This window comes from Fundulus heteroclitus, chromosome 21, assembly GCF_011125445.2.
Source record: "Fundulus heteroclitus isolate FHET01 chromosome 21, MU-UCD_Fhet_4.1, whole genome shotgun sequence".
NCBI lineage: Eukaryota > Metazoa > Chordata > Actinopteri > Cyprinodontiformes > Fundulidae > Fundulus > Fundulus heteroclitus.
Window position 1 is genome coordinate 25,128,638 of NC_046381.1, and position 121,896 is coordinate 25,250,533.

Consider the following 121,896-nt stretch of genomic DNA (forward strand, 5'->3'; position numbering starts at 1 on the left):
GAAATCAGCAAACAGCTCCTTAATTTTCAAGGAAAACTTGTAAGGAAAACACGGGTTGCCTACAGTAAAATGTGTCTTTTTTTATTATTATTATTTAACCCCATCCAATGATAGCCCTGCAGTAACTTTGAACGCCAACCCGTGTTGCTAATTTGGTTAGTTTTCTACTGTAGAGCTGCCTCCATCATAGATTGCACCCACCCCCAACATGGACTATTCACACGTACCTTCTGGCCTGACAGTACAGAAGTGTGGAAATTTTGTGAGTTCGGCTCTCCTCCCCCCCTGCTGATTCCTCAGGCAATGGCCCTATTTACAATTGAACAAGGGATGCTAATTTGAGCCACCAGAGTCGTCAGTTTGGACTCAGGGTCTTTTGACCCTCTTTTGGGACTTCAGGGGAGAGGTCGAAAACCCTGGTAATGCTAGTGTTAAAGACAATACAGAAGACTAAAGACAGGGGAGGATTAGATCTGCCTTCCATAACTTCCATAACTATTACTTAGCAAATAGGCTACAATACATCTCTAAATGGATAAAAAATAGTCTTTTAGATGAGCCTTGGTTAGATATAGAACAGGAAATGTGCAATAATATCATGATTTCAGATCTGCCGTTTATAAGCTCAAATATAAAACGGCATACATGCTTCAAATATATCAACATTAGTTCTACTCTGACAGCATGGTGGGAGTTCCTCAAAATGGCAAAGTCATCCCTTATCCCATGCAGTCGTACACCTATCTGGAATAACCCTGATATCCTACAAAATAATAAAATGATAAACTTTACATACTGGAAGAATAAAGGTATTAAATATCTGGAACATCTACTTGACGGAACCGAGTTCATCAATTTTGCTAAACTAAATATGCAATATGGCATTAGTAAAAATAAATTCTTGGAATATGAACAACTTAAATCTATAATTAAAAATAAATATAAGCATATTAATGGTGGTTTACAAGTCCCAACTAATATAATAGAGTTCTTAGATTTAACCCCCCCCAAACTACTGTCTAAATCATACAGGACACTGACTAAAATAGATGATTCGATATCTCTTCCTATAATGAAGTGGGAAAAAGATTTATCAGGCACCTTTGAACAAAATTTCTGGGCTCAGACATGTCTAAGAACTTTCAAATTGACTAGAAACACCAACTTACAACTAATACAATACAAAATCCTTCACAGAGTACATTACACAGGACAAAGATTATTCAAGATGGGTCTGGCACAATCTAATATCTGCCCACACTGCATAGGCAATCATCCTGATAATTGTTTTCATGCGTTATGGTTATGCACACCAGTCCAGAGGTTCTGGACACAGATATGTAAGGACTTATCAAGGTGCTTGAGCTGTAAGATTACACCATCCCCATCAGTTTGCCTGCTGGGTAATTTTGAGGAAAGTCCTCTGAAAAAAGAAATAGTTTACATGGTTTTTACTGCTTTATGCATCGCAAAGAAAACTATCCTCATGAATTGGAAAAGTAAACAAAATCTCAGTATTAATCAGTATAGAGATCTTTTGTTGGATCATATTAATCTAGAGACAGCATCTGCTTCCACATCTGATTGGTCTTTTTGGGCTCCTCTGATCAACACCATCACTTAGTGGACTAGGGGGCGGTGGGTTGCTTCCTGCAGGGCGCAGTGGCTGGATGGAGGGGTTCCTGGGGCCCTGGGGGCACTTGGAGTAGGGCGCCTGGTGGATCCGGCTCCGGGGTCTGTTGCCCCCATCTGGGAGGAGTTTGGGAGGCCTACGGGTGGCCTACAGCAGCCGCTTGCGGCGCTCTTTGGGAGCTGCGTGTTGACGGACGTGGGTTACTGACCTGGTAGCTGTGCTGCCGCTGGGTGGGGCCGGGGTGGGTCTGGGGGTCTGGGGTCCCTGGGGCGCGCCGCCCTCGGGCGCGGGCCCCGGCGGGGCCTCGGGGGTTCCGGTTCCGGGGGGTGTGCCGCTTTTGGTGTGGGCCGGCGCGCGCCCGGGTGTCCGCCCCTGCACGGGGCCTCTGGTGCGCTGGGGGGCCTCGGGGCCTGTTGAGCTGGTAGGGGGGCATGGTCATTAACACCTCTGGGCAGATGCTCTTCTCCTTTATTGGAAAGGCACTCTGCCAGTGGGGGGAGGGGGAAAGGAGGGGGAGTAGGGATCTACCCAGCCTGGATGTCTACTGTCGAATGTATGGTGAGTTGTTTGAACGTTAGTGTTGGGGAGGGATTAAATCCACGGGTGGGGGGGGGGGGGGGGGTTGGGGGGGGTTGACGTTCTGGTGGGCTTGTGTCCGGCCCCCTGTCCCGGTCCTGGTCCGTGTCGTCTTCCGGTGTGGGTTTCACCTGGGGGGTGGGGTTGGGGTGGCTCGTGCGGGCCGGCTGGCCAGGGTCCCCCCCTCTTATTATTATTATTATTATTATTATTATTATTATTATTATTGTTATTATTATTTATTTATTTATTTATTAATTTATTTATTTAGTTTAAGTAGGCTTGGTGGGTGGGCTGGGGGGGGCTTAGGTGTTGGTCCTGGTGGGTGGTTGGCTAGCGGGCCCTGCGGCCTCTCCCTGGCCCCCGGGCTACGGTGGTGCCGCTGGCGAGGCCCCCTTCTCTAGGTGGGGCTTTCGGGGAGCGGGGGTGCCTATTGGAGTCAGTAGGGGAGCTGGCTCCCTGGGTTGGCTTCCCAGTCATTTGCTCCCCATCCTCGGACTCCTGCCTCTGCCTGCTCCATCACGCCGCCACACATGCAGGTCATGAGGGAGGGGGCGTTACTGGAGGTTGCCACTTTCTGGTGACGCCCCTCTCCCCAATTTTATTTTGCATCTTAGACACTTTCACTTCAAACATTTTTCACATCACACACTCATGTAGGCCATGGTAGGGGGGAGTGGGGGGAAGACGTCTGGGAGGGGGCTTATGTTGTGTGGGCCTCACCTCGGACGGCTCCCTTCACCTCCTCTCCCACTTAGACATTGAGGGTTCTGGGCAGTCACACGGAAGGGGTGCGCTGGCAACAGCTACCTTCCGAAAGGGGGGTGGGCTGTGCCGTGCATCCCCTTCGGCGCTCCCAGTTTTTAAACGCACTTGAGAACAACATGCAACAACACAACATTTGAGCAGGCGTAGGGAGGGTCGGGGTCTTCTGCACACCCCCGTTCTCCGGTGGAGGCAAGGAGTCTGGGGCCTGGAGGAGGTGCGGGCCACTGTGTCCGGGGTCTTGGCGGGGGGCTGCGGTGTGCAGTCAGCGGCCTACCAGGTCTGGGGCCGATGCCTCCGCTCCCCCCAGGGGGCGGGGGGCAGGGATGGCAAGGGTAAGGTGGGGGGAGGGAGTGGGTTTATTAGGTATTTAGGGGGAGGGGGGGCTCTGGCCGGGTGGCTCGTGCGGGTCGTGTTGGCCCGCCCTCTTGGGGGGGCCCGGTCCGGGGGGCGTCTGGTCGGGGGCCGGGGCCGGGGGTCGGGCACAAGCAGTCGTATAGTCGATTTGGGGTGACCCCCCCCCTTTGGTCAGTGTTGGATGTGAGTGTTATGTGGGAATGTGTGTACAGCGTCTTTTTTTTCTTTTTTTTTTTCTGTGTGTGGCGAGTGGGGCACAAGGGAGGGATGGGGTGAATGAGTTTTTTTTTTTTCAGGTATGGGTGTGGTCCGCTCCCTCTCCCAAGAACATCTCAAGTCTCCGATAGGTGCGGAGCCCATCCCCCCACATCCTGCCCTCCTCCACTTCGTTGGCGGGCGCCTTGGCCCCCTGGCGCATTAGTTGGCTTCGGGTTTGGGGCGGGTTCCCGGGCGTGCGCCGGCCCACTCCTGGCGGCCTCTTCGCGGGGCCTGGCCCCCCGGGAGGCGGCCGGGGCCCTCGTCGCGGGGGCGGGGCGCCCCTGGGGCCTCTGGCCCTCAGGGCCCATGGCCGGGACCACTTCAGCGGGGCTGGCTGCCGGCGGAGCCCACGGGCTCGTCTCCGCGGCTCTTGAGGGCGTCGGCATTGCGGTGGCTGGGGGATTTCCTCGGGGTCGTCTCTGCTCCTTCCTTGGGGGGGGGGGTTGCAGATATCCTGTGTCGGCCCCTCCTGGGCGACCTGCTTTAGGGACCCCTTCGGGAGTCCGGGGCTACGGGTCCCCTGACGCCTGCCTCTGTGCTCGGGGAAGGTGGGTCTTTGGTTCTCCACAATCACTATCAAGCTATTTCTGGATAATCTTCACCTAAACTGGTGCACTTTCACATCTCCCACTGGTGCTGGGTCCCAGGTATTAAGTGTTCACTTATATACAGTAATCTTATAATTTATTTATTTATTTATTTATGTTGTGTCACTTTCTTTTTTCAAATATCACATTACACATGTCAGCTTACATAATAATATATATGATTTAGCAATGGCATCTAGGTGTTATTCGAGTGTATCTGTTGCTTTATGTCTGTTGGTTGTGCTGTTCTTTTTGTGTCTCTTTCCAGGTGATGGAGCAGACAGAGGACGTTTTATCATTCTCTTCCTTTTATCTCCTCTTTCTTTCACCTCTACTTTTTTTTTCTTTTCTTTCACTTTTTGTTCTTCCTTTACTCTCCCATTGTCATGTCCATATAATTTGAAATTCTCCTTGCAGGAATCATAATAAAGCTATTTACAAGCATAAATCAAGTGGAGCACTATGGCGAAAGCTGTTTGCTCCACTTGTAAAAGCAAAATCTGTCGAGCTCCATCTGGCATTGAGATATCAATTCCTATTGCCATAGTGCTAGACAGGACACTGGGAAAAAAAAAAAAAAAAAAAAAAAAAAAAAAATTATATATATAAATAAAATTAAATTATTCAAAAGCTATTTTTTCAAATGCACAATAGTCTATGGCAGCAGCATCATTCTCCAATGAGAAAGCGATAAATCATCCCATCTAAAAATGTATAGGGAAGTTCACTGCTATTGTTTTCATCCGGGTTTTTCGCGCATGCGCAACTGGTAGGCAAAAGGCGAACACAATGGCGGACGCAAACAGAGAGGCCCGTGTAGCGATCGCCACCTCCCCTCCGCCGCTATTTAAGTAGAACAATGACTAGAGCAGAATTAAAGGTATACTATGCAACCGGGGTTGATTTTCCAGCGAGGCTCCCCCCAGAGGGCGAAAGTAAAAGTGCACTGTCGTAAAGATGCTCAGCTGTTCTGGTTTCCCCGTCAACCCAGGCGCGGTTGTTTTGAGCTTAGCAGACAGGCGAACGCAACGAAAAGTGGAAAAAACGGCAGTACAAACAATGACTAACACAGTGAAGGTATGAACATCAAGCTTCCCGCAGCGCTATCTTGGCGAGGCGGCCGCCGCCGCCTCGCCAGTTTTATTATTATAATATTATTATTAGTATTATTATCATTTTTTTCTTTTTTTTATGTTGGCGAGACGATACCGCCACCGCCTCGCCTCGCCGCGGCCGCCGCCCCCTCGCCGCGGCCGCCGCGGTGGCGTCTCGCCAACATAAAAAAAAAAAATGATAATAATAATAATAATAATAATAACACTCGATATGCTTGCATGTTTATTTGACGTTAACACGCGGTTCTTTGTTGTTGCTTTCGCGCGTGCATATAGTGAATGGCAGGGCAAAAACACATGGAGTTCTCGCCGTAAAGCAAGACTTCTGTAACCTGACAACAGCCAGATGCATGTATCGCTCCGCCTAGCTCCACTCACATACATCTGGGACATCGCTCATTGAAAGTGATTTCCCCAACCAAATTTATGGTCTGGCCAATCAGGACGCAGGGCGGGTGTTTCCTGGATGTGATGTAGCGGAGAAGTGACCGTGAGATTCCAACAACAATGGCGGCTCGCATCGAGGAAGCAAGCGTTAGCATTGATGCTGCTATTTCTTCTGTGTTGTCCAATCTACCTAATATTGTTTCATTAAAAGAACATCAGAGAACGGCTCTGAAGGCTTTTGTTGGTGGAAACCATGTTTTCGCCCTTCTCCCGACCGGATTTGGCAAGCGGTTAGCGGCTAACGAGCGGTTAGCCGCTAACCGTTAGCGATTAGCGCGAACCGTTAGCGGTTAGCGCGAACCATATTAGTCCTCAACGCGGTCCGCCCGGGATCGACTCCGACCCGCGGCGCTTTGCCCCCCCTCTTCCTGTCAGCTCACTGTCAATAAAACATTTTTTTTCCTGCGTCTCTCTCCCAGCATCACGGGTTAGCTTCGGTGTGAGTGGTTGAAATAGCACGTCGATAAAGATGACAGACAAGTGGCTTATCCAATCATATGCAAGAATTTTTGATAAGCCCCAGCCTTCAATAAAGGCAATTCCTATGGCGATGTCCCAGATGTATGTGAGTGGAGCTAGGCGGAGCGAGACATGCATCTGGCTGTTGTCAGGTTAAGACTTCTGTGGATGCGACCCGTAAGCTCTTGCAATTGCAAGTGCGGTATTTCCCCCACAGACCCCCAGTGCGGCCGAGAAAACCTTTGTTCGACCTGAAATGACTCATATAATCATCCAAAACGGTATGGAACACATTAATTAACTGAAAAATGTTGCATAGTATGCCTTTAAGTTGTATTTACCGATGAAGTGAAGTGTAGTATGATGGCTCCCCCAGTCCATTGGGAGTGTCTGCCTGCGCTCTTTTCATTGAAAATATCCATTTCTTTCTTCGTCCTTCCTCCTTCGGTAAACGACAGAAACGTACATCCAACGATTTGGAATGCCTCTCTGTGCAACCGGGAGCACAACAAGTCGTAGACATTGCTTAGATTCCAAAAATAAACTAACTAAAATTACGCTCTAAATCACCCGTTTTGTCATGTAGTAGACGAGAACAGTACTGTTTGTGTCTACACGCCGGACCTGGGGTCCGTTCTTCGTACGTTGCTTAAAACATCCAAGATCAAATGACACATCCAAGATGATTTCATCCGGCTAATCCTGATCCAGCTAATTGGGTTCTTCAAACACACCTGTTGTTTACGATTAGTATCACTGGATTGAGTTATCTGAGACAACTGCGCGTTCATGCGTTTGTTTAAAAGGGGAAATGTATCGATAGTAGAAACATTGATCGGCAACGCTGCTATTGGCTATTCAGCATGAACAAAGAACGCCCACAGTTTTTCTCCCAGCAGAAAAGCTTTTAATGGAAGGTTAGGCCGAATTTGAGTCATTAATTAAAACACCTAAAAATCTGTTAAAGCCAGGAGAGAGGGCTGGCAAAAAGCAGCCCTTATCCTGACAAATTAATGTGTAAATACTGTCCATGGTAGATGTTTCTATCACTTTCTACAGTATTAATTTTTGCATTTTAATAATTTCATATTTACTTTGTTCTTTTATGTCAGAGCCTCCATGGGACCCACTAGAACATGGGGACAAGTAAAAGTGAAATACAAGAATATTCTACAAAATGGTAGCCTTTAATTATTATACTGTATTTTAAAAAGGCACTTGTTATGTCAAGAGATCCAAATTTCAGTGTCATTCCTTAGATACGGGAAGTAAAGGACACGTGCAAACTGGGAATTTTAACAACAACAAAAAAAAACAATCTTTATCCATAAAAAATGAAAATCTTCCTTTTCCAAGTCATCCACAGTTTACACGGTAAAACTGTATTGCTACGTGTCTAGATAATCCAACCATAGTTTTTTCTAATACAATATACGGCTCGACAGGAAGCAAGCCTTTCAAAGTAAACTAAACTTCACAATAAAATGGCCCGAACAAATCTTCTTACTGAATAGGATAAAACTAAAAAGCAAACCACCATACAAATAACTTAAAATTTTAGATTTATGGCTCCAACACCACTTTTTCCTCTTTAAAAGCCACTGTTAAATGATGTGTTTGTCTGTTTATAACAGCCACCAAGAAAAATCTCTACACTGTCGCGCTGCTCTAAAGGATCCTGTCTATTGCGCAATACGCGATTAATTCGAAAAACTCTGCAAATTGTTCTTGCACCTTCCGCAACAGGTTGCAGTCGTAAAAATGGACATAGCTACGGCAGACTTCCCATCTCCTCCGCTTATACAGCCGTGATCTAATCTTGTTTACATGAAATAAGCCTGCTCTGGAGCAGGTTTAAGCTGGCGCACTTGTTGCTATGACAACAAGTGCAGGAAGTCTTTCGAAGAACCAAACGATCCAAGATCATGCCAAATCGTCAACAATGAAATCCTGCTGAGTTAGCGACGTACGAAGAACGGACCCCTGGACGTAGCGCTGACGTCACGCGTGAACTACCCTATTGGCTGATGGTGTCATGTGATGTAAACAAAATGACCGCTACTTCGTTTGCTTCGTTAGCTTAGCTAGCTTTAAGGCTGTGTACACTGCAAGTGCTGAGAGGTGTTTCTCGTCCCTCCGTCGTATCAAGACCTATCTGAGATCAACAATGACCCAGAAAAGACTAAAAAGCTTGATGTGCGCCCACACACACAGGGATCTTTTGACCATAGTGGATGCTTTGAGGATAGGACTTCATCCAGCATAATGGCAGACAGAGACACCTTTTCGGGAATATTTAGAGCAGGGGTGAGTTTGACTTTTCTTTTTAAAGTATTTTTATTCTGTAAATATTGTGTTAGCTGTAATATAATGATTGTAAGTGGAAATAAATACGGGGCGAGTGTGCTGGAACGTCAGAAAAAAAAGTTAAATAAATGGGTAGTTCACTTTGATCCGGGTTTTTCGCGCATGCGCGCCGGACTAATGGGCCCGACCAATTTGAAATGCGTTCCGCGGTCCATGCCCCTGGTTGTGTATAGACACAACCGTAGGGTGCCATCCTTCTTCCTGACGCACACAACAGGGGAAGAATACGAAGAATTTGACTTTCTGATCCAGCCCTGTGCTATTAAATCATGGAGGTAGCCCTTCATCTCCTGGTACAGAGGTCTAGGCACTGCTGAGTAGGTGCGTTTGACTGGTTCAGTGTCTTTGAGAGATATAGACATTTGTAATCTTTCAATACAGCCAATATCATTGTCTGATCTGGAGAAGGAATAGCACTCTTCTCTAAGCATTTGTTTAACTACTTGCCTCTGATTCTCAGTTAAGTGACTAACATCAACAGGTGGGTCCCACTGCTCAATAGGGTCACATGGGGTTTGGATGCTGGTGTGGTTTACTGAGGCTGGTGTCGCAGTCTTTCCAAAAATCTGGGCAGGCAATACAGTGGTTACGCTTTGTATTGTGCCAATTTCTGTGCGCCCTGGCAAAACAATGTCATGATCTGTTGGGTTAGAAACATCAATGATGATGATTGGGAAAACCCCTTTCTTCACTTGAACTAATGTATCGTAAAACTCCAGATCATCTGGCCATCTGGGGTTTACGTCTGGCTGGAATAACATAGTCATGTCCTCTTTAAAAGGCAGGGCAGCTACACGGCACTCAACCTGCATGCTGCAGTGTTTTGTGACTGTAACCCTCTCTTTCTTAGTTTTCACTGCATACTCGCCAATATGCTCTGCACAACCTGCCTGTATAAAAGCTTTTACCTTGTTTCTTTTGAGACTGGGGAAAGTTTTTCTCACTGCACTATACCTTTTGGTCTTCTCTGTTTTTGCAAGGATGTGTTCAATAACATTAAAACCTATGATGGGATGAGACAAACGACAGCCTTTCATTACCAGCACTGGAATGATCAGTTCCTTTGTTTTGTCAATTTCAGAGGCAAGTCGGAAAGTTATTTCAATCCATCCGAGGTAAGGCATTTCAGTTCCATTTGCTGCAGTCAATGTTAGATCATTTGGTGAGTCCAGAATTTCTGAAACATTTCTCAGTCTTTCATTTGGTAAGTGCTGGTCCTTCCATCTTTCATCAATTATTGACACCTGAGAGCCTGTGTCCCATAAAGCTTGGAGTTGATGACCATTCAGATAGCTTTCGACCAGACACTGCCTGCCAACTAGCGATGTGACTTTGTGAGGGTGGACAACTTGAACTGGGGGGGGGGGCAAATATTGGATGTCTTTCTCCCTGTAGTCCTGTTGTTCACCTTCACTGTTATTCGTCATGCGAGTGCATTTTCTCTTATGTTCCCTCCAATGTTGTTTTTGGCATGATCTGGAACAATACAGTGCCTTTTTGCAGGATGAGCATTGTTTTAGTATCTCTAGTGAACCTCCATTGCCACAATTTTGACATTTCTGGGACCTTTCACCGGCTATGGTTAACACTCGTCCCGCAGGGGTAACCACTTCCCGTTTAAAGGGGCCTCTCTTGATGGTCTCATTGGTCTGGTTTTGCACCCTGCCTGGAAATGTTCTCCACTCCCACATCGGTAGCAATGCATGCAACGTTCATCTGCGCCAGTCTGTTGGCAACTAAAACACTTCCTTGGAGTGTACGCAGGGCGGTTAGAGCGCAGGTGAGGTGTATACTGTGGCTGCATTGGTACAGGTGCTTGGGGCTGGCTGTAGTTGTGATAATACAGCTGTTGTGGTGGCACAGGTGGCTGTGGCTGAAACATAGGCTGCTGTAATGTCTCCTTAATCTTAGCTATCTCTGCACTAAGGCCTTTTAGGGACGCAACACCTGTTTTAAGTTCTGCTAATTCTGTCAACAGTTCGGGGGGTACCTTCACTTTGGCTTCCTGCACATGGCTCTTGGCAGGGGGCTTTTCCTCTGACTGTACAACACTTGCACTTGTAACTTGGTGTGGGGCACTAAACCTCTTTTTGTTCCTTCTTTCTGTCTCATTAGCACAGGCAATGTTTAACTTCTCAAGCAGAAGCTCATCTGAAGTCTCAGAGTCTACCAAGAGGGGCTGAATATCTATCCTAATACTGTCATTCTGGAGACCAGTGAGTATGGTATGTAAACACATACGCTGGACTAGAGCTGGATCATACTTAAGCCCCGATTCTGACTCTTGGGATGCAAACAGTACTTTTTGCCTTAGATCCAAAACTCTCATAAAAAAGCTTTGAGGGGTTTCTTTGCTATTCTGTGCTTATAAAGCTCTGTAGCACTCTTCTCTTGGAAGTGGGACCGCAAAATGAGTGTGGGAAGTGTTAGGTGAAGTTTTCCCTCTAGGTAGCTGTGCAACTGTGAACCGGGGGAGATAGCCCTAATTACTGCATCTGTGATTTCAATCTCAGGATAACCCCTGCTTAGTCCATTCCCTATCTGATGAGCAAGACTAGAAAATGTTAGTTTATCTCTCTGGCCTGGTTCGCCAATTTGACCAGAAATCTTAAAGTCTTTGCGCCAGTATGAGCTTGCATGCGGCTGAGCACTGGGTGGGAGGAGCTGGCTTGCTTGCTGACTGACAGTGCTGTGGGGCTGGTGCACATCATAATCGACAGTGGCATTTACTGAAGTAATCTGCTCCATTCCTAATTCATGCCTTTTATTTGTTCCTCCTTGTTCCTTTGTGTCTCTACCTGGTTCTGTTTGTTGTGTCCCGTTTTCCATTCCACTGATCACACATACAAGTTTGTCTTTCAGTAGCAGCCACTCTGACATTCCCTCGTCTTCAAGAGATGCTACTTCCTCTCCCTCAAGATGCTTCAAAATATGAGTTACCAGTGATATGCGGGATTTTCCTTTAACATCTTCCCTTTGACTGCCTGAGATGTTGAGAAAATCACAAACTTCCAGTAAATTGTCTTTAGTCAGGGTGTGCAACTCTCCTACTACCTCCTCTTGTAGCTCTTCCAGTGGTGTCATGTTGACTTTGAAGCAGATGATCTTGTGTGTACCTGATGATATCTTTCTGGGTTTAGTGTGGGGATTTTGCTAGTGATGTTACGTTATGTGCCGAGGCTTCGAGGCGTGTGTCGAGTAATGGAGGGGGCGTTTCTGTGAAGCGCGTATCGAGGCTTGCTTCATTTAGGGGAGGAGCCGAAAACGATGACGTCCGAAGCCTCGCTGGCCGGCTGTACCACGTGACTGCTTCGGGAAGTGGTTCAGATGTTGGCGCGGCTTCCACAGCTTTTAGAAACCCCACAGGCTCCATTCAAAATGTGGGTTGTTGTAGGCGAGTTGCGGTCAGTTGAGAGAGTGGATAGAGTTTCGATAGTTTGGATAGCAGAGTTTGGATAGTGGTTATTTAGTTTGAGACAGTTAGTTTGGTGTTTGGAGAGTTTAGGAGAGAGATAGATAGATAGGAGATCAGTGCTCTCAACTATCACGCATTGACCGTCACTGACTTCACACGGTCACACGCAAACATGGCATTTTTAACGCATAAAAATCCCAACGCCCATCTGGGCAGCGGACGATAAAAACTCCGCCTTCTGCTGAGATGTTTCAGCTTCTTTCACAGCTTGTGGCCATCAGTAATTCCTGCTGCAGTTCATGTTAACAGAGCAGCAGGAAGAGCGATAAGAGTTATGAATAATTTTAGTCTTAACCAGCGGTTGAAAGTGTGCCGGTAAGGTCCTGTACTACGTACGCAGGAGGGGAGGGGGCAGGGGAAGAGAGCTGCTGCCAGATATTGCCTTCATTCAGAACCAGTGATGGCTGCACTCTGGATCATAAAACAGTTCTGCTCACCAGATGCAGTTTAAAACGCTACGTCTGGTTATAAGTTGTTTTTATTAATTCTGCATTTTTTAACTACATGCACCGTATTTCTGTGCCTCAGCGCTTCGATGCGCTTCTGCCGTGCGCTTTTTCAGGTGCGCAAAATTACGTTACTTGTAATTTGGGTGCACGCTTTCATTTCAAAGAACTTGTAACATCAGGAGGCTGATCTCAGACCGGTCAGCTCCTATGATCACTGTATAGGAGCCCTTTACAGTTTTTATTTATGCATTTCCACCCTGTTTATTCCTCGCACGCAGCGCACCATCGGGTAAAATCCTCCCACCTCACCGCCCAGAGCGCACTGAGGAGAGCAATAGAGATTTGTCTGGTCGACTGAGATGAGAAACCTGTTGCTGTGAAAGGTGATATAGGTTATAAACTGTTACTGTCTAGAATTGCATTGAGCTGAAAAGAGAGGAGACATCAGCAGCTGGATCGTGCGTAAAGACGCAGCGGGAACCTCTGTGTGCTTCAGTGTTGCTGCTGAGGGGAAACTGTGGGACCGTATAGTACTGGGCTAATCATTGGTCACAGTACCCCAATCTGTACATACTTGCACTTATTTATTTATGCACCCCGGCATCATCTGTGCCATGTGAGCGTGTCTTTTCAAAGGTTGGAGAAGTAGTATCAAAAAAGAGAAATCATTTGAAACCAAAAACTGTGGAGAAATTGTTGTTTCTTAATAAAAATGCATGAAATCATCCAAGTTACACAAGCATTAGCCTATTCACTACCCCCTGCCTAGTTCCACAAGCACTTTCATTGTCCTCTGCCTGATTAAGCCCATGCCATTTTTCTAGAGTCACAGAAAAACATTATTACACAACATGCCATATCATGTCACTACTATTTTGGGAATAATTACACACAGAGAATACATTCAAACAATATTTTATTGTACACATGTGTTTACAAAATTTATGTAGACAAATGATTTCGTCCTACACCTTCTGTGAAGTCATTCCCAAGAGCCATAATAGACAAAAATGATATGCATCACACGTGTTAAGATACAGCTGGCTGTGATTATACAACTTGCCAGTAGGTGGTGCTGTGTGCACATGAACCGTCAAGAAATGAACCTTTTCTCGAACCAGTTGGCTGAGTGGTTCAATGCCTCATGAGGCTTCATCTCGCCATCACTAGATTTTGCCGATTCAGAATTCAGTAACCAGGCCGTGGCAACTGGACATCTGGACAGCAATTCCAGCGGTGCCTCCAAATGTTACGCCCCTGAAAATGGGGAGGAATAATAACAATGAAAAGAGATGTTTCCTCAGCGGGAACTTTTACTCGAAACAATATTGTTTTTACAACAATAAACAGTTTATACAATCTTACAGCAAAAATGCCTGGTTATAGAGAGTGCACACATTCAAATAATATGGCATTTACCTGAGGTATAATCCCTACAACAAGCAACAGGTCCTCTAAGATCAACATTGTAACAAAACAATGTGTTAATTTTAATAAAAGAAATGAAGCACATCATATTATCCATTAAACAGCAAGTGAATAGCTTTTGTGCATAAACAGGTAACTGTTGTCTCACACATTACAAAAACGACTTTATACTTTAACACAAAATAGTAATGAAATAAAACTCTTACAAAAATCAAAGTGCATGAAACCTCTGAAATGAGTGCAAAATATACCACCACGTGCGTTCATGTATGTTTACAACTGACCCAAAATGGCTACGCACGCTACAACTACGTGATGGTCGCTGCATTTTAGCAGAGAGCTAGCTAACGCGCACACACTCACACACTTTACTATACTCTGTAACGCATTGTTCTGAACTACTTAAAATATAACACAAACACATTTAACATTGCTTCAACATGTTAGTTGATTACTCCAATCATGCTAACTATGTGTAACAGCAACAACATACCTGAAAATGGGGAGGAATAATAACAATGAAAAGGAATGTTTCCTCAGCGGGAACTTTTACTCGAATGAGGAAAAGACCGCGGCATCTCCTGGCATGTGGGCGGAGACAGACGGTGTCCATGTCTAGTTCAAGATCACCTCGTAAATTATACCACAAATTACACAAATAGGAAGAAAATACAACATGTAAGGCAACCCACCTTTTAGCATTTAACCCTTTTTAAATCAGATGCTTTTCCAGATTACTCGGTTTTATGAATTTCTCCATTTAATGTGTTACCGTTTTTTTATTACTATAAATTTACCATCATCAATTCTCTTATGGTCGAATTATTAATATCTACTATTTTAACTTATCACAGCTGCAGTTTATTTGTTTTATTTTTTATGTAGTTTCCTTAATAATCTGTATGCATCAAAATCCTTGTCATTTTATTTAACGAAAAAAGTTAAATAGCCCCTGGTTCAGCTGCTCATGAGGTGGAGCTGCTGCATATTGACTGACAGTCGCTCTGACTGCAGCTCTGCCTTCTTTGTTACAGAAAAGCGCAGGTGGAATAATATTTATGATTTATTTTTTTTTACTTTTTCCGAATCAGGCCCAGTCAAACCGGGATATCGTTTCACATTCCGTCCCTTCTTCAAAAAAAAAAAAGCTTGTCATGCTGTTGTGGTGTTGCTCTAATAGTGTAAAATAAGCAGTCTCAAACGCAGTTCAGCTTCAGTCCTCTCTCTTTACTTTTTCGTCACTCCTTCCTCTTCTTACACATACAGCATAGCTTTCTCACATACATATACAGAGCTCCCCCTACTGTCCTTTTTGTGCAATAACAGAACATAACATTTTCCATTTTCCTGAAGCAATTACTTACATGTAACATTTGTACTGCATAACGCAATGCAGAAAACTAGGTTTGTAACATCACCAGTTTCAATGTTAACCATAAGGTTGTAGTATGAACATTTACCTCCTTATTTCTTTTTTGTATTTTACTTTAGTAGAACAGTAGTATATCTTTTTGTCTTACAGAACACTAATACCAGTCTGAACAGTAATGATTTACATAAATGTTCACATTATCTTACAAAACCTGTCAACCAGCTTGGATCTCTGACTTCTTCTCGGTACAGCAGCAAATTCATTTATATTTCCTGGCAGTGCAAAGGTATTGAATAAAGTGTCACTATTTTGTTCTGAACCAGCCACGGTTTGTTTTGGGAAGTGTGCAAATTTTGAAGCATTCCACTTGCGTCCGTCACTTAGTAAGAAAGTATTTTGTCCAACTTTCTTCATGACAGTCCGTGGTTCAGTAAATCTTGAAGATCCTTTGGAAACGTGCTCAGGTCTGCGAATACGAACTGTTTCACCCACTTTGACTGTGGGTACTTTAGCTCTCGTTTTCTTGTCTGTGTATTCCTTCATTTTATTTTGCTTTTGTTTCACCCTCTTTTGTATTTGGGCATGTGTTTTGATTTCCAAGTCTACTGGGAGTATGTTTAACTTGGTGCGCATCTTTCTGTTTCTCAGTAGCTCAAATGGTGTTACTCCGGTGGTTGCGTGAGGAGTAGCTCGGTAGTTGTGCAGGAATGCTGTTACAGTTTCTTTCCATGTACTGTGACTTCTTTCAGATGTCTGTATGTAGTCCGTAAGTACTCTGTTGAACCTTTCCACAGCACCATTTGCTTTAGGGTAGTATACACTGGACCTTAAGTGCGGTATCTCTTTCTCCTTCAGAAAATCACTAAATGCATGGGATGTAAACTGACAACCATTATCTGAGACAAGGTACATCGGATTACCTTCTCTACTGAACACAGTGGCTAAAAAGCGAATAACAACATCTATCGTAACAGTAGAAGCGAATGCAACCTCAGGCCATTTGCTGTAGTAGTCTGAAAGTACAATAGCATAACGGCAGTCCCATGTAGCATTTTCAAATGGACCTGTAATATCTATTGAAACTTTTCCCATGGTTTACTAGGGAATTCAACTGGAGTAAGTGGAGCAGGAGCAGTTATGGCTACCCCATCACTGTACTGGCAGTTAACACAGGAAGTAATAACAGAATGTACAAATTTGTCCAGTCGTGGCCCCCAGAAAAGTTCACGCAGTCTCTGCTTAGTACGGACAATGCCTTGATGTCCTTCATGTGCTAAATCAACAACTCTGGCACGCAGTGAAGCAGGAACAACTAGTCGGTCTGTCAATCTCAATATCAGTGAACCATGAACTGACAACTCATGTCGTACCTGAAAATATGGAGCAAGAGTCTCTGGAAGACCTTTGTTGCATTTGGGCCAACCTTTTTCAATCTGGTTGCGCAGCAAGGACAGTTCTGGGCAGGTTTCAATGACGGAAGTGAACTCTGAAAGAGAAATGGCATACAGTGACTCTTTAAAAACAGCTGCAATCATGTCCGGTTCCTCTGTTGCCTCATTCTCAACAGTTAGTGGTAGTCTGGACAGGCAGTCAGCAGTGACGTTTTGGTGTCCTGGGCGGTAAGTGACGTCATACGTGAAGCAGAGCAGTCGAGCGGACCATCTGGCGATCCTTAGTCCAGCTTCTCCTTGGGAGAAACCCAAGGAGAAGCATCAATACGTTCAATGATGCCCTTATCCTGAAGATCTTTGAGCTCCTCTGAGACAGCTTGTCTTACTGAAAATGGAAGTCTCCTGAGTTTTTGATGCACTGGAACAGCATTTGGCTGTATATGTACTTTGTGTATGAAGTTTTTAGCATAGCCAACTTCCTGAACTGACACTTCTGGGACATGTTCTGATACAGTCTCTGATACAGCAGTTTGAACTGCAGGGGCAGGAGGAGTACTAGTAGTAACCACTTTCCGTCCTTCAAGTTTCATTTGTAATGCCTGAAACAAATCCAAGCCAAGAAGAGCAGCGCCTGACTCAACAACAACAAGAGTGCCCTTAGTAGAATGACTATCATGAGAAATGGTAGCTTTTAAGCAACCTTTTACAGAAATTTTCTTTTGCATAAGTAACAAGAGCAAATGTAGGTTCCGTTAACACACATTCTGAAAAGCAGGTGCGGTAAATGTCCTCCGGGATAATAGACACCGATGAGCCTGTATTCACAATCAGCTCAACATCTTTGCATCGGCCATTAACAGGGACTTGAACTGTGCTGAGGATCTTGTCTTGTACTGCATTGTTCATGTAAAGAACTGTGGGCTCATTAATGACGACTTCACGTACCTCCTTTTGATTCGAACGGCACACTCGTGAAAAATGTCCCACTTTCCCACACTTGTTACATGTCATGTTAGCAGCAGGACATGAAGGTTTGTCAGCAAGGTGATTGAAAGATCCACAGCGGAAGCAGGAACGGTTACCAGCAGCTTTAGCCATAGCAGGAGCAGGATCTGGTGGCTTCTTCTTCGTGTCCCAGCGGCGGCTTGGCTTTGGTTGCCTTTGTACGGCCCTCACTGGAGCAGAAGCGGCAGCAGCAGTAGCATCAGAAAGGACGTTAGCATCTCTCAATCCACTTTCAAATGAGAACCAAATGTTCTGTGTAGACTTTTTATTCAAGATTTTAAACAGAAGCTGCACTCAACCAATTAAATCTGGCACAGCCAGGACATTAGCCAATCAGTAGGAGAGTAGGGCGGGTCTTTGCAAAGCGGAGATCTGCCACTCTGAGGTTTATCGGTGTTTAATCATTTTAACTTTTGAAAGAACATCTCAAACTGACCACAGATGCTATGAATGAAAGTAGCGATGGTCAAAGATTTTCTTTGGATTTATGTGAACCAGCAGGTGAGAAAGTTCAGCGGATAGAACAGCTGACAACAACTTCCCACGTTAAGTATGTCTGTTGCTGCTCCTGCAGCTAATTATTGAATTATTTCCACCTGTGGCCATGTCGCCTGTCAGCGTTTATTCCCTTGCTTCCAGTAATTTAGCTGATAAACGCAGCGACTAACCAGGGATCTCCTCATGATTCACTGTTATGTTTTATTTAAAACTGAAAGAGTAACGCTCTAGCTCGGCTAATTTAGCATGACGCGCTTCTCTGTAACAAAGAAGGCAGAGCTGCAGTCAGAGCGGCTGTCAGTCAATAAGCAGCAGCCTCCACCTCATGAGGAGCTGAACCAGGACACTCGTTAAATAAAATGACAAGGATTTTGATGCATACAGATTATTAAGGAAACTACATCAAAAATAAACAAATAAACTGCAGCTACAACATGGACTGGAGAACGGGTTCTAACTGTGTGAGACCAGAGAAAGGCGATTCTCAGAGTTTTTGTAGTTATTTGTTATTTTTACACGGAGTGGAGCGTGATGTGAAGCGAGTCGCACCAGAAACATGTTAAATAGACTCCTGTGAATCTATGGACTCATTTTACTCCACACCAAAACACATGCCAGACAGACAAGCTAAACAAGCCAAGATTATCTTAAACAATATTTAACTTAGCAAAAGTTTGATAACATTTTTTTAATGTTCTTTGAAAGCAAGTTATGTTTTTTTTCTTATAAACTTTAAGCAATTATATTAAACTTTTTAAAAATGGAACCTCCTATCCATTGGTTTTCTATACCTGCTTTTCCGTACAGATGTTACGTCATGCCGGCTTGACGTAACACAGGGTCGTGGAGGAGCTGGTGACCATCTCCAGCAGTCAATGAGCGACAGGTGGGGACACAGAGTCCATCCTGGACATGTCACTGGGCTAAAATATAACCGTTTTTATAAACTTCAAAAAAAAGTTAATGCCCTTTTATAAACTCATGAGTTGTGATAATTAATCGGTGAGCAATAACGGGCAAAGCAGAGACTGATTATTGTAATGTGCGACCTGTGTCGTGTTGGTTTTGTGTCCCTCTTTGTCCATGGCTGCTGTTGGCCTTGTATGATCGTAGGATTGATTTATTTGAATGTGACAGTGGAGTTAATGTACAGGTGTGAAGTGTCATGGTTTAGTTTTGATTCGGCTTTGGTTTACTATTATTCTCAGTTTTTCCACCTTGTTTGTGTTTTAGTTTGTTAAATTTTAGTTTCCTCCTTCCCTTCCACTCAGCCTTCACTCCACTCTCCTTGCAGTCAGTCACACCTGTTAGTAATTATTCAGTCAGATGCATTTCACCTGTTAGTCTTTCTATTTAAACCTCCCTCTGCCTCACTTTAGTGCTGGTCCATCATCGTTCTTCACCCTCTCCATGCCAGTCCTCGGTTTTTTGCCTTGGAAGATTTCATTGCCTTCTCATTTAAGGTCAGTCCTGCCAGTCACTCTGAAAGACTTTATATTATGCTCCTAGTTCCTGGAGAAGCTCTGCCTTAGTCCTGGTGTTTCCTGAGTACTGCTAACCTAACTAGCCACTCTGAGAAGACTCTGTTCAGTGCCAAGCCTTCCAGCTTCGTTGGACTCTCTCTCCAGGCTGTCAGCTCCTGCCTTCACCTGCACCCCTGAGCCTCTGTAGTTCAGCATCTCTGGTTTCACCTCTCATCAATCATCTACTCTTCAATAAACCTCTCAAACTTTTGTCCTGTGTGTGTGTTCTGAGTTCATCGTTAAACCAATCCTGACATGAAGAAGATGATGTAATGATGCAAGCTGCTGTCTTTTGAATTAACCGCAGTTTATGGAGGGTTTTCCGGGGGACAAGGAGGGAAGGGTTTTGAAATTGTAAAGTGGAAAGGTGAGTGGACAGTGGACCAGTTTGGCAAAAGTGTGAAGGAAGAACTTGCTTGATGCTGTAAATATGAAAGTTAACCAGGTGATGTTATGGATGTGGAAAGTGAAGAAGATTATGGAGAGGGCTGTCCAGGATGGCGCCAAGGCTCTGAAGCTGAAAGGTGGGAGAGATACAGGAATTGTCAATGGAACTACCAGATTTGGTTAAAGAGGACTTTGCACAATAAGCAAATGAGGTTACTAAGGTCGTATGACGTCCACGGCCCAAGAATATATGGGCTGACTAGAAAAATGTTCAGTCAAATTGATTATTTTTGCTTTAACCCCTTAATATTATGGATTTATATTAATACATGTCTTGTGTCCTTCACATTTGTAAATAAATTTTTTTGTTTGTTTTTAAAGAGTATTATTACATTTTCTGCTCAAAGCGGTTAAAGTAAACTAATACCCACTCCCGAGTCCCGAAAGTAGATGGCGGAAGTTTTAAAACAATAGTCTAACCTACTGGACCTAGCTAGCTACCTGAAAGAGCACCTGCTAGCTAACTTTTGAAATGATCCCCCCCTCTGTTTTTTTTTTGCAAATCGCACACTGTATACATATGGAGGACCAATCCTGCCATAATTAAAAATACACACAGAAATAAATGAAGGACTTAAAATATAAAATAAAATATATTTTTGATGAATAATTGATGAATTGTTGAAGAAATATCTTATTTTTATTATTTTGTCACATTAAATGGCACACAAATTAATATTATTAGCCACTTTTCTTAAGCCATTTTATATTATTAAGTCCTTCATTTATTTCTGTGTATTTTTAATTATGGCAGGATTGGTCCTCCATATATATATATATATATATATATATATATATATATATATATATATATATATATATATATATATCCTCATAAAATCTCACTTATGGAATGTGATTCCCCGGGATGTGGTTCATAGTGTCCTTTTATTTGCGCACCCATAAGCGGAGTAAAAGTTGGGCATCCTAGGAAGTAGCTCTGGAAGTTGCTGTCAATACAAAATCAAAATGATGTATTACGTTAGAGTATCAATCATTTAATTCAATCAATTGGTCCCATGTAGCCCCTAAAAGGATGACGTTTTCAGTCAGCTAATTTATCTGGAAATCGGTTGAGAATTCACCGGATTCAGAGTATCTGAAACCATAATGTACCACTTTTCTGAATTGACGTGTATTCTCTCGGACTCCAGCTTGGTCTGACCTAAGATGGCCACTTAGTCGGCACGCCTCTCACCCGACGACGGGGCGTCTACGTATATAATGTCTATGCACGTATCGCTTTGAGAAAGTCACGTGACCGATACATGAAATGTTTCGAACTGATTGACGCGCCAAACTGTGTTTTTAAGAAAGGGTATCTGTCAACAGGATGCATCTGCCAAAATAATCTTGGATCTTTCGTGGTTCAACAAATTCATCAACAATTATGGAGCTTCCTCAAGCAAAAAGAAAGGTTTCCGTTGTGTGGGACCATTTTGATGTCATATCGGAAAATAAGGTATTTGTTTTAATTTCCTTGTTTCATCCTGTTCCTCTCAGAGTTTCCACTTGATTTTCTGAATAGAAATTAATTTCAAAGTTACTCTTAATTTACTGTTCGTATTATTTTCTGCAGGTTAAATGACGCATGTGCACAACAGAGCTTTTATATTTGAATAAAAGCACCTCCTCAATGCTGAGGCATTATAGGACCAAGCATGAAAACGAAGTCCCAGATACACCCATGATAAACTCGGGTATACAGCTATTTTACAACTTGCTCACTGTTGTTTTATTGATAATTCCTATTAATTTATTCTTTATCTCATTTTTAACCATCAAGCTTCCAGGAAGCAGATGCTGGATGAGGCTGTGCTTAATTTCATCGTGAAAGACTGCCAGCCCCTCGCTAGTGTGGAGAATGAAGGGTTCAGGGAACTGGTTCAGGTCCTTCAGCCCCCATATGTTTTGCCAATCAGAAACGTTTGTGTGGAAATTATCTAAAGTGGTAGTTTATTTATCCAATTTATTTTATCTTTAATATAAATATATTGATTTGCTTTTGGTTTGACTTGGTGTGGTTTTCAGACCATCAAACAAATGTTGGGCAAAAAGTACAAGGAGGAACGGGAACGAGTGAAAATGGAAGTACAGCAAGCGGCAGTGAGTATAACCACTGACATGTGGACTTCTGTGAACACGGAGGCTTACTTGGCTCTTACCTGTCACTACATTAATGAAAATCTGCAGCTGTGCACATCGGTGTTGGGTGTGCAATACTTTCCACAAAGTCACACTGCTGACAATTTGGCCCAAGTAAAAAGGGCCATGATGGAGGACTGGGCCATAATAAATAAGTGTCCTGCGACCGATGCAGCACCAAACATGATTGCATGCGCTAGAGAACTCCAAATTCGGCAATCAATTTGCATTGCACATAGTCTCAATTTATTAGTTAGAAAATCATGTGATCAGATCTCCACCATTACATCCATCAGACATAGAGCCAGGCACATTGTCACATACTTTAGATCAAGCACTACAGCCAAGGAGAAACTTGTTCAAGTGCAGCAACAGATGGGACGATCAACCCTGAAACTTATCAATGAGGTGCCAACACGCTGGAACAGCACATATGAAATGCTGTCAAGGCTACATGATGAGAAGGAAGCAGTGTGGGTATCTCTGGCCTCTCTCAAAACAGATTTGACTCCACTTACAGCTGATGAGTTTACCATCATAGGAGAAACACTTCTTGTGCTTGCTCCTTTCCATCAAGCTACATTGGAGTTGTCTGCAGAGAGGCGAGTGTCAGGATAAAAGGTCATCCCAGTGATGAAAATGCTCTATATGGCACTAGAGCGTAATGCTTCAACCTTGCACACTGACACAGCACGACACCTACATGAACACCTGAAGCGTCGAGTCACAGACACTGCTTCAAACCTGGAGTCATTAAGTGTGTTGACCCTGGCGACACTTCTAGACCCCAGATTTAAATCACTTGGGTTCCACATTGCACATAGTGTAATGGGTAGCAGTAGAGGGCGGGGACCTTGGCGTTCCGATCCTCGGCTGCAGAAGCTGGCTCTTGGGACGTGGAATGTCACCTCTCTGGTGGGGAAGGAGCCTGAGCTTGTGCGCGAGGTTGAGAGGTTCCGACTAGAGATAGTCGGACTCACCTCGACGCACCGCTCTGGCTCCGGAACCAGTCTCCTTGAGAGGGGCTGGACATTCTTCTACTCTGGAGTTGCCCATGGGGAGAGGCGCCGAGCTGGGGTTGGCATACTGGTTGCCCCCCATCTCGGTGCCTGCACGTTGGGGTTTTCCCCGGTGAACGAGAGGGTGGCCTCCCTCCGCATTCGTGTGGGGGGACGGGTTCTGACTGTTGTTTGCGCTTATGCGCCAAACAGCAGTTCAGATTACCCACCCTTTTTGGAGTCCTTGGAAGGGGTACTGGAGAGTGCCCCTCCTGGGGACTCCCTCGTTTTGCTGGGGGACTTCAACGCTCACGTGGGCAATGACAGTGGGACCTGGAGGGGCGTGGTTGGGAGGAATGGCCCACCTGATCTGAACTCGAGTGGTGTTTTGTTGTTGGACTTCTGTGCTCGTCATGGATTGTCCATCACAAACACCATGTTCAAGCATAAGGGTGTCCATATGTGCTCTTGGCACCAGGACACCCTAGGTCGCAGTTCAATGATCGACTTGGTTGTCGTTTCATCTGATCTGCGTCCGTATGTCTTGGACACTCGGGTGAAGAGAGGGGCGGAGCTCTCCACCGACCACTACTTGGTGGTGAGTTGTCTCCGATGGCGGGGGAGGAAGCCGGTCCGACCGGGCAGGCCCAAACGTACTGTGAGGGTTTGCTGGGAACGTCTGGCGGAGTTCCCTGTGAGGCGGAGCTTTAACTCCCACCTCCGGGAGAACTTTAAACACGTCCCGAGGGAGGCGGGGGACATTGAGTCTGAATGGACCATGTTCCGCGCCTCTATTGTTGAGGCGGCTAGTCGGAGCTGTGGCCGCAAGGTTGTCGGTGCATGTCGTGGCGGCAACCCTCGAACCCGCTGGTGGACACCAGTGGTGAGGGAAGCCGTCAAGCTGAAGAAGGAGTCCTATCGGGCTTTTTTGGCCTGTGGGACTCCGGAAGCAGCTGATGTGTACCGGCAGTCGAAGCGGCAGGCGGCTCGGCTGGTCGCCGAGGCAAAAACTCGGGCGTGGGAAGAGTTCGGAGAGGCCATGGAGAAAGACTTCCGTACGGCTTCGAAGTGATTCTGGTCCACTATCCGGCGTCTCAGGAGGGGGAAGCAGTGCAGTACCAACACTGTTTACAGTGGGGGTGGTGTGCTGCTGACCTTGACTCGGGACGTTGTGTTTCGGTGAGCGGAATACTTCGAAGACCTCCTTAATCCCACCAACACGTCTTTCATTGAGGAAGCAGAGCCTGAGGACTCTGGGTCAGGTTCTCCCATCTCTGGTGCTGAGGTTGCCGAGGTTGTTAAAAAGCTCCTCGGTGGCAAGGCCCCGGGGGTGGATGAGATTCGCCCGGAGTACCTTAAGGCTCTGGATGTTGTGGGGCTGTGTTGGTTAACGCGGCTCTGCAACATTGCGTGGACATCGGGGGCAGTTCCCCTGGATTGGCAGACTGGGGTGGTGGTCCCCCTATTTAAAAAGGGGGACCGGATTGTGTGTTCCAACTACAGGGGAATCACACTCTTAAGCCTCCCTGGTAAGGTCTATTCAGGGGTTCTGGAAAGGAGGGTCCGTCGGATAGTCGAATCTCGGATTCAGGAAGAGCAGTGTGGTTTTCGTCCTGGCCGTGGAACACTGGACCAGCTCTATACCCTCAGCAGGATTCTGGAGGGGGCATGGGAGTTTGCCCAACCAGTCTACATGTGCTTTGTGGATCTGGAGAAGGCATTCGACCGTGTCCCCCGAGGGATCCTGTGGGGGGTACTCCGGGAGTATGGAGTACCGGGCCCTTTAATAAGGGCTGTCAGATCTCTGTATGACCGGTGTCAGAGTCTGGTTCGCATTGCCGGCAGTAAGTCGGACTCGTTTCCGGTGAGAGTTGGACTCCGCCAAGGCTGCCCTTTGTCACCGATTCTGTTCATAACTTTTATGGACAGAATTTCTAGGCGCAGCCAAGGTGTTGAGGGGATCCGTTTTGGTGGCCTTAGGATTGCGTCTCTGCTATTCGCGGATGACGTGGTCCTATTGGCTTCATCAGGGCGTGATCTACAGCTCTCACTGGAGTGGTTCGCAGCCGAGTGCGAAGCGGCCGGGATGAAAATCAGTGCCTCCAAATCCGAGACCATGGTCTTGAACCGGAAAAGGGTAGAGAGCCTTCTCCTGGTTGGGGAGGATGTGCTGCCCCTAGTGGAGGAGTTCAAGTATCTTGGGGTCTTGTTCACGAATGAGGGGAGAATGGAGCGGGAGATCGACAGGCGGATTGGTGCAGCGTCTGCTGTGAAGTGGGCGCTGTACCGATCCGTTGTGGTGAAGAGAGAGCTGAGCCAAAAGGCGAAGCTCTCGATTTACCGGTCGATCTACGTTCCTACCCTCATCTATGGTCACGAGCTTTGGGTCGTGACCGAAAGAACGAGATCCCGGATACAAGCGGCTGAAATGAGTTTTCTCCATAGTGTGTCTGGGCTCTCCCCTAGAGATAGGGTGAGGAGCTCAGTCATCCGGGGAGGACTCAGAGTAGAGCCGCTGCTCCTCCACATCGAGAGGAGCCAGTTGAGGTGGCTCGGGCATCTGGTCAGGATGCCTCCTGGACGCCTCCCTGGTGAGGTGTTCCGGGCACGTCCCACCGGGAGGAGGCCCAGGGGAAGACCCAGGACACGCTGGAGGGACTATGTCTCCCGGCTGGCCTGGGAACGCCTTGGGGTTCCTCCTGAGGAGCTGGCCCAAGTGGCCGGGGAGAGGGACGTCTGGGCCTCCCTACTAAAGCTGCTGCCCCCGCGACCCGACCCCGGATAAGCGGAAGAAGACGGACGGACGGACGGACGGACGGACGGACGGGGTTCCACAGTTCCTCTAAGTGCAATGAGGCCATCAACAGACTGCGGACAGAATGTGCATCAATGATTGAAAGCACAAATGAGCCCCAGTCAGGAACATATTCACAACAGCTGTCTGCCCCCACTTCAGGCATGTTATTGAGCATTATTTGTTTGTTGTTTGTAATTCATATACTAAAATGCATTTTTTTTCTGTTTTTTAGATAACCTTTGGGAACATCTTGATATCGAAGTGGGCAGGCAGACCAAAAGTGCCACAGCTGATGCCCTCCAGGAGGTGCAGAGATACTTGGCAGAGGGCAATTTGCTAGGTCCCAAGATCCTTTAATATACTGGCAAAACCAAAAGGCAATATATTCAAACCTATTCCGCCTGTCCTTACAATTTCTTTGCATTCCAGCATCATCTGTGCCGTGTGAGCGGGTGTTTTCCACAGCTGGAGAAGTGATCCCAAAAAAGCGTAATAGACAGAGTTTCAAAACTTTGGCACAACTTATTTTTTTTTTTATAAAAATATGTAAGAAAAAATGCCAGTCCACAAGCATCCTCATTCACAACATGTTTACTTAGAGGTTATTACCTTATGATACAGGTTCACATAATTTATTGACTGCATATAAAATATCAAAGATGTTTTAAATTGAAATGAAAATATGAAATAATACAATGCACCATACCATGACTTAAATTGTATTATTGTGTATAATAGGTAATCAAATCAGTGTCAGTTAACTATGTCAACTAGGTTGCCTGTAGGGATTTTTAAGGTCCAGCATGGGTAGATATCCAGTGACACAGTATCGACACAGTAGTTTGGTAACGTGTCGAAATGCTTCATGACGCCTCATCAACCCATCACTACAAGCGAGGAAAGGAGGTGAGGGAGGAGTGCAGTCAGAGGAAGTCTGCTTAGAGAGCAGGAAGTCAAAAAGGTCTTTCATCAGAGGATGGCGAGAGTCCTTCTGGCGAGGGAGGATGAGAGACAAACCGGCGGGGAAGAGGAGACTGAGGTGAGCTTTTATAGTAAGGCTTGCAGGTGGATTGGGTCCGAGATGATTAGAGCTTGACAGGTATAAGTGATTAGTGGTGGAAGGAGATGGAGCTGTAAGGGAGGAGGAAGGTGCTGGAAAATGCTCAGCGTGCACCAGGTAAAAACTGCACCCTGATACTAAGACTACATTTTATGCATGCATTTCACATCAATACAATTTGATTAAGGTTCATGTACAGCATCACAATCTCACTCAGTGAGTGAAGACCAGCAGCATCTCATCCCCAACATGTCATAGATATGTCTTGCAGAAATGGTAAAATATTACACTGTCAAAAGTGTACTCTCTTCTGCACACTAAAAAATTATGCACCACTGAGGTCGATTGCAAATTCCCATGTGGTGTAGAATGTCCAATCACTGGCTGTTTCTTCCATAGTCTCCCATATTTGCAATGTGGACATTTCTGTATAATAGTACTGTCATGATTTAGGTTTTTTGTTTGCTTTGTTCTAGACTAAATAGTTGCCACTCCCCTCAGCCAACAGTCATCTGTCACCACCCAGTCAGCTCTGTCCACACCTCAGTCTCCAGTCAGTCCAGATCAGCTCCACCTGCTGCCAGTGATTACTGGTCACCTGTTCACATGCCTACATATACCGGACTCAGTCATCCACTCACTGCCAGAATGTCTATTCTTATCTTGTCTTTTGTAATGTGTCCTTCCTCTAACAGTTCCTGTGTGCTTAGCCAGCTGGACTTTTCAGACAAAGTTGCCTGTGTCTGCGTGCTGCAGTTCTGCCTGTTTCCCCATGAGTTCCAGCCACTCACTCTGTCCATTCTGGTGGTTCCCCGGTCCACATAGCCTGATCTAGTCTGTCACTACCTGCATCCTCTGGTCCCCTGGTGGTTCCCCGGTCCACATAGCCTGATCTAGTCTGTCACTACCTGCATCCTCTGGTCCCCTGTTCATTCCTTCCTGCCTGCACCTTCAGCCATTACTCATCCTCTTCAATAAACCTTTTAAATTATAACTGTGTTTGGTTAAATATCAGCGTCAGCCATTACAAGTACAGAATGTTCCCCTGATGCTCTTTTGGATTTCTCAAACTTGACTGCAGATAGGGCACTTCTCAAATAGCTTTATGAGGCATCACTCAAAGACAACCAGTTTCTGGATTTTAACGCTTACAGGCTCCCCATGAGTGAGGCTGAGCTCCTTCCTATAATGAGAAAAACAATAAAATAAAGGCAGATTTGTTGAATACACAAGACTATAGGGACTTTTGAAAAGCCCAGACCTCTGCCATGGCTGAAGTCAACATTAATTTATGTTCAGATTAATGTTGTAAACCTAATGTTATCTTTGGGGACTCTCCAACTATCAAAGACTTCAGGAAAAAGATACTGTTAATTTAGTTGTACTGGCCTAATCCTGCTTCACTCTGAAGGCCCATTTTTACTCTGGTTTAAGATTTGACAGTAAATGAGAAAAAACATTGATCAGAGGTAAACATTGTAATATGCACATTTGATTCATTGGAATTCCAAGGAGACAGAATTTACATTACCATTTGTTGCAATCAGTACAAGCTGACATCCTGTCTCATGGCGATGCAAAGATTGTCTGAATTTTCACAAATTTCAACACATCTTTAAAAGAGTGTCTCCCCTCCCATCTCTTCAGGAGGAGAGGTGATCTGTTCGAACAAAGGGACTCTTCTTCCCTGCAAAAGGGTCAAGCCAACTGACCTACCCCCTGCCATAAAACTCATGTAATGTTTACCTTACCCTGCAGCAGGGAGAGACAGTCAACACCCCTGCATTCCTCAGCACTCCCATACAGCTAAGATATTTTCCTCAACAATTCCCTCTGTTTTGATCCTACCGAGCAAATCAATAACTGAGATAGTACTAATTTAATGTCTTGGAACCCTCAAACAAAACGTAAATGATGAGATGGAAATTCCTAAACCACTTTCCCTCTGTAGGCGACTTGTGAAACCACAACCTAAATTAAATACTATACCTATTTTGAAACCAAATGAAGTTTAAATGTTTCCCTTTAAAAGTAAGATAACCCAATTTATAAAATGATAAGCTACTGAACCTATCTAAACCCTAAAACAAGCTAGAACCTATAAAAGTAAGCACCTTTATCCGTTAGGTGTTTGTCCCATGATATATTTGCGACAACCAAGAAACTGTTAATCTTATAACTGAGGAGGAGGTCTTATATCTCACACTGAAAGATTTCCTATTAAATGTATGCTCTACTGTTATATTAACTAAATATAACTCTAGGAGTCTTAGACTAGATCAACAAAGATGTCTTTTAGAAATTAATATAACCTGTGAAAGTACCACAATCCGATCAAACCACAGAAGAAACACCAAATTATAATGCAATGCATAACCAAGATCCTAACAGTACTAGTATTTAACATCTTAGGAATATAGAACTTATAAGACGAATGCAGTGATTACAAAATTCTCTTTTTTTCACACAATGTATTCAATTGTTGTCATGATGTTGTCTTGTGTCTCAGAGATGTCTTCTTCTTGCCTTTAAAAATAATGGGTTATAGAGTTATTTGTCCCACCGCGATCTCCACACAGCTGTATGTTAATCATTTTATTAAAAATAAAAAACGAAAACAAAATAAAAATCCTGCTGCCTCTCCAGAGTGGCTATCGGCACTTCAAGCTGCTCCCTGATGTGTCCGTGAACCCTCTGTGGCTGGCACGCATGGCTCCACAGTCTGATGGGCCTCCTGATCCTTGGCCCCCACATCTGTCTTTCGATGACCTTAGCGCGCACTTAGTCGATGTCTGGGGGTTGATACACCCTCCTTCGCATTCCTGGAATCTTGTGGTTAATTTCTCCAATACAATCTGAAATTACACGACAATCTTTATATGTCAAATTTTTGTGTGCTACCTGTAAACCCAGAGATTGACCTCGCACCCCGAAGAACTCCTTTCAGTCATATGAGAATGAATTCTGTAATGAAATTAACTGAACACTCCAATTTGACATCCCAACAAGAAACAAACATCAAAACTTTACCTCATGTTAATTGTCTGTGCACAGATTTTATTTTAGCCAATTGTTTTTCAGATCCCCATTAATCCTTACAATCTTTCATTGTCCATCTTCATCCTGTCAGGAAACCTATGCTAGAAATGTAATATTTAATGAGACATTTTATCACAGTTTCTCTGTCCTCTGTTGTTGCGGGCCTCTGGTCATCCTGTAAAAGAATCCACGCACACACAAATATTTTAAACCTCTGATGGGGACCCCCGTGTCTGTGGAATCAAAAATTTGTTAATTCAGTTTTGAAATCAAAGTACATTTTGTCAGGGTTCTCTGTGTTGCCTTGCTCTAACACTGTTCCTCAGGTGGTTCTAGTTGGCTCAGGGGGCGTGGCCCACACCTGCAGCTCGTTGAAGGCGGCTTCCTCTGGCTTCTTAAGCAGAGCTCGGACAGATGGAAGACGCCAGAACCTTAAACCAGTCGTGGTACGACGTGGCCTCTGACCAAGTTCTCGGAAACCTGCTTGTAAGCCTTTTTCTGTTTGACCTTGGACTAATTCTGGCTCTCCTGTTTTTGTCACAGTTTGGTGCTGTAGCACTTACCTGCCTTGACGCTCCGTCCGAAGAATTCACCTCCAGAATCACAAGGCTTAGATTTTGCTCTGGCGCTCCCCCTCTTGCTTCCTGGAAGTTACCCAGTCAGGCTCGAGGTTCCCCTCCCGGATTCTGATGGTTCTCGCTTCTCTCTGGTCAGTCCATCTGTCACTCGCCTCCGCAGAGGTCTGCTCCGGATCCATCGCCAGTAAACATCTGCCGCCCTCCAGCCACTAGCCACCAACTAGAGTAGGCTCACAGAGTTACCTTGGCACACCCCTTCCCCGGTTAGGTCTGTCCAGCTAAAGGTAAGCGGCGCACGTTCTGGCTATTTCCTGGTTCTTGCCCTCGAGTAACATTCTTCCCTCTCTCTGCAGTCTCCCCGCTTCGACGTTCAGGCCTCGTCTGGTTACTCGTATCATTGACCTTGCTGTTTGCACACCCTAAATAAACATCTTAAACTGACTGTCGTGTCCCGTTCGTATCTGTATGTGGGCAAAACACCTTAAAACCATGACACATTTTTCCTGTAAGAATGTCAGCATCTTCTTTGGATTCAAAAATCACCATACATCACACCACTTCACACAAAACCTTTCAGCACGCTGGATCTAACTGTATGTCACCACTCTATTAAATTCTGTAACCTCTACTCAAACTCAGATGTCCTTCCCCGTGTACTGCGAAAAAAGTCCCTGTTTTAATCCTAGAGGAAACGCAAACCTCCATCCGGTCATTACACAGCACCTTTAGTCCACCTGCATTGAATTCCTGAGGACCAGGAAGGGTCAGGAAACACAGCAACAGTTGATGTACAGTTGGCAACATCTTTGGTTGTCTTCACCTCTGTTGTCTGGGTACTTTTATGCACAAATGGACAAAAACAAAACAAACATCAAAACAAACATTAAACAGTTGAGCTATTTCTTATAGGAATATCTTTTTAATTGGCTTAATTAAAATTTTACTTTATGTAAACAATTTTTATGACCACATATTGTACCTATACTTCGGAAGCGAGGTCGCAAAGTTCTGTATGAAAGCTGTGTGCCTATTGATGCCTGCATTCGGGGTTTTGTCTGGTAGCCTACATCTACCCTTTGAGGCATTAGCATGCTACCAGGCACTGCTAGAGATGTGCTAGCCTAATAGAAGGAATTAGAGATTTTTTCAAGTTAAAACATTAAATGACTCAATGGAAGTAATAGGACATAGAACAAATCACATTTGGAAAAGCTGTGTTTCATGAGGAGCTAAATATAAAACATTAACATATGAAGTAGAGTATTGTTAACAGAGTAATCAAAGAAAAACTTTGAAGAAACATCATTCCCTCCAGAATTCCCAGTCCCCTGCTGTCAGCCTCTTCCAGAGACTCATTTCTGCCCTGTTCCTGTAGGATCTAACCGCTGAGCAGCAAACAGACTGGATGACTCGTGTTTTCAATGCAGCACTCCGGTTGTTATGCTGATCGTCATGACATTTGACACAAGTCAGAGAAATTATGTTTGTATCCTCGTATTCGTACATTACAAAAACTAAAAGTCAAAACACACATTATAATAAAATAATTCATTTTATTTCAGGATGCCTTTCAAGGAACACAAGGTCAATGTACAAAGAGAGAAATAAAACACAATTAATTAAGACAGAAAAAAAACAAGCAATATCAAAACAAGCTATAAAAGTAGACAGTGGAATAAAAATTGTAAAGAACAAAAAATTTATGTTTTGTTGGATAGGCAATTCGCTTGAGGTGCCTCTTACGTCTAACTTTAAAAAGAGAAAGTGATTGAGAGTTGCAAAGATCAGGAGGAAGTGAGTTCCAGAGCGGCTGAAGGCCCCATAGCACTGAGACGGGCAGGAGGGACAGTAAGATGGATAGCAGAGGACCTGAGGGAATGCGAGTATGTAGTGACATTAAGGAGTTCAGAAAGATAAGGGGGAGCGTTTGAAAGCAAAAAGCAGAATTTTGAAGTGAGTGCGATAGTGGACAGCAAGCCAGTGAAGCTGCTGCAGGGTCGGGGTGATATGAGAAAAGGAGGGGGCTGTGGTGATAATCTGAGCTGCTGCATTTTGACGGAGTTGTAGTGTATGGATAGTTTTATGGGAGAGACCATACAGGAAGGAATTACAGTAATCAAGACGTGAAGTAACTAGACTACTGACAAGAATGGCGGCTGTGTGGGAGTGAGGAAAGGACGAAACAGGGTGAAATTTGTCACGGTGAGGCAGTGAAAGTGACTACCCTTCAGAAAAGCCTTCTGGTTAACGTTATGCTAGGATCAGAATGTCTGTCACAACACTGCTCTGATTCCGGTGCTTTGGTTATAATTCAGGTTGTGTTCTCATGGAGATCTTACTGGTTAGCAGTGTGGTATTAGCACTTTATGTGATAGCGGTCCTTATCTCAGGCCCACACAAATAGTCCGTGGGCCAGAATCTGTAGGACGCTTCCTTAAGAAGTTTCGTATGAACTGTCAGGGGGCAACTTTCTTCCACCGGGAAAAGTTGCTACACATAGCAGTGATCTCAAAACACCAATGTTCCCACGTTTTCACCTGCACATTAATAAGTTATAGCCGATAAAAAATCTAAACTGTGGCGCTCCGGTCCAAGAGGTCACGTGATTCGATTTTTGCTGCTCAGCCAATCAGATCGCTGTATTGTCAGCTGTGCGCGTTCACCAGTTCATCATGGCTGCGCTCGTAAGATGTTTGTATGCATTTGTTTCCAGACGAAGAAAGCCCAATAATAGCATTTTGTGGCGCCAGCTGGCAGAGATCTTGATAGCAAGAAAAAAGAAATAGCCCAGAACATCCATCCATCCATTTTCTAACACGCTTATCCCCGTTGGGTTCGCGAGGTGCCGGTGTCTATCTCCAGCTGTCAATGGGCCCCTTCGGAATTCGTAGAATTTTCTATTTTTGAAATCAATAAAAGTTTTAACCTCCAGCTTTGTGAAGTCTAAATATTTTAAACATCACATTCTAATAAAATTAAATAGATTTTTTTAAAACTCCTAATACATTGTTCTATTTTTAAAAGCGACATATCTCCTTTTCTTAATATGGTTAATATCTCTATATGTTCTTGGTTGAATTAAAATCTTATTAAATCTGATAATTTTGGCTGTACCTTTATTCAGTGTTCATTTGATCACACGTGAAATCCGTTCTATATATGATCTATTCATGCGGGTCAAAAAGAAAAGAAAAAGAAAAAAGACAAACCAGTAAACAGCTGTGATGGACTCAGGAAGGTGGATTTTTGGTTTAAGCAGGCAGACATGCGACAATCTAATAACATAAAGCTAATATTTTCATGACACATGTGAAAATGACCACAGAGCCGTTTACTTTCTCATAACGTGTTATATTGAGTGATCAATCGAGTTTTAACCGACATAGCAATCCTTTAATGATATCATAGCACTAACAAGTGTTACATTTTCAGTTTTTTCACACTAACTGAACGATAATGTAACGACACCATTGCTAAATTTCGTTAAGAAAAGTAAAACATCTTAATTTCCACGCCTAATAGGTTGGAAATGAGGCGGAGTTGACTGGATTCATTCTTCCAGTTGAATGCGCTCTCGGCGCAGGGAATACAAATTCTGGCGGGGATAAGTCGTTTAGCACGACAACACCTGTGCTATTCTGGCGCAGCAGGTCTTGGTGATATCACAGTAAATTGGGCAAAAGTCTGGACTATTTCTGCCCTGCGATGGACTGCTGACCTGTCCAGTTTATACAACGCCTCTCGCCCATTGACAGCTGGAGATAGACACCGGCACCTCGCGAACCCAGCGGGGATAGGCATGTTAGAAAACGAATGATGGATGTTCTGGGCTATTTCTTTTTTCTTGCCATCAAGATCTCTGCCAGCTGGCGCCAGAAAATGATATTATTGGGCTTTCTTCGTCTGGAAACAGATGCATACAAACATCTTACGAGCGCAGCCATGATGACGTGGTAAACTCGCTCAGCTGACAATACAGCGATCTGATTGGCTGAGCAGCAAAAATCGAATCACGTGACCTCTGTCCCCACGTGACCGGAGTGCCACAGTTTCGATTTTTTATCGGCTATAACTTTTTAATGTGCAAGTGAAAACGTGGGAACATTGGTGTTTTGAGATCACTGCTATGTGTAGCAACTTATCCCGGTGGAAGAAAGTTGCCCCCTGACAGTTCATACGAAAAGTCACCATACAGATTCTGGCCCACAGCCTAAAACACGTGGAGCAGTTTACAAACATCCACATAGCAAAGCGATAAAATGAGGAGATTTTAAACCACAAACACTACAAATGTGTATCTTACATGGGGATGTCGCATTAGCAACATTAGCAGTTTGCTACGGTTTGTGTACTATTGTTTCCCAGTCTCTTACACAATAGATAAAAAGTTACACAAGGAACAACACTTACCGACTGCACTGCAGATGAGTCCCTGATTGTTGGAATCACCTCTTTCTTCAAAAGCAGGCTTTGTGCCATCTTCGCCTGATATTGTCCCAAGTTAACGAAACACTCGGGTCCAAAATGTGAAGCGCATACATAAAGAGTTGGAGGGAGAGTCACCGTAACATCATTATCAAAGATGAACTTAATCCACTTTTCCCTGGTAGTTTGGCCCACAGATGCAGGCAAACTGACATTTGCATGTTTATTTTGGCAACCAACAATGGAGCGGTTGACATGAGCGTGACGTTTGGGCATCTTTACTTTTAACACAAGTCGTTAGTGGCAGTGACGCTGTCAGATAACTGGTTTTGCAACATCTGTAATTCGGGGGGTTGATGGCAGATGGAAACACAGAATGGTGATGTGTGCCAGCAAGCAGTCGAATGTACATGTCCTGCGGCACAAACGTGCATTAAAATGTTTGATGTTCTACCAAGAAGTCTTCTCATGATAAACAGACATGTTTATTACATGGTGTCAGAGGGTAGCTACGCTTCAACTGCCAGAGAGTTTTCAGTTTGAGAAGCTGGCGGAGTGGCCCGAGTGGAAGAAGCTCTTCATTTATTCAATAGACTTCAGTCACAGTTACAACAAAGCAAACAACTCAAACTGGAGGGTAAACTCAGGGGGTGCCGGACAGGATTGGTACTAAGCTGGACAAGGAGGATGGCCCGGTTCAGGTCAGCACGCTGGTTTATGCTCTGGGAAGGGAAGCAGAAAACAGAGAGCTCTTTTACCTTTGAAGAGGGAGAGAGTGAAGAGGATTATGATGTTGTTATGGCAAAGTTTGATGCCTATTTTGTCCAGAGGAAGAATGTTATCCATGATTCAACCATGTTTCAACCAGAGAGCACATCAGGCGGGAGAACGGGCAGAGATGTTCATTTGCGCTCTGTATCAACTGTCAGAACACGGTAACTTCAGCAGAAACTGGGAAGAGAACATTAGAGACAGGACTGTAGTCAGCATTTTGGACAAGGACCTCTCCCAGAAGCTGCAACTTATCTCACACCTGACTTTAGAGATGACAAAAGAGAAGTCAGAAGAAGTTAAAGCGCAGGTAAACCAACAAGGAGAAGAGTTCAGTGCAATTCAGCAAGGCTAGCGCAAGATGGCAACGGCCACACAGAGAAGTACAAAGACCCAAAAACGGCAATAAAAGATGTGGATGATGCAGGAAAACAACGCACAACCAGCAGGATAAGTGCCCGGCCACCAATTCCATCTGTAACAGGTGTGGGGAAAATGGACATTGGCAAAGGATGTACAAAAGCAAGCTGGTGAGTGAAAAACAAAACAAACATTATTACCTGGGCTCAGTTAATAGCGAATTACAATGATGAACAGACAGGGTTTGTAAACGTAGGCAGGAAGCCTGTAAAGTTCAAAATAGACTCCAGAGCTGATTGCAGTGTAATGAGTGAAGCTGTGTATAAATCACTAGAGCTAAAAATACCTCTGCAGAAGGCAAAGAAGGTATTGAGTGGCCATGGGGGGTGATTTAAACTGTTTGGATAAGCTCGTAACTCAAATGAGCTACAAAGACAAACATATTCACTCGGAATTTATGTCATCAGAGGCGATAAAGTAAACAACCTGCTGAGTAGACCAGCATCATTAGCTATGGGGCTAATTAAGAGAGTAAATTAAATTAACAGTGGTGAACTTGAGTTTAGTCTTCTGAAATTACAGCCTGTAAAGATACCATTACAGCAAGATGCCCAGCCTTATGCTGTACATACAGCTAGAAGAGTTCCCATTCTGCTCCTAAAGGCATTTAAAGAAGAGCTGGGCCGGATGGTGGCCAATGACACTGAGGAGGCAGTAACAGAACTAACTGAGTGTTGTACCCCTATGGTTCCCGTACCTAAAAAGAACAGAAAAGCCCTCATCTGCATAGACTTAAAAACACTGAATAAAGCAGTTAAAAGGGAGCGATTCATCCTACCAACAGCAGAGGAGATGATGGCGAAGCTGACTGGTTCCAGTTTTCTCATCATTGGATGGAACTTCAGGGTTCTGGCAGATCCCTCTGGATAAGGAGAGCCAGAGGTTAACTACCTTCATAAACCCCTGTGGAAGATATTGTTTCAAGCATCTTCCCTTTGAGATCACCAGTGCCCCAGAAATTCAGAAGTACCGTATTTTTGGACCATAAGGCGCACCAGATTATAAGGGGCACTGTGAATTAAGGTGTTTGTGTGTCTACCAGTAGACCAGCAGTCTGAGAGCGAAGTGCTCTGTTAGGAACATACGGGGTAATCAGAGTTCTGATATATGATGGATCTTGATTATTAAGGGCTTTATACGTCAGAAGAAGAATTTTAAATTCTATTCTTGATTTAACAGGAAACCAATGAAGGGAAGCTAGAATTGGAGAAATATGATCCCTCTTGTTGATTTTCATCAGAACTCTTGCTGCAGCATTTTGGATCAGCTGAAGACTTTGAACTGCATTTTGTGGACTTCCTGATAGTAAAGAATTACAATAGTTCAGCCTTGAAGTAACAAATGCATGGACTAGTTTTTCAGCGTCACCCCTGGACAGAATGTTTCTCCCAACAAACATCCGTCTCTGTTGGGAGGACAGAGTAGTTGCATTACACTGCCCTCTTTCTAACAAAAGGCCAAAATAAACGTTACTTTTACATTGAATTAACTCACTAGGTTTGGTATTGCTTGCGCGTACTCCGCACAAAATAACCCCCCCCCCCCGACACACACACACACACACACACAAAAAACCGAGTCAGTTTCACATTTGTGATTTTCTGGAAGGTTTTAACTGAGGCCCAACATCAACACACAAGTTTTAACATGAAAAAGTCTAATTTCCTGGTGATGAGCCCTTTAAGATTTTGAGCCCTTCACTTTATCAAGTCCTGAGGACCCCAAAGCACTTTACGCAGCTTTCAGTCATTAACACATTCACATGTTGACAGCCAGAGCTGCCCTGACCAGACAGACAGAGGTGAGGCTGCCATACATTGGTGCCACCCCAGTGCCTTGCCCGAGGACACAGTGACTGAGAGGGTCAGAGATGGGGCTTGAACCAGCAACCTGTCAGTTACAGGATGAACTGAGCTCGTTGCAACACTCAGGCACTGCCCACGGTTATAAAACTGTGCACATGATTTCCCTTTTTAGGTCACAGCTGCACCTAAACATCTGCTTACCAGGTTCCTCCTCAGCTTCCATCATTTATGTGCCCAGACCATAACAGTCAATGCAACACACCTCCCGAATATTAATGTGCAAATAAATGAGCCAGCTGACCGTTGTTATTTCAGTGTTAACAATGACAACCACAGAGAAAAAGCAAGAAACTGAAGAAATTTCACAAAAGGCCTTTATTAAAGTTGTAAAGCAGAGGTAAAAGCATACATGGTGTCAACATTAAAAGAACTAGATAAAAACGTGAACTTGATTGCAGTTTTAAAGATTGGATGACATCCTCACAGAGCCATGGTCCTTGTTGAAATTTCTCATCTTAGAGGAGACTGCATTCTGGCCAATGATGATGACTGGCTAATATGCTGCTGCTTTAGACTCCCTAGAACAGTGGTTCTCCCCCCCCCCCCCCACCACCACCCTTCAAATCCTGCAGGTCCCTTACCGTTCCACATCAAATAAGATGTAGGCTACTTGCACTGAACATTATTATAACATTTTTGCTCCATGATTATTGTTGTTTTTATATTCGTCATGCACTGATGTGCTTTGTTAAAAAAAAGATTTTGGTGATATACAGATTTATTAGTTTCCCAGGGAACATCTTTTGTGTTCCATGTTTTGTGCTTTGACATCGTCTTTTATTCATAGACATATTAAATATGATGACTGATAAGTTCACCACAAACCAATTTATAAAGCTGCAGAGAGAATTGCAGCAATGTCAGCTGATATCTAGCCACTGGCTGATGGTGTTGCTGTGATCAGAGGCCCTGGGGTTGAAATACAGCCCTGCTAACACCAGCAGGAACAATGTCAAACATTCTACAATTAACAGGATCAGAACACATACAATATAAAAATCAACACAAGGGAAGCACCACACACCCAGTAAGTAAATTATTCAACTTGTTGTTTTTTTCTTACAATACAAGAAAAAGTGTAAATTAATGCAAATCTTATCTTTTTAACTTTCAACACAGACTCTTCTGGAATATTTTAATTTGCAGCAACAAAATGCATGCCTTTTCCTGGTCAGCCAATATGGATTGACTTTAATGCTTTGTGTGTCCTAAACACAGCCAAAAGACAAATATAACATATGTCAACTGTGAGATGGGATAATAGGGCCATGCAGGGAGGACTTTTTAACCTGCTGCAGCCATGCTGCTCAGTCTGGTGTCATCGCTGGCCTGGCTGACTCTAACCTTGGCCTCTCAAAAAGGCTCGGTTAATTTTGTGCACTGGCTGCATCTTGCACACTTCCTCCAGCCACCATCTTTATCCTTTCTTTGTAGCATCTTTGTTAATTTAACCCACGCTTGTTAATTATTTTTTCCCAAGTTGGTATGTACTATTTATATTTCACCTAAATATGAAAATATCAGATTGACCCAGTGTGATGTATTTTGCCAGATGTGGCACAGAGGGCTTACCTGACTCCGCCAGATAGATTTGCTTCGCATATCCATCTGGAAACCTTCCGTTGAAGTAATTTTGGGAAGGGGCGAAAATACTGGTTAGCTGATTGGCCTATGTTGGTGATAGACGGGTCAAATAAACCAATCAGATCAACGAAGCATATGACGTACTCGTCAACCTGTTTCGTCGTCACTAAGTTACGAGCAACGACGAAAACACAACCACAAGCCAAGTTACTCTTGCTGCTGCAGGTAAAGGCTCGTTAGCTCAGCAAAGAAATACTCTGTAATTCCGATAAAACTTGCTCGATAGCCACGCTAACGCTAGTTTCATTGGCTGAAGCCGCCATGTTCTTTAGACTGAACTGTCGCCCTTCTCGTTGCGTCACACCTCAACCCGCCTCAAAGCCAACGCTGATTGGACGTTCGTTTGGTGAACGGCTCCAAATTTTCTTTAACGGAAAGTAGCCAGACTGATCTGCGAGTGAAACCTTGAAAGCTCGCGAGATCAGGATGGTCTCACGAGGCTAACAGAGGGCGACTGTGACTGAGTTTTATGGGTTAGAAAACAAAAGAAAATAGACAGACTACCAGCTGGTTTGGCATGAAAGAAAAAAATTGATCTTTTACATTTTGTACTGTGCACAAGACTACCTATGCCATAATCTTTCAGATGACCTTTCTGAATTTGACAAAATCAATTGAACCCCCGGGTTACACAAAACAATATCCTTTTTAGTAGTCCTGTTTAGAATTGGCAGATGTGCATGACAGACCATCGCCAAACGCAATGTTCTCCCCATGAAACCGTCTGTTTCACGCAAGTTTTAAGGGGAGAAAAAAAGTTAAGGAGTCACTCCTTTGCTGTAAACTAGGGTATACAAGTATTTTGGTGTTAATATAGTTTGTCTCCAAGAACTAAACCACCAAGAAAGAAAATGAGAGACAAACAGGCTGGGCGCTCTGCCATGACGCTCTCTTTTGTGGGTGCGTGCCTGAGCCACTCGGTCGCTGGCAGTGATCCATTGGTCAGGCCATAAGTGTCTGGTATTAGAATATTTTATGTTTTTTTTGTAGGTTTGTGTTCATATACTTTGGAAACACTGTATTGCAGTCATGTCAACAAAGCAACTGGCACTGAAAAATGTAGTAATGTGCATCTGGACGAACACTTTCACAAGTCAATGGAATATCCTTCCTGTAAATTTTTAATGTTGCAGACCACAGTTTTTGGGCATCTTTGGAGTAAACTTTTAATAAGCCATAATTTGCAAAAGAACATGCTGAAATGATCATTGGTTAAAGTAGACCAGAGTAGACCAGAGTGGTTTCCTGTGTTAACCTCTTCTGCCCTCTAGTGGTAACTTGAGGGGATTGTAAATAGAAACACCAGACCAGGAATCAATCAGTAACTGTCAGAAACTCTTTGCCTAGCAGCGAACCAGGTCACATGGATCTGTAATTAGGCGCCCGCCAGAGCATTTGCAAAGCAAATGCATGGCGGAGCCTTCTACTATGCGCCCAACAAGGGGTTTCTATATTATTATTATTCCATTTTAATCTTCCGTCACCGTTAATACAGCCCGAACCGTAGGGTCTGGAGTGGTCCCGGCCATGGGCCCTGAGGGCCAGAGGCCCCAGGGGCCCCGCCCCCACAATTCAACTATAGGACTGCCTGTGCCCGACCCCGCCCCCGGACCAGACGCCTCCTGGACCAGCCCCCCCCCTCTCTGGGGGGCCAACAAGACCCATACGGGCCACCCAACCAGAACCCCCCTCACCCCCTAACTACCTAATAAACCCCATCCCTCCCTCCCCCACCTTACCCTAGCCACCTCTGCCCCCCACCCTTTCTGGGGAGAGCAGAGGCGTCAGCCACAGACCTGACAAACCGCTGGCTACCCACAGCAGCCCCCCGCCAAGACCCTGGACCCAGTGGCCCGCTCCTCCTCCAGGCCCCTGACTCTGTGCCGCGATCGGAGATCAGGGGTGTGCAAAAGACCCCGATTCTCCCTACGCTCGCTCAGATGTTGTGTTCTCAAAAGTGTGTTTAAAACTGGGAGCGCTGAAGAGGGTGCACGGCACAGCCCACCCCCCTCCGGAAGGAAGCTGGTGCCAGCACCCCCCCTCCAAGCAACTACCCAAAACCCTCAATGTTTAAATGCGAGAGGGGGTGAAGGGAGCCGTCCGAGGTGAGGCTCACACAACATAAGCGCCCCCCCCCCCATACCATGGCCTACATGAATGTGCGTTGTGAAAATGTTTGGAGTGAAAGTGTCTAAAATGCATGATAAAATTGGGGAGAGGGACGTCATCAGAAAGTGGCAACCTCCAGTAACTCCCCCCTCCCCAAGGACCTACATGTGTGGCGGCGTGATGGAGCAGGCAGAGGGAGGAGTCCAGGGATGGGGAGCAAAGGACTGGGGAGCCATCCCAGGGAGCCAGCTTCCCTACTGACTCCAATAGGCACCCCCGCTCCCCGAAATCCCCACCCGGAGAAGGGGGCCCCGCCAGCGGCACCACCATAGCCCGGGGGCCAGGGAGAGGCCGCAGGGCCCGCCAGCCAACCACCACCAGGACCAACACCTCCACCCCCTCTCCCCCCAGCCCACCCACCAAGCCTACTGGCATTACCCCCCCCCAAAAAATAAATTAATTAATTAATTAAACAAAATAAAAATAAATAAATAAATAAGAGGGGGGACCCTGGCCAGCCAGCCTGCACGAGCCATCCGAAACCCCACCTCCCAGGCGAAACCTGCACCGGGAGGCTACACGGACCAGGACCGAGACAGGGGGCCGGACACAAGCCCACCAGAACGTCCACCCCCCCACTAGTAGATTTAATCCCTCCCCAACACTAACATTCAACTCACCATACATTCGACAGTAAACATCCAGGCTGGGTTAGTCCCTACTCCCCTTCCCTCCTCTCCCCCCACTAGCAGAGTGCCAATCCAATAAAGGGGAAGAGCATCTGCCCATAGATGTTAATGTCCATGCCCCCCTACTGGGCTCAACGGGCCCCGAGGCCCCCCAGCGCACCAGAGGCCCCGTGCAGGGGCAGACACCCGGGTGCGCGCCGGCCCAGACCCCAAGCGGCACACCCCCTGGAACCGCAACCCCCGAGGCCCCACCGGGGCCCCCGCCCGAGAGCGGCGCGCCAGGGACCCCAGACCCATCCCGGACCCACCCAGCGGCATCACAGCTACCAGGTCAGTAACCCACGTCCGTCACCACATAGCTCCCCAAGAGCGCTGCAAGCGGCTGCTGTAGGCCGGCCATAGGCCTCCCAAGCCCCTGCCAAATGGGGGCAACAGACCCTGGAATCAGACCCACCAAGCGCCCCACTCCGAGTGCCCCCAGAGCCCCAGGAAACCCTCCATCCAGCCACTGCGCCCTGCAGGAAGCAACCCACTGCCCCCATTCCACTAAGTGATGGTGCTGATCAAAGGAGCCCAAAGAGATCGATCAGATGTGGATGCAGATGCTGTCTCAAGATTAATATGATCCAACCAAAGATCTGTATACTGATTGATACTGAGATTCTCCTTACTTTTCCAATTCATGAGGACAGTTTTCTTTGCAATACATAATGCAGTGAAAACCATGTAAATTATTTTTTCCCCAGAGCGCTTTCCTCAAAATTACAGAGCAAGCTAACTGATGGGGAAGGTGACATTTTACAACTCAAGCACTTTGATAAGTCCTTACATATCTGGTGTGCATAACCATAACGCATGAATATTATTATCAGGATGATTGCCTATGCAGTGTGGACAGATATTAGATTGTGCCAAACCCATCTTGAATAATCTTTGTCCTGTGTAGTGTACTCTGTGAAGGATTTTGTATTGTATTAGTTGTAAGTTGGTGTTTCAGATCAATTTGAAAGTTCTTAGACATATCTGAGCCCAGAAGTTTTGTTCAAAGCTAACTGGTTCTATATCTATCCAGGGCTCGTCTAAAAGAATATGTTTTATCCATTTTGTAATATATTGTAGTCTATTTGACAAGTAGTAATTATGGAAGTTAGGCAGATCTAGGCTGATACGGGGTGGTTTATCTTTCTAAAGACATTTAGAGATTGAAGAGGGTAGAGATTTAAACCAGTCAGATGATGGTTTATTGGGGATCATTGAAAATAAGTAATTAATTCTAGGTAATACCATCACTTTAATTGAAGCTATCCTACCCATGAGTGAAATTGGAAGCGATTTCCATCTATCCAGGTCTTCTTCTATCTTTTTTAAAAGTGGGATGTGGTTAGATTTAACTAAATTCGCAAGTTTAGACGACACAGTAATACCCAAATATGTAATATTTCCTGATTGCAAATGTAAATCTAGGGGGTTCTGGAAAGAGCAATTAATTGGCAGTACCGTAGATTTAGACCAGTTCATAGAGTAATCTGAAACCTTTGAGAAGGATTCTAGTAATCTAATTACTTGAGAGAGGGAAGAATTTGAGTGCTGAAGATATAGTAATACATCATCAGCATAATGACTAATCTTATGCTCTATATTCATGCATTTTATACCTTTAATAACCTTTGTTTGTCTAATTGTTGCTGCTAGAGGTTCAATAAAAATGGCAAAAAGTGAGGGGAAAGCGGGCATCCTTGCCTAGTGCCCCTCTGGAGACAAAAGCTGGAAGATGTTTGATTATTTGTCCTGACACAGGCTGTAGGAGAGCTGTATAAAATTTTTAACAAATTTATAAAAAAAATTGGCAAAACCAATTTTATGTAGAGTAGCGAATAAAAAATTCCAATTTAGTCTATCAAATGCTTTTTCTGCATCTAAAGACATTATAATAGTTTTATTATTTGTACTGTAGGAATAATCTATTAAATTAAGTAATCTTACAACATTCTGTGAAACGTTGGTGCCAGAATATTCCAGAACTCCTAATAAAACTCAGTAGGGAAACCATCTGGGCCTGGAGCCTTTTTATTGGGCATGCTTGTTAAAGCTTCCTGAACTTCAATTGTTGTCAGCGGTGAGTCCATTGTCGTTCTTTGGGTATCTGATAGTTTAGGAAGTGTAATTTTATCCAGAAATTGCTTGATGTCATTGTCTGATGGATTTATCTGTGATGTGTATAAAGATTTGTAGAAATCTCGGAAGGTGTTGTTTATACATTCCGGATCATGTAATGTATTACCAGTAGAGTCTGTAACTGCAAATATAGTCATTTTCTCTTTATTTATTTTTAACTGATTAGCTAAGAAGCTTCATGACTTATTGCCACGTTCAAAATTTTCTAATCTAAGTTTTTGTATTAGAAATTTATTTTGCTTTTCAATATAATGGTTTAATTCTAGTTTTATTTTACGGATTTTACCCAACTTTCCCTCTTCCTGGGAAGTTTCTAGTAACTTAAGTTTTTCTTCTAATTCCTGAATCTTCTTGTTTTCTATCTTTTTGTGAGTTGAGAATGAAATTATTTTACCTCTCATCACTGCTTTCCCTGCTTCCCAAAGTATAGATGCTGAAGTGCCTGGCAGATCATTGTATTCTAAGTATGAAGCCCACTCTTCTTTGAAAAATTTATTAAATTCTTCATCTTTAAGCAGCGATGTATTAAATCTCCAGCTCTTGTTTTGTGGGGTTATTTTTTTTATTTGTTAGGGTTAAAATAACAGGAGCATGATCACTAATAGCAATAGGACGAGTTACAGCCTCTAAAACGTCCAACAGCAGCGAGCTGCTGAATAAGAAATAGTCCAAACGAGAATAAGAATGGTGGACATTTGAAAAAAAAGTATATTCCTTACTATTTGGATGAAGAGATCGCCTTGCATCGCAAAGACCAAAATCACTCATGTATTGTTTGACTATATTTAATTACTGCCAACTGCGCTGAGCCCCTGTTGTATTCAGCCTGTCTATTTCCTCATTTAGACCATTTGATGCCATTTCTAGTTACGGTTGGAACAAAATTCGCAAAAAGAACACCTAATAATTTGGCCCTTTTCAACGCTCTACTGTGTCGTCATGCTTTCACCTATGAACACTGTTTAACTTCCAGTTTGTAGCTATATCTTTGAACTATTCAGAAGTGAAAACGGTATGTGGATATCTTTCGTTATGTGGATAACCTGTTTCTATCGTTTTCTCATCGCGCCATTTCAAGTTACCATGGTGACAAAATTATCCAAAAAACACCGAACAACCTCAGCCTACTCGCTCAATTTTCACTCTATGTACACAAATTGTACATCAAAACGTAGGTATTTTTGTGTGGATTCAAGAAATGTAACCCTCATTGGTGTAAGACTTATAGATTTTTCGCAAATCACCTCCGACCGGCAACAACCCCAAAGTCAAAATTATCCAAAAAACACCAAACGACTTCAGCCTACTTGCTCAATTTTCCCTCTACGTACACAAATTATACATCAAAACGTAGGTCCTTTTGTCTGGATTCAGGAAATGTAACCCTCATTGGTGTAGGATTTATAGATTTTTCGCAAATCACCTCAGACCGGCAACAACCCCAAGCCCTCCCCATTCATTTCCTATGGAGAGGTTTTGAAAAATGCCGTCTGCAAATCCAAAACACACGTTTTCATAATTGTTTTTACATCCCCTTCACATTTTTCCAGCAAAAACCCATAGATTGCCTTGTTCCTCAATCCGTTACGAAATAAACGCATAAAAAATGACGTCTCTACCATTAACGGTTCCCGAAAGATCGAGCGCTGTTCGAGGCAAAGTATTCCATTCTAATCCAATTACATACACTGACTCATGGCTCTGCGTGCTGCAGACAGCCAGCCAGGGCCGGTCCCAGCCAAAAGCGAACTAAGGGGGCGCTTGGGCCCAATGCTGCAAAGAGGGGGCCCCCAAATGTTTTTTTTTTTTTACAAGTAACAATTAAATAACTTGAACAGCTGATAGAAATGAATGATGATAAAGGAATTTATTTAACATGTTTTGTGACAGTTAGTATTCAGACGTTTTAAGAAAACAAAGTATTTTATGTATTGTTTATTAATTTATTTCATATTAATACATAACCTCCTTTTCCTGTCAAATCCTGCAACAAGCATTTCGCTGGCTCTCCTTATTATTGAAAACTTTGTAATGTAGAGGTCAGGGACATCCTCCATTGGGATAGAATGGCACCTTTTGACACCCACTGCATTGGCTGTGTGCGAATTTCAGATTCCTACATTCATCAGTCACTTCCTCTTAACATTTTTAAATTTTCCAGTGATTATCAGCCATGAGTCACTTTTCTGTCCCATTTTGGATTTCACATGCTTTCCTATTGGCCCTTGGACTCCAACAGGACCTGGCAGGATGCCCAGACACGACCCCCCCGGCCAATACTGCACCACCCACCTGTGGGAAATGACGCTACACACCATTTTGGTCAAATGTTGAGTTCTGGGCCCAGATTTGGTGAGGCTTAGTTGCTAAAGGAGGCCAATCTGACCCATGGCCTTTGGTGACATTAAGTATTGGCACCCTTTTTGAGCCACTTCCCAGTACAGGATTTGGACCAAACTAACAGAGTACCATCACCCGGTCATACTGGACACAACCATGTTAGCGGTTAACGGTTAGCATGTTGCTAACAGGAAGTAGCTCTAGGAAGGTCTCACCAACTTCTGCTTCACAGAGTTTGTACTTCCTTTAGTAGTTTGTAATGCCTTTAACATTTTATTCACATATTTAAATTTTTAATGCTACAATGAAGTATTTAATCATGTTTTAATAACACCAATTTTCCATGCTGCTTCGATGCAGACCTTCTCCTGTCGGCTGGTTTTGATGAAGACAAATCTTCATCACATTTCCTGGCAAAAAAATGAACTAAAAACGACTTCTTCAATACAGTTGAGCTCTCCATGATTCAGGTTTGTACATATGGCACTGATCTCTGGTACAGTGGGTTAGGTGTTTGGCTGCCACTCAAGAGGTCATAGGATCAAAACCTGGTATGGCATTTTCAGAGTTTTACATTTTTACCCAACATTTAACTTTCCTTTGGGTTTAAATAAGTGTTTTTTAATCTAAATCAATACATTTCACCATTTTATAATGCCTTTAACATTGTTATTCACATATTTCATTTTTAACTTCAACACAATTTTGACCTCTCCATAATTCGGAGCTGTGCATGGCACTGGTCTTTGCTACAGTGGGTTAGGTGTTTGAATGCCAATCAAGAGGTTGCAGGATTGCAAACCGGTGTGGCGATTTCAGAGTATTACATTTTTATCCAACATTTAATTTTTACTTTGGGTTTGAATAAGTATTTTTGAATTTAAATCGATACAGTTCAGCTTTTATTCATGCCTTTAACATTTTTATTCACATATTTAATTTTTTCATGCTACATTGAAGTATTTTATCGTGTTTTCATAACACCAATTTTCCATGCTGCTTCGATGCCGACCTTCTCCTGTCGGCTGGTTTTGATGAAGACAAATCCTTTTCACTCAGATTTGATTTAAAAATCACAGAAGCTTTGCCTTTGACGGTTATGCGCACCACCAGGCGGGCGCCTTCTTCAATTTCATCAGAAGTTGAACGTTTCTAGTGAATACATAGAAACACTACAAACAGAACCTCGTCTGCAGTATAATATGCTCCTTACAGCTAAAATCCCACATTTGATGCTCTGCTTACCTGCTCTGATGTTCACAAATACACATAACTGTCAATAATTTGGAAATGATTTATTTACAACACAGGACATTACAGGTCCAAAGCCGTTACCATAACAACAGATCTTAGTACAGAGGAAAACAGAGACATCTCTTAGATACTCTCAACAGTACACAGGCAGAGCAGAAAAAAGAACAAAATCTAAAACCATGGCTGTTTCTGAGCATATTGGCACCAAATACAAAAATGAGCATTAACACAGGGTAGTGTCAGGGGAAAAGGCGGCTAGGTGAAGTACACAAAGCTTGGCCAAAAACCTGTGCCTTGCTGACTGTATAGAGACAGCATCTGCATGTGAAATTCATCAGCAACAGTTTCCCAACTGGCTGACAGAAAACACAGAGGTCCAGTTCAAACAGGTCAGCAGAAATCCACTTGATCTAAATTCAAGACTCTTGCCTTGTGGCTAATTCAAACCAAACATGAAACCTTGCACTAAAACAGCATGTGTCGGATTTTGCAGTTGAAAGAACAAAGAACACTTCAGACAATAGTCCGAGCTGCCTGAACTCCTGTAGAGGCCTTACGGAGAAGGCAGCTGCTAGCTCAGTTAGCTTCAGGCTAACAGCTGGGACTCACACAGCTTCATGTTAATGAAGCACAAGGACTAAGCTCAGCACAACAGCAGGACTATTTCTTGTCTAGGTAAGCTGTCTGGGAAGCACAGGCTTCTGTTTCTAGACTTCTTTCAGAGCCTGGCAGATCTAAAGTTGGTTCTGTTAAGCTTAAACTTAACATTTACAGCCAGTTTTACATCAAAAGCCACTACATAAAGCGTGAGAAAGATGTGAGGACTTGTTAATTAGGGTCAGATTGAACCCAATCCATTCCAGCGATCATCATTAGGAAACCCGCCTCATGTGGTCCATCAGACGTGGCATCAAGATGTGTGGGTCCTTCTGCCCCTTCACTGACAGTTGATGGACGCCTTCATATTAAGTTACATCCTAGGGGCCAGTTTCCTCTTCCTCAAAGTTTTCCTGTAACTACACTGTATTTAAACTAAGCAATGCCTCCAGCATGTTTCTACTTGTCCTTTACCATCGGCAGAACCTGCTGTGGGGGAAACCATGTGGAGTTGGCACTAATAACAAATCAGGATTAAAAATCAGTGAGCCCAAATACTCCAAGACTGAACTTAAATTCTTTCAGTCAATGTTCTGCTATTTCTGTTTGCATAGCACTCTTTCATCAGCTGTCACCAGATTGGACTCAGGGAGCCCATTTTACCTGAAGGGCCGTGTCCTTTCAGGACAACCCACAGAGCCTGCTGTGCTGGGGGGAAGGGTCCGGCACCAGACCCAGTGGTCTGTGTGTTTAAAAAGTGATAGCTGAGTCTTTGTTTGGTCTCTGGATCTAGGTGGAAATGCACAAACCGATGAAAATCAAGCTACTGTAGCTACCTCAGGTGTGTGGGGGTCCAGCCTTAATGCATTATGGAAAAAAAGCACAAGGAAAGGAATATACCAAAAAAAGCTTAAAATAATTAGCTTAAATAAGTGGTAACATGTTTGATTACATGTTTAAATACATATTTGTATAATAAAAAGATAGTGAGATGACATTGCGAGGGCTAACTGGGGTCAGTAGATTAACTCTCCAGGGACCTCATGCAAAGTGCTAAATGGCTCCTCAAACTTGAAGCGTTTGGAGATGGCCTTCTGCTCCGCAGCCAGCATAGCCTCCTCGGAGGTGGACAACTGGCGGCACGGACCCAGGGTGTAGGCAGCCATGACAATCAGCTCCTCTGTCACTGGCCCTTCTTCTTCCTCCTCTTCCTCGGCCATGCTTGTGCTGCCGGGAGGCGGCAGACTGCAGGAGGAACTGTTGGTGGTGCTGGATGTCTGTGGGTCCTGGACCGGGACGTTCTCCTCCTCTATCAGGAGTCCCCGGGGCCCTGCCCGCTGAAGCCAGGGGTGTCTCAGGCACTGCTCCGCTGTGGCCCGCTCTCTGCAGACAAACGCACATTAAAGCAGCTGATGGCTTACAGTGCTATGAAAGCAGAGCCCAGCAGAAGCACCTCCTCACATTAAGTCACGTTACAGCCAAAGACTACATGAGATGAATGGCTGGTTTTACCAGGTGTTACAGGTTAAAATCTCCAAAGTGAGACGTATGATTGTATTGTAAACACAGCATCCCTAGATGGTGGTGGGAATGCTTCAGCAGCACGGGGAACCTGATTAGAGCTGATGGGAAGACGTGGAGCTGAAGAAAGGCCCATCCAGGGAAAACCAGTTAGACTAACAGGGCTCACCAACCTTACTGACACTGAGAGCTACTTCACTGGTACTGTGACTTAGGAAGGGCTATTAGTACTGACCTTTGACCTAGAAGAGTCAGCGCTCATGTTAATGTTATGTAAAAATGGACATTTTCCTTGCTTTTTGATCTATAGAAATGCTAGTGTGATTGAAATAAAAAAGCAACAGGAAAAAATACTATTTTAGATGCAGCTCACTGGTGGGTGGTGTTATTTTTTAAACAGGCCCTCGGGCACGACATTGTCCTTGGGTGTGTTGTGAAAATTTTATTGATGTATGTAACTCTGATCATATCTTCTCTGGGTGCACCTGCCTAACTTTCACATGTGAAAGAAGCTCACATGCTTACACATTTACTACTGTGTTTTCCACATCCAAGGACACAGAGTGGAGTTGAGTTAGATTTACTTCTGTGTTTTCCACATTCGTTGAGTTAGATAAGATCGTACCAGTGGTTGCACTACTCTGTAATTACTCTCCATTCTTTGTTAACCCAAAATGTATAAATGTTTAGGGTGCCCTTTTCCTCTCTCTCCGTTTCCTGACTGCGTTGGGGGACAGGGACATTCAAACGCTCATGCCTTTGAATAAATAACTTAAAGACAAACAATGCATCATTTGTTTTCATCAGTGGTGTGCTCACTTAATTGATAATTATTGATATCCATTACAGGTGCTACCTGGTGCCCACGGGCACCCTGTTGGTGACCCCGAGTTAGATGCTACAAGACCGGGGCCGAGGTTCAGCTTCCAGCAGCCCAAGGCGTCCGGCCAGAGCGCCAACAGCATGGTTTAGATAAAGCATCAACATTTTAGGTGAAGGTCTAGCCCATCCAATAAATTGCACTAGACTTGTTCACAGATGCTCTCCATTCTGTCAGACTAACACCAAGACATTTTACAAAGAAACAGGCTCAACGATGTCTGGGTCCACATGTGTCGCCCCACAAGAGCTGCAGTTAGAATTCCAGGGGCGAGCTGACTCTACACATGAGAAATTACAAATGCATGCCACATTACACATTAGTATTTTCATAACAATCTGAAACCCTCTCACTTTTCTTCTGGTTCACAGTGTGGCCTTCCTTTGTGCTGGCATGTCACATTAAACCCCTAGACGTGCAGTGAAGTCTGTGGCTGTACCATGGCATCATGAATGTATTGGTAGGGGCTGCTGTATGCGAGCGTGGGGAGCGGCTCAGGACTCACTGTGGCAGCTTGCGGAGCAGCATCTGAATGAAGGATAGGGCGGCCTGGTCCAGCTGCCGCAGCTCCTCAGCACCGTAGCTCACATTCAGCTGAGAGATGTTGAGAAACGTCTCCTGCTTGTCGTCACCCAGGAACGGAGAGATTCCTGTCAGCATCACGTAGGCCAGAACGCCGATACTCCTGAGCACAGAGCAGAACCTTTGGTTTGAGCTGGGATGGTTCTACTAATCAGCCCACTTTCACATGTTGTGCAATTATACACCATTTAAAGTTATTTAATGTTTCATAATTAACTCTCTGTTAAGTATTGTCTGGTGATGATCAGCTCTTAAGCTGATATCAAGACAATGGTTGAAAGGGATGAATTCGAGCACTACCTGTCTTTTAACAGCAAAACCTGCACACACATAGAATAAAGGAGTGACAACTTCTTTTCAAGTCCAAGAATTTAATAACAGAAATAAAATGAACATCCAGAGAACATCACTATGTAATGCTGTTTATCTGAATTAACAAATCCTCTCTACTAGGCTAGTGAAACTTAACTAAACTACTAAGCAAAATGAAGATAAAAAGAAAAAGGCTAAGCTAAGGAACTATTTACATGCAAAAACAAACAAGACATAACAAAAGTGGTTGGTCATAATCAGAATAATTCGGTGAATCCTTGTTCACGGGCTGCACAGTGGCGCAGTGGGTAGTGCCTTGCAGCAAGAAGGTTCTGGGTTCAAATCCAACCCTGGGTCTTCCTGCATGGAGTTTGCATGTTCTCCCTGTGCATGCGTGGGTTCTCTCCGGGTACTCCGGCTTCCTCCCACAGTCCAAAAACATGACTGTTAGGTTAATTGGCCTCTCTAAATTGTCCTTAGGCGTGAGTGTGTGCGTGAATGGTTGTTTGTCCTGTTTGTCTCTGTGTTGCCCTGCTACAGACTGGCGACCTGTTCAGGGTGTACCCTGCCTCTCGCCCAGTGAACGCTGGAGATAGGCACCAGCACCCCCTGCGACCCCATGAGGGATTAAGCGGTTCGGAAAATGGATGGATGGAATCCTTGTTCACCGCAGATCTGATAAAAAAAAAACATGGAATGGAGTTAAAAACATTTGGCATGTGTTTCAATCAATTCACAATGCAAAGCCCAAGTTAAACAAACCATTATTTGATGAAATAATACATTGTTCAACTTAAAGAACCAAAGTTCACCTTAAAGAATGTGAATTGTGGTTAAATTAGCTTAACTAATTCAGAACAACATTTGACATGTGTTTCAACCCATTCACAATGCAAAGCACCAGTTAACCAGAACATTATTTTGAGAAAATAACATTCTGGTTACTGATTTGCCCAGTAAAATCATTTAAACCCTTTTGACAGTTTGTTAATGCGATTCTCCCTCCGAGCGTCTGGGGTCGCTGTAGCAAATCAGTGGCTAAAAGGTTACAGCATAAAGTTATCAAAATTGCCTTTACACCAACATTAATATTCAATATTAATGCAGGGATAAGGCTCATAGCACCATCGAAGGATGGCCGAGCAGAACGGTTAAGCTTTTATGCTTTAAAACACTCCTTTTGAAATGTCTGGGACCGGATGTTAGCGAGGCTAATAGCATTAAGGCTAGTGTGAGCTATCTCTTTGTTCTAAAGCACCGTGTGTCCAAACAAGTTACAAACATATCCTAATAAACCTTTTAACTGCAACCACAGCTCTTCCTGCCCAAACCTGTATTTTGCCTCGTGTGAGTTTTGTTCAGTTTGGCCATTCCAAGGAAGAAGCGTTGGAAGCAGGGAAGTCGTTGGTTTGTCTTGGCAGGCTAGCGTATAGCTCTGCAGCACCTGAGCTAACCCACAGCATGGTTGCGGTCGGATGCCTGGTCTCTGCCACGTTCTCTGACTTGGGTGCAGCCCATTTTAATAGTCTGATCGCTCAGCTTGTCTGGTGAGGGGAGGTATCCACCGTCTGGCGTCTGCTTTCCTGCAACAGCTAACAACAATGAACAAAGCCGTTTCGGTAATCTGTACTTTGCGGCTGGCTTGCGCACCAGTCAGAGTGAAACTTAGCTCTGTCCCAGTGTGTTGTTTATCCAGATTCAGTCAGGTCCTCTATTGAAGCAGGCAGATGGCTTTAGCAGACCTGGAACAAGCATGGCTGGTCCAGGCACCTTCCTTCAGCTGCTGGCTTGTGTAGCGGTCAGGGCCCATGGTCCGAAATGGTTTCCTGGTCTGCTCCAGGACAAGGTGACCTGAGCAGCTTGTCAGTCGAAAGTCTCAAGAAGTCTGGGGCTGCAGGAGAGAGAGGCTCTTTTTCTGTGGGAGGAAGGTGTTATAGCAGCAGGGGACCCCTGGTGAGAGAAGGGCGGTCCTTTCTGCCTGTGTATCCTTTGCAGCAGGATAGAATTTTTTTTGTCACCTCTTCCCTACTGTTCAGAGTCCAATCTGAAATCAAATATTCTTCATGGCGGTAATATAGCATAACACACACTTCCTGCTCCATGCTTGGCAGCTGCTCCCATGTTCTGTTCCTGGATTACTGGATCAAACACCTCCTCTGTTTTGGTGTCCAAATAGTGATGCTTCAGAGGTTCTAGCCTGCGTTCTCCCTGGAACACTTCATGTCTGCCCCTGCACACCTATGGAGTTCAAGCAGTTCTGCCTCCTGAGTGTCCACACATGCAGTCTCATGGACGTTTAGTTGTTGTTTCTAAAGCATCTTGGACGGCCAAACCTAGCCATGTTGGCAGTAGCTGCGCAGTTTTGAACGATCTCTGCTGGTATACTACTTTCCATACAGGAGAATGTGTGACTTCAGGTTCTTTTGAGACCTTTTACGGTCCCTGACCAGACTGATCAGCTAGAATCTTTTTCTGAAGGCCAGGCGGCTCTTTGGGTCATGCCATGGTTCTCCCTCTCATTTCCACTGTCAGGAGATAGAAAGCTCTACTGAATGCCGAGGTCAACTGTCCTAAGTGGGAATGAATGTGGGCATGCCCTCACCATAAATCGTTTCTTTTTTTAAATGTCACAGAAATGTGATGTAAAGTGTCATTTTCTTCAGGTTTTATTGATGATTTACATTTCTTGGATTTTTGGCCATTGTTAAAACTGATATTAAAAATCCATGTGTTAGAACTGGTTAGAAACACAGGCAGGCTTTAAAGGGTGTCCTGGGTTTTTCCCGTCTCTGTAAAATGTGAGTGACATTGTTCAGCTGTACCTTGGCTCAGCCTAATACACAGCATGCCTTTGGACTCATTCTTTGGCATCAAAGTGTTAAAGCCATTCATAGGATAAACACACGTTTACTTTCTTGTAAGGCCTGATGGAAAGCTGCTTACATGGCATTATACAGTGACATTTCCAATAGGCTGAGGTTTGACGTCTCTGGCAACACTGGCAACTTTTTGGTTCTCGATTGGTTAGATGAAGCTGATGAAAAGTCCTTCGGATCAAATCGGCTCCAACATACCCTTAAAATTACTAATTAAAATGGACTTTGTAGAATCTGGAAAACATCAGGTGAAAGGCTGGAGAGAGATCACAGCCTTGACGTTTACCTTCCCCAGACAAAGAAATCTTGTCAAAGATGAAAAATGGGCTCTTAGATCATAAAGCTCCATTTAACAGAACACAGTGTTTGTAGAAAATGTGCAGGAGTACTCCTAGCTGGATACTAAAACTTTTCCTTACCACATATCTGTCGCAGTGCTTATTGGCTCGTAGTTGAGGATCTCAGGAGCTGAAAAAGAAACCACAGGCACAGGTCTGCATCACTGAACCTGCCTAGACCATTGTTTCCAGGCAGTGCAGCTCCTGCTGAGAAGTGACTCACCAACGTACTCTGGGGTGCCCATGATCTCCCTAAGTTCATGGTGGCTGCTGACCTTCCTGGACAGCCCGAAGTCAACAATCTTAACATCACCCAGAGGAGAGCTGCTGGTCAGCAGGATGTTCTGAGGCTGTCAGGACACAGAAAACCTTACTTCCTGAACCAACTTCCCAGCAAAAATGAAAGATAACATGTGGGCAATAAAGCTAGCAGCCAAGAATGCAGTTTAATTCCACTGACTTTCAGGTCAAGGTGGACCAGGTTGTTCTGATGGATGAAGGAGACTCCCTCCAAGATCTGTCTCATGAGTCTCTTCACATCCTCTTCACTGAAGGCCTCGTCATCTCGATCAGACACGCACTGGTTGAAGATCTCTCCTCCAGCAGCACTGCAAGCAAGCACAACATGAGTTAAAAAGTTCTCCTCCTCATATGAGGTTAATAACCATAAAGCACACCCTTAAAGTTCTATGGGCTCTGCACATAAGGACAAAACAATATAGGACACTACCAAAAGGCACCTTCAGCACTACTAACTTCCAATCATGCAGAGCATGTATTCACGCTGTTACAGGACAGCGCAGAGGAATGTTGGACCACACTTAAAAGAAGTGTCCAAGTGGACATTAGTTCGCTTTGCAATTTGCCACAGGCCATGCAAGTGGCAATGTTAACTTTTGGCCTAAATGCAAAACCCGATCTGTGGCAGAAAGTAAGACTGCCCCTGAAGGTGCCACCCCCAGGATGAAACATGGAGGAGGCAGTGTCATGCCTTGGCAACGTTTGACTTTAGGAGGAAGAGGAAAGCTGGCCAGAGCTGAGGGGATGACAGATGAAATTAGATACGGGGCAATCCAAGGAGAAAACCTGTTAGAGCTTGTCCTAGCAGGACAGTATGAAACGTCCCACTGAGCAGCAGACCCAATTTCAATGTTGGAGCTGCATGCAGACCTAGTTTCGACACCAGTTGATGCTTCATCCACACACAACCATGAGCTGGGCCTTCCAGCTGTAGACCAAGCAATGCTGGATGGTCGACATGTATTCTAAGCCAGGGGTTAAACATTCCTGAGGCCCTCAAAGAAAATCTGATCCAGCAAAAAATCCAGAAAGCATAACCCCAAAATCAGGTGGCTTCATTTCATCTAGCAATAGAAAGTAAAGCTCTCTGTGTTCAGCTGTTATATTGCTGTAATGACACCAATGTAGGCAAAAAAGGTGTGTTTTTGTTTAAGGAATTAAAGGTCCAAAGTTGAAAGAATAGCAGTAAAGATGGCAACATTTTTACCCTGTACGTGTGCATGGAATCTCTTTTTAACCCTGGGGATTGTTACACCACTGTGCTGTGCAGCAGGGCAGTGCTGTGTCAACAAAATGCCTCATGGACATTACCAGAGACGAGGTGCAGTTTGTCAGTCGTTCAACATGAGCTTTGACTGCAGCAGCAGAACCTGCTTATGGGCTTCTACTCAGCTTCTACGATCTAGGGTTTCAGTAGTGCAAGCTTCTGAAAGTTCCCTCCACAATGATGCACTACTAAATGTTGATATTTCACATAAAATTCTTACAAAATATATCGAGGTGATGAACCAAAATGTGGAGAATTTGAAGAAGCGATTAATTTTCTAAGAAACAGCAGGTGCCTCTCAGGGAAACTACGATTTGAAAAATGCTGCGTTAACAAGGACTTTTTTTTTTTTTTTAACAACTCACGTGAAATGCTTTTAAAACCTGGATATTTCAGAGGGGAGTTCACTTCTTTCCACATTCACTGAGCCTTATTCGCTCAAACCTTGATGTGAACCTGCTGCAATGTCCAGCCCTGGTATCTACCTCTAATTTACCTGATTTTACATAACCGGCCCAGAACTGCTTGCTGAAGGCCTATTAAGCCCTATTGGGATTGCTTCATTAAGGACATTGCTAATCTAATGTTCTTCTTAGCACTGTTTGCTTGTATAGAGTTGGTCTGTTGAAATAATCATTCATTTATAATATCTTGATTTTAAGTTGTAACATAAAAGCGATGAATACCATTGTGAGGAAACTGTGAGGGCCCACATTCTGAACCCTGAACAGCTCTTAGGCAGGACTCTCACAGAGAGACTAACCCATCTAGCTGTAATTCAGTTTTTGTTCTGACTGAGGAAGGAAACCAAAACAGCAACAGAAAAAAAACCAAATAGCAATCTTTGTTTCCCATTTGAGACAAACATCTTCAAAATGAGCATAACACAGGTCCTACGGCCAGTTCTTGTGGCGTCTCCTGTAAGAAACCAAAACCCCTCCAGCCTCAGTAGGTGTTCTGATTTGCTTCAGGTGGCGGCAGAAATAGCAAAGTGACATCAAATATAGCAAACTAATTATGGGCTCGCCTTGAATGAGGCCATTTATACAGTTGTCAGATCACTTTCATTCTAGGTCAACTCAAATGAAAAAAATCATTGAGAATCTGAGGCTTTCAGGACTGATCAAAGACACTTGGACCACCACCCTTTTGACTCACATTCATTTCCTCTGACCTGCGATAAACTTTTTCTGGGTAACATTCAGGAAACCAGTCAAAGAGCAGGAGAAAAAGGGCATTCAGGAGCATACAAAATGCCCCCTAAGAGAGCGTATGAATTCAGCTTTATATTGGATGCAGGAGGAAGGGGAATAAGGAGGAGACAGAGGGGAGAGTTGCTGTATTTTTTGGAATTAGAAGGTGAGAAGCAAAATGCCTTTAAAACCACTGGTATGTTTAAAAAAACAACAAGACGAAAAAAAGCAGCTAGTTGGTCTGGATAAAAGGATGACATTTTTCAGGAGTCCCATTGGTCACAAGATTCCCATGAGATGGGAGTCAACTAACTAATAATCACATGATCAGGACGGTAGAGGATAAAAAAAGTTAAAGGGGGGCAAACAGGAGCAGGAACAAATCAATAGTGCAAAAAAAATAAAATAAAAAAAACATATGTCAAGTGCTGCCATTTTGTAGTTTTCTTTCAGTAAGCCTATACTGTAGCCCAACTCAGAAGAACAACATGGCCCAGAATCCAACAGTGCCTCTGGCTGCTGCTTTCCACTGAATTTCAAGGACACCGGTGGGGAGAAACTGATGCAGTAAAAATGGATTTGAAACGGGAAGTCAGACATAATGACCAGTCTATTAAACTAAATAGATTTAAACTAGAACTGGCAGGAAAGTCGCAACTATTACGAAACTTCATGCTTAATAAGAGGCGAATGTGACGGTTACACTGGTAAAGTTTATATTTAACCTCTTAGGCCCATCCATACCAGTACTAGTATGAGCAGAGCCATGGCAATTTAATCACGCTTTAAAAGTAGGTCAGAAATGGTTATGTTTTTTTCCCCCTAGATACCTCCAAGGAGGAGGCTTTGATGTTCATAAAACAAGTCCAAATTTTTTACTTTGAAAAATACTTTTAGTTTTACAGCATTTTAAACACAAATTGGCATTTAACTGTGTATCAAACATCGCTTACTCTCTCAGAAAAATGCTTTGCTGCACAGACATGCTTAACTCCACTCCAGTTTTCTCTTCATTTTATTGATTTATGCTGTACACAATAGTACATGTTGATGAAATACAGGGTAAATGTTATTACCAAACGCTTTGTTATGTGCAGAAGGAGTCTTACAATGGAAATCAGCACTTTTATATGACCGGTTACCTGCTATAAAGTAAAACAACAGCACTGCCTACTAAAATCTTTGTTAAACAAATATGCTACAGCTGATTCAGTCCAGATTTGCTTAAGTTATAGATGTGGATATGCAAAGTTTGAGGTTTCTCCTATATTTTCAGAAGGGTTGTCATGTAATTTTGCAGTATTTACTATTTAGGTGAGGCTCAGAAAACTGGACTTTTTCTTTGTTTAATCACCTATAAATCAGACGAAAAATATTGTTTGATGCCTTGGCCATCCGGTATATAATTTCAGGTAGAAATTGCTCCTAAACCCCTCTGGGCTTAAGCAATTGAAAACATTACAGTAGGGTCACTGTTTATAGCCCCACTAAGTAACATTTCACCTCAATATATCCTCTTCTAAGCCCCTGTGATGGTAATCTAAGTGTTTATGAGATGATTGAGGGGTCCGTCATCTCCCCCTAGTGTCTTTGGCCGAAAAACCACACTTGCAACTCTCTGTGCGTTGACCCAGAGGGGGTCTTGCGGTTCTGTTCTTGTTCTCACGGTAAGACGAACAGCTTTACAGTAGCCCAATGTAAGGCCATTGGCATCAATAGCAGTGTTATCAAGTAAAACAACAGTAAGCAACGTCTTGCTTGTTTTTTTCCCTAAGGCCTTTTGTAAATTTTGTGAGTTGCAGTTTGGAGTTTATTGGGCTTGTTTTTGACCATGAAGTCTGTTATTAGAGCAACAGATAAGCAATTATGAACAACGGCTATAAATAGACCCGCTCCTTCTTTGTTATAGACTGCAAGCGCTTCGACCACTATCCGTCCGCATTTCCGGGGACAGTCCCCGTGTTGTACCGTCTGTCCCCGGCTATAGCTTTTTCCAGAAATGTCCCAGATTTCAGCATTGACTGAATAAAAATGCTCCCATCCCGTACCCCTCCTAATTGTTCCAGTTCCTTGACTTCATCTTCACAATCTCAATTTTGGGAAATTTCCCCAGATTTCAATTCAGAAGTCTTAGTTTAAATGAAAAAAAAAAAAAAACTCAATAAATTAGTAAAATGCAACTGTACATGTCATGTTTAGGGTGTATTCAAAAAAGATAGACTTGGTCTTTTTTCTGTTTATTTTACTGCAACTCAGCTCCAAAACACCTAGAAACAGGGAGGGGCTTAGCAGCTGGTGCCCCATAGCAAACCTATAGCAACCACAGGCCAGGCATTATTTTGGTTTTGTGCTCTTTAGTGAAGGTATTTGGTTTAGATTAAGGAAATAAGTACCTCTCTATTACCACAGCTGAACTGTTCCTGTTGCTATCTAAAACTTCAGAACCCAAACTAATATAAGAATGGGTAAAAGATAAAATCAAATTAAATGTATTTCCTAAATGCTAAATAAAGAAAAACAAGAGCAGTTTTACACTGGTTTGGGACTGGAATGAGACAAAAATAAATGTCTGTGGGAGTGGGATGGGACAGGAAGGAAAATTCACTCCCGTAACATCCTCTTACAGGTTAGCTGTAGCCCGTGCTACATCTTGGCTCAAATATTCTATATGCAATAGTTTGGAGTAAAAGTAATAAATAGAACTTACAGTACTTTCATGTGTTACACCTGCCTGCACCCAGTTACAGAGAGAGAGGTTTTAATGTCTAAGTGAGCTGTTGTGGAATGATTGTGTTTTAAAGCACTTTAAACACATGATTGCGTTGAATGCTCAATAAAGGTCCAAGAAAAGCATTCGCACATGAGTTCTTGGAGAGGGTAAGGGCCGGATGATTAGTAGCAGAAATGGCATCCTCTGTAGACCTGTTTGCAAAATGGAATGGGTCATGTAAGGAAGGGTAGGTCATACCATAGTAGAAAGCCACTGTACTGTTGTGGAGAGACCTGCAAAAGCAGTGTGTGGCAAGGGAGAGACAGAAAACCCAACTACATCAATAACAGAAGGAGCACAATTATTAGTCACTAAATCAGGTCAACCAAAGGAATGTGAGTGTGATTGGCTGTTAATCTGTGCCAGCAACCCCCCCCCCCCCCCACACACACACACACACACACACACACACACACACACACACAAGCATGGCTGCTCCAACCACATGCAGGAAACTGTTGGAATGAACAGGATCAGATAGAAACTAAACTAATCTGACACAGAAAAACTGGAAAACTTCTGGTTGTAGATCAGGCATTAGATGTCAACATACAACATTAGGATGGAACACCTCACATCAGAAGTACTTGTGAACTCTGTTCTGTCTCTCTTCAAGGTCGGTCGTCTTTTTCAGCTCTCTCCAGAGCTCCTTATTTGCTTTGCCCTGCCCCCCTCTCCTGCTATTTGTTTCGTTTTGTGTCTTTGTGCAATTTCTTCATAGCAACCGAAAGCTCGGAAGTGAAGCTAAGGAAACTATGGATCTCGTCTGCTGGTCTCTCAACGCTATTGATCAAATTTTTGCAACTGGAAAGCAAAAGACCGGGGAGCGCCCCTGTCCCGACAGAACCTTTTTTGCAGGATACATATTGGACCCGTGGGGGAAATGGTCCACGGTGTGCCTGTCAATTCTTTCTGTTGAGGACGTCGAAGATGTCTACTTACTTATACTAAAATTTTAGCTTCATCTAAACCTTCTACCTGTATGTTAGACCCAATCCCAACCAAGTTGTTTAAGGACATATTCCCTTTGATCAGTGGCACTATTTTAGACATGATTAATCTATCCTTAGTAAATGGATATGTACCACAGGTTTTGAAAGTAGCTGTTATTAAACCTTTACTTAAGAAACCTTCTCTTGATCAAGATGAGTTAGTAAATTACAGACCTATATCTAATCTTCTTTTCTTATCTAAAATTCTTGAGAAAGTAGTTGCTAATCAACTTTGTGAACATTTACAAAGTAATGACCTACTTGAGGAGTTTCAGTCAGGCTTCAGAGCTCATCATAGCACTGAAACAGCTCTGGTGAAGGTCACTAATGATATTCTCATGGCCTCAGATAATGGACTTGTGTCTGTACTTGTCCTGTTAGATCTCAGTGCTGCATTTGATACAGTTGATCACAATATTCTCCTACAAAGACTTGAACATACTGTAGGGATTAAGGGGAAAGCATTAGGCTGGTTTAAATCTTATCTGTCGGACAGATTCCAGTTTGTTCATGTTAATAATAAATCTTCCTCAAACTCTAGGGTCACTTGTGGAGTACCACAGGGTTCAGTCCTTGGACCAATTCTCTTTACTATATATATGCTTCCGATAGGCAAAATTATCAGACAGCATGGGATTAATTTCCACTGTTATGCTGATGATACTCAGCTATATTTATCCATAAATCCTGATGAATCCAATCAATTACTTCGACTGCAGTCATGTCTTGATGACATCAAAAGCTGGATGACTTTAAATTTCCTGCATCTAAATTCTGACAAGACCGAAGTTGTAATCTTTGGGCCAGAGTCCTCAAAAAATAAACTTCTTAACCAATCACTTAATCTGGGTGGCATTAACCTGGCCTCTGGTAATAAAGTAAAAAATCTTGGTGTTATTTTTGACCAAGACATGTCATTTAAATCCCATATTAAACAGGTTTCCAGAGTTTCCTTTTTTCACCTCCGGAATATCGCCAAAATTAGAAACATTCTGTCCAGGAGTGATGCTGAAAAACTGGTCCATGCATTTGTTACTTCAAGGCTGGACTATTGTAATTCTTTACTATCAGGAAGTCCACAAAATGCAGTTCAAAGCCTTCAGCTGATCCAAAATGCTGCAGCAAGAGTTCTGATGAAAATCAACAAGAGGGATCATATTTCTCCAATTTTAGCTTCCCTTCATTGGCTTCCTGTTAAATCAAGAATATAATTTAAAATTCTTCTAACGTATAAAGCCCTTAATAATCAAACTCCATCATATATCAGAGCTCTGATTACCCCGTATGTTCCTAACAGAGCACTTCGCTCTCAGACTGCAGGTCTACTGGTGGTTCCTAGAGTCTCTAAAAGTAGAATGGGAGGCAGATCCTTTAGCTATCAGGCTCCTCTCCTGTGGAACCAACTCCCAGTTTTGGTCCGTGAGGCAGACACCCTGTCTACTTTTAAGACTAGGCTTAAAACTTTACTTTTTGACAAAAATTATAACTAGTGGCTCATGTTACTCTCAGCTACCTTTATAGTTTTACTGCTATAGGCTTAGGCTACTGGAGTATATCAGGATCTAATTTTCTCACTCTATTGAGTTCTACTGTTCTTCAATTATGCATTATGTGTTGACATTTCTGCTTTAACTTTCTGTTCTCTCTCTTTTCTCTTCATAGTAGGTACACCTGGTCTGGCGTTCTGTTAACTGTGACATCATCCAGAGAAGACGGCTCACCCGCTACTACCATCTAATGTAGAACAGATTACTAGATCAATGTGTGCTTCTGTGCTTTTTTGTTTCTCTTGTTGTGTCTCTGTTCTGTCTTCTGTAACCCCAGTCGGTCGAGGCAGATGACCGTTCATACTGAGCCCGGTTCTGCCGGAGGTTTTTCCTTCCCGCTAATGGGTGGTTTTTCTTCCCACTGTCGCTTCATGCTTGCTCAGTATGAGGGATTGCAGCAAAGCCATGTACAATGCAGATGACTCTTCCTGTGGCTCTACGCTTCCCCAGGAGTGAATGCTGCTTGTCGGGACTTTGATGCAATCAACTGGTTTCCTTATATAGGACATTTTTGACCAATCTGTATAATCTGACCCAATCTGTATAATATGATTGAACTTGACTTTGTAAAGTGCCTTGAGATGACATGTTTCATGATTTGGCGCTATATAAATAAAATTGAATTGAATTGAATTATTTGGATTTACGATACTTGGATTTCTTTTCTTTGGATTCGGGGGATTTTTATTTTATCAGCAACTACAGAGACTGCTGGCAGTGAATTCGGCCTTGAAGAGACTACCAGCGGCTTACGACGGAATCACTAAGGCGGTGAATGAACAGAACATTAAGGTAGATAAGCTGACTGCGATGGTTGGACACAGAGGTGAGATGGGATAAATCTGGAAGTGTGAATAGTGACATAGCCTCACTATTTGGAATATTTGATCCTGGAGCCAGTGATGAAAAGACTACAAAGCTGAAGGAAAAGTTGGTTCAGCTTGTTCTCAAAACAAATTGTGTATTTAAATCAGACTTCCCACTATCTAAATTCTCCCCTGCGTTGTTATGCCGATATCGCACAGACTACTCCCCCCTACTTCCTCCCTCCCCCCCGCAAGACATCCGTGGAGGGGTCAAGCTGGGCTGCAAAGTGATAAAGACTTTCCATCAAGGACACTTGCCTGCCGGCGGGACGGCGTTCATGGACATACAAAATTCCACACAACATGCACACACTACTGACTCACATTTATCTCATGAACTTACACACGACAAATCTCAAATGTTCTCCTTCTGCTATTACGTGTCTCGTTATATTTGTGCAATGAGTTTTTTGTGTACGATTTCTCATACTGTATCGTGAGAGGTTAGAGCAGACATGGGCAAACTACGTTTTAATCCGGCCCGCGGAACTTGCCCAAATTATTGAAAATTTTTATTTATTTATTTTTTTTTTACAAAAAAACTCTTATCAATGTTAAGGCTTCTGCCTCCCGTATGCGTTGTCAGCACTTGACTATCATTAAGGAGGAGCCACCCATTAAATTCTATTATTAAATTACATTTCATATTATTATCGTCTGTAAACCTCGTTCGTTTCACCATATCCCTGTTATACCGCGTTTCCCCACTACATGGCGCTCATTGACCTTTTTGGCCAGTGGGATATTACTCCCTTCTCTTTAGCTTTGTGCTGTGAGCCCCTCTGTAAAAATGAACTTATCAAAGCATAGAAAAGTGGACAGTGAGTGCCGAGTGTTTAACAACGAAATATTTTTTTACCGAAGTCCGATCAAAGGCTGTTTGTCTGATATGCCAAGAAACTGTTGCGGTTTACATAGAGTACAATATCAGCCGCCACTTTGCTACAAAGCATGCTAACTACACCAGCAAGCAGTCAACGCAGGAGCGAACAGCCACGGCCCAGAGGTTGGCGGCTAATTTACAGGCTCAGCAACATCTTTTTCACCAACAAACTGTGATTCAAGAGTCATCCACCAAAGCAAGCTTTTTGCTGTCATTCAAAGTAGCCAAAGCTAGCAAGCCTTTCTCCGAAGGTGAGTTTTTAAAAGAATGAATGGTGGAGGCGGCAGGTATTTTGTGTCCTGAGAGCCAAGGCAAGTTTGAAAAGATCGGTTTATCATGCAGGACTGTGACTTGCCGTGTGGAACTGATTGAGGAAGATATAGCCAGCCAAATAAACAAAAAGGCTGAGTCCTTTAAGCTATATTCACTAGCACTGGATGAAAGCAATGATGTGAAAGACACTACTCAACTCTTAATTTTTATCCGTGGGATTAATGACAATTTTGAAATAACGGAAGAGTTTTTGGCCATGGAGTCTCTGAAGGGAACAACGCGTGGAGAGGATCTGTACAACCATGTGTCTGCTGCCATTGAAAGACGTAAACTACCTTGGAGTAAACTGGCCAATGTCACAACGGATTGATCACCAAATTTGACTGGAAGACATGTTGGGCTGCTGAAAAGAATCCAGGATAAAGTGAAAGAGGAAAACCCTGACCAGGATGTTATCTTCCTACATTGCATCATCCATCAGGAATCACTGTTTAAGTCTATATTGCAGCTTGATCACGTCATGAAACCAGTGGTAAAACTAGTCAACTTTATACGCGCAAAGGGACTTCACCATCGTCAGTTTATCGCGTTCCTGGAAGAAACTAATGCGGATCATCACGACTTGCTGTACCACTCTAGTGTCCGCTGGACACTTGGAGTGTGATTTTGCGTTTGCTGTGGACATATTTTCGTACTTGAATGAGCTGAATGTTAAACTACAGGGGAAAGATCAGTTTGTGCACGACATGTACAAACATGTACAAGCCTTCAAATCTAAGCTAACTTTGTTCTCCAGACAAGTTGCAAACAATTCTTTTGTTAATTTCTCCACACTTGCCACACAGAAAGACGCGACGCGAAACGCAAAGAAATACAGCCAATCAATTGACGACCTGCACAGAGAATTTAGCCGTCGGTTCTCTGATTTTGACAACATTGAAACGTCACTTCAGCTGGTGTCCTGTCCCCTGTCACAAGACATCGAAAAGGCACCACAAGAGGTGCAATTGGAACTGATCGATCTTCAGTCAGACTCCCTCTTAAAGGAGAAGTTCAACTCTCTAAAACTGAATGACTTTTATGCTGCACTCAACGAAGCCATGTTCCCAAACCTCCGGAAGACGGCACAGAAGATGTTAACTTTGTTTGGCTCGACCTACGTCTGTGAGCAGACATTCAGCGTCATGAACATCAACAAATCCAGTCACAGATCCAGGTTAACTGACCAGCATCTCGGAGCTATCCTAACAATTGCCACAACCAAACTCACTCCAGACTTTGATGCATTGGCCAAAAAGGGAGATCAACAACACTGTTCCCACTGAAACTGTGAGTTTCTCTGCTGTTATTCTGTGATAATCAAATGTAAATAATTCAAGTAAATCAAATGTATACTGTGAATTTCTCTACTGTGTTTATTCTTAATCAAATAAAAATTAATGCATTTGGGAAAAAAAACTGTACAATGAGCCTTGCTGCATACTCATGATATGTTACATGTTTGTAGGCCAAATCCTCTCACGTAATGGCTTTTACATGTAATTTATATTATTTCACACAAACACTCCATCTATCTGTTCCTGGTCCGCCCCCCCTGTCAAATCTTAGAACCCAGTGTGGCCCTCCTGGCAAAAAGTTTGCCCACCCCTGGGTTAGAGTATGACAAATTCTTGTCTTTTTTTCTCCCTCCACTTCCCCAACGTTTTAATCTTCCTTCAACAGATTCAAGGCCAGCGCCTTGTGGGCACCGTGTAAGACGGGGTCCAGGGCAGTTTAGAGGAATGCGCCTAACGGCTGCACGTTGCACTGAAACTGAATTTTCAACTGCGATTCAAATTGTAGTTGACAATAAAATTGATTGATTGATTGAACATCAAATATTTAACAGGGAAATGCAATACTAATTAAGGTATTCGATATGCTTTAGGTAAGATTACTACATTACAGTGCATCTAGGTAAACATTCTGTTGTGAAAGCAAAATCATACCTGAAAAATCTTCCATATTTATACTGAATTTGCAAACACAACTCAGAGTAAGGCTTTTATTAAAATGTGACCCTCAAAAATCTGTATTTAGGGCCTACTTAACCTAACCAACAACGTCATTGTCTTCCAGCCTCTCAAAAGGACCTGCAACATCACCAACCCTCAGCATGCTAAACAAAGAATTATGGGGAAAGGAGAACACCTGAAGAGGATTCTGATGAAAAGTAGACCCACAGCTAAGCTTGTATTTAGCCAATTGAAATAGGCAACTCCTTTAAAAATGGGGATGACCGATAAAAGAATTGAAAATTTTATCTCTGAATCCCCTAAAAAAAAAGAAAAAAAAAAACTTATTAAAATCAGTTCCTTATCCATCTGGTATACTCCATGTACTTGAATATGCAAGCCTTTTTTCCAGTGCCATGCTTTTGAATTGTTTTGGAGGGTGTGCTTGAAAATCTGGTGTTTCTCTAACAATAGTGTTTTTTCATCCTTTATAATGCCATTCAAAAGGAAAGATTGTAATGTATTGGGCAGAGGTGGGTAATTCAGGTTCAGAAAGTAAAAAGCCTGCACAGGGATTAGTTCCAACCGTTTGCATTTTCAGCTCCACAGCAGAGACAGGAACGATTGGTTAAACCAGTGGTCTCAAACTCCGGTCCACCAGGGCCAGTGTCCTGCAACTTTTAGAGGAGTCTCTGCTTCAACACACCTGACTCCACCATGAGCTAATTAAAAGAGCTCCGCAGAGCTCCACTGCATACTAGTGAGGTAGTTTAGCCGTTTTATTCAAGCGTGTAGGGCAGGGGACACATCTAAAAGTTGCAGGACACTGGCCCTTAACCAGGTGACCAGTGGTCTCAAGCTGAAATCCTTAAGTGAACAGGATGAAGAAAAACTAGGCAGGGATTTTACTTTCTGAAGCCAGATTTACCATCCTCTGGTATTGGGTGCAACAGTTTCTGGGGTTTGGAGTAGATTCGCTGCTCCTTTACTTTGAGAGGATTCAGCTAGTAATGTAATAATAGTAATATCATCTTTATTGTCATTGAAACATATACTACAATGAAATTTGCTTTCTGCATTTAACCCATCCCCTTGGGGAGCAGTGGGCTGCCATGTGCAGCGCCCGGGGAGCAATCTGGGGTTAAGGGTCTTGCTCAGGAACCCAGAGTGCCGGCACTGGGGATCGAACCGGGTACTTGCATCCTTCTCTGAGTGCAAGCACGCTGCTCTAACCACTCGGTCATTACCCCCCTCAGCTGAGTTGGCTTCGGCATTTCTTCCAAATGCCCCCTGGACACCTTCCATGGGAGATGTTTCAGAGATGCCCTACAGCCCAGGACGTGCGGAAAGGATTTTTTCTGGCCAGGGAACGTCTCATGCTTCCCTCATAGGAGCTGGAGGTGGTGTCTTGAGAGAGAAAAGTTTGGGCATATCTGCTGAGTCTGCTGCCCCCACAACCCAGACCAGGATAAATGGAAGACGATGAGAGGAATCTTAATTTTACCATGTTTCTACTGACAGTAACTATATTGGAATGGCCTAACTAAGGTCTGAACTTTAATCTGAGAGAAACTATGGAGGGTGCAAAAGATTAGGATGACAGGAGGATTCTGGGTGGTGACAAGGGGTGACCAATGCCTGATATCTGATTGGCTACCCTGGATCTGATAGGTTGTCTCTCTATTATATTAAGATAATAAGTACAATGTACTTATCAATAAAGAGGACAGTTCAGCTCTGGTGCAGATCTAGGATCAGATATGACATGGTATCAGTCCTAGGGATAGTGCAATAAGCTAACAGAGCTGAAGCTAACAGAACTCACAGAGATCCATTTGGTCTTTGTGGGTAGCAAAATCCAGTGCTTGAGACAGTGTTGTTAGTGTCGGGTTGATCACGTTGCACAACTACATAAAGGAAGTAGAACATGCCAGCCTCAACTTCAGTTCTGCCTGAAGTCTTCTTTCGATTTGTGAGTAGGTTTATTACATTTTCCTTGAGAATGTTTGAAAACGTTTTCCAGCCCCAGGCATTAGCATGGCAAGGTTACTCGCCGGTTGTAAACATGGTAGGATTTAGTCTTTCTGGACAACACAGGCTATCATAATCCTGCTAACACTTAAACACAATGTTGTTTGGTGTGGAATTCCTGTACAGGGGTTCTATAAAGGTGGAAGTGACATTTATTAATATAGGTGTAGGTATGTTTCCAACCATGGTGTGATGTTCCGGCTGGAGTGGGATGAGTTCGGCTGGTTACAACTTCATTCAACAAATCAAACTCCTTGTTCAAAATGTTCAGGATGGAAGAAAAGTAATATCAAGATTTCAAATGCAAAATGTTTACTTGGGTTAGGGTTGCCAAAAATATCAATATTCTGAAAAGTATGAATACTCAAATGCTGTATCCAGATACAATACTAATTTGGCATGGTACTAAATATTTTAGCATACAAGGCAAACGAAGAATGAAAACCCAAAGATTTTGACAAGCCTATGAGCAAACAGTGCTTTAAATTTGCTAACTTCTTTACTGAGAAAATCCTAAAGATTAGAGGATCAGTCTGTACATCCATATCAACTCCAGAACCAAAGCTGTATCCAACTTGAACTTGTCTTGAGAAAATGTCCTAGTTCTGCCAAATAAACTACAAAAGCTTAGAGGAAATCATTCAGCAGCTAAGTTCCTCCTCCTGCTGCCTCAATGTTCTACCTACAGCTTTCTTTAAGAAAGTTTTGCCTGTCATATATCCCGTTTACACTACCCCTTTTTAACCGTGCTGAGACCAGTGCGAGCTCGGTAACCGAGATAACTGTCGAGTGTAAATGGAACGCAAACTGAACTGAACCGAGCCAGACACAACCAGACCGCGCTAAATGCAGCCCAGTTCCAGGGGTGGGTTCGGCTCGTTTTTTTCTGACCCGGTTCTCTAATAAAAAAGAGCGCATGAGCAGACCGCGTCATCTCCTTACAGCCAGCTGACATTTCAGACATTCATAAAAAAATACCAGCTTCCCTACCGTGACACGATTTTCAGTGATGATTCTGCTTAGCAGTGGGATGAAGCTCAACGTCTGTCATTGTTTCCTGCGTCTGTAAATCCTTCACTGCAAAAACGGATCTAAAAACAAGTAAAATGTTCTTAAAGTTAGTCTATTCGTCCTTGATTTGAGCCAGTAAATAAGATTATCTGCCAATGGAATGAGTATTTTTGCCCCTAAAATAAGATAATTAGACATGCTGCACTTGAAATAAGATGGAGATGAATTGTTCCTATTTTAAGTGGGAAAATCTTATTCTATTGGCAAATCATCTTATTTACCTGTTCAAATCAAGGACAAATACACTCATTTAAAGAAAATGTTATTTATTTTTAGTTCTGTTTTTGCAGTGTTATTAGATGTTCATTTGTCTTATCCACTTCCCAAAAGCCGACTCTGTCAAGTAAATTCACTAAAAGTTGCCGTCTTCGCCTGACTCTCCGCAAACAACGAAAAATAACCAAACATAACTTTCTGAATGTGATGGGCGCTGCCATTTTTATTTGCTTGATTTCCTCCTTCAAGCCTAGAGAGCAGTAGTACCGCAGATCGTCGCTAGGAGGCAAGGAACCCAAGGAACCGAGATAGCGTGATGTGTAAACGGTTGTCAGAACCAAGCTCGGCTTGGTTAACTGATCCAAGCTCGGACCGAGCTCGGCATGGATCGGTTTAACAAGGGTAGTGTAAATGGGGCTACAGCGTCTGATTTGACTGAGATAATAAACACATGCCTTCTGTCAAGTGTTTTCCCCCAGTCCCTAAAAACAGCAATTATCAAACCACTGCTGAAAAAGAACAATTTGGCCAAACTATTTCTGCAGAACTACCGACCCATCTCAAACTTCCCCTTTATCAGTAAGATTATTGAAAAAGCTGTGTTTCAACAATTAAAAACCTTAACAATGACCAGCCGCTTTGGTGTTTTCCAGTCAGGTTTCCGTGCTCACTACAGTACAGAGACCGCCCTTGTCAAGGTGTTTAATGACATCCATATAAATACAGACTGTGGAAAAACCACAGTGCTGGTACTATTGTCTAAACCCAGAATGTTGAGCCCATCGCCTCGGTTTAGCTCACTCTACTCCTCTCCAACTTCTTGCGAGCATTTCAGCAGCAGGTTTTTTCTCCAAGGCCAGCCTGGGTTCCTTCTGCCTTCTCAACAGCAGAGTCAAAGTTTTGGCGTGAACACACTGCTTTTTAGTGATTGGCCGAAGGGCGAGGAGAAAGGAGTTTTCCCTGAGGAAGTCCAGAAAACCTGAAGAGGGACGACATTAATATTAATAACCACTATGAATGGAGTGGGTCAAAGCAAAATATAATTTCACTATTTACAACCCATGAACTACGCCAGAAGGGACAAAGAAGCTCATATGCTAATGACCAAACGGGGCAAATTTGTTGGTGGAGGATATGCAGATTTAAACTTCCCCCTCGCAAAGCGATTTATTAAACCTGAAATGGATTGTGGGCACAGTTTGTGCATCTATATTTAACAATTTACAAGTAAATTCTTTAGAAATCCTACAATGGGATTTTTTTCTCATTTTGTCTCTCAGTTGAAGTATCAAGTAGGACTCATTGCACAATGAGTGGCTGACTAAATACTGTTTTCCTAACTGTAGTTGTTTAGTGACTATATAAGATGAGCTCATAGCAGTCCTCAGTTTGTCAAAAGCTGTTCAGATGCTGTCAAATTAATATGGACATAAGAGTCTCAGTCCACCTCTGTATGAGGAATATTGAGGAACAATATCCTCAATGTTCTCAGAGTATCTTTGTCACCCCTCTAAAGGGCTGCCCAGCATGACCAGATCACTCTTGCCACTCAGTGCAACACTTGGCACCAACATACATCCTGAAAGAAGAATGAAAGGCTCCCACCCCGATTTAGTAGTTGTGAATGACTCCTTTGAAGACCTTTATGAACAGAAAACCTCATTAAAATGTTTTCTCATTAAAGATTTATGCACCAGAAGCAGCCCACATAATTGTAACCTGGGTTGTAAAGTAGACCCACCCCCTTGCAGTAAATATTAACAGTTTGGCATCGGTTGCTGACTGGCAGAGTAGGTAAAGGCACTGATCTGCTTACTACAGGACAAAAATGTCTCTAGAGCTAACAAAGCAGTTTCATTATTAACATTCCTCACATTTATACTCTGCACAGTTATTTCCTACCTCTCTGCATCACGGCAAATGGCACATGTATGTGTACATCAACTTTATTCTTACTCATGTCTTTGTAATACAGTGAAAATAAGCATTTAAGCAGAGGGGTAAAGTCTTGTCTAAACTAACGTCAGAAGAAATGCCCATTTGTGATGTTTCCACCAGGTGCTATAGTTTATTTCTCACCACACTAAAAATTCCCACGAACAAGGCACAAAGAACTGAGAAACATGAGACCCACAACATAATAAAACCATCCTATTTTGTAGGAATGTAAATAAGACATATGCCCATTCCTATTTTGTATTTTTTGGTATTCTTTTTGATCCATTGTGTGCGTGAATGGGTGAATGACTGAACTGTAGTGTAAAGCGCTTTGGAGGTCGTCAAGACTAGTTAAAGCGCTATACAAGTACAAGCCATTTACCATTGTATATATGAAGATTCACTGTATATAACTGAATGCACCTTCCCTACTCTGCACCTTCTTGTATGAGCCGATGTGACGAGTGAATTTCTCCATTGTGAGATCAATAAAGACTTATCTTATCTTTATACTGAGATATAGGACTCTGTGTGTGTGTGTGTGTGTGTGTGTGTGTGTGTGGTGGGAGGATCAAATTTCATCAGGCATGGAGGCAAAATCCAATATGACATTTGAACAGAGAGATAAGCACGCAAAGAGAGACACAGGAAGTGAGGAGGCTTTTTGATCAGTGAGGCATGCACACACAACCTCGTGGACACTATGGGAAATAGGTTAAGCAGTGAGACGACAACAGTGACAACTGGTGCAGCTTCTGTAGTCAATAATTATCATATGTTGTGTGTTTGTGTGTGTACTTCTACACCAGGACCATATCTGACTTCATTCTACAACACTAATATTAGATGAACATCTGTATTGCGTTTTACTCAATGACAGGATGAAAGAGAGAAGTATAACTGCCAAACGACTGGCTGAAAGAACACTACTGTACTCCTGAGCTACAACCAGTCTATTGCAATACATGTCAGGCCTAAATAAGTCACAGTGGAGCCGCAAACAAAACATTTACTACAACAAACCTTATTCACCATTTGAAAAACCACCACGCCGCTGAGTATGCAGCATTTGAAGATAGCAATCAAGCTAAGGCTAAGGCTAGGCAAAGAGCCAGTCAGTGGACCACTGTTGGCTCTCATGACCAATGAAAAGAGCAAAGCTACAACCAGGAAAATTATGCAGTTTATGGCATTGCACAACCAGCCATTTTCAGTCATTGATAACCAAAGTTTCAAAAAGTCGATGCAGCACTTGATCCGAAAATCAGAAGTCGGGAATACAAACCTGCAGATGTATCACAAGTTTTGTGACACATCTGCAGCCTGCAAGAAGCTGATGAAAAGTTTAACAACAGACATCTTGACCTCTGAGGTAAGTTTAATTTCTCTGTTGAGTTTTACTGAGCAATGGATAGACGAACAGTTTGAACGTCAACAAGTACTTTTACACTGTAAAGAAATCTCCAGGTGTCACACTGCTGTCAATTTATCAGCCATGTTAAAGGTGATGCTGGATCAGTGATAAATCATGCAAGAGTTCACAGTTTAACAGGACAACACTGTGGCCAAAACACTGGATAAGTGTCAGGCACAGACACTGCAACTCGTAGTAAATGAAGGACATCTAGTGCGACGCAGCATTGCAGATATTGTGGCAACGGGAAGGCAAATTGTTAGGCATTGCTTACTTATTCCCAACTATGATATAGAGACTCAGGTTAGCCCAGTAAGCGACTGCAACAACAAACAAGGTGGAACAGCATGGTCTACTGTGGGAGTAGAGGAGTCCTATTGGCACGCATGCTGCTGAGCACGATTTACCAGCCACACTCACTGCACACCAGTGGGAGATAATGGGCAATATGCTGACCATCCTTGCAACTTTTGAGGAACTCACAAAGATGATAAGCTCATCAACAGCCACAGCAGAAGATGCCGTCCCAGCTGTCACTGCAAGTAAACAGCTATTGGAGAAGCAAGCGAACAGACAGTGGTGTGGGTGCAACCAAAGCCACACAGTGGGAGGCTGTTGAAGTAAGAAGATTCAACCACCTTGAGCATGAGCCCCTGTACAGCTTGGCCATTATTCTTGAATTGTGAATATTGTTTCTTTTCTAGCCATGGTTACTATTAGCCTACTTTTATATTTTAAGACCAAAGTTAAAAAATAGCTTTATTGAAAAGTGTGTTTTTCTGGTGATAAGGCTTACACTAATGTACAAGTAATTGCAATCTGTTTAAGAGAACCGCCTAATTATACCAATGTTAATTTTTAGAACCCTTTAAGTTGTGAAAATGGTACACATGCTGCTCTTTATATGTTGTGGATTGTTTTACTTTCAGGAGCTGTTGTAGGTTATTTTCTAGATTTTTTAAATACATTTAAAAAGCCACAAAGCTGCTGCATTTGCCCATTTTCTTTTTGCACGACAAACAAAGCTGTAACTCAGGATACTTTATTGGTAGTTTAAGTTGCCTTGCTAGGTTATCCTCAACTAAATTGTTGAGATTTAGTAAAAGAAAAATACTGTTGTGTACTGTACTTTTGGCTAAAGACTTGAAACAGGTCAAGCTGTTGCACAGGTTTCGTTTGTTTTTGTAATGTGAAAAACAAAAGACTTTAGTAACTGATTTTTAAGTGAATTTATAAGTTTGGACGCAATGTTTTAAACTTGTCATTTACTGTATACAGGACTGTCTCAGAAAATTAGAATATTGTAAAAAAGTATACTAGTAGGCTATTCAACTTATCACTTGAATCGTCTAATTAACTCGAAACACCTGCAAGGGTTTCCTGAGCCTTGAAAAACACTCAGCTTGGTTCAGTAAACTAAATCACAAGTATGGGGAAGACTGCTGATCTGACTGCTGTCCAGAAGACCATCATTGACACCCTCCATCAGGAGGGTAAGACACAAAAAGAAATTTCTCAAAAAGCAGGCTCTTCACAGACGTGTCCGGGAAATGGGCTACAATAGCCGTATTCCCATGGTCAAGCCACTTCTGAACTCAAGACAATGGAAGAAGCGTCTGACTTGGGCTGTGGAAAATAAGCACTGGACAGTTGCAGAGTGGTCCAAAGTCCTCTTTTCAGACGAAAGCAAGTTTCGCATGTCATTTGGTAGTCAAGGCGCCAGAGTCTGGAGAAAGGCTGGAGAGGCACAAAATCCAAGTTGCTTGAAATCCAGTGTGAAGTTCCCACAGTCAACGATGGTTTGGGGAGCCATGTCAGCTGCTGGTGTTGGTCCACTGTGTTTCATCAAGTCCAGAGTAAATGCAGCTGTGTACCAAGAGATTTTAGAGCACTACATGCTTCCATCTGCTGAAAAGCTCTATGGAGATGATGATTTCATTTTCCAGCATGATCTGGCACCTGCCCACAGTGCCAAAACCACCAGTAACTGGTGTACTGACCATGGCATTACTGTCCTTGATTGGCCTGCCAATTCCCCTGACCTGAACCCGATCGAGAATTTGTGGGGTATTGTGAAGAAGAAGCTGAAAGACACCAGACCCAACAATGCAAATGAGCTAAAGGCCGCTATTGAAGCATCCTGGGCATCCATAACACCTCAGCAATGCCACAGGCTGATTGCCTCCATGCCACGCCGTATTGATGCAGTAATCTGTGCAAAAGGATTCCCAACCAAGTACTGAGTGCATTAATGGACATTTTCAAATGTTTGATTTTGTTTTGCTGTCATTATTTTTTTTTTACTCAGTCTGAGGAAATATTCTAATATTTTGAGATAGGATTTTTGAGTTTTCTTCAGCTGTACACCATAATCAGCGATATTAAAACAATAAAAGGCTTGCGATATTTCAGTTGATTTGTAATGAATCCAGAATGTATGACATTTCACGTTTTTTAATTGCATTACAGAAAATAACTTTATCACAATATTCTAATTTTCTGAGACAGTCCTGTATGTGAGAGCACTGCTTTAATGTGCAGTTAAAACAAGTTTGTATTGTTCAATGTTTTCAATAAAATAAGATTGAAACAGCGACGGTGTATCGTGACACCTGACAATGTCAGTTATAAAAAAATAAAATCAGAATTAGCAGATCTGTCGATCGGCCAATAAACAGTAAATGGCTTGTAGTTGTACAATACTTTAACTAATCCAACGACCCCAAAGTGCTTTTACTCAGTCATTCATCCATTCACACACACATTCACACCCTGATGGTGGTGAGCTATGTTAGTAGCTACAGCTGCCCTGGGGGAGACTGACAGAGATGAAGCTGCCACACAATGGTGCCACCAGGCCCTCTGACCACAGCAGGCGATTTGGGTGAAGGTTCTGTCTCAAGGACACAACGATTGAGACAGCCGGAACGGGGAATTGAACCGACAACCTGACAATTGCAGGACAAACTCATGACTGAACCTAGTTCCTGCCAGTGTTGTAGTCAAGTCACTATGCCTCGAGTCCGAGTCCAGGTTCGAGTCACCAGTGTTCAAGTCCAAGTCAAGTCCAAGTCATTAAAAAAAAAATCCGAGTCGAGTCCGAGTCGAGTCCACTACTCATCCGAGTCAAGTCCAAGTCGAGTAACTTATTGATCCAAGTTCGTTGTAGGAACATGCCGTGACATGTGATGTATGACATGAAGCAGTAACATTCCATTGCACTAATAACTCTTTCGCTGTAGTTACCCTTGGTTTTACTCGGTAAAACGACTGCTTTTAAGACGTCTCCTAACCGTAGTTTTTAAACATTGTTGTTATGGAATGTGCAACAGCGACTCGAGGTACGCTGATAGGCCGCATATGAAGGATGTTAAAGCCGCAAGCGGTGTCGAACGGCCCTCGCAGCCAAGCGCACTCCGGCCTATTGGCCACCGCCGCGGTGCTGGCCGGCGGGCGGGGTTCGCGCACCGCTGCGGTGCCGGCCGGCGGGCGGGGTTCCCGCACCGCCGGCCGCCCGCCACCGCAGATGCTGTCACGCATTTTCCTCGCCCGTCCACCGGGCGATTCCCACAAACGCGTTCGGCAGCGTTCCCCCATGACTCGCAACAAATCTGGTGCAGATCGGTCGATGCAGTGAGGAGATACAGCCGTTGGATAATGATAATGCATTTGGCCACCGGGCCGGACTAAATTGTTCGGCGGGCCGGAAAATTTATACCGATTCCTGGACGGTGACTACAAACGGAAAAAAAACGGCTGATGACGCCATGAACGCCGAGCAGGAGAAAAACAACGACTTACCTTTCTATCAACTCGGCCCGTTTTTCCAGGCTTTCCAAGCCCTCGACACTCAAGCCATCGTTTGAGCTGAACGTTGGTATGTTGTTCCACAGTTCTACCAGTAAAATGGGCGCCTGGACATCCTTTTGTGAAAGTTTAACAGCTGTAAAGTCGGTCATATCGTTGTATCTGTTGCATGTGTAATGGCTGGTTGCTACGTGCGCTCTCATACTGTTTGTCCAACCTTAGCGGCAAGGGGCGTTGCTCATGAGATGGTGACGTCACGTGCGCGGTACGACATTTAGATATTAAAATCATACACCAAATAATATTCTAATGACATATTAAAATTATAGCCTAATGATATATAAAAAAAGTCGAGTCTTTTTCTCAATTTCCGAGTCAGAATGATCTGAATGTAGTAGTCCGAGTCCAAGTTCGAGTCATCAGTGCTCAAGTCCAAGTCAAGTCACGAGTCTCTAAATTTAGCTAATGACTCGGACTCGAGTTCGAGTCTCGGACTGGAGTACTACAACACTGGTTCCTGCGACAGTGGATCTAATCGGTGCACCCCTACTTAATTATGCGTTGTATTATGTGAAGCTATTATATTTGTGAGGTCTGCCAGGTTAAAATAACAGTAATAGTTGAGGCACAGGTTATTATTTCAATGTAGATAAATCAGGTAAGGCACATTGGCCTACATCAATAATGAACCCACACTAAAAATCTATTTGATTAGTGAGTGAGATAGAACAGGTGAGCCACACTAGTTTTTGAAATATCACGTCTATTACAACATTCAAATTTGTCCTGAAACTCAGAACAAAAAAAAATATTTCATGTTTTTTTTTTTTTTACCATTTTGATTAATTATAACTGCTTCCTGAAGGCTTTATAAGCGAAGTTCGAAGCTAAGAGGAGTGGTTAAACTCAGTTGGATCACAGTTTACCAGAGAGAAACATTTCCACATACCTCCACACTCACCAAGGCTTCGCCAGAAACTTAGTGTGGACAGATGTGGTCGCTATGAGTGGCACATATAAAAGGACAAAATCAAAATCTGAATTTCTATGGTTGTATTGCTCTGGTAAAGCTTGAACTCCAAGTCAGATAAAAAAAATTATCTTGTATGGATTTTTTTTAAAAATAATGATAAAATAAATGGTTGATAAAATTGATATTTTCAAGAAACTATACAACAAAACTTAGTTATTTAGATAAAGGTCACATCAGCTTTTTTAGCCACTGAAAAGTGTGGCGTGCCTAGGATTTTAAAACACTGAAACTGTCCAATTTCACCTAAATATGTGATTCTGGGATCATTTCTCGGTGGGGCCAAGAATAAGTGTCAGACATGAAAAAAACTGAAATGAAATGATGGAATAAATAATATAATAATCACTCACAACTCCAGAACAAGCACCATCTCTGAAGCCATCTCATAGACCTGGTAGAGGTTGACCACCCGCGGACTGGCTGTGGCCAGCTCGAGCACCGCAATCTCATGGATGATCTCTGTCCGGCAGTCCTGACCTTTCCGCCTCTTTCTCAAGAACTTTGCAGCATACTCGTGGCCCGTGGATTTCTCCACACACTTCCTAACCACAGCAAACTTCCCCCTGAAAGAAAGCAACAGTATTAGAACAAGCCACAAGATCCACAACATTTACAGCTACATTATTATTATGTATACTGCATTCCTAGCCAAAGGTTTTGAGACAAATATAAATTTTGTATATGTATAAAGTGTTACTTTGCTTGTTATGCTGCAATATGCAATGAATCCTGGGTGCCATTAAGAATATTCACATATACTCCAAGTGATTGTTAATGCTAAACAGATTTGCAAAAATAGACGACACTTAGCCCAGTCGTGAAACATTTTAACAGTATTCTGATTACTAAATTGTTAAAAATTGCCTTTCATAGGTCTACGAGTACAAAAATTACTTTAGAATCTCTGGAAAGAAATGACTCTCCTGGGATTGGAGAATTAAGCTGTAACAATGCAATAATGAAAATACACTTATTTGACAAATAAATGTATACTCGAGTACTTAGTTTTCCGTCTTTAATTTAGTTTTTTCATCCTCAATATTTTACTCAAGAACTGATCTTACTTATCAGTGTTTGGTCGCTTATCATTTCGAAGGCACTTTTTGCAAAAGTTTTCATGCTGATTTGTTATTGCACATGCAGAATCCCCTTTGGTGATTCAACAGGAAGCGGGCTCCTCTCCTTGGTTCACTGGCCCTGCGTCAGTGAGAAAACCCAGTTAACATTTGTATTGTGGAAGGGAAGTGCTAAGATAAATTACTTAATGTTTAATGTTTCTGATTAACATGTTATGCTTTTGGCCTTTCTCAAAGTATTTGGTCCACTTCTGGTGCAGTCTAACCCTTTCCCCTGGTGTACCAACAAAATCAGTCAAATGACTTGACACAGTTTGTTGTTACAGCATGTGACCCACAGGATCTAGCAATCCGATCATAATCATAATCATCTTTATTGAGAAGGGACGCATCTGCAGTCACAAGGTGTCGCCATATATCCATACACACTCAGAGTGTCGGCTATTTCTCCTTCGTGTTGTGTGATGTATCGCTTAGTCTTAGCCAATTTGAAAAAGAGTCTCTCTGGGAGCTTTGAGATGTGGGATGTCAGTCTCTAAGATCTATAACAGTGTTTAGTATTTATAGACTTTACTTGGACAGCCCGCCCAGGTAAACTGAGACCTGCTCAGGAAGATACAGGGCAGGTCACCCCCTAAACTTTTTAAATAGTGTGCATAGACCACCCGCCGTCACTCAGGTGTGCAACACAGCGACCAGCATCAGCAGCCTACTTCATGCTCCTACAATTCTGTAAAGCTGTTGTTTCAGAGCTAAGTAAAATGTATCCCATATTGTAGGACTGACTATGTAATCTTCAAGGTATCGATAAAGTAGCTAGTAGCTCGGGGCCATAATTTACACAATGTAGAAAAAATAAAAACAGACAGAATTGCATAATTTACATAAACAATTAAACCCCAAATCTACCAAAGAAACAGAACACTGCAGGCCGGGGACTCAGGACGAACACCCACTGTCAAATGGAAATAGTCCAGGCACGCAAAGCTCTGGTTTTTACAAACATAGTCACCCAGTAAACTTGATGGGAAGAAGTCTTCCCATATAATTGTTTTATATGTACTGATGCACAGAACTGTGCTAAGCAAGGATGCACGGCGAGCCCTACTGTGCTGCGCATTGGCAGATGCGCGGTGGGTGCCTGCTGGAGAAGAAATGGTTCTAGATGCCGGTTAACGTAACAAAGCTATTTTTTAAGTGGGATTGGTATGTGGGATAAAGACAGTATCCGTGGCTCACGGTATGCGCACAGTATGCTCGAGCAGACCTGGTTTCAGAAAAAAAATTAAAGGGGGATTTTAATTTTATCAGGGATGTACACTTATTCAGCAAACATTGTATTTGCTTCATGCTAAACAGTGGCTCTATGATCATTCCTACAGAGTTGGGCTGAAAAAAAAGCTTTGGGCGCATTATTAAAATTTGGGCTACTTTTTATAACATTTGGTGAGTTTTTAAAAAGAATTAAAGAGGAAAATCATACCAAAATAGTTGTCACTGTGGCTGCCAACATGTCATGCTGCCAACATGGCAGTGGCTGCTAGGCTAGAAGAGAGGCACCACATTGTGAAAACCCTACCAATAGTGGCCAGACTACTGTGTAGAATTAGACATGTCACTGGCTTCTTTAGGTGCAGTACAGTAGCTAATCATCAGCTAAAGCTCACAACTCCAACTAGAAAAGCACAGACTGATTACAGATGTGATTACACACTAGAATAGCTCACAAGACATGACAGAGGTTTTCAGAACAGCAACCAGCCATATGTGCCACACTTCTTTACAATGAAGTCAGAAAAAATGAGAATGACATTTTCACATTGACAGAGTCAGACATCACAGGTGCAGAAGACATCCTCAAAGCACTGCATTCTATGAAATATGCCACTTAAGTAATGTCAGTAATGTCAGATTACAACAACTGAGGTTAGAAGGTTTAGAGATGAAACCCCTTTGAATCGTAATGATGACCCTCTCAACAGGTGAAGGAAGCATGTTGCAGATTACCCTCATGTAGGTAAAGTAACAAAGTGTTTCCTCTGTATCCCTAGTACAAGTGTCTCTGCAAAGAGAGTTTTTCGCCACCACAGGACACACTGTCTCTGCTCAAAGAAGTGTCCTAAAGGCTGGACATGTAGCCGTTAACTCTGGTTAACACAGACACTGGGGATCCATAGGTGTTATGGTTAATACAACAGAAAGTTTATTGTGGTTCTCTCTGACAAGCAGCAGCAAAGAAGTTAATCTGCTGGGCTTATGTTGTGTGAGCCTCTCTTCGGACGGCTCCCTTCACCCCCTCTCGCATTTAGACATTGAGGGTTCTGGGTAGTTGCTTGGAGTGGGGGCGCTGGTACCAGCTTCCTTCCGGAGGGGAGGTGGGTTGTGCCGTGCACCCCCTTCGGTGCTCCCAGTTTTTAAACACACCTGAGATCAACATGCAACAACACAACATCTGAGCGGGCGTAGGGAGGATCGGGGGTCTTTTGCACACCCCCGATCTCCGATCGCGGCACGGAGTCTGGGGCCTGGAGGAGGTGCGGACCACTGGGCCCGGGGTCTTGGCGGGGGGCTGCTGCGGGTAGCCAGCGGCTTGCCGGGTCTGGGGCTGACGCCTCTGCTCTCCCCAGGAAGGGATGGGGGGCAGGGGTGGCTAGGGTAAGGTCGGGGTGGGAGGGGGTTTATTAAGTATATAGTGGGTGAGGGGGGGTTCTGGTCGGGTGGCCTGTACGGGTCATGTTGTCCCCCCCTCTTTGGGGGGCCTGATCCGGGGGGCGTCTGGTCCGGGGGCGGGGCCGGGGGTCGGGCACAGGCAGTCGTATAGTTGAATTGTGGTGACCCCCCCCCCCCCACTTGGGATTTTTTGATGTGAATGATGTGTGGGAATGTGTGTACAGCGTCCTTTTTTTTGTGTCTGTGTGTGGTAAGTGGGGCACTAGGGAGGGATGGTGTGAATGAGGTTTTTTTTTTTTTTTTTTTCTTCCCAGGTATGGGTCCGGTCCGCTCCCTCTCCCAAGAACATCTCAAGTCTCCGATAGGTGCGGAGCCCATCCCCCCACGTCCTGCCCTCCTCCGCTGCGTTGGCGGGTGCCTTGACGGTCCTCGGGTTTGGGGCGGGTTCCCGGGTGGGCGCCGGCCCATTCCCGGCGGCGGCTTTGCGGGGCCTGGCCCCCCAGGGGGCGGCCGGGGCCCCTGCCACGGGGGCGGGGCGCCCCTGGGGCCTCCGGCCCTCAGGGCCCATGGCCAGGACCACTTCAGCGCGGCTGGCTGGCGGCGGAGCCCACGGGCTCGTCCCCGCGGCTCTTGGGGGCGTCGGCATTGCGGTGGCTGGGGGATTTCCTCCGGGTCGTCTCTCCTCTTTCCTTGGGGTTGGGGGGGGTTGCAGATTTCCTGTGATGGCCCCTCTCGGGCTCACTGCTTTGGGGGCCCCTTTGGGAGTCCGGGGTTATGGGTCCCCTGACCCCTGCCTCTGTGCTCGGGGAAGGCGGGTCTTTGGTTCTCCACAACCACTATCGAGCTATTTCCTTTTGTATAATTTTCACCTAAACTAGTGCACTCTCACAAACTCCCACAGGTGCTGGGTCCCAGGTATTAAATGTTCACTTATATACAGAAAGCCTATAATTTATTTATTTATTTTCTTTCACTTTTTTTAAGGTATCACACTACACATGTCAGCTTAAATACATATGATTTAGTAATGGTATCTAGGTGTTATTCGATTGTATCTGTTGCTTTATGTCTGTTGGTTGTGCTGTTCTTTTTGTGTCTCTTTCCAGGTGATGGAGCACACAGAGGACATTTAATTATTCTCTTCCTTTTATCTCTTCTTTCTTTGACCTCTTCTCTTTCTTTTTTTTTTCTCTTCTTGTTCTTCCTTTACTCTCCCACTTTCCCATTGTAGTGTCCATATAATTTGAAATTCTCGCTGCAGGAATCACAATAAAGCTTTTTACATGCACAAATCAAGCGGAGCATTATGGCGAAAGCTGTTTGCTCCATTTGTGAAAGAAAATCTGTCCAGCTCTATTTGGCATTAAGACATCAATTCTTATTGCCACATTGCTAGAGAGGACACTGGGGAAAAAAAAAAAAGTTAATCTGCTTTGAAAAAGTCAGATGTAATTTGGTAAACAGTCTAGGTTAGGGTTGGGGAGAACGCTGGAAATGTCATTTTTCTGCCATATGCTGTGACCCAGATTAGGTGCACGTAGTAGAAGGTGGCCTCATGTTAAAAGTATGTCACACTTGCCGCCACAGGCACATCATCTGCCATGAAATGATAGGAAACGATGTGCCTGCATTGTGCCAGCCTTCTGGTCAATGCTGACAGTCAGCAGCAGCTTGGCTAAACAACTGACCCAAAAGGAGAACATGTCTGTAGGAAACAAAACTACAAACCACAGAAAGGCTTGAATTTACTCTGATTTCCAAATCTGAACCTTTCAGGAAAACAAAAACTGAAAAATATGATATGTACTACTTTTAGTATTGCTAACAAAAGTAAAGAAACTATTTGCTATTACTCTTTTTCGCTCTATCATTCCAATATGTGTTACTCTAATAGGTACTTTACTATCTTTCTAACTTTCTTAGACTCAGCCAGGAGTGAAAGTAAGCAGGTAAGGTCCGGTACGCTGAAATAATCAGAGTCTGTATGCAGTACTGGTAAGAGGGGGGAAATAACTGCCTGCTATGAAGCCTTCGTTTGGCACCAGTCACGACTACATGGTGAATCAGAAAATAGACCCGCTAGCAAGATAAAATCTAAAATACCACTTAATCTGTTTAGAAGTTTATTTTTTATTCATTCCGAATTGTTTCTGAACTATCCATGCAGTGACAAAGTGCCTCAATGCTCCTGCGTTACGCCTCTCTCCTCTCCTTGAAGGCAAGGGCTCTTATTAATGGCCAGCCTTCAAAACGTGTACCACTACATTTAATATCCTTCCGCTCATAACAAAATGTCCCAAATAAAATCAACAGGAGAGATTCTTTTCTTGTTGTGTGTGGGGGTTGTTGTGTCACCTTGCATATAAATTCATGTGCATATAAAAAAAATCCCTTTTACATTATGCATTAGTGCTACACTGCCAGACAGGACATGTAAAAAAAAAAAAAAAAGAAGTGAGGAGGGGGTGTTGCTGTGTTTGATAATAACAGATGGTGCAGGTCATGTTACAGTTAAAGAGACGCTTTGCTCTAGGGATATTGAGCTGGTAGCTGTCAGACTGAGGCAGCCTGTGACAACATTCACACCGTGCAGGGTTTCCACCACAGTTTACTCACCCCCACGGCAGTATAAACATAATGTCTTTATATCAAACGCCTCGATGTTTGAGCGCAACATAAAAAGGTAAGTGAAGTTCCCACCTGGAAGAAAACCTCCTGATCTAAATAAGCTAAAGTGTGAGCTGTCATTAGCTCAACGCACACTACATCAATGCTGCGGTTCTCCTTTGAGCTGAATAACGCAACCCCCAATCATTCTGCACGCATCTCACAGAACCCACCATGACACCTACCACGAGGATTACCATATTTTCTGGAGGAATCCCTACCGTGGGTAAGCAAAATGCAAACAGATCACCCCCATGTACTTTTTATGATCTTAGGAGACTTTAACCATGTTTCCTTGTCCTCCACCCTCACCACCTTTAATTAGTATGTTACCTGCAACACTACAAATAACAGAATATTGGACTTACTGTATGCAAATTTCAAAAAGGCATACAGTTCTTCACTCCTCCCTCCATGGGTGGCTGAGATCATAATCTGGTTCACCTCCAGCCTGTGTATAAACCCCTTGTACACAGAGAACCAGTTGTAACACGCATAGTGAGAAAATGGTCTGAGGAGGTCAAAAAAGCCTTGACAGACTGCTTCAGCTCCACAAACTCTGCTATCCTCATGGAGAGGACATCAACATAAAAAAACAATGCCTCACGGACTAAGGTGCATGGACTCTACTGTGCCCCTCATGAAAATTTGGTGTTTCTCCAACAGCATGCCCTGGATAAACCCTGAGATAAAAGCTCTACTAAAAGGAGAAGAAAAGGGCTTTCAGGTCAGATAGGAAAGATGATCTGAAAGCAGTACACAAGGGAAAAAGGAAGGAACTGGAGGCACTGTTAGAAGACATCAGTGATGTTTAGAAAACAATTTTAGGTCACAAAAACAGAATGCCCAGACTGTAGGTAACTAGGGCTAGATGAATAAGCTGAATCAGCACTTTCTGCGGTTTGACCAGCCAGCCCCAACCCAGTTCAACATGCTGCAGGCACCCTCACCTTGGACGACTGCCTGTTCTTTTCCCCAGAACTTCACATCTCTCTGTCCCCAGCAATCATTCACCCCCTCCGCTTCAGATGACTCCATGAACCAGCCCCCCTCCTCCACCCTGTCCTCAAAACTCCAGGTGAGGAACAAACAGCAAAATACCAAAGTGAAGAAGGAAGAAGTTGTGTGGCATCATGGGACACAACTTCAATATCAGTCTGAAACAGAGGAGAGCACCCAAGCTGTGGAAGATCCCCTATGTCGTACCGGTACATAAAACCGCACACTGAAAAGACTTCAATAGCTACAGGCCGGTAGCACTAACATCCCAGTTGATGAAGCCCCTTAGAGGTTGGTCCTCAACCATGTTCTCCCCCTTAGGTGTAGTCTTCATTGGACCCACTGCAGTTTTCCAACCAGCCTGGCATCGGGATGGGCGATTTTCAACTACGACTTCTAAAGGACAAATTGGAGAGGGTAGGAATGGAACACCACCTATTCCAGTGGATTCTGGATTATCTCACTGGTCGACCACAGTATGTGAGGAAACAGGGCTGTGTGTCTGACAGGTTGGTCTGCATTATGGGAGCTCCGCTGGTAACTGTGCTGGCACCGTTTCTATTCACCCTCTACACTGCAAACATCTCAATCAACTCACCAGGTTGCCACATTCAAAATTTCTGACAACTGCCTTATTAAGCAACTGTGCTTTGCCAACTCAATACTACAGAGATTGAAACCCTGGATTCACTGTGAAGTTGAAGCTGTGAAATTTTGTCTATAAAGACTGTGTGGTTCAACAAGTTGTTCTTCACAGCAGCTGATCTAACTGTGTGTGCAGTACAGGGCAGAGCAGCCATGTCTGCAGCCGCCTTCTGCTGGAGAGAGGCGGCTTGAAAGGGCCAGCATGGAGTGCAGCTCAGGCGCCAGCAGTGGGGAGGGTGATTGGGGACAGATTCTCTCTTGGCAGCCACTGTCGCTCTCGGCTTCTGGAGCTTTCCTCTTCCGACACCGATAGTGGAGCTAACCCAAAGAACACTCCACCAAATTAGCGCAGATAAATGCAAATACCCAATATTCTGCCTATCGTTAAGAAAATATCTTAGTCAAGCAGAGTGGTGTCTGTCTCTCCCTGCTCCAGTGTAAGATAAACAGAGTTTTATGGCAGGTGGGGGAGTGGGCCAGAACAGTTTCTTTGTTCGAATAGATCACCCCTCCCTCCCTAACTTAGGGGAGGGCACACACTGTAGCAAAAAGGAATGTCTCGGTAAAACTTACTTCAGACAGACTTCTCGACCGCACGGTGAAATCATCTTGATTGGTAATGTAAACTCTGTCTCAATCTTTAATTTCTATGAATTAAATATGCATATTAAACTGTTCTACCTCTTGATTAATGTTTTCTCACTTGCGGCCAAATCTGGAACCGGGGTAAGATGGGTTTTCAATAGACATGCAACAGCAGGCTGGTAAACCCAATCTTTAACATGGTGCCGTGACCGTCACATTTTGGCAGTAAGCAGAGGAACTATTTGAATATTGGACACGAAGGGAGGCTTGTCAATAGCATCACATGGTCGACCCAAAACAGGTAAGGGGACCTTTATTCTCAATTGGCGAAATGTTAGATGTTTAGGTTAAATTGAAAGTGGTGCTGTGGATGAGACTTTCTCTTCTCAAAATATCAGAGGTTGAACAGAGATATTAATGAGAGGATTGAATGGAATTTATGTTGAAACCGAGAAATTATTGAATGGGATTTCTGTGTATGTCCATGTCAGAAAAACGTAAAATAAGGTAGAAACTTAAAATAAAATAAAAGGCAAGAAGCCGTAAGTGGTGAGGCTGTCGAAAAATACAATAAAACAAAATAAAAAAGATAAACATAAAGACAAAAATTATGTCCGGGGGATTGGCCACACGGAAACCAGACTGTGACAAAGGTGATATTTAGGGCTGAGGGGCTGCGCTACCTCTTGAGAATTAGGAACACTCATAAAGAAGCAGGGAATAGGTGAGCTGTAATAGAAGAAAATAGAGAAGAAAATAGTGAATTAAAAGGGGCCCCAGGGGGACAATTTGGATTGTTCCCTAGCTCCAGAATGGGATTCTGGAGCACGACAGACTAAGGAGATATTAAAATAAGTGAGAAAGTTCTGTCGACTACGGAAAGGACAAGGGTCCCTCCGTGGTGCGCTAGCTAGTGATGGGTCCGGCAACACCGATGCGTCGGCGCATGTGTCGGTCTCATAGAGCGAAACCCGTGTCGATGTGTGTATTGCTACGGAAAAGTCACGTGACCGATACAGGAACTGTTTCGGTCACGTGACCAATACAGCACCTGTTTCGAACTGACTGACGCGCCAAACTGTTTTTGTTCCCTCTAAGCTGAACGCGTGTGCATTCGCGCACAGCAGCGCGCACAGCAAAGCTATGCTGCGCAGTAAAGAAAATCCAAGCTGAACTGTAAACAAAATAACGGTTAATAATGGTTAATTTTTAACCATTTTGCTACTCTGGTGTGATGGTGTACCACAGTCTTGCTCTGTGAGCGCCAGGTGCTGATCGGAGCGCACCACTGATGGATGGGTTCTGCAACGCCTTTTTGGTTGGAGAGGTTACGCTGTGCGTCTTTGTTCTGAGCGTCGTTTCAGAAAAAACAGCTGATCTACACTGAGTAGAAAGCTGCTGCTCTGAGTAGTTCTTCCTCCCTTTGTCATTCTCAGCATGTCCGATTTCAGAACAGAAATAAACACAGCGCCCGATCAACCATTTGTAAAAAATAAAAAAGCCAGTCCACAAGCATCCTCCTTCACATTATTTATTGACTGTATCTAAAAAAAATCAAATATATGTTTAATTCAAATGAAAATATAAAATAATACAATGCAACATACAATGATTTAAATTGTATTGTGTATACTTGGTCATCAAATCAGTGTCAGTTAACTCTGTCAACCAGGTTGCCTGTAGGGATTTTTAAGGTCCAGCAGGTGTCAGTATTCAGTGACACAGTATCGGCACAGTATCGGCACAGAGTGGCAATTTGTCGAAACGTTTCATGACGCCTCATCGACCCATCACTAGCGCTAGCTGTCTAAATATTAATGTCTTGTAAAACATTTTGAATGTCTCGGTTGTGAATGGGATCCATGCTGTGTGACAGAAGTGTAAGAGAAACTGATTGAGCCTGCGGATCTGCAAAGTGTGGGTGTCTCTGTGTGCATTTCTGCTTGGGTGTGTGTGTGTGTGTGTGTGTGTGTGTGTGTGCGTGTGTGTGTGTGTGTGTCTTCATGAGGGTGTCAATTTCCCCATGTGCGTGGGCCCCAAGATAAGAGAAGTGCTGTGGAGCAGAGTGCATTTGGCTCAGTAAAAAATATGGGTAAAAAACTAAGGGGAATTTGTAAATCATTGGAAAAAAGGTCGATGCATTAATGATGTTTGTTGAAGTGCAGGTGGAGTTTTAATGCAGACTAGCTATTTGAGGTATTGGCTGCAAGCTGATTGGGTGAGTTGCACTGGGAAGCGCACGTCCGGCTGCATCTTGGTGAGTTTTGGAGAAAATTTTTATTTTAAACTGTAGCCTAAAAGTTAAAAAGAGGTTAGAAGTTTGGAAAAGTTGTTGAAAATTTGGGAGAACATTAAACATCTGTTTGAGGCATTATAAATTGGGAAAAAACAAAAAAGGGAAGATGCCTTCTGTGTAATTTTAACTAGCGTTATCTATTGCGAAATAGCATTTTAAAATGCCTAATGAATGTATACACTTTCAGAAATAAAATATAATTTGCGATTAAATAGTGATTAAAAGGTTTTAATTGTTTGATAGCCCTAGTTGTAATAGATAAATAAATAGATATAATCCGTTAGGCTTTAATAGAGAGTAGTAAACCCCATCAGCTTTTGCTCATTTGCCAGTCCTGGGAAAACACGAGTAAGCAAAACTAAAAAAAAAAAAGTTATAAGTTAAGGTTAAACTGTACCTTAATAGTGTGGGCAAAAGGATATTGCGGTTGATTTGACAGATTTTGTTAACCCTGCATTTAGTTATGAGTCAGTTTTGAAGTCATCCTCAAATGAATCAGCTACAATTAAGGAATCTATGACAAATGTTCATGGCTTGCATCGTTTTATTATAGATACTGATATTACAGAATGGCAGAAACTAATAGGAATGGAAATTATTATGGGATAATCACAGGACGGTTCCCAAAGTATTCATTATATGTAACCACATTTTCATAGTCCCACAAAATGCAGATGCCCTTGTTACAAAGTAATGTAGGAGCCGAGGAATCTTTTTTCTTTGTTCATTTGGTAATGTGCAAATTCTGGTGAAAAAACTTTTCAACATCAGTTGCTGGTGATCGATCGTGGCTGGCAGAATTTGACTTAAAAATTTTCTAAACAAAGGCACAAAACTGCTTTTAGAGCCATTTTAAAATGTAACTTAAGTGTTTTTTTTATACTTTCTTCCTTGATAGATGTAGTTATACAGCATTTTCTTTTTTCACTTTAGCAGAGCTTCCTAAGTTTGACTGGGACTCACAACATTTACGGGAAAAACACACAGGTGTGGATCCTAAAACAACTCTGTCCATTATGGGTGGATTATTTGGATAAATAATGTTAGACAGCGTGTCCTCTTCAGTGTCTCAGCGGATGAACTTACCTCCTGATACGCTCGCTGGGACAATATTTGATACACCATTTGCCTGTGACTCAAAGGAGGGGAGAAAACATGAAGCTGAAGGCGCAAGTTCAATCGAAGAAACTCATCGCCTGCCTCCATTCAATCAGAGTCCGATACGCCTCTGATGTGAGCCAATCAGCTACGAACCGCACCTCCATGAAGCCAATCAGCATCCCACGCTCATCTTAAAAGCAACTTCAAATCCACGTCTCAGCCTGCTAACCAGCAAGCGCAAACGGATTGCTTGTTGGATTTCGAATCAGATGTCCGATTCAACCCACCCCCAACCCCTTCTACACCATCATAGCTGAGTTCATCTAGCTTCCAAGACGTTCCTCCATCCTCAACCCATCAGTGTTTTCTCCCTTCAGTCTTCATCACTCCCTATCGCCTGTTATTGGTCCGGCAGAAGACCACCATGTTGGGCCCGGTTCTGCCAGAGGTTTCTTCCCAAAGGGGAGTTTTTCCTCTCCACAGTCGCTTCAAGCTTGCTCATCATGGACAGTTCATGCAAACCTGTGTTTATCAAGTTGGACATCTATCTTAAACAGATCACCATATGGACTGAACAAACTTCTTCTATCTCCACTCCACCACCAGTTTCAGACCTGGGGGGAACATACCTGTTCTCATACATCTACTTATGCATATTAAAGTATAATTCAGCATTAATGTTCCTGCCGAGGTCTGAGCGCCAAAGACTTAAAATATTGTATCAATAAAATCCTTCTAATTGCCATTTCTTTCTCTGTGAGTTTTTCAGATTGAAACAACGCTTGAGTTTGTTAATTACTAGAAGTTAGTAAAATTACAGTTATAGGAAAACAACATAGGATGGGAGTAACAGTAAGCGGCAGATTGCACCAAACAATGTCTCTAATTTAATTAAAGGGGGGGTGCCTCCTCCGCTTTTCTGTTCTTCATTTGATTCCAGATTTGTTGTTCCTGCGCATGAACGCGGATGGCAGTGTAGCAATCAGTGCAGACATGGGGAAAGGAGCAGAGGACCAAAAAGACGAGGTGGACATGTTAGAACTTTTCAAACACCTACAGCTGCTTACACTGGGCCCTGGGCATGTGACTGTTTCTCATCAGCAAGTCAGCCTGGCATCGAGTCACCAATTCCTGGCATGAAGTCCCAATACGACCTCACATCCAGAAGGTCAGTACCCCAGTAAGGGGATAACGCTCCCATGAACAATGTTTCCGCACCCTGGAAAAGTGGCCAACGCTCATGAACAGCGCAGATCCCAAGCTGTCAAGGGAAGTGACTGTATGAACTTTATGCACATATTGGAGCCACTTGATTCATCAGCATCTGAGTTGTGAAAAGGGGACTTTGTCACTGAGGTGCTCGCAGAGACATTACAGCAATTTGCTACTGCAACACTGGGGAAGAAATGTGGAGTGTCACACATATAAGCCTTGAATATGAAGTCTTAACTCCGATCTCATGTTTGCCTGATCTGTTGCATGTCAGTCCGAGTCCATCTCAGGAGCCACGGACTGGTATAAAACATCTTTAAGGTAAACCACAGACAGTTATTTCTAGCCATATACTACTGAACAAATTTAATGGGATGTGATATGGATGGCCTGTGTTCTCATAGTTTTCTTTTTCTCCAAATTTTTGAGTCCCTAGGCAAATGGATCAGGAGATGGTAAAACATTTCTTAAGGCAGCCGAATAGAGCGTATCGCAGTGCACAGGTTTGCGGTTTTGAAAAATATACTAATATCTATTAAATGTTTTGCTATGTAACTGATGTGTTCCTTTTAAACATGAGTTTTAATTCTATTATGTTTAGGACCGTATTGCTCATAATTAAACAGCAGCAGGTGTATTTTATCTATGAGCAGAAAATCCACTGGGGTGGGAATATTTTTACATGCTACACTTACATTTAGCTTTCTGTGAGTTGTCTTTCTGGTTAACAGCTGCATGTCAAAAATCTACCAAACACAGTTGTTATCATTATTTAAGATTATGCAACTCGGTTTTACAATGTGGGGCCTTTCTGGTAAGCACAGATGTGTCCTGATTGAGACATTCTGTTTTTAAACAACATAGGTTAAACGGATCTGTTAGGTTATTTCTTAATAGCTCACAAGTATTAAGATTTTTCTATTGTACAAATAACTGTTGCCTACTATGATACACCAGCTTTTCACCAGAAGTTGCTATGTTACCAGGTGTTTTATTCAGGTTCCACTCTGTCTCAGTATGTAAATAACTTGGAACATCCAGCATTCTCACAAAATCGAATTGCTGTGTGCAACTGAGGCCATCAGTCTACAGTCATCATTTCAATGGGTACACTGATCTTACACAACTTTTGAAGGACCTCTTGCAGATATATGGTATGATGAAATTGCATTATATTTTGATTTGGATTCAGGATACAGGGCAGTGGTTTTCCTACTTCAATAAAGACAAGTGTTTGTAGTTAAATTGTCTTCACTTGACAACCATATACTGTTCTCGGTTGATGTTTTTGTAACAAAATTATTTTTGTTCCGTGGAGGGAAAGTAGGATAAAATGCAAAAACTACACAAAATGGAAAGGGGATACCGTTAATTAACCTGGATGAAGGGTTCTACTGCAGGACCACAGGGGAGGTATGTGACTGCGTTGTAAATTAGATAACGGTTGTTTAAAAAAAACCCGAAAGAACTCTCCAAATGTTTGTTCAGTCTACTCCCAAGACACAGGCCTGGACCATAAATTAGATTTATTGGGCGAAGTGTCAGAAAAGCCCGTATCTGCTGGAGGAAGATTCTAGAAGGGTTAAACAGATGGGTTATAGAAACGGGCCCACAGTTTTAGCAGTACGAAAAGTGAATGTTAAATACAATAGATCAACTACATAAACTAGGAAAAACTGCATGAAATAGAAAAACAGAGAAAAACAGAGGTTAACTTAATGTAACCTAGTTCTATTGAAGACCCTGTTAAAATAGGATTCAAAGCCGCATATCTCGTGTTGGAGTTCACTAGATCAAGGTTTGAACACTTGATAGAACGATAGGTGAACAAAATGGGGGTTTGCTTTTTCTCTCAGATTAAAAATAGGAACTTTTTCGCAGCACACAGAGTGGACATCTGAAATTTGAGCAGAGGTTACAGAGTTTAATGGAGTGGTCACATGCTGAGAAGTTTTGTGTGCAATGTCTGGTAATTTTTTGAATCCAAAAAAGCATGCTGACATTCTTACAGGATAAATGTACTTTGATTTCAAAACTGCATTAACTAATTTTTGATTTTACAGACAAGCCGATCCTTACCAGAGATTAAAGTATGTGTGCTTGCGTGCATTTTCTTACAGGACAATCAGAGGCCCAGTGTAAGGAGAGGACAGTGAAACTGTGATAAAGTGTCTCATTAACTATTACATTTCTAAAATAGGTTTCCCATAGGATGAAGATGGAACAATGGAAGGTGGTAAGGATTAATGGGGATTCTAAAAACAATGGGCTAAAATCTGTACACAGTCCAAATTGAAAATGGGGTCAAAAGCTTGTAGTTTGTTTCTTGTAGGAATGTTCAGTTAATTTCATTACTGGATACGATTCCATATAACTGAAAGGGGCTTTTCGGGACCGAAGTCAACCTCCGGAATTACAGGTAGCCATTTGATATCTAAAAGACTGTTGTGTAAGTTTCAGGTTGTATTGGAGACATAAACTTAGGTGAGTCCGGGAATGTGAAGGAGGGTCCACCTACCCCCAACCTCAAAGGAGTACATGCTAAGGTCATCAACAGACAAATGTGGTGGGCCAGAGGTCAGGGGCCCTTCAGATTCCAGGAGCCGTGTGTACCAGCCGCCAGAGGGTTCAAGGAAAGATCACCGGAACAGCTCGACACGCCGATTGCTGCTGGATTTTTATTTTGTTTCTGTTTTTTATTTTTAATAAAATGATTCACATACAGCTGTGTGGAGATCGCGGTTGGGACAAATCACTCTATAAACCATCATCTTTAAGGGCGAGGAGAAGACATCTCTGAGACGCAAGACATCATGACAACAATTGAATGCATTGTGTAAAAAAAAAAAAAAAAAAAAAAAAAAAAAAAGAATTTTGTAATCACTGTATTTATCTTATAAGTTACATATTCCTAAGATGTTAAATGCTAGTACTGTTAGAATCTTGGTTTTGCATTGCATGATAATCGGGTTTTTATTCTGTGGTTTGATCTCAGTGTAGTGCTTTCACAGGTTATATTAATTTCTAAAAAGACATCTTGTTAATCTAGGTTAGACTCTTAAAGTCATATTTAGATCATATAACAGTTTCTGGTAGTTGCAAAGTTATCTTAGCCTTGCACCTCTCTGATAAAGGTGCTTACTTTTCTTAATTCTAGTAGGTTTGAGATTCAGATAGGTTTAGTAGCTCATTCGCTTATACTTGGGTTATTTTAAATTAAAGGGGTAAATTTGAACCTAATTTGATTTCATAAATCGCCAACAGAGGGGACAATAGGTTACAATATTGCATCTTACCATTTACACTTTGCTTAAAGGTTTCAAGACATGGACTTAGTTTAGCCTAGTTTTTGGTTTGATCTATTTAGGATCAAAACAGAGGGAAATTTTTAAGAAAATATCTTAGTCAAGCAGAGTGGTGTCTGTCTCTCCCTGCTCCAGTGTAAGATAAACAGAGTTTTATGGCAGGTGGGGGAGTGGGCCAGAAGAGTTTCTTTGTTCGAATACTAGATCACCACTCCCTCCATAACTTAGGGGAGGGCACACACTGTAGCAAAAAGGAATGTCTTGGTAAAACTTACTTCAGACAGACTTCTCAACCGCGTGGTGAAATCATCTTGATTGGTAATGTAAACTCTGTCTCCATATATAATTACTATGAATTAAATATGCATATTAAACTGTTCTACCTCTTGATTAATGTTTTCTCACTTGCGGCCAAATCTGGAAACCGGGTAAGGTGGGTTTTCAATAGACATGTAACAGCAGGCCGGTAAACCCAATCTTTAACACTATAAAAATAAAAAGGCCCAAATTTAACAGAATTTTAACAGTTTGAAACTAATCAGTCTATCCCTACTCTGCTTTTGTGTCTCACACTCACATACACAGAGACATGTCAGAGCCTAATCTATGATCCAGGTATTTACCCTATGGATTATTTTATCCTTAAAAACAAATCAAGATATACTTGTATTTAAGGGGTGCATTTGTAGTTTTTGTTTATGTGTTTATTTTTAATGATTCCATTACCTTTTTATTTTACTGTTTCTCACATATTTCTTCAGTATTCTTGCCACACAGTAATTCTTAATAGCAGCAAGGCACAAACGATACAGTGGAGCCTAAAGTCACTGCCTTAACGGGTCTGTTTAAAACCAAAAAGGGTACAGTGGAACAGAGCAGGACAGTAGCGTGGTGCAAGGTAGACAGGGGTGATGAGAAAAGTCACAATATTGGATAGAGAGCTTTATAGACTGGTGCCAGCAGAACCATCTCAGGTTAAATGCGGCAAAAACAAAGGAACTGGTAGTGGACTTTCGAAGGCGCACACCCACCCAATTGATACCAGTTAACAACCACAGAACTGAAGTTGAGATAGTAGACTCTTATAGGTACATTGATGTTCACCTGAATAATAAAATGGAGAGGAGTCACAACACGGATGCTCTTTACAAGAAGGTTTAGAGCTGACTCTACCTGCTGGTCTTTTGGAATGCAAGGAGGGCTCCTGGGTTACTACTTGCCATTTTCTGTGGTGTGGGTTCTTTGAGAAGCAGTTTATCTGCAGCTGAGAGGAAGCAGCTGGATAAACCCATTAGGAGGGCCAGCTCTGTCCTGGTATGCCCCCTGGACCCAGTGCAGGTGGTGTGAGACAGAAGGCCTGGGAAAAAATAAACAACATAATGTGTCCCACCCCATGCATGGAGCTGTTGTAGAACTGGAGAGCTCTTTCGGGGACAGACTGCTGCAATCCAGATACTCAAAGGGGCGCTTTTGCAGGCCGTTCCTCCAACCTGCTGTTAGACTTCATAATCTCTGCTGCTCACAACAAACTCAAAACGGGTTTACAACATGCTAATGGTTGCACAGGTTCTGTTCTGATCTGATCGTGAATCGTTTACTCTGTCTCAGATGCTGATTGCCATTTGCACATGCTTTAGCTACTTAGCACCTAGCTACTTAGGGACATGCAAAGTAATGACATAAGCACAGCTATTGCAGCTTTAGTGAATCACGCTGCATGTTAAACAGTTTTTCATCCACTTTTCCAAGAATTCAACAACTTTGCACTGAAACAGTCCATACTGAAGCAAAGACACATCATCTTTGCTTTGAACTAAACTTAGCAGGCTGATGTTAGATCATGTGGTAAAAATAAATGAACCCAAAAGCAAAGCATACACATATTTCACAGTAACTGTTCACCAGCAGTCCATCAACAGGCTGGATATTTAATTAAACTTATTTTTGTTCCAATGCTGGTTTCTTTTAAGTATGTTGCTACAGTGCCTTGACAGTGAAAGGTTGGACAAAAGTAAAACCTGTAAAAGTCAAACAGATTATCAAGCAAATATTGACATATAACCTGAATAACTATAAAATGCATTTCAAAAAGTTACATAATGCTTTGAGAGCATATTGATGAGTCACCCATGAGGTCACAAAAAGAAAAACAATAAAATACAGGAGGTATTGTATGTAAATTGCAACAACATCTCCTTCGCCTCAGTTAAGATGAGGGAAAACAAATGAAATCATTAAATTACAGAATCAAAGCCACATACTTTTTTGATATGCCAGAGTTTAAGGTTTGGAATGTTCTCTTTAGAGGATAACAGACAAAATAATCCTGCAAATTTCATATGGGCTATTTGTTATCCAACCAGAATGGGTAGCCATTAGTAATTGTGTCATGGTTTGGTCTTTGTCTGGCTTGTTCTGTTTTTCGGTTCCTCCTCCTGTCTCTTAGCTCACCCTCTGCTCCTTCAGCAACTAGTTACACCTGTTGCACACTAATTAGTCAGGATTCACGTCACTTGCCAGGCTCCCTAAATAAACTCACCTTAGTCTGTGCCTCGTCGCTGGCTCGTCTTCCGTCAACCTCAACACCAAGCCTGTCAGCTACTGTTCGCTCCATCTACTCCATGCCTATCAAGTCCTCTCCTGTTCTGGTCCGTCTCGTCTCGCTCCTCATTTGTCACGCCTTGCTCCTTCGTCTCCGTTGTCCTCTGGTTCATTGTCCTGGTTCTGCAGCAGCCCAGCTCCTCTGGATTTCTCCCTGCTCTGTTCCTGTCAGCTAGCTCCTGCATCTCTGTCTGGTAACTGACTCTGGTTCTTGTCATCCACCATCCACCCTTTGCAGTAAACTCTCAAAAACTGCTCTGTGTGGGCATGCTCTTTCCAGGTTCATCCAAGCCAAATCATGACAAATTGTCCTTAGAAAATTGCTCCAATATACTTTTTACATGCTTAAACAATTATATGAAGTTCTTTTGTAGTCACTGAGAGACAGCTTGGTGCACATAAAATGGCCTCAAATTCCACCATTTGGATCATTTGTTCAAGGTTGTACTTTCAGTGACCTCAGATAGTGATTTGTGGAACCCTGACAGCCCTTCGACTTGACACCGACATCCTTAATGTGTATGTCTTACCCCTTCTGAGACAAAACCACGGTACAGTCTGTGTTAAAGGACTACCTGTGTCATGCTGAGAACAGATCTCCAAATTAAGCATGTGTTGAATGAGATTGGCTCTCAGAAAATGGGATATTAAAAAAAGCTGTGCACAACCTTAACTTCAACCACTAAAAAAAGGGAAACACCTAAGAAATAATTAATGTTTGTTCCTCATTACATTTAAAGTTCCAACAAGAAGGGCAGGGGCTGATTAAGACACACATAAAAACAAACACTTTATCCCCCCCAAAAAAGGATCAGTACCAGTATACTGAGTAAAAAAAAACAGCCTTGGGCTTTGTGCACTGCAGAGGGCTGTCTTGTGCACAGCAGCTTCATGTGAGAGTCATGAGAATCATGCAAGCAGGAATCCACATATCTCATCTCAGTCAGCATGCTCATTGCCTCAAACGCATAGATTTTGTAAGCTCCTTTGAACATCCAAAATATTTAAAATCTACCAATCTTAATGCATAGGAACGCCAATATGGGGGTTCATTCTTAATTGGTTTTATTTCATCTTAAGTTGCAATGACGGCTTGTGAACAAAAAGCAGCAAAGCATGTGTTTGGTTGGGAGACCAAACCTGTTCAGGATCGTAGGGGACCAGTGTCTATCAGCACCAGTCTTTGGCTGAAAGGTAGGGTATACCTATCGCAGGTCTCAATAGGAGTTTCAGGAGGCAATTTTCTAATGACGGTTAAAGTTACAATTGGTAATCCTGTTTAGAAATACTCTTTGTTATACTGGGTAAAATGGACCCAGAGAAGAAGTTCAGCTGAACTTCTGCGTGCTTTTTACATGTGGTGGCCCCGTGATCAAATTATTGCCAGGACCAAGTTTGCTGCATCACTTTTCCTCTGTGTAGAGTACCAGAAAGGTTAATTAGTCTTTAATGCAACTGGGATATCCCACAGCTCTGTGACCAAGCAAGCTCTGTTCATTTAGTTTTAGCCAAACAAAACCGTCGGACCAACCAAGGAGCAACAGCTGCTCTTGGAACCGAACCGAGACGTCCGCAGCCGCCCCAGAGAGCCAGCATGCAGAGAGCTCAGCAACGCAGCCAAAGCTGCCTTTCATCTCCCCACCAAGCCCGGCTGAGATCCATAGACGCTAAACTGTGCAACCAAACAATTTCCCTTCTTGGTAGCGACAATAAGTAAAGAGATCTATTTTCGTTTATACACTTCAGACACTTCAGGGAAGTGATTTTTTTCCCTTTATTGTGCCTTGGCAGAACATATTAGGAACAGGTTTAATGCTTAAGTACTCCAAAGGAGTTTGTTTGAACTCTGTTGAATATTTCCAAAGTGTGATAACGTTATAAGTGACTTGTGCTGTGTTTGATTTGTTTTTGTTAGAAACGAGCCGTGCCGATCAGTTGAGTTTAGAACTCTTTTCCACAATTCTCCTTCCTCCCATCTCTGTTTCCTGCTCTGGTCTTTAAAGCTTCCCACGTTTTCTGTTGAAGCTCTTTGTCTTGACTGGTAACCGCCCCTCGGTTTGTAGTCTGCCCTCACGCTAGGCTAGCAAGTTAGCCTGTGATCTCACCCGAGGCCATCTTGCACATGGCAAATAGGGGAAGGAGTCTATATAGATGTATGAATGACGGAGTCTGTGCCAGAGTAACTAAGCTAATCAGTGGTAGCACTGGTTTATCATCAAGGCCAAAGCTAGTCCAAGGCCCTTAGCTGCAGGCTATTGTGAAGTCACACGTTGCTAGCCATCGTAGCTGACTGCGATCTTGACGCCCCGAGCTTCAGGCCTGTTGTGTATACCATCCCTTGTCCTACCCCAAAGCTACAACCCAAAACCCCTTCAATGCTGTTACATCATAGTGCTGCTATGTTGAAGGTGATCATTTAGTGTTGGGTCCAATTGACTTCTTAATCAACTGTGAATTGATTCCAAATTGCTGCATTTACAATTAATACATTTTTACTGACTTCTGTCAGGGTTCAGTTTTGCCTGCCTCACCCTGGACAGTTTCTGGCACCTTCCACCTCCCATACAGCCCATCTTTCTGCTCCATCACTGATCAGTCCCACCTGCCGCTGTTAATCAACCCAGACTCTCTCCACCTGTCAGTCAACCTATTTAAGCTAACCTTAGTCTGTTCATCCTCGCCAGAATGTCTTCACACCTTCCTCTATGCTACCCTCAGTCCTCCTTCGACCTTCGTCCTCCTGGCTGCCCTCGTTTCTCGTCATCGCCTTGCCTCACGCCTGCCTGCGTTCACTCACGTCAATCTGCTCCGCCGCGTCTCCCAGCTCCTGCCAACATCTCCACTTAGCTCTAGTCCGGTACAGTCTCCGGTCCTCCATCCACAACTCATCTTTATTCAATAAACTCTAGTAAAACGTGTCTCTGTGTCTGGCTGAATTCAGGTTCAACTCCACAATCCCTGACAACTTTTCAATTTTTTTGTGTTTTATTTAATAGCAAGTCCTGTTTCTAGTGGTGTTATTAAACAGAATTATTACTGTAACAGGGAATTATCAGTTTAATAAATAACTAGCTCAATAGCAGTTGTTTGTGGTTATTTTCAATCAGCAATTGAATGGTCTCCAGGGCAGTCAAACCTTTTTAAAGTAGCAGGCTGCACACTATCAAGTAGGAGGGTGCATTTATGCCGGTGCCCGAGCACCGGAGGGGAGAATTTTGAAAAATAGACTCTCCCTGATATATTTTGGAAGCTTTCAAGACAGGTGATTATTTAAACAATAGAGTCAGAGTGCATGTTTCAAATTCAATAAAAAAGGCAAAAAATGTGAATGATCAATTCTTTAAAAACATTTCTTTTTTATCATTATTCTTAAAACATTATTTTTTCACATGATGTTATCATGTTTTAACAAGGTAAGGTAATCTCCATTTGCATAAAATTTGTTTAATTTGAATTACTAGCACCACATAAAACAGATCAGATTAGGTGAGGTCTATTCATCTTATTATTATTCACAGTTCTGTTCTAAAAACGATCGTAACATTTCTTCACGAACAAAGTCGAATTTTTATGATAAAAATACAGGGTTGGAATTTGAAATTGAATTCACATGTTGAATTTATTTCAGTCATATTGCTCTTTCGAAATCTCTTATCTCAGTTTAATTTCACTTGCACTCATCACACACACGATATCGTATCATCGACGAGGATTCTAGAGACAAACACAAAATGCATCCCCTGAAAAACTTTGATAATTTGCTGCTGTAATATTATATTATATGTAATATTATAGATTTTTCAGAATAAAAAGCTAACAGATGTGCATAATCAAAAAATATCAGAAATACAATTATAGAGCATTCAGTATTGTAAGAAAGCCCACACTGTTTCTGGATAAATACATTACTGTATGAGTTAAGTTCTATTCAGTTTTATGCCTCTTTCCTTGTAAGTTTGAAATGTCCCATGCTCCTGAATGCACCATAGCTTTCTGACGCTCGTGAATGCATCACACTGGTCTATGAACGCGGTGCTGTGCACGTTTGATCTTCGCTTAAAAAGCTTTGCAGTTTCAAAACTCACGTCGGCTCTCACGGTTTTATTGCACTTTTCGGCATAACACCGGTCTGTGTTTTGATCGGAAAAGTAGCATCTCGGTTGGAACAACGAACCCAATCACTCGTTAATGTTGCTCTCAGTGGAGACAGATGCTAAGCTGGTTTTTGGGATGTATAATCGGGGAAAAGTAGGCGGCGGCAGGAGCTGCTATAGACGGCGATTTGCCGCCGTTGACCGGCTTTTGACTGCCCTGGGTCTTTAAGAGTTACCGAATTACCTCCTTTTGAGATAACTGAATATACTGAGACATTTTCATTGGCTTGTGGTGAATTAATGGTTAAAACTCCATTTGTAATTAAAGTGATTTGCTGGAGAAGTCTAACACAGACTACAACTGGTTAGACACCCCTCTTCTAGGCTAAAAGTTAATAATTGATGATTAATAAGCTAATTATCATTAAAGGCTTTATAAGTGGAGGAGATAGGGAAGTCTGTCATAGCCATGTCCATTTTTACGACTGCAACCTGTTGCGGAAGGTGCAAGAATAATTTGCAGAGTTTTTCGAATTAATCGCGTATTGCGCAATAGACAGGATCCTTTAGCGCAGCGCGACAGTGTAATTGTAAAGAGATTTTTCTGGGCGGCTGTTATAAACAGACAAACGCATCATTTAACAGTGGCTTTTAAGAGGATTAAGTTTTACTTTGAAAGGCTTGCTTCCTGTCAAGCCGTATATTGTATTAGAAAAAACTATGGATGGATTATCTAGACACGGAGCAATACAGTTTTACCGTGTAAACTGTGTATGACTTGGAAAAGGAAGAACTTCATTTTTTATAGATAAAGAATTCTTTTTGTTAAAATTCCCAGTTTGCACGTGTCCTTTACTTCCAGTGTCTAAGGCAGGGGTCGGCAACCCGCGGCTCTAGAGCCGCATGCGGCTCTTTAGCGCCCCCCATGTGGCTCCCTGGAGCTTTTTTTTAAAATGTGTGAAAATGGAAAAAGATGAGGGAAAATATATTTTCCATTTTAGTGTGGTTTCTGTAGCAGGGAAACCCAGAGACAAAGATTCTTAATGTTTTCCAATGATGAAAAATGTGTAGAATACATATTACATTTCAAAATATCTGTCAACGGAGATTTGCGTCATAAGCTGCAGCACACGTTTCTTGCAGCTCGGTGTAGCGCCAGGCGGGTCGCAGTTGTAAACAAACCGCTGGGTGTGTGATGAGCCATGGATCCCAAAAGGAAAAAGAGAAAGATAGATGAGGAGAACAGAGTTCTTGGACAATTCTTGGACCGAACCATTTGCTTTCATTGGCAATATAGTAAATTGGGCAAAAGACGGCTATTTCTGCCCTGCGATGGACTGGCGAGTGCTCCCTCTAAACTGCGCGCGTGCGCCATCGCGCACAGCTTGTGGCTTCAGCGCGCACAGCAAATCTATGCTGCGCAGAAAAAAAAATCCAAGCTGAACTGTAAACAAAATAATAATAAACCAAGTTGTTTTATACTATTTTGCAACTCTCTTGAGTCTTGAAACTGTGTTCCGCGGCCCGCTCTGTGAGCGCAGGTGCTGATCGAAGCGCACCGCTGATTGTGGGTGAGGCCTTTATAGTTGGGCAGGTTGCGGTGTGCGTCTTTGTTCTGGACTTCGTTGAAAGAAAAAATTACCGAGCTACGCTGATTAGAAAGAACAGGTGAGCCAGGTAACTAAACACAGCGTCCAACCAACCATGACTTCAACGCGAGCACGAGCTTGAAAGAAGCCCTGATAAATGGAACGCAGATGACGTGCTTCACCATGGCAACAATGGTGCGCATTTCCCGCCAGTGGAATTACAAAATTTTAATAAAGGCATATGGAGAATATTTAACCATAAGAAATAATGCTGTTGCTGAGGAAAAAGCGAGTTGGCTTGATAGAATAGTTATTTGACGGAGAATTAAAGCTGTTTTATCACACTTCACTAATTCAACACAAAAGGGGGAAGTGGGGAGGGCGCATTGATTACAAAAAGCATTGAAAGGACATGGCAGCCAATCTTGATGAAGTTTAATCAGGTATGGTTAAGTTCTAAGTTTTCTTATGTTTACACATACTCAACTAAATCATTAATTGGCTATATTCAATATATGCAATTTATATTGGGATGGTGTGAGTTATTGAATAACAGATGTTCATCTTTTTGCAAGCATTGATCACCCATCCTTCTAAAAATGAGTTGACATAATTGTCTTGTAAGTGTTTAATTTGTGCCAACCTCACTTTATATTGTTCATATAGGCTATATGTATATTCCCAGCTGAAGTAAAGGTGGTGTTATTTATGTGAAGAAATGTGCAGTAGCACTAACAGTGTTGGGGGGAAAATAAGTGAATGGAAACTAAAATATATAAATAGAAAAGTAGAAATGAAAGTGACAAAATTTGACAGAGAATAAATTATTGCTTTCATTCTGTAAAGTTCTGTTATTAATTTTGTGGGTCTCTGACTATGGAACACCTTTAAACTAGTGATGGGTCGATGAGGCGTCATGAATCGTTTTGACACATTGCCACTCTGTGCCGATACTGTGCCGATACTGTGTCACTGAATACTGACACCTGCTGGACCTTAAAAATCCCTACAGGCAACCTGGTTGACAGAGTTAACTGACACTGATTTGATGACCAAGTATACACAATACAATTTAAATCATTGTATGTTGCATTGTATTATTTTATATTTTCATTTGAATTAAACATATATTAGATTTTTTTTAGATACAGTCAAAAAAATAATGTGAAGGAGGATGCTTGTGGACTGGCTTTTTTATTTTTTACAAATGGTTGATCGGGCGCTGTGTTTAGTTACCTGACTGATATCATCTGTTCTGAAATCGGACATGCTGATTATGACAAAGGGAGGAAGAACTACTCAGAGCAACAGCTTTCTACTCAGTGTAGATCAGCCGTTTTTTCTGAAACGACGCTCAGAACAAAGACGCACAGCGCAACCCGCCCAACCAAAAAGGCGTTGCAGAACCCATTCATCAGTGGTGCGCTCCGATCAGCACCTTGCGCTCACAGAGCGAGACTGTGGCACAACACCATCACACCAGAGTTGCAAAATGGTTAAAAATGAACCATTATTAACCGTTATTTTGTTTACAGTTCAGCTTGGATTTTATTTACTGCGCAGCATAGCTTTGCTGTGCGCGCTGCTGTGCGCGAATGCACACGCGTGCAGCTTAGAGGGAACAGAAACAGTTTGGCGCGTCAGTCAGTTCGAAACAGGTGCTGTATTGGTCACGTGACCGAAGCAGTTCCTGTATCGGTCACGTGACTTTTCCGTAGCAATACACACATCGACACGGGTTTCGCTCTATGAGACCGACACATGCGCCGACGCATCGGTGTTGCCGGACCCATCACTACTTTAAACTATAACTGAGTACAACAGTAACATTCCTGACAGCGCGACATACAGCTGCCTCTGAAAGATTTTCATCATCTCCTATGTTATTAAAAAGCTGTCATTGGTATATAAAAAAACGGAGCAGCACAAAGAAATTTTTCAGAATTGAGAGCGTTCCCTCGTTGTGTTAGAAAAGCGATGTGTGGCTGAGAATATTGAAATAAATCATCTGACGACCCTAAAGTGCTTTACACTGGTCAATCATTCAACCATTCACACCCTGACGGTGTTGAGCTATGTTAGTAGCCACAGCTGCCCTGGAGCAGACTGACAGAAGAGAGGCTTCACAACACCACCTGCTTGAGCTAAATCTCACTGCATAAAATGTAAATAATTTAATGGAAACAAGAGTGGAACTCTGAAAGATGGGCACATCTCTCAGTTCTTCCTTAGTAGGACCCCTACTCTGAAATAAAAATAAGCTATACAGCTCTTTAAAAAAATCCAAGAATTTTGTCTTTTTCAAGTAATCGGGCTAAATCAGTTTTATCTAAACTAAATAACCTAAAAGAAATTATTGCTGTAACTTGATTCTTTTATTAAACCATGTAGCTTGATATACCCTCAGGTTTTGGACAGGCGTAATGTACCCTCAGTGTGCTTGTGTGACGTTGCTCACAGAGGTCAAGTGAACGCTCGGGGAGTTTGTGTGTTTGCTCAGACACGTGAAAAATTAGGGGGAACATTGCTGGTGACCTGTCCCGGGTGAACCCCGCCTCTTGCCCATTGACAACTGGAGATAGGCACCGGCACCCCTCAGGACCCCACAAGGGATAGACGTGTTTGAAAATGGATGGATGGATGGATGGATGGATGAACTGGGCTATTTTTTGTCTGGAAACAGATACAGCACCTTACGGGCACAGCCATGATGAACTGGTTGAACTTGCACGGCTGACAATACAGCAATCTGATTGGCTGAGCAGCAAAACTCGAATCAGGTGACCTCTTGGACCAGAGCGCAACAGTTTATATTTTATATTGGCTATAACTTATTAATATGCAAGTAAAAACGTGGGAAAATTGGTGTTTTGAGATCACTGCTATGTGTAGCAACTGATCCAAGTGGAAAAAAGGTGCCCCCTGACAGTTCATACAAAAAGTCATCCTACAGATTTAGGCCCACGGCCTAATTTGCACAAAACCAAAGAGAAGAGGATAATGCACAGATATTAAGCTAAAACTCTATTGTTTTATTTTATATATGTTACCTTTTTAAAGAGCTGCTGTTTTATTGCACTCTGTTGTCCAAATAAGTGGCGCGGGGGGGGGGGGTTGTTGTGTTAATGAGCAATAAAGATAACTGCACTTTATTTCCATGGGGTGGGCTGAAGTTGTAGGAGGCCTATTGTGCATGTTTCATTGTCGTTTTTTTGAATCCCAAATATAAAAATTACATAAAAAACTAATTTCTTCATTAATCATCAACGCAATGAAATATAATACATTAATATTGTTATGGAAGTTAAATTTAAAGCCTCATCATAGAGCAGTATAGTCAAGTGATACTTTATTCTCTCCAGGATGTGCTGCAAGGAAAATAAAAATTAAACATGAATGCTCATTATGCACAGTGGCGCAGTGGGTAGCGCTGTTGCCTTGCAGCAAGAAGGTCCTGGGTTTGAGTACACCCCTGGGTCTTTCTGCATGGAGTTTGCATGTTCTCCCTGTGCATGCTTGGGTTCCCTCCGGGTACTCCGGCTTCCTCCCACAGTCCAAAAACATGACTGTCAGGTTAATTGGCTTCTCCAAATTGTCCTTAGGTGTGAGTGTGTGCGTGAAAGGTTGTTTGTCCTGTTTGTCTCTGTGTTGCCCTGCGACAGACTGGCGACCTGTTCAGGTGAACCCCGCCTCTCGCCCAGTGAAATTTTTTGCGGCTCCAGACAGATCTGTTTTCTTGGTCCAATATGGCTCTTCAGACATTTTGGGTTGCTGACCCCTGGTCTAAGGAATGACACCAAAATTTGGACCTCTTGACATAACAAGTGGCTTTTTAAAATAAAGTATAATAATTAAAGGCTACCATTTTGTAGAATATTCTTGTATATCACTTTTACTTGTCCCCGTGTTCTAGTGGGTCCCGTGGAGGCTCTGATGTAAAAGAACAAAGTAAATATGAAATTAATAAAATGCAACAATTGATACTGTAGAAAGTGATAGAAACATCTACCATGGACAGTATTTACGCATTAATTTGTCTGCTACTTTTTGCCAGCCCTCTCTCCTGGCTTTAGCAGACTTTGATGTGCTCCCTGTCGTTTTAATTAATGACTCAAATTCGGCATAACCTTCTATTAAAAGTTCGTGTTCTGCTTGGGAGAAAAACTGTTGACATTCTTTGGCCATACTGAACAGCCAATAGCAGCGTTGCTGATCATTGTTTCTACTATAGATACATTTCCCCTATTAAACAAACGCATGAACGCGCAGTTATCTCAGATAACTCAATCCAGCCATACTAATCATAAACAACAGGTGTGTTTAAAGAACCCAATTAGCCGGATCATGATTAGCCGGATGAAATCATCTTGGATCCATTTGATCTTGGATGTTTTAAGCACGTGCGAAGAAAGGGCCCCTGATGGTTGACCCCTACTGAAAAAAAAATAAAGTTCTGTAAGAAAATTAGAAGGTGCTTCAACAAAGCAATAATTAAAGGGTATACACAGAGTGGCGCCACCAGGGGGTGGCCATGGCCCCCCCATGTCATGTCCTGGCCACCCCACTGGCCAGTGTAAATTGTAGTAGCATCAGTTTAGCATTTCATTCTGAGATGCACAGCCAGCAAGGCAGCCGCTCTTCTATCGCGCTTTTATTTGTATCTGCCAGTATCTACTTTCCTCTAGTAATTGTTTTGTTTTTCAGTAAATTAATAATGTACACCTTATTCCTAATTACACAAAAAGTAATTGTTCAACTCAAAATGTATTGTTATTGGTCTATGCATATTAGATCATTAGTAACATTAAAAATCAAACAACAAACCTAAAGATGTTAGTAGGTGTTTACTTAAGTCTGATAGTTTTCTACAGGCAGCTTTACTACAACAGTAAAATAAAATCCTGAAATTATGGCTTTTAGTTTCAATGTGCCACCCCAAGAGTTTAGGTGGCCCCATCTGGCCACCCCTATGAAAGGTTTCTGGAGGCACCACTGTATACACATATATATTACAGTAGTTCTGTTTTTTCCCTCCTAACAAACAGTATTTCTGTTTACTCCAGTTTGAGTTGTGCTCATTTTCTGAAATGCTTTCTCTCTAGCTGAATATTTGACCATCAGAAAGACCCAGCATTGCAGGGATATGTGTGCTTTCTAAGATAACATTAAATAAGCCTTCAAGGATGCAATGATTCTCATTTTTGACTGGTGATGTAAGAAGTGTTGGCATCTCAACAAGTAACACTATGTTCTTGAAAAGATTTGGAAATAAAGAAGATAAAAAAAGAGATAAGACTATTATATATTCTTTAATGTCTAATGTCATGTGGGGATAGCAGATAGAGAAGACTCTCATGTCCAAATATCTAACACAATAGAGGACAGTTAATCAAGCTGTTATTAGTCTCCAACAATTGAAGGCACCATTTTATTTTCTCTTAACGTCCTTTGCTAACATTTCTGTCAGTAGGAGGGCTGGACCAGGTCATTATTACAAGTGGATACTATTTCAGCCATCCTCGGGCACCTCTGCTACTGTTTTTGCCCTAGTTATCAAATTTGGCCCAAGCTTCAGCTGTCAGACAGATGGTCTCACATTTGATTTCAGTATACATTGGTATACAAAGTAGTTCAAGGAGGGCTTAATGACTTGTAGGAGGCCTGGGACCTGTGGCTGCAGGAACTGGGCCCACCCAGAGCCGTCACATAGACTGTGCAAACTATGCAACCGCACAGGGCCTCGCAATACTAGGGGGCCTCTCTCTTGCAATTTTGTATTTTGTTTGTTTTAATAAATGCATTTGTTATATATGATTGTCTGTTTCTGTCAAAGACAAAAAAATGTAAAAGAAAATACAACATATTCATTATTGATATATCAATAGATGCTATGTCATTACACCTACCCAAGGAAGGAAGAGGGGGGAAGCCAACATGTCAGTTGCAAGAGCACCTGACCAATTTCACAAGCAAGAATTTACTTTTGAGCAAAAGGAAAAGAAAAAGGAGGAATGCAATAGGTCACTAGGGGGAAATCACTGGAGAAATTTATCAACACTTCCAGAGATGTGGTGGCTGAGCTGGTGCCCATAGCGCGTCAGAATATGCTAATGAGGTGGAACCAATTACCGTCACCCTTCTCTCTCAGAGAAAGGCGATTCTCTGAGAGCTTTTTGTGAAGTTTACCAAAGTTATTTTTTAGTTTCACATGGAGAAGAGTGGGCTGTAAAGCAACACAATAGAAGCGAGTTGCACAAAAACACAGCTGAAAAAGCCCCCTGCCGAACTATGGACTTGTTTTTACTCAAAGGCAAAAATAACTGCCAGACACACAAGGCTCAGACGCCCTTAAACAATATCTAACTTTACTCAAAAGTTTAACAACGTGTTTCTAATAAGCTTTAAAAAAAGGTATTGATATTTAAAAGCTAGGGGGGAAAATCTGATCAACTTTACAATTTACAGTACAATTTTAATAATTTTTTTGCATCTTAATTATCCCATCCATCCATGTTCTATCTATTAATCTATCTAGCCATAGATTAAGGTAATGTGTAATTTTTATGCATCCATATCAAAGAAAAGCCAGTGATCCACCATTATCAGAGCCTTGCACTGATGTGCTTGGTTGGTTTATGCTAAACATGCTCCTTTGCATTATAGCCAAACATCTTTATTCCCATCTAGTACATCTAATCATATTACAATCCCACATCTGACTGAACATGCTGCACTTTGCTGCACAGTGCATACCCGTATTAAATGTTTTCACTTGTGAATATCCTTTTTTAAATGTAGAATTAAATTAACCGCCTTGGCCTTTATGGCCATACTCAAGCAGGAACATTTTGAAGGAACTCTAAAACCTTATGAATTTATATACTCTGCAGTGTTGCTGAGTTAGACTTCCTTCATTCTACCAGTGGAAAAGAAGGGAGTCAGAGTGAGAGAGAGACAAGAGCAGACTAACAGGTAAGACAGAGCAACACATAACAGGAGATATTTTACTAGAGTTCACAAAAAATAAAGAAAATTGGAATGCTTGCTTGTAATAACTGCCATCTTGTTGCAATGAGATTAGCTGTGTTTACCTGCACGAAATTTCACGATCAGATTGAAATGTAATCAGATTTAAAAAAAAAAAAAAAAAAAAAAATCTGATTTTACCGTTCATTTTGGAACACAATCAATTTGATCATGATGTGGGTTTATATGGCTCTGGCTATATTCAGAATAGAACCACTCTGGCATACACAGTTATCAAATTTCCTTAAAAAAAAAAAAAAAGTACTTACGGGCTATTCAATTGGCGGCCCCAGGGCCGGGTCCGGCCCCTTTGGGTTTTTGTACCGGCCCCTAGAGTGTACTGTGATTATTACATACTGATAGTCTTACATAGTGCATGAATATGACTAACTGCACGTTCTCTCCTGCAGTAGGGGGCGGGATGCGCACGTTTAAGTCATGGTGGAAAAACAGGAATACAAAAACAAATACCTGTTTTCGTCGGACATATATTTTGGGAGACCGCACATGACCAATCAAAAATCACCATTCACGGCGCGCTCTAATTCAATTCTCTGGCTTTTATCTGTCAAGCGTGAAGGATTGGCTAACAAGACAAAATGTCTCTCTCTACCTTAAAAAAAGAAAAGTTGACTCGGAGAGCAGGCAGTTCAACAATGAATGGACAGAGAAATACGCGTTTATTGCAGTTGATGCGAATCCTGTGTGCTTAATCTGCAACGAGTGCCTCGCCGTGTGTAAAGAGTATAATTTAAGAAGGCATCACAACACAACGCATGCTAACTTCAACGCTACTTTCCCACCGGGCTCAGCTGCTCGGAGGCAGAAGATTTCAGGGCTCACATTTTGTTATGAGCAAAGACGTCGCATATTGTTTCGGGCCTGTACGGATCAAGAGAGAGCAACGGCGGCATCGTTACGAGTGGCATGGATATTGGGGAAAAAAGAAAAAGCCGTTTACAGACTCGGAGATAGTCAAGGAATGTATGCTGGCATCCATTAATGAGGTGGTAACAGATGAAAAAACCCGAAAAAGCGTTATTGATTCGATCAAGCAAATTCCAATATCTGACACGTCAAATATGAGGAGAGTCGAGTCCCTTGCCTCGGATGTTTTCTAGACACTTTTGGACAAGCTGAGGAAGGCTGAGGTGATGTCTTTGGCCGTGGATGAGTCGACAGATAACGGTGATGTTGCGCAGCTGTGTCTCTATGTGCGATTTTTTTGATGGAGAATGTTTTCGCGAGGATCTGCTTGGACTACTTCCTCTGGAAGGGCACACCACTGGTGAGATTTTATTCACCAAAATTGCTTCATTCTTTGAGGAGAACAACTTGGATTTGGCGCGCGTCAACATGCTGGTGACGGATGGCGCGCCCTCGATGGTGGGCAGGGATCAGGGGCTTGCCGCGAGGATGGCAGCCGTTACTCCACATATGAGATCGCTACATTGCCTCATCCACCAAAGCCTTCTGTGTGCCAAACTCAGTGCTAAGTTAAAAGAGACCATGGACTCTGTCATGGCAATTATAAACTTTATCCATTGCACCTCCAGTTTACTGCACCGCCTTTTCCGCCAGCTGTTGACTGACATGTCTGCTGAATACAAAGATTTGCTCATTCACAATGACATTAGATGGCTTAGCAAAGGAAACGCATTGAAACATTTTTGTGAACTAAAAGAGGAGATTCTGGTGTTTCTCCAGTCTTCAAAAATGAAAAAAGCTGGCAAGTTTCTGTCTCTGATGGGAAATGATGATTTTAATGCCACTGTTTGCTTTTTGAGTGACGTTTTCCATCATTTGAATCAACTCAACATGGAGTTGCAGGGCAGGGATAAAACAGTCTCAGAACTTGTGGAGAAACTTCATGCTTTTCTAAGAAAGCTCTCACTCTTCTCTGCTGATCTTTGTCCTGGGAAGATGCTCCACTTCCCCACATTAAAGAAATCTGGTCTGCAAATTACTGAGGTGATGTCAGGCTTTATTGACTCACTGAAAAACAACTTTTCCACCAGGTTTGATGATTTCAGCATCTCCAGCGAAGTGGTGAGATATGTTAAGGACCCTTTCTGTGTGAATGTTGAGACAGACTTTGCATTGAAAGGAAAGGAGCTAGTACCATCATTGGATTAAGGTTTTTTACAACTGGAACTCATTGACATTCAGTCGTCAGATGACTTGCGACAGTCATTGCAGCAGGCACGTTTTGAAAAATTCTGGACTCATGTAGTCAGCCAAGAAAAATTTCCACACTCAAGGGGTCTTGCACTTTTTCTTATGACAATGTTTGGCTCAACATACACTTGTGAGTCGTCATTCTCACACATGAATGCCATTAAAACTCACAATCGCATATCCCTCACTGACCAGCATCTACAACACTGCTTACGCATTGCCCTGACAACATATACACCTGACTTCACTGCTCTTGCTAAGTCAAAAAAATGCCATTTCTCTCATTAGATGCAAATGTTGGCAAACTACATGCAAAGTGACAGTCATGTTAGTCAAACAAGTAATGAGGATTGATTTTTGAACAGTATGATGCAATTAACATGTTATTCACCTCATAATATGCACTTAATGTTTTTTTTATATGGTATGGCTCAACTGAACTAAATATTGAGGTGTCTGATGCAATTTCAATATAGGCAGATAAAGGAAAAAAATGTAAAGAGAGGTCAACTAAGGGACTGTTACAGTTATTTTTTTTTCTCATGTTAGCAGGGCTAAAATGGCTGAGGTGATTATTGTTGAAAGCAGTTTGAAATGTGCCTTGATAAAGTTCACTGTTATGTTGTTGTAATTAGAAGCATACTATGCAGTTTTGTTTTTTATATTTGTTGGTGCACTTGGAATTGAAGTTGTTTGTCAGTTAAATGAATGAAAATGTAAACAACTGACAGTAGTAGTCCATGTGTGGATTTATGTGTATATGTTGTTCTGCATTTACAAAACAGAAAATATTGACTTCAGTATGTTGTAATTTCTTTTTTTGTTGCCGTGATTACTCATATTCTCTGGCCCCTTATTTTGCCTCAGATTCATGAACTGGCCCCAATTCCAAATTATTTAATTGCCCTGCTTTACACGGACAACAAAACTAGCAAAAAAGCACAAGGGTATGAGTTGGTTTGTCTTCAGAGCGCCCGGCCTGGACTTGCACCAGGTTCTAATTACGGTTGAGTTGTTCCTGAATAAATGATTTTGAGCTCTTTTAATGTTTCAAATAGAAAGGCTGTATTGGGAGCGAAGACAATTTTGCTCCCCAACATATTTTCGCCACTCAAAGCTGAAATACTTATGTCATGCTGACAGCGAACACACATGAACAGCTCAGCTTGCCACATTCAAAATAAATTGATCCTGACAAGCATTTACATACATCCCAATCTGACTGTCAATTGGCATAAACCACTCATCTCATTGGGATTACAATTTCATTCCAATTAAGCTTTATATGATCATAATCTTCCGCCCAGCGCGTTTACAGGAACGCATTTCTATTCCGATCGGCCGTGTATTACGATTACTCTTGTCTGTGTAAATGTAGCTATTGTGGTTTTTCTTTTTAGGGCATTCAGTATGCAAATAGACAGTTGACAGATTCAGAAGTGAGAGGACAGACGTGTCAGAAAGTTGTTAATGAAAGAACCAGTTCAACTGCCAGTCAATCTACATAAATGCATTTTTGAACAATAAAACATGTTAAAGCGTTAACGGATCTGTAAGGTTCAACCCATTCCTAAACCCTTGCTGACAGCAGAGTATTTTTCCCTCAGTAATAACTTCCACACTAACCATTGTTAGCAGTGCAACCTGTTGTTGCCCAAGCACAGTCACAAAATTGGATGGAAACACACTCAAACCGATGTTATTTATTGACAATTAAAAAATGTCTACTATTAGATTGCCATGTCGCTCAGTAAACTTCTTACCACACTGGCTAATCAGTGAGCGCCCATGTTTGCCACTAAGACTTATAACAGCTGTTGAGTCTCAAATCATTTTTAAAATTTTTGATATTTGACAGTTTGTAAAATACTCTGAGGTGACACCATACATAGAGGACATATGATGACGGAGAAGAGATTTCAAAAGGATACAGTTCACTAATGAACTCTAAGGCCCACCCAGAGCCACATCACATTGATGAAATCAAACAGTTGAACTGATCAATTTCAGCATGAATGTAGAAGGCAACTCAGAAATTTAGCAACCCCATGGTAAAAACCAGAACAGAACCAGGCCAGGAAAATGTGACAAAGTCCATCTGTTGGAATTTAACCACACAATTATGGACATGTCCCAGGAGAAGACCGCCCCACCTTACTCAAGGTGTTAAATTCCACATGGCTTGTTTCCTCATTAACTGTAAGCTCTAAATTTTACACCATTTTTATCAAAAGACTGGAGACGACTGATTGGTGGCCTGCCGGAATGACGACTATATAAGACGCTGATGAGGATTTCCTGTCATACATCCTCATTATCCCAACTGGCCTGCTGTTATGGTTAAAGCACCTTTGTAAAAAGCACATTATGGAGTTGTAGCAGTGAGCTGCCATTTATTTTTGCTTCTAGTTTTCTCCTGTTTATTTCATTTAGGGAGGTAAGTTTTTGTCATTTGGTTTATTTATTTTCACCTAGGTAAGTGTTGGGTTAATCATTAGTTCCTTTTGTCTATTGTGTTGAGTGTCATAGCTCACTCTGAAGTCATATACTCCAAATGGTAACATCTCATGCGAAAGACAGTTTTTAAATAACCACACTGTTATGACCCTAGCCGGATCATAACAGTGTGGTTGACCGGTGAGCTCTCAGTGGGGTGTAGAAGTTGAGAAGATGCATAAATATGAATTAGGCAGATCATTTGAGATGTAAGACTTGAAGTCAGTAGAACTTTACAATTTAAATGTAATAATTTACTATTGTAAAATGGACTGAGAGCTAGTGGAGAGAAGCCAGAATGGGAGATTTATGTTAATGTTTCTTGATACCAGTTAAAATTGAGCTGCTGCCTTCTGGACAATTTGTAGGCAATGTAGAAATTGATGTAAATCCATTTCTACAAATCCATGCTTTCAAAGCATAACAACAGTCCAAACGACAGATGATGAAAGTATGAGTCACCAGTCTTTGATTGGGAGACATGTTTTTGCATCTAAGGCTAAACACTGTAGTTCTTGATACTCAATTCTGATTTTTTGTTGCAATTGGATTTTTTTGTTTTTTTTTGGGGAGGGGGGGGTGGGGGGGGGGTGTTGTTCATACTACTATTAATTGTGCCATCATACTTCTGTCTGAATGGTTCAGGACCGCAAAGCAGCGCCCCGTTTACGGAAATAATATTGTTTCTAGGAGTGTTCAATACAGTTTTGTTAACAAAACACCTTGAAAGAAAAAAAAATGCAGATACCAGCCAGCATCTTTCCTTATTATTAGAAAGTTGTTGAGCAATGGCAGCCGACAATATTAAGACCACATTATAGGAAGACGGAGTTAGGTACATAGAAAGCAGCACATCTATTAACCATGGTCTTTTATGTAGCGCTAACTGCAGCTGCTGTGTGTGGATGTGTAGTGAGAGACAGGAGAGTGACGTGAAAGAGGGATAACTGCGAACACTTTGAAAAATATCCAATACGTATCTGAATTAGTGCCACATATGGAAGTGGCACAAATCAGAATTTTTCTGGGTGAAAAGTTTGGAAATGGGCCCTTCATGCTGCCATGAAAAAGACGGATATGGGTCGCATATGGGCAAAAAGATTGAATTTGAGTCGCATTCCATGCAGTGTGCACATAGCCTAAATGTAATTGAAAAAAGTCGGACTCAACATCTGGTTTACCCAAAATAACATCAGGAAATCAGTGGAAAGCGATGTTGTGTAGGGGTGGGTACCAAAAGCCAGTATCAAAACGGCCCCCACGGCCATATCTGATGGTCCTCGAGGACCAACATACTATAGGCTTATCGGTCTTCTTAACGGGATTTTTAAGGTTGCACAAAACTTGAGGTGGGCGGGGCTAACATTCTGCTCTCACACATTTCCCTTGCTTACTTTCATCAACACTGACTGTTGCCAACTATTTAGCAACTTTTCAGACCCTCTAGTGACTTTTTTTATTCAACAGTGACACGCAATGGATCTAGCATTTTTTTTTTCCTTGTTGTTTGAGACTTTGGCAACAAGTTAAAGCACCGATTGCTCTGAGTTTACCGTTACTTCAGCAAACCATCAGCTGTAAGCCCCTCCCACTTTAATGCTCTGACAGGTGGTCAGTCAATCAGTCAGCAACGCTGTGCTACTGCAGCAAACTCAGCTTCAAGTCTTTTTTCATTGAAAATGAGTCACGCATGAGCAAAGCTTCCACTAGATTACAAAGTGGGAAGTAAATATATTATTAATATAATCTTTAAAGGGTAATGGTATTTTCTTTTCTGAAACTGTTGCACTTACAGCTTATGCACTGTGGGTGCCTCTGCCATATTTTGGTTTGCTCTCCAAATAATATATATTTTTTGAAGTATATTTAGAGTGTTTTTAATTTTTTTTTGTCTTGTCAAAGTAGATGCTTCTCTCTCCTACAACATACTTTTTATTCAAGATAGTGTTTTAGCCTTTTATTTATATATATATATATATATATATATATATATATATATATATATATATATATAGGCTGGGCAACGATTAAAATATTTAATCGCGATTAATCGCATAATTTGCCTGATTAATCGCAATTAATCGCATTGTATTTACAAACTCCAAGAATGAATTCAAAAGTAGTGTAAAGAGCACTTTTATTTTAATGTTCTGCTGCCATATGAACAAAAGTGTTGTAACATTTGTAGCACTTATCAGTAACACATATTTAGTGTAAAGCTCAACTTAAAAATGTAAAACAAAAAATAGCAATAATAATAAATTAAAGCTTATTGCCACTGACAGGGAATTCTCTTTATGGGGAAAAAAAAATCTACCAAAAACAGGCAATTTCTGAGGTAACAGCAGGGAGCAGCATTACCATTTTATGTTCAATACCAAAGTTTAACTTGGCAGTGGTTACAACTAACTTGTTTCTGTCATATTCGATGCTGGAAGAACTTTAAACTGAAATGCTTGCTAACTCGATATGCTTCCGTTGCTTGCGTTTATTTGACGTTAACACGCGTTTTTTTGTTGTTGCTTTCTCGCGTGCAAATAGTGAATGGCAGGGAAAAAACAGGCAAAAACACAGGGATACTTTGAAGCGAGAAGCGACTTCACCGACGGCGTTGATGCAGACCTCGCTTCGCTCAGCACAAAACTTGTTCTGTTCGCCAACTCACCGCCTCGCCTAAGCAAATTCCTGCGGGAAACACCGCCTTCCCCGTGTCGGCTTTGTTTTTTTCCGCGTTTTCCTTTAACCAGCCAGCACCTTTCTTCTTCCTGCTTGAATCCGAGGTTTGGCTGACAGCGAGGTTATTGGCGCATTATCGCCACCTACTGTTCTGATTCAAACCCCTACACCGCAGCAACAGACCTTCACAAAATAAAAGCATGTGAGCAACATGCGTTAATGCGCGTTAAAGAAAATATCGGCGTTAATAGTTCAATGAGTTAACGCGAAATTAACGCGTTAACTTGCCCAGCCCTAAAATATATATATATATATATATATATATATATATATATATATATATATATATATATATATATATAAGGGCTGGGCAACGATTAAAATATTTAATCGCGATTAATCGCACTGATTAATCGCGATTAATCGCATTGTATTTACAAACTCCAAGAATGAATTCAAAAGTAGTGTAAAGAGCACTTTTATTTTAATGTTCTGCTGCCATATGAACAAAAGTGTTGTAACATTTGTAGCACTTATCAGTAACACATATTTAGTGTAAAGCTCAACTTAAAAATGTAAAACAAAAAATAGCAATAATAATAAATTAAAGCTTATTGCCACTGACAGGGAATTCTCTTTATGGGGAAAAAAAATCTACCAAAAACAGGCAATTTCTGAGGTAACAGCAGGGAGCAGCATTACCATTTTATGTTCAATACCAAAGTTTAACTTGGCAGTGGTTACAACTAACTTGTTTCTGTCATATTCGATGCTGGAAGAACTTTAAACTGAAATGCTTGCTAACTCGATATGCTTGCGTTTATTTGACGTGACACGCGGTTTTTTGTTGTTGCGTTCTCGCGCGCATATAGTGAATGGCAGGGGGGAAAACAGGCAAAAACACATGGATACTTTGAAACGAGAAGCGACTTCACCGACGGCGGTCGATGGGACAGACCCCACCCCCCCCCGCTCCGCTCCGCACAAAACTTGTTCCGGCCGCCAACTCACCGCCTCGCCTCGCCTAAGCTCGCTCGCTGGTACCTGCGGGAAACACCGCCTTCCGCATGTCAGCTGTGTTTTTTTCCGGCCAGCACCTTTCTTCCTCTTTGAATCTGAGGCTGGGCTGACAGCGAGGTTATTGGCGCATTATCGCCACCTACTGTTCTGATTCAAACCCCTACACCGCAGCAACAGACCTTCACAAAATAAAAGCATGTGACCAACATGCGTTAACGCGCGTTAAAGAAAATATCGCCGTTAATAGTCTAATGAGTTAACGCGAAATATATATATATACATATATATATATACATACACACACACACACACACACACACACAAAATATTTTTTATTTTGTACTCTTGTATTTTCAAAAAAATAAACCAGTAAGTGATCAAGATTTTTTTAACCCCTTTGTTTGATTAAAAGTGTATTAATAAAATTCTAGATTGATAAGGAGTATTGTTAAGAGTAGTAGTCGTTGAATCCTTAACAATGCAGATCCCTAGATGTACCTAAAAATAAAATAAATAAAAATCTATCTGGAATATTTTCCCGAATTGCATCTTGCATCATATTTTGGGTTTTGTTGATGTTCCTCAAACTTTTTTTTTCTTTTTAAAGACAACACCTTTGCTTCTTTATCAGCCATTTATCTAATCCCCTCAGCACATGCAATAGTATATTAAATGCCTTTCTGTCAAACTTGGAACAAAATCAGTCTAAAACACAACTGAATAGTATGTTTCTATTCAACAATGCATGCAGAGAAAAAAAAAACCTCAAATGCAGACTTTGGTGCGTTTGGTTAAGTATTGTTAAAGAGCCCAATTAAATTATTGAAAATAATTTGCAAACTGGATGACCATCTTTTAATACAACAAATGAACAAAACCCTTTTTTAAATTTTGGATCGACAATAACTTACACATTCATTTCCTACAACAAATCTGAGTATTTAAAATTATATTTTGTAGAGCAGGTCAAAAATTAATATATTTTTTGTTTAAAAAATTGTGTTAATTATTTGGCCCTCGAGTTCCTTTGACTTGACACCTTTGACCCATGTACTGAAAAGTTTGGACACCCCTGGTCAGAACCTGTTCAAGCTCTAAAACTGTTCCTCACCTGCCCAGTTCTCGGCCGGGGAGAACGGAGTACTGCTCGGTGAAAGGTTCCGTCCTAATGGAGGTTCGGATTTCCGACAGCAAGCCGCTGACGGACCGAGCCGGGTTCGGTCCTCCCGTGACAGCAGAAGCTGAGGCAGGAACCGGACTTGGGTTCGGCTGGAAGCGAGTCCTGCCTCTCGTGTTCCCGGTCCGATGGGATTCGGGGATCATGGCGCGGTTCAGTTCGCGTGAATCGTGAGTCCAATTTTTCTAAAACAATGAAAGGTCCCGTTCACTGAGCTCTGACGGACCTGTGGGAAGAACCTCAGTAGAACTAGCAGCGAGTGACTGACTGGACGGCGAAGCCCTGAGCGCGGCGGGTCAAGCGGTCACATCCCGACTCTGAGCGCCTCATTCTGCTGGAGCTCCACACAACCGCTGCTGTAGCCTCTCCTCAGCGGGGAAGTAGCTCTGAGTGCGGACAGTCACACGGTGGAGCCGGTGCTTGGCCGGCTGCTGTCACCGGGCAAGAGTTAATGACAGACAGCTGGGCTGGCCAATTACAGGTCTGGACCGGGTGCCAGTCCGACGTCCTATGTCAAAACCCGCAGGTGTACACAGTGATATTAAATAAAGTATTAGGCTGGCTATATTTAAGAAAAGTCAATTTATTTATGAAACATTATATAGAAGAATAACACACATAATGATGTTTAGAAGTCTTTATTTCTATTAAGTATGATGATTTTCAGCTTACAACCAGGAAAACAATATGTTGGATCAGAATATTACATCAGACCAATACAAGCAAAACAAAAAGTGGACTTAAGGAGCGGTATGTTTAGAACCGGCTAAAATGTTGTTATTGTCAAAAGGTTCTTTTAATCTGACAGACAAGCCTAAACCAGTTTATGCAAGCCAATTGCATAAACTGAAGATGATATGGTCATACCTTTCAGTAGGCCCACATTTTATTTTAAAATCCTCCTTTGTTGGTGTGATGTAATTTTCTTTTTTTTAAATGTGTCTTGGCAGTGTAGCATTAAGAATTGTTGTCTTAATGCCAAAGATAGCAAAACAAATTTACTTTCCCGAGCATAGTGCTTGATTTTATATATTATATATAACCAAGTGTGTGTGTGTGTGTGTGTGTGTGTGAAAGCTTTATTATATAATATTCTTGGGACTATTTCACATTCAGTGGACACAACTGTAAAGATAAAAGATACAGAAAGGAAGAGAAAAATATGTGACAACATGCTGAAAGGGGAAAAAGGTGATAAAAATAGAGAAGAGGAAAAAGAGAATAGAAGATGATGACATCCTCTCAGTCGCCTAAAAGGGCCCCCAGAGAAAAGGAGCAACATAAGAAACGTTGCCTCCCCCATCCCAAAGAAGAGCAGAGA

General features: G+C 42.7%; 1 protein-coding gene across 1 annotated transcript; it reads right to left on the reverse strand.

The window, feature by feature from the left end:
* Positions 1-48,483: 48,483 nt before the first annotated feature.
* Positions 48,484-121,028, reverse strand: stk17a (serine/threonine kinase 17a). Its single transcript, XM_036125436.1, has 7 exons — positions 120,510-121,028; positions 79,513-79,725; positions 56,028-56,175; positions 55,791-55,917; positions 55,649-55,697; positions 51,965-52,144; positions 48,484-50,441 (listed from the first exon to the last, which is right to left on the reverse strand). Exons 1-7 carry the CDS (start codon positions 120,719-120,721, stop codon positions 50,075-50,077), a joined length of 1,296 nt encoding a protein of 431 aa, XP_035981329.1. The 5' UTR covers positions 120,722-121,028; the 3' UTR covers positions 48,484-50,074.
* Between the last annotated feature and the right edge of the window lie 868 nt (positions 121,029-121,896).

Bases quoted from the DNA above. Each gene is read 5' to 3' on its own strand.
- stk17a (XM_036125436.1), bottom strand. From the start codon at position 120,721: ATGATCCCCGAATCCCATCGGACCGGGAACACGAGAGGCAGGACTCGC. The intron at 55,698-55,790 runs GTGAGTCACTTC...TTTCTTTTTCAG, and splicing joins GGGCACCCCAGAGTACGTTG to CTCCTGAGATCCTCAACTAC. The intron at 50,442-51,964 runs GTGAGTCCTGAG...GTTTGTCTGCAG, and splicing joins CTGCTCCGCAAGCTGCCACA to AGAGCGGGCCACAGCGGAGC.